The following is a 144,179-nucleotide window of genomic DNA, read 5'->3' as shown; positions in this document are numbered from 1 at the left end:
CAAGTAGTTGGAAGCGAGATATACATTTTTCTTTCTGATTATAAGAAAAAATAGAAAACCGTTAGGCGGAGGACCTTCCCGTTACAATTAAAAACTCATATTTTGAGAGGCTTTCTTAGAGGTGTCTAGGAACCTATTTTTGCGAGTACCAATTGAAAAAAAAAAAAAAAATTTGAAACACCCTAATGTATATATTTATTATATCTCTAATGGGTTGGCGGGTACCGACAAAACTTTCGGTAGACATCGTATAACTTACAAATTTTGCTCCTGAATGTATTTCCCTGGCTTTGATCCTGGTAAATTGCAAGAGTATGAAATGTTCCCAAATTTAGCCTTTCCTTACTAGTTTTGTGTGAATTAGTATTTCGTTAATGGATATGCGTCTTACATCTTGTGTCCGATTTTCAAATATCTGGTTGGCTTTATGCCGTATATCACGGTCTATATGTACATTGTCTTAGCAAAATGAACTGAACTTCTAATATTGGATACTAGTAATAACCCCCGATAATCGGGGGACTCCGTTATTTAAAATGAAAAAAACTCAATTTATTCAAGTACTTCATGGAAAACCACATTCGTAGTGGTTTTATTTTGGTCGTAAGTCTTAACTTTGATATCTTGAGAAGATCGTACTCGACTCAATGCGACATACAGCTGGCCATGCGTAAAACAATCCTCCTTGAGGAAAACACCAACTTTTGCTAGAGTCTGCCCTTGAGATTTGTTTACTGTTATTGCGAATGCTACAATTATTGGAAATTAGCGACGCTTTTAAAGGAAGTGTTGATTCGCTGGGCTGTAAATTTATACAGGGCAATAAAATTTGTTTCCCTTGTGATTCACCGGTTAAAATTTCGACCTCCAAACAATTACAATGTAGTGCTTTTACTATCAAGCGAGTCCCATTGACCAACCCTTCATATGTATTAAGATTGCGGATTAACATCACAACTGTTCCAACCTTAAGCTTTAACTCATAAGACGCTACTCCACTGAAATTAAGGGAGTTTAGAAATTCTGTAGGGAATCCGACATGCTCTTGAGGATCTTCAGAAACGACAGTATCCACGCTATAATATACCCTTTCTTCACCGGGCAACATATTTACTATTTCGCTATTTATTATCGTACAGTGATCATTTTTTGGACACAAAATTGCCCGATCCTTCAAATGGTTTTGACTAATAACACCAGACTAAGGCTGAAATACCTAATCTACTAAATTTTCATTTAGCAAAATTATCTCTTCTGGTATATTGATTTTCGACTCTGGAGAGAGCTCTTGACCTTCTCCAACACGCAAAAGAAAACTGTTGTATAAGGATTCTTTAGAACGCAAATTCGTTGAGAGTTTCAGACACCTAAAAAATTTCCAAAGTGAGCACCGTTTCAAACAATTACCAACTATAGCGGCGCGTGAGCTATTGGGCATCACAGGAAGAACTTGCCTGAAATCACCACCTAATAAAATAACCTTTCCACCAAAAGGTATTTCATTTTGGTGAATATCACGCAATAATCGATCTTAGCAAAAGTAGCATGCTAATTCGGCGAGCATTGCGATTTTCTTCTCTGGCCCTCTGTTCCTCTTCGCGTTCAACCTGCGCCATATGCTTATACTCATTTGCAGAGGGGTTAATATTTGAAAGCATTTCGTGGATTTCTCTCAGCAAATACCTATCGCAGTTTGAATTATGTTGTGCCCTTATATCAGTTGCTTGATCCTTGTCAAGAATAAACAGCTGGGCGTAGGAGGATTCTGTAGGATGATCTGCATGCAATGGACCTACCCTATGATATATTGATCCAAGTATTCGGAAGCAATATGGTCCGCGCCCTGTAGGCTCCGCAATTTTCGAATGCGATGATGCAAAAGCAAACGAACTATTTAGTTGCCGAATATTCTCCAAATAGTGTCCCCGCCAAGAGCTCAAATCATTTTCTAACACAGCTTTCAAAAACACGTAATTCTTGAAGTTTAACTTTTCCGCCATGACAACATGTCGTAAAGCCATTTCTTACCTAGTAACAATTTCAACCAACTATTAAGACAATAAGTATGTATATACATATATTACGAATATAAAACAATGAAAAGTACAGGTACCTTTTCACTTCCGAAATGTTTTGCTTTGCAGTGTAAACATATATTAGTCAAACCCCCAAGCGAACTATACTCCGGAAGAACTACGGAGTTTAGAGCAGCTTTGAAATAACTTGCCATAGATCCTGCATGACTACGGCTCTAATAAAACAGGTCAATTCAAATACATACATACATTAACAATTAAAAATTCTTTTTTATTTATAACATTCACTTCTTCTCTTCGACTTGTTAAACTCCTTTTTCGTCTAATTCGCCTTTGGTTTGGCATTTTATTTTTAATAATTAATCTGAATCTGAACTGAAATTCGATGTAGTATGTATGTATGTATTCGCTGGTAATAGCCGCCTTGACTTTTGGAAGAAAACTGAACTGACTCAAAGCTTACCTAACGCAATAACACTGCTAGATTTTGCACTTGCGTCTTCGCCCATACATATGTATATACATACATATGTTTGTAAGTATGTATGTGTGAATATAAAACAAAGTAGAGTGCGCATGTCAAAGCGCAGTGTTCCTTAGCTCGTACATATTCGTGCAACATAGAAGAGAGCGCATGTCAAATCGTAGATAGCGCCTTAGCGCATGCATATGTATGTATGTATGTACCAGTGCACATGCCAATGCAAACATTTGTAATTTGTAATATTCGTCATTCTCTTATTGTCATAGATAACTTGATTAGAATCTCTTTTCTTGCTCTCTCGCTTGCAGCTGATCTGTTTTCTGAGCTGGCAACAAAACACAATCAGCGTGCCGTCAACCAGCAGTTAGTGAAAAAGGCGGGATGCCAGAAAAGCAGCGCTATAATTACTTGACAAAATTAGTGTGAAATGAAACTGTGCGAACATATTTTGGCAAAATAAATGTTTATGTAAATTAATTAATGATTTTGCATTTTAGCATTTACATATACATATATGTATGTATGCATTTTCAAAGTGTTTAATTTAGTGTTTTGTATAATTTATTAAATACCCAAGTTAATATTTTTCAGCAGTGGCATCATTGGCAAATGTTAAAAAAATGCGAGTTTTGGCAGCTCTCTCTCGCACCAAAGAGTCTCGTATCAAGTTATCTATGCTTATTGCAGTGGTCGGCATGAGAGGATCTGTCACTGTGTTGGTGAGCACGAAAAAAAAGTAGCCCAGTGAGAAATTGGAATTAAATTTAAGCAAATTTTATAAATATTTATTAGTATAATGAAAATTATCACAATGTCTTTTAAGGATATTATTCCCTATTATCTTTAAAAGACTTGGAACATAAAAGGCATTGCATGGCACCAAAGCCATTTAGAGTCATAAAATTTTTCTCGCAGGGCAAATTTGCTTTGCCCTATAGTCTTGCGTGATGTTAATTCATTGCTGGCTCGACAACGACTGAACGACAGAGCGTAAGCGTACGTATGAAGTTAGTTTGCTCAATTGTGCTAAGAAATGCCGACCACTGGCTTATTGTCATTTTGCTACCGAGCAGATAACATTGTTGTTGTTAGATTTCGCACTTGCGCCTTTGCGTATGTGGGTATGTGTGTAACGAAAGCAAATGACAGAAACATTTTTAATTATTCATTCTCTTACATATATGCTCTTTTCTGTAGAAGCGCTGCTTAAATTAGCTTAATGTAAAAATTGAAGAACTTTAAACGCAAATATATCAAAAGCGGTTCAATGAATTTAAAATCTGTAAAATTTGTGCAAAGTTTCAGATCGCACACTTTAATTTGATGTATTATTTGTCTCAGTACGTTTTGCAGATCTCTGGAAATAAGCGCCTTGTCTTAGAATAATATATAGATATTATAGTTTAATGCCGAAATTGAAATTGTGTGAAATTATAATACTTTATCTACATAAAAAGTATTTTTTGTAGACATGTGGTTTTCAAATGAATGACTCTATAGCGTTCCAGCTTTATTTTCGAAGAAATAAGAAACAATGTTTTTCCTGGCCCTTGACCAACCAGTGATTTTTATTGAAGATAAGTGATCATCTCGTTTTGGTCCCATTCACCGAACGTGTGAGGTGTTTGATGGTCGCTTGGCTTCAGTCCTGGCAAGAGTTGAATGCCATCACCTTTAAATTTTTAACTTTTTATTAATAATCTATGGACTCTAAAAAATGTCCTCTGTTTTCTTGTATATCCCAGCGAAAAAAATACCCGGAAATGTAAATAAAACGAGAAATATTTAATAATTTATCAATTCTCATTTCCTCACCTTCAAATTAATCCCCACCAGATGTGATGCACTTATGCCAGCGATTCCTCCAGTCCTTGAAATACCCTTCATAAGCAATTTTTGGGATGTCAGTCAGCTCCTACAGCGAATTTTGTTTAATCTCTTTGATCGACTGAAAACGGGTTCCACGGAGCGGCAATTTCAGTTCGGGGAACAAGAAAAAGTCACACGAACCCAAATCGATGGTATTCATTGCGTCTATGGCTTTTAATTCGGTCACAATCATGGCTCGATGCGATGGTGCCTCAATACTTTTATATACCGTCTGTCCCTCCGGAACAAGTTTATGATGCAGCAAACCACGAATATGGAAAAAAACTTTGGCGTGTTGTTTTTTTTTTTTGTTTTCTGCTCGTTTTTTTTCTCCGCTCCAATGATTGTTGCTTTGTTTGCATGTCAAAATAATAAACATATGTCCTAACGACAGTTATGATGCTCTTCATGGATGTGTGAGCGCAATTAGCTCGAACACGCATGTCCAAAGAGACCTGTTTACGGTACTCTTTTTGAAAAAAATTCAGCTTTATTGGGACGAGTCGAGTAAACACACATGTCATACCCGAAATATCCACCAAAAGCAAGCTTGAGGGTGACGACTAATCAAAAATCATTAATTTTATAATTTTATTCCTTACATACCAAAAAAGTTATATGGAAGGATATAAATATATATTGGTACCTTACAAAGAGAGGCGCACATATTATTCCCATTTTAAACCAAAATCAAGCGAACGGTTAGCCAACGGGTTGGGTAACTGTAAACTCTCTAGTTAGCGGATTCTGCTGCTTCTAGTTTTCTTTACGCAACGATATAGAATACTTGTATGTAGTATAAGAAGCTTGAAGTTAGTCAAGAAAGTTTTCACCAACTTTTGTACCGTCCAGCTTAGTTTCGCTGTTTCGCGCTGACTTTCCGTAGTACTTTGTAAACAAATTTCCGAGTGCGTTTGCTAATTGCAACAAAACGTGGCAAAGAAACTTTTTAATGTTTACGAATTGTTGCCACTTCTTGTTTCGGTTCTATTCACTGATGGTTGCGAAAAATGTATGTACATCCAATGGTCGTAGAAAAGTTTAACGGAAGTATGCGTGTGTCATGCTGAGTTGGCGGTCTTCTACACGGAACAAATGTGCGCTAATTCAGACATTACTCGCTGTTATATTTCTGCTCAAAATAAATTGACATTGACAGTCCCTGAATTGTATTTAGATTGTAATTAATTTAATGAAAAGAGTTACGCGGAATAGTTTGTGGCTAAACTAATTTATTATCAATTAATTGTTGCGTTAGTAAATTAAGTCAATGGTCAAAATTGTAATGGATTTTTCAATAAGAGCGCTGCAAAATTCTTTATTCTTGCGAAAGTACATTCGAAGCCATTATGTATGGAACTCGATTTCTTTTGCGTGGTCACCATGAGCGCGCTTTCAGAAGTCCACACGCTGAACTCAATTTTCGACGGCTTTCAAGCATAAATCGGCCGATACTGCTCCAATTTTACGATCGATATTCGTACGAAGCTCGACTTGATGCAGCCCCACAAAAAATTGTCTAACGGCGTCAAATCGAACGACCGAGGCGGATCCTGTAAGGATGTAGGCCAAGATCTTTTCGCAAAATTCGCCCTAATGACGTCACAGAGATGGCCAACGCTTGAGAACGAGACTGATTTGTGTCTTCCTCAATTGATGCGCTAGAGGCAGCAATATTCTCGACACTACGGGCACGTCTTTGTCTCACTGGCACGGGAACATTTTGTACTGTGCCTGTGGATTTACACTAGACGCTCAATTGTTCATTTGACAGGACGATTAAGATGACCATAAATTGAACGTAGCGCTTTTATAGTTGAGACCACTGACTCCGAATTTCAATAGTAAAATTTAATAATTTCGACTCATTGTTGAATCGTATATCTTTCATTGCATTAACATTTTCTTTGTTATTCATATATATTATTTTCCTTATATTTTATAGTTCATTATCATAGTATAATAAATTCCATAGCATTCCTCCATCATCATCTCATACCTTAAACGTTATATTTTCTTTCTACCGCCTTTGGACCCAGCTGCATTCATTGACATACTATAAGTTAGCTAGCTTTCACAACTTCGTTTTTGCTCTTTATTACTTTTAAAAGCAAACCAAAAAAATTAAACAAAACTTTAGAATGTCGACCACAAGCTTTTGATGGGTTTTGTTCAAGTTTTTTCCGTACTCGCAACGAAGCCAGTACCCACCTTTGTTGAACTTTTATTTGTAGGCATGAATATCTTTAATGACTTTGATCGACTTTCCAAACACTTAAACATTTTGTGGTGTGTTTTCTGTTTTTCTTTGGGCCATTACTTCAATTAAATTACAAGTTCTATAGGTAAATAGGCAAATAATGCAAACAAGTGGATATACATATGTTTAGTTAAGTTTATTTATTTATTCTCAAATATACTAACATTGCCAACAATGTAAACCGTTACAAGTTCACCCGAATCTATTACAAAATACAGCAAAAGTTACAAATTAAACGAGTGTGTTCTACCATATTTACAATCAACATCATACATCTCAAGAATTGTGCTCAAGGTATCAGGCAAAAGTTATTTTTGAAAACAAAATGCGGAATATTAACTATTGAATTATATAACTACGTATTCATGGTAAAATGTTTACAAACATAAGCAAAATCATATTAGTTATTATTGTGGGCTGATTGCGCTATACCAAAGGGTGTGTTTAGTTCTGATAAAATATCTCGTAAAGGATAGGAAGAATATGTGGGCCGATTTCATTAATTTTTGCTCTCTATTATATGAGTATAGCATTCTCATTTGAATGATACACCGGCTTATTTGAAAAGTCCCCAATCTGACATATAGATGACACCACTTGAATTAAATCCATATGATTTTTAGTTAGCACTTCTGTCGGATCATTAGTTTGTGAATTACATAATTTTTATGAAGCAACTTTTGTTATTGTGAAAAATGGTAAAAAAGGTCCACAAAATAATTTTGGGTGACCATAAAGAGAAGTGGTTCGAGATAATCTAAAGAAAGCAAACCCGAGTTTTTGCGTTGTTATGTGATAATGGATAAAACATAGACTCATCATACCACTCTGAAGTTCAATCGACAGTTATCCGAGTGCACAGCACGCGATGAACTCGCTCTAAAGCGTGGAAAAAACGCAACATTTGGCTGCCGTCAGTCTATGACTACCGTGAAAAGGGAAGGACCATCAACAGCAACTATTACATAGCGTAATTGGAACCTTTGAGGCGAGATCGTGGAAAAATGGTTGCATTTGAAAAAAAAAAGAAAAATAATCGTGTCATAAGTCAGTGAAAAAAAACAAAAATCCATGAATTTGGCTTCGAATTGCTTACGCATCCACCGTATACTACATACGTGGCCTCCAGCAACATTTTCCTGTTCTCAGATCTCAAAAGAATGCACGCTGGAAACAATTTTTCGTAGATTGAAGAGGGGATCGCCGGCACTGAGGCCTATTTTGAAGCAAAGGAGAAATCGTACAACAAACTTGGTTTCGAAAAGACGTAGGGTCGCTATAATGAATGTATCACCCCTGTAAGCAACTATATTGAATAAAAAGTGATTTTTGCCCAAAAAATATGTTTTTCTTTCGTGGAAGCGGGACTTCTTAATTGACATTTTATTACATACATATATAGTATGATTGATTTCAAACCTTAAGCTCAACTTTTTCAAAAATACTCGACTCGAAAAACTAGGGCACCAAGTGGTGGTATGTTTTTAACTTCTGAAGTTTTCAATGAGACATTACTTCTTTGGAGTATGGAGTGTACTTTTGACAGCTGCTAATTGATTTATATTCAGTTTCATAATGTACAGACTTACTCGGGCAAATTTATTTATGGAAACATCTTGATTTGCATTGTAAAAAAAAAATTAATTAAAAAAAATTCATTACAAATTTAAAAATCTCATACCTCAAAGCGGATTATTCATAAAATTACTCTCTGTAATTATCTCGATTGTTATTATACAAAGTGTGAAAAGTAAAAAAAAACGATTTTAAATAATGACTTAATATGCTTGAAAGTAATTGGTTATTCAAACGTCGCTCATACTCGCTATAATCACAGTGCAAATGCGTTCTATAAGTGCGTCGGCTATTTGCAAGTAAAGGAAATCACTTAAACGTGCATATGAATTAGTTGCGATTAACCAATATGCAAGCGTGTGAAGTCGCACCAGCTATTCATATTCTAACTAGTTTAAGCACATGGAACGTGTGTACTTGAATCATGAATATTGCGTATACGCCCAGGATAGCCGCCGCTAATAACCTATAATTGGTGTAGAGGCTTTGCACTACCTTGCTGACTTATTCAATTTAATTATATCATCCGGCTGGCGTGTGCAAGGTGCTTCAATTAATATTTTCAAAGTTAATGGATTATGCCGAACACATTGGTCACTTAGCCTGGAATGAGATTATATTGAAACGAGCACAAATTTTAATACAAATGCTAGAATTATTCATTCAGCAACCCCATAATATATTTCAGATGATTTTTTTACATTTCGCTGAGTTGAAACAACGGACAGAAAAAGCTTTAATAATTAATAATATCAAGCCTTCGGGTATATTTCGTCATGATCTAGGAGAGATGTATATTGAATCGCAATACTCGTACGGGGCGCAGCTCGGCCAAATATAGTTGTTATATTATAATATTCTATGCGTACAATGTTTCTATCAATGTCGATTTCGCATTGAGCAGCTTGCCCCTGACCACATTAGCTCATGTATGACCGTCGTTGGATGGGTTTAAGCTTCACTCATACATGTTTGTGCTTTTAGCGTTACTAATGGACGTTCGCTGTTGGCCACCCACATTATTTGCTTCGGATTGCAATGTCAGTGATCATTTCGGCATGTTATTCTATATGTAAATTATACGGAATATGCTCTGATGAAATATATGTTCTATATTTATGTACATAATTAAATACTTTCCTCCTTAATTTATTTATTTAATTTTAAAGCAAAGCAGAGGTTAAAAATAGTTCAAAATAATACGAATATAAATATACAGAATTTGATATAGAGAGGAACAGTCTTGCCTGCAATAGAAGCATTTTGAGCTCATTTCCATTAATAACTATACCCCAGTATGCATGTCAAAACCAGTTTTTAATCGACGTTATCTATCGAATGGCCCATGAAACAAATCGCTTCGGCGAGGTGGGAAATGGTCATTAGTTTAAGTGAGCTTTCAAGAGAGTATTGCTATGAATAAGGCGTGGAAGACTGTTAGTCCTCTAGCAGGTAAAAAGGGAGGAGATTGGCGATCTGGTTTACATATGGTCGACTTGATGGAAATGGTGAACAATTGTGGTAAGAGTGGTTGTCTTTCTATAGCAAAGACAAAATTTGGGGCGTCAAATCTGATTACAAAAAATGTTTCAAAGCAACCTGCGATATTCAGTATAATTTTAAAAAACACAAGACATACAGATGGAGATAAAAAACTAACCAAATTCGGTATACATAGTTCGTGCTATATGTACTATATATAGGATATTAGTATTAGATACTGATCGAAATAAAGATTTAAAAAACCAATATCCGAGTTTTTTTTAATGAAGACAAATGATCTTACGTAGACCCACTACAACTATAACCATGCTAGTTTGTTTTTTTGAACGTTTTCGTTGAAGAAAAATATGTGGAATAGTGTTATTAAATATATTGCTTATCTGAAGCTTAAACATTAATCATCAAGTCATGCCTCTGGTTTCTCATCTTCGATTTTTTTTTATCACCCAACACGTTATTTACCTTCGTAGCTAAAATTACCATCGTGTAAACCATTTTTCGCATATTCGCTTAGCTAGAGCATATTCTCTTTAAAGTTTCACTAAAGTGAGCGGACGCTCGCTCAAGACTTTTTTCATATTAAAGTAATAAAGAAGAACTCTTTCCAAAACACTTTTTTGGGAAAAAGTTCGACATATTTGAGTAAACAGAAATGAATGATATATACTCACGCACTTTCAATGTAATAATACTTAATTTAATTATAATTCAATCAAATTTCTCCATCTCTTTCATAAACCGAACGAATACATAAGTAGTCATAGACCCAATATATGGTATGTACAATATCGATTTAAAAATCGCCCATTGCTCTATGAAAATCATATTCTAGGGATCAAAATAAGAAACTTTGCCGAAGGAACCATACCTCTAAAACGAATTTTGTTGTCCCCCAATTTGGGTCGAACTTTTGGGTAGGGGCAAATTTTGAAAAATCCCACTTTGACCCATTTAGAGTGCTCCAATCGAGTCCAAATGTATGACCGACCCCTACTAACTTTGGACGGCCGATCCACCCATGCCAGTGGCACATCCCCTGGAACTCCCCTGGGGGTTCCCCATACAATCATTTAAAAAAATCACCATTTTTGCCCTTTACATGAAAAAATCAGCTAAATGGCTATGTTTTTTCTTTATTTTTATTTATTTATTTATAATAATATCTATTTGTTCTCTTAAGAAATTTATTTAGTCAGAACATATGTAAATGAAAAAATTAATTTAAGTGAGTAATAGAAAAGAAACTAAAAAAATTATTGTTTGAAGTCTTTTTTACTTTCAAGTCTGGGCAATTTCGCACGGCTCTCTAATGTCGTCGCCATAACAGCCTCTACATTTTCCGGTATAACCCGTTTGGAAACGCTAGCTAGCAATTGAACATGTCGTTCCGTTCCTTGTATGTGTGATGGAATTTTTGGATCATTAAACGGTGGATCATCTTGATTTAAATATTCTTTCAATGTATCGTACGGAATGCTTCTCGTGAATGGTGGTTCAAATGCGATATTTATATCATTCAAATTGATCATTTCCGTATAACTTGTGCAATTAAAGTTTACATCTGGTTTTTTATAAACTCTAAGTTCCATTTACTCGTCAACATCGGTTCGATAGCGTACAATTTTCTTGATGGCACAGTCGCGCTTTTCTTTCCTATCATCAAACAACATTGATAACAAGATATTTTCCAAATGCGCATAATATGAATTATCTTTAATTACTTAATTGACAATTTTGCGTAAACGAGGTTCTAGAAATCGTGACCAACCAATGAACTTGAAAAATAATGCACTGCCGTACACGACAGAGCTGTAATACTTGATATTGAAGTACATTGGCACATAACATTTAATTATAAATTCAACCAGAATTCTTAAATTTGCATCTGGATTTTCCGTTGTCACATATAATCGCAATAATCTAGCGGCCTTGGTGAGCCACCGAGAATGTACAATTTTCCCTGGTTTGATGTTAGCCAGATCCACCGGAACCACGCCGCTAGAAATTGCATGGGCCATGTCGTATAAGTACTTCGAATCGGTGGAAAATTCTTTTTTTTCTGGAGCAGGGGGCATATTTTGCAACTCAATTTTCTGGAAGCCGTCCACCACCTAAAAATATATAATAATAAAATAATTAAAAATGGTTGACAATTATAATAAATGAGTGATAGCAATAACTTACCGGAAGAGTTTTACAAGTTTCGATTTGACGGCTCAGTTTTTCGGTTGCCGATCTTGGGCCAGTGCTGGTTGATTTATCCAAAGCTTCAAACAAATGCCGAAACGGAAGTTCGTTGAAGTGTAGAAGGCAAACAAACCAATGCAATGGTCTTTTTAACAGCAATTCGAATTGTCGTATAATTCCACCGTGTGGACCAGTGTTTGTTGGCTCACCGTCAGTGCATATTCCAATTAATGTATCCAGTGATATATTTTTATCGTTGAAAAAACCATTTAATTTGGTTGTTTTGTATTCAGCGGTTTCATGTTCCAGTCTTACATAACCAATCAATTCAGAATTGGGTTCTCTCAAAATAACAAGATGAGGTTCTTTTACCATCCTAGTATGATACTTCTCATCAATTTTATCTATCGTTAAAGTATCATCTTTTCTGCCATCGAATGAAAACGCTAACAAATTGGTATCATCTAACCGTTTGCGAAGCACTTCTTGTCTGCATTTCTCTTTTTCTCTGCGAACTTTCGATTTATCCATGATGAGAGGTTTCCCATGCTTATCTTTAATTTTAAAATCTTGCAAAAGAGCGGTTCCCAATGCTGATGCTACTCTGTCAGGCACACCAAATCTGTCACATACCAAGGCAAAGTTAAAACAATCGTATCTCTCTGTGTATTGTGAACTTGTGCTTCTATCCATATCTTCTTGAACCGGTGGCGGTGCGTATGTTGAATCATCGGGATCTTGGTATGTTGGCATTGATGACATAGACGTTGCTCCTTGCTCTTCAGTTTCCATCATAAATGCATTCATTGTTAGTCTTCTCTGATTATGTTGATCGTGCATGAACTCTTTGAGGCGTTCGGGAACCCAGCCGCATGCACATGGAGCTGCCTTCAAATCGCATTTACATGTTCCAATGTAAAAAATTGTTTCCAGAGATTTTACATACTCTGTAAATTGTTGGGTGTTGTTTCTTCTCTTGATTTGCTCTTGATACTTGTCAAGCAATTTATTCAATTTATTACATACACTTTTTTCAGCATTATTTCCATACCAAGTTTTTCCCAAATTCCAATCAACTTATCTTGTACTTGAATAGTGAATGATTTATGGGAAAACTTTTTTTGTTCTGTTTTAGCACGTTCGCTTAAGTAAAAATAATATCTCAAGATATCCAGATGGGTTGGTAAATTAAGATCAGTCAAATCAGTAGACACACCAAAAACAGTAACATCATGCTTGGGTATATGACTCATTGGGTTTTCGATAGTTGTTGATGTAGTTGCTTCATCTTGCGGTGTAGAGGATGGTGGATTCATTGTAAACTTTTTGATTTGGAATGGTCACTTCACTTATTATTTTTTTGAAATACCATAGTGGTTATTGCTTTAGTTCTCCTCACTTTCAGAGGTAATAAGAATGAAATGGTAATTTCAATTCTATTTCAAAATTTGCCCCTACCCAAAAGTTCGACCCAAATTGGGGGACATCAGAATTCGTTTCAGAGGTATGGTTCCTTCGGCAAAGTTTCTTATTTTGATCCCTAGAATATGATTTTCATAGAGCAATGGGCGATTTTTTTGCCTCCCCACAAATCGACCCGGCCTAATATACATATATATGTAAAAGAATAAAGGTGGCTGAAAACAGCCTTTCCTGTTCTCCATGCAATAGGGTCATATTCATAAAACTTCGTAAATCGTACTAACTTTCATGGAAACAAGAAAAAAAAAACATTATCTTCGGTGCAACCGAATAACATTCACAAATACAAAAGATTTCTTACAAGAACTTAATTTTTATCGTTCGGTTTATTTGGCAGCTTTCTTCGGAGATTGCACTGCTGTCACAATATCAATACAATAATTCATTCAAAATTTCGTCAAGATATCTCGTCAAATGAAAAGGTTATCCATACCAGTATTTGATGATCGTTGCTTCTTCAGGAGAAAAGGACGTGAAACAATTTTAGATAATTCTTAAGAAATGTGAGACTTGTTTGCATACATATATACGGACTTGCGAACATGGCTAAATCGTTTCAACTCGTCGCGCTGCTCAATTATTGGTATATGTATCTTATAGGCTCCGATGAGACTTTTTTGGCAACTTACCCTGTTCAGGGTAAAAAAGTCCACTAGTATAGCGATGAACTTATTTGATTTTTGACGATAAAGATTTATCAAGGGACAGTGTTTATCGTTGGTTTGGTAAATGTAATTAAGGTCAAAGGTCACACCAAGACGAATTTCGTGCAGGTCGTCCAAAATTCATTGTTGTTTCGGTAACAATCGATGCTGTGTGCAAACTGATATCGCAAGATCGTCATAGACCAGTTGTGAGATTAAGCCAGTTATAGGCATTAGTGGGGCCAACACACATTCAATATATTATAGCATGAACATTTGATTGTAGGAAAATCTTTTCACATTGGATCCCGTTTATCGTTCATAAAATGACGCATGTCGATTGGTTGAGACAAATGTTAGAGAATACGATAGCTATGTTTCAAAACACGTCTATGACAGTGTAACAGGTGATTAATGGGTGTTTCAAAATTAGTCGAAAAGCTGAAAATTAGAAAAAAAGCTGTTTGCGTACGTAGTATTCTTAAGCAAATTGTTGCCTGTTTTGGTAAAGCTGGACTTGTCGCAACTATTCTACCAGCGAAGACGGATCACTCTTCTCCACGAAAATGTGAGTTCTCACTCATCGACTGAAACAACTGCATATTTGAGCACTTAAAACATCGATTTAGGGTTAGGTTAGGTTAGGTCAATCTAGTAGGCCATCGAGCAACGCATGGACCGGTTTTGGTCCTTTGCGAAACCAGATGCAGTTGTGTTACTAGGAACGAATCTTAACAGACTCTCTGACCCCACTCTCGATAACTCTTCCAGTGTATCATACCGTTCGGACTCCAGATGCTTAGAACTTAGTATTGCAAATGCGGGACAAGTGCACAAGAGATGATACATTGTTGCCCAGGTGACTTGCTATAGACATTTCCTGTCGCCTTCTCGATCTGTCAGCTCCATTCTGCGCGCGTGTGTCACCACCAGACAGTGACATGATCCTACAGTCTGTTCTATCGAGCACCAATAGCAATTTTATGTACTTCCGATCTACCGTTTTGCACATGACTTTAGCAAGTTTACATCCAGGCATTTGTCGTATAGACAATGCATGGGTTTCCCAATGTTAATCACGTTTTACCATTCTTTGCCATCTCGTCCACTATTTCATTGTGCCTGGAACCCAGTAGAAGTGAAGTTGCTTTCTTTTTCTATGTTTGCTTTGAATCTTTTTCCCAATTGAAAAGTGGGATCAGTCTGTGTTTGCCAAACAGCCATTACCCACCGAGCTATGCCCGAAGATTCTATATGTAGTAGTCATCCCGGCGACTTTTCTGTGCAAAAGAAGTGAAAGAGAAGCGAAGAATTGTATAGGTAGTAGATTTAGTACTATCTTGAAGCTCCCGTTATGCACAGCCCAGCGAGTCTCTGAAACCTTACCATTGGTTTCCGGTAGGTAGATTCCCGTACGCCTGTTTACTATACGACTGTACCGTGGAGCAGAAATGGTCTTACAAGGGCTGTGCAGCATCAGTGCATGAGAGAGAAAGTAAGCCCCCAGGTTGTTCCGAGCATCTGCCTACACGCATATAAAGCATTGATAGCCTTCTTCATTCTTTCTTTCACATTGTACTTCCACAGCAGTTTGATTTCAAAGACTACACCAAGGTACTTGGTATGGTCCTTGAGAGAGAGTTGTGCCCCATTTATCGAAGGGACCCCTTCAAAGTTCTAATTTGTGACCGAATGACTTCTTAAGTACATAGGTACTAGGTGATAACGTCTCAGGCTTCAAACTGAAAGTTTAAAGATCTGCAATTGATTTTGACATTTGCTTCCGTAACTTATCCATCTGTTACATCTCTCTGCCGTTACTTCCATACGGTCTACTTTGTCAAAATAGAGCTCCAATAATTATATAATATACCCTAAATTTTTTTTATAATGAGATAATTTGAAGCACTTGCGAGAATGCTATTCAACTCTAGCCTATTCGAAGTTATCCATTCCTTCCTCATTTAATTTTTTTCAGATATCTCATTAGAAATGTATTTAGTTAGCCAGAATTGGTATTCCACAAATTGCGCTATCATGAGCATACAACAGGTCCTTTCCATATACATATGTATACATGTTTGTCTGCATGCCCCGAACTTCGCCACAAACTATTCCTGGGTGCAAGGGCAACTGCTATCGTTAGTGTGCGTTCGTCCTCTCAGGTATGTTTGTCTGTTTGCTTGATTGCTGTTTGTTTTGTCGGTATGCAAATGGCGTAGGTGTGTTAGTGTGTGTGTGAGTGCCGGTGTTTGCCATTGCAAGTTTTGGTCTCGCTTGACATTTTCGCAACACCGCTGGGCATTTCGGTTGATTTTCATTTCATTGTAGCCTTGTACCAGCCAAATGGCGACGGGTGCAATCTTTGTTTCACCTCTGGCTATGGTGGCAATTACTGTTGTTATTGATGTTGTTGGTAAGGTTGTACTTGTTGTGTATGCAATGGCAGTTCTTTAGATACATAGAATATGCAATTCAGCGGTGTTGTTGCGGCATGCTGCTGTTTGCCTGCTGCTCAAGTGTCACCAATAATAATGGCTCTAAGCAAATACGCCTAAAACGCTGCAGCAATTTGTAAACATAATTTAAATTGCTTTGCATGTCGCCAACACTGCGAACGCCGTGGTTTATTAGTTGTGGTTTCAGGGTCAAACAACACACATATACGCACACAGGCGCATACTTTTGTGTGCATATATTTGGAAATGCCCAAACAGATCAGCACTCACCCACTCATTTGTAAATACATTTGCGCCCACTGTGTGTGTGTGTAAACTAATTAGTTTTGAATACATTGGCATGTTCGGAATGTTTGGATGTGACATGCTATTAGTTGTGGGCGTAATTACGAAACCGCAGTCATTAAATTATACCAACACTAAGTAGGACTGTCAAGGTAAATAGTTGGGTATGCTGCTAATAATAGTAAAAAACACAACAGTGATGCAATGCGCTCCGCCGTAGCTTTCGCCACATCGCAGTAATTATTTACGAATTTCACGCATAGGAAATGCAGAAAAAAATATTTTGTCAATAAAGGATGTTTACTTTATTTGGAATAATCGAAGTTCCAATACGTGGCTGCAGTTATTGAATGGCTCATTCGACATCCATATTGCATTTTATTCGCATCCTTTTAGGTATAAAAAGTGTTCTTTTAGACACGAAGAAACAAATCGCAATACAATTTAATATAATGGCCAATAATTTGGATTTATTATCAAGATAGATTAGACAATTCACTTCACATAACCCCACAAATAGTCCAGCGATGTTGAATCACACCACAGAGCAGCAGCTGTACTATTGCTGCCTTATATAATTAGGTAGTTAATATTAGATAATGGATAATGTCGCATTCTACACTAGCCACTGTCAGCACAAGAAGCACTTATATAACATAGGCCTAGCTTCTTGTGCAAATTGTCGGTTCTGTGGCATGGAGCCTAAAACTCCAGAAGACCTGTTGATTGACTGTATAGCAGTCGGTAGACGCAGTATAAAAACCTTTGATCCATATTTCAATATTTCCATATAGGGATTACATCGCCTCAATAGAACCTAGCAGTATATTGGAATTTATCAATTTGCTGGGGTGAGGTGAGTTGTTGTGACTTGGGAGAGGGTACAATAGAACTTAGGTCACAGTGCAATCTTCATATCATATCTTATCTTTTCTTACCTTATCAATAAGGCAAAATTAGAAATTTATTCGAACCAACCGCGGCGGTCACTTGCTCGAAATCATATTTAACACTTCAACTCCTTTTTTGCTGGCGTAGCAACCTCTTACGCGGTTATAGCCGAGTGAACAACAGCGCGCCAGTTGTTTCTTCTTTTCTCAATGTGGCGCCAATTGGAGATTCCAAGCGAAGCCGGGTCCTTCTCCACCTGGTCTTTCCAACGGAGTGGAGGTCTTCCCCTTCCTATTCTTCCCCCGGCGGGTACTGCGTCGAATACTTTCAGTGCTGGAGTGTTTTCGTTCATTCGGACGACATGACCTAGCCAGCGTAGCCGCTGTCTTTTAATTCGCTGAACTATGTCAATGTCATCGTATATCTCATACGGTTCATCGTTCCATCGAATGCGGTATTCGCCGTGACCAATGCGTAAAGGACCATCAATTTTTCGCAGAACTTTTCTTTCGACAACTCTTAACGTCTGCTCATCAGATGTTGCCATCGCCCATGCCTCTGCACCATAGGCAGGACGGTAATAATGAGTGGCTTGTAGGAATTGGTTTTTGTTCTTCGAGAGAGGACTTTACCTTTCAAATGGCTACTTAGTCCGTTGCTGGTGCTAACCTGTTGGCAAGAGTTATTCTGCGAACCTGACGTTGTTGTTGGTGTTGATGCTGGTTCCCAGATAGACGGAATTATCTACGACTTCGAACTTATGACTGTCAACAGAGACGTGGGTGCCTAGTCGCGAGTGCGACGACTGTTTGTTTGATGACAGGAGATATTTCGTCTTGCCCTCTTTCACCACCAAACTCATTTGCTTCGCTGCCGTATCCATTTTGGAGAAAGCAAAACTAACGGCGCGATTGTTAAGGCCAATGGTATCAATATAATCAGCATAAGCCAGCAACTGTACACTCTTTTAGAAGATGGTAACTTCTTTGTTAAGTTCTGCAGCTCGAATTATTTTCTATAAATTAGCTATGCGTTGTCAGTGAAGGGTTGACTGGATACAAGCTGAGGAGTTCATATCTACGAGAGGGACATGCTTAATTTACAAATCATCGAATGGTTACTGTGTCTGGTCCAGAGTGCCAGTAATCTTACCTTCCAAAAAATAACATTTTCTTAAGTCAGGAAAGTATTTTATATTATTTTTTCTTGAAAAACCAAAATATCTGTCTATAACTATGTATGTATATTCGTGCGTTTCTTCCAAAACTTGTACCTTTATTAAAAAAAATGCAAAGTATTGCTCAAACTATTGCACATCTGAAGCTAATTTATGGGTTCCATCCCATAAGAATTTCGTAATTGTGCGGCGAAGAATGAATCAAGTACTTTCTTGATACCCTGTACTGATGTGAACCGTATTCCATTGAGGATGTTCCACATCGACCGGAATTAGGGTAAGATCTGGACTATAAGGCGATGATGATAAAGCTTATATGTTTTCTTAACGGATCCATATTTTATCACTAGTCACAATCCGATGCATAATTGAGTTATTATACTCTCGCAACAAAGTTGCTGTCTGAATTTTGAACAAGCAACACCTTACTCTTTCGCTAAAGAAAATCAGACACTCGCTACAGCAAAATTTGTTCTTGCACTGAGCAAAAAAATTGATCAATTTTTTATGTTTGAAAATGAAAATAATCTTGCGCAATGTATGTTGTGCAAGAGTACTTTTAAGAGTAAGCGTCTTTTCAATTTAGAAAAGCAGTTTTTAAATTCTCACAAAGATATTTCTAATCTTGAAATTTCCGAAAGAGAAAACAAATTAGCGAATTTAAAAAAATGAACATTTGCAAAGCAGTTGATACTGAAGAAAAGGGTAAGCAAATGAAAAAGGCGTCGTTTATACTTGCTCTTTATTTAGCGAAAAAGGACGCCCATTTGATGATGGTTTTTTTTTTTAAATATGGGCTCTGAATTTTTTAGTTGTTTTGGAAACCAAGGTTATGATGCCTGTCGGATATTAGAATCTGTCCCTTTGTCCCGCCCCACTCTAGTCCGTCGAACAGAACAAATAAGTTGATATATTTAATTATGAACAAGTAAGGAAGGGCTAAGTTCGGGTGTCACCGAACATTTTATACTCTCGCATGATAAAGTGATAATCGAGATTTCATTATCAGTCATTTACATATTTTTCAAATACCGTATTTGTGTAAAGTTTTATTCCGCTATCATCATTGGTTCCTAATGTGTATATTATACAGAGAAGGCATCAGTTGGAACGGACGGACGGACAGACAGACATCCGGATTTCAATTCTACTCGTCACCCTGATCACTTTGGTATATATAACCCTATATCTGACTCTTTTAGTTTTAGGACTTACAAACAACCGTTATGTGAACAAAACTATAATACTCTCCTTAGCAACTTTGTTGCGAGAGTATAAAAACTTTTTTCGGTGTAGCTGCTTTGTTTACTTTTTGTTTCGCTACTAGCTTCGCTTCTTGTTCTTCTTAACTAACATTTGTATAATTTTGTGCGTCTGGTAGTTTGGTCGAGACTGCTCTATGGTCTATGTGTTCACTCTCAGCTACGGCCGCTACATTTTCTTCTTTGCGTGCTGGACCTATTCGGTCGAACATTCTCCAATAATGGGTAATGGTTTTGTGAGTAGTATGCCGATTATGCTGACCATAATTTGAACGAGGCGTGAGAAACATACTCTTTACCGAACGTAAATTTTCGTAATATGTAAATCTGAACGAGTTGTAAATGTTGTTCAGGCTTGAGTCTTTCCATGATGGAATGCTAAACAATATTGAAAAAAATAACATGACAGCTTGACACGACTCACACGTGATCTGTCAAAATAAAGCTATTGAAAAAAGTACCTCTACTTGGATCACTTGTTAGCAAAGAATTTGGTGATGCTGGCATTTACTTTGAAGAAAGTCTAATCATCCTCCTTGAGCATTTAAGGGCCCCGCCCGAGATCTGCAAGCATTGATTAACAACCAGCACTTGCAGAGTGGCGTATCTCCAGACAGGCGGTACTTGTTGCCCAAGTCGCTAATAATCCCATCGCACGAACAATCAACATATTTAACCTTACCTAATCAAAGTCAAATCGTAGTGCAAAAATGGTATCGAAAAACTGGAAAGTTCTTATATTGCGGTATCGCCCTCGATCATATAGATTATATGTATAACTACATGCCTTCAGAGTTCTCTCTTTTTCTAAATTTTATACAACACTGCTTTTTGTTTAAATATATTTTGTTTTATTTGAATGATTTATTGGTCATTTCTTCGCATTCAATATTTTTTGTTGTTAATTTTCTTTTTATTGTTTACATTTTGAAATTTCTCGAAAAAGTATTCGTTTAGTCATACAATTGAAGTTCCATAATTTACATACACAAAAATTTTTACACTATAAATAAATTAGTTTAATCTCTATACATACTAAATATCAATTATGTAATTTTTTGCTAGTTTTTAAACAAGTTTATACTTCATTTGTTGTTGTACTAAAATTAATTAGTTCGTTTTGTCCTCTTCTATATATGTATGTATGTGGAATATATAGTATTTTGGATACATACAAACATATTTGCCTATTTAAACATAAAAGTATTTATACAGTTGTTGTTTGTCTGTGACTACCGTTTATTTGGTATAACGGTTTTTAAAGTATTTTGCCATTTCTTTAGTTATGTAATGCTTTTACAAACTGCTAACATGTATTGTTTTCACTTCTGAAGGGAAAATATTATCGACGCTACATAGAATATTAGTTAGATTTTCAATACAATTTCGTATTTTCAATATTTCGTTTATATTCCGCTTGACAATAGCTTGGAGTTGCATTTTAAGCGCTTAGTTTGTTTCGTTTTTATCTTTTTCATTATTATTTGTTTACATTTAATCGTTTTTTGCTTGTTTTTACACGAATTTAATAACAGTAAAATTGTCCATTTGCCACTGATATTTATTAGTTTGGAATTTATCTAGTTTACACTCATACACAAACATATACATAGTGGGTTGTGAAACCCTGATAAAATAATTTACTGCTGAAACATTTCTATTTCTATTTTAAATCACCTCGACATTTTTTGTATTTTTTTTCATTTTTTCTATGCGTTGATTACAGTTACAAACTGACGAAAACTAATCAATTAATAAATAAATAAATGTTAACCCGCACATAATCCTTGAGTTGTACTCCAAGAGTTCTCAGTGCATATTGATTTTCATGCGAATTTTCTTCTTAAATATATATACATATATATACGCTGCTATACAATTTTACACACACAAATTTCACTGTAGTGCTTGAGTTCAATCTTTGCAGTTTTTGTTTTTGCTTTTGGTTTTGCAATCTTCAATTAGTTTGCATTATTTAGGGGAATTTTAAATTTTTGTGTTTCTTCTTATTATTCTTATAGTATTTTGTGTTGCTAAGGTACTACAATTATTTGTATTTATTTATTTATGTTAAATTTCTCACATTGTTTTTGTATTTGTTTGTCGCGTAAAATATTTAAATACATAAAGTTGTTGCTACTTATCCGCTGCTTCGGTTTATTTATAGTTTTTTTTTATTTCTGTAGTTTTACGCAGCGCTAAAATCCTCTAAAACGAGATTTTCCAACAGACCTACCCATCTACTTGCACATAAATACGTAACTTTCAGAGTTTGTTAATGTACTTTGCTCTCTCTATACAAGGTATATATATATTTTGTCCTTAACAGTATTTAATTTTTAATTTACTGAGTAACGTTTTCATTGTTCTTCGTGATCGTCATCCGTTTGTGTAACAGTTCTTAGTCCTAATCCTTACCAATACTCATAACACATACTGCATATCAGTGCCTTACTGCACGCCTCCATATAATATAAAACACACCTTGCTTACTTGTTAGTTACTTGTTAGTTACTTGGTACATACTTGATAATTACTTGGTTGTTACGTGGTAGTTACTTTTGTATACTTTTCGTTTTCTCTTCAATACTTCCTCTTCTGTGTATTTGCTTTGCAAATCATCCAGACCTTTGAAAACTAAACAATCACGTTTTCATTTATTTTGTTTAATTTTTATAATAAATATTTATTATCAGTTTAGTTCATATATTCGAAAAATTTGCAAAATATTATTGAGAACACTTTCAATATTTAAAACGTTGCTTGGATTTTGACACATTTTTTAATTCGTATTCGTATTTTCGTACTTATATTACACCAAATAAATATTACATTAGAGAAAAAACTTTAATTTTCTATTCTTTTTAAAACTCTAGTCGTCTTTGTCCTACCTTCAAGCAACCAACATAGAGTCTATATTCGAGAAAGTTGCTATAAATACAAAATGCTGCAGTTTATGTTTGGATGGACAGATGTTGCTGAGATAAACAACTGCCTAAATTTTCCTGAAAAGCTTAAACATAAACTCTAATTTCTTATCAACAAATTGGATTTATTTCTGATCATATGACCCGTCAAACTGAATAAATGATAACTTATTTCAATAAGTGTTTTGCTAATCTATAAGTCTAGGAGTTCATCTTTGATCAGCGATCTAGCCTAATTTAATAGGTAGTCAAAATGGTTGTAACGAATGGGTGTGGAAGAAAATATATAAAATATTCGCCACAAAGTTTACATAAACCTCTGAAAACTGGCACCAATCTTACGTAAATTTTATTAATGAATAAGTAACAATCGAGATAATGTGTTATACGAAAAAACAGAAATCACAATGAATGTTACTTGCAGATTCCTTGTTCATATGTTCATGCATTCCTCTGAAAGTTTCAGCACCCAGGTCTCTGAGGGCTGGAGTTAACTCAACTTAAATAAGCTTACTGAAATCGATTAAAGATCACTTCAAGTCTTATGTGCAGTTATGTGGTGCCAGCCTGTTTTAACTGATGTTTATTTTCTACTTTGGACGAGTAATAAACAGCTATTAGCTTGTCCATTCTCTTATTTCTAACAATTTAGAACTTGTTATCGCGGATCCTTCTCTTAACTGTTCCTTTTTGATCACAAGGATGAATCGAAGTTAAGTGTGAGGGTAGGAGGTGAAGTCTTGAAACGAAGTTTAGTGGGCACTGTAGTGCCTTTCAAGCGGAGGTGGTTGCAATCAGGGTAGTGGTAGATGTATTGCTCTTAAGTGTAGTCTCCTTCGAGGAAGTGTATAGTCACTCTGATAGCTGATCAGCTATACTGGCTTTAAGTTCTCTGGCTGTGCGCTGAATAATAGGCAAGAAATGCATGACGTCATTACCATTAGTTTCAAACACTTTCCGTATAAGATTACAGCATTCTCGCCGGAAATTGTAAAGCCAATGAACTTGCATGGAAGGGCACGATTATTACAATTTCATCCGATTGGAAACGGGTCAGTTCTCTGATTTTCTCTTGCGTTTTAGCACTGAACTTATAAAACGCCTGTGTGCTTGTCATTTTCTTTTCCACATGCCTGGCTTTTGTCAGGCTGAGTTTGAAATATCTGTGTCAACCTTTGGAAAATCTAGCGAAACGACTGGGATTGAACTTGATAAATTTAATAAATTCGCCAATCTATGAGGGAATGCACTTTAGGCATTATTTGGTTCACACAAAGAACAAAGTGAGATCCATCGATTTTTGGAACAACCCTATGACCTACCCTAGCCTGTCTACTTTTTTTTGAAAAAATTGGAACAGTATACACGGGTATTTGGTCACTCTTAACTATTAGCTATTTTGAGAGATTTCTTGTTTCCGAAAGTCTACCTTATCATGAACACAAATATTACGGGTGTACATGGCGTTAAGTGAAGGTTGTGAAAACTGGCCTCATGTGCATCCATCCACAGCTGTTAATGACGATAACACCGAAAAAGTTAAAGAAAAAGTGTTTGTAAGCCGTCGTATTGCTATAAGTCTGTAAGCAAACGATCTCAACGTCTTTAATGTATCGACTCATACATTTCAGTTAATGTCTTGGGTATAAATGCTAGACTCGTAACAAATAATCAGTATCTTTTGTACAAAGGACATCAACTAGAGATTAGAGACGGGTATCCAACAATCTAGTGAATGGCTCTCCCAAATTGAGTCGAAATGGACAAAAACACGTCAAATTCGGTCAGTAATATTTATGGTTTTCTTTTATAACAGTGTTGTGATTCACCACAAATTCATTCCACAGGGTTAAACGATCATTACGAGTCATACTTAACCGTTTTGAGGTTTCTACATGTGTTTTTATGTTTTGCAAAATTACTCAGAACCATGAAGTATGGCAAAAATTAGACACCAAAATTGGACCGACACTGATTCATGAAAGCATAAGAAAAGTCAAGTCTATTGAAGAGTTTTTTCTTTATACAAGGTCTGTCCCAAAAGAAATAGAACTGTTAAAAAAAACAACAAAAAATTAACATTTTTCAAAAGTTATATTTTTTTATTCAAAGTAGTTTCCTTGTGCTTCGATACAGCGTTTAGCCTGGAATTAGCATTTCAAATGAGTGTTTAAGGTCATTTTTCGGAATGCTCTTGAGAATATCGGTCGTCGCCTTTTGGATAGCTGAAATGTCCTGAAACCAGTCTCTTTTCATGGGCAAATGAAGTTTTCCAAATAGGTAACACAGGGTGCCAGATCAGGTGAGTAGGGTGAGTGATTAATGGTTAATATAGAGTTTTTTGTCAAAAAATCAGTGACAAGCGTCGACCGATGACACGGCGCATTATCGTGCAACAGGCGCCAGGACCTGCCTCACGGTATTGTGGTCGAGCACGACAAATGCGTGACAAAAGACGCTTCATAACACCAAGGTAAAACACAGCATTAATCGTTTGGCCAGGTGGGACGAACTCTCGGTGTACAATACCCTCGGAATCGTAAAAACAAATCAGCATTGTCTTTATTTTTGACTTCTGAAAACGACCGACTTCTGATCGTCACAGAGGTCCTCACGACCTTCTTGGAATCGCTTAAACCACTCATGCACATTACTACGAGATAGGCACTGATAACCATAAACTTTTTTCATCATTTGAAATGTTTCAGTAAACGTTTTCCCAAGTTTAAAACAAAATTTAATATTTTCTCTTTGCATTTTACGACCGATGACCAAAAGCTGCTGTCACTTTTTGATCGATAACATCGATTGTAGTTTTCCAATTGTCTTAAAATTTTTACGAATTGTCAACAAGAGATCAAACTTTTTATTTCATATACCCACCAATAGGTGGCGCCACCAGGAACAGTTATATTTAAAAAGTTCTTTTTCTTTTGCGACAGACCTTGTATCAATAATTTTCCCTACCTTAGGCATTGTTAATATATTGTTGAAAAAAATTAATACGCTCATTCTATTTCCAATCCAATTTTAATTTTTTTCTAATCCACCATTTATGTATTTATTTTTGTATGATTCTTAACTTTGTCAGTGATTTAGTTTGTAGATTTGTTATGGTGGGTGTTTTTAGAAGTGTTTTGAGTATACCAACTTCAATATATAGTATATAGTATTTTATATAGTGGCATTTTTGAGTATTATATGGTATAGTATTAAGTTTTTGAAGAAACGCGGTAAACGTTAACTTAAATAAGAAGCTCTACAGGAAAATGGAAACCTATTTTTATTGCACGTTACTTTAGTATTGTTGTTTTAGAAAGCTATTGTTAGCCGTCACTTTATAAACTTTAACTGTCGCCCACTTCAGTTTTGAATTTATCGTCAAACACGTATCGAAAAATAGTTCGCGCTTGTTATTTACCGTTAAAAATATTAACGTTTGTTCAAAAACATTGCGCTTCTCCTTCACTTCTTCATTTCCAAACGCTGTTCGTGGCTGTAATTATGAGTTTAGTTTAATTGTAATCTGCTACATAGTTAGAGTATATACAAGTTACTAATTTAAAGTGCCATTTTAGCGTTTAACTGTACTCTAATATACACACACCAATTTGAAATATATACTCACTACTTTAAAAAGCTTTGGGATTTGTTTCATTCTAAGGTACAAGAGTTTTGCGAAATTTTTTGTGTTTTAAACTTTTTTACGTCAGTTTTCATATTGTTGATTGTTTTTGTTTTTTTGTTATTGTTGGTTCTGTTTATGCAAATAATTTTTCGTAAATTTATGATTTCTTTTCTTACACTTTTGGATTGTTTAGTTTTCGTTTGCTTGAAGAACGTTGTTCTATTTGAAATTTTATTTTCTTGTTTCGGAAGACTACAATGTACACACATACAAACATATACATACGTATTTATATTACATTCTTATTATTCTTTACATAAAAACTTACATTTATTTATGGTATTTATTTATGTTTATTTTTTTTTGCAATATGCAAATCTTTTGGAAGTCTCTTATGTAGATAAAAGACATTGAAATTATTTAAGTTCCTACTTACATACACACATTTTTAAGTTTCTGCTAATGTTTAAATTCAAAAACAAAAACATCACTAAAGAGGAAATGAATACACAGCAATTTGTTGTTATTAAAATTGTTTAGGCAAATTGTTTGATGAACCGAAGAGTACAATAAAGAAGGGGTAGTATTTTAACAAAAAGTTGCAAACGATCAGGAAAATTAAATATAAATACATATTTGTAATTTGTAAAGCCATTCAAGCATTCATTTAAACAGATTTATCTTTACATAAGTTATGGCAGGACTGGTTAGGCTTACAACTGATTGGACCATGTCAAATTCACTTAGTTCACCAAAACAAAAAATTTTACTGAAATAATGGTGTTGATATGTACATAGTTTGGGTGAATGTGTATTAGTTTTCTATACAGAGGCAAACAAAATACTTAAAAGTTAGTATAAAATCTGAGAAACAAAGTGGTCCGCAGTTGTTATCATACAATGCATTAAGTAAGTTAAAGTATATCAACTGACCAAATTTATCTCGGATGCTGCAAACCGAATCAATTAAAAAGTTTTTTTTCTTTTTATATACATATCTACCATCTGATCAAATTTGATTCGGACTGCTGCAAACTGACCTGATAAATAAGTTTTTTGCTCTTTTTTACACATCTACCATCTGATCAAATTCGACTCGAACTGAGAAATACCCTATCAATAAATAAGTTTTTTGGTTTTTCTGCATACATCTATCATCTGATCAAATTTGACTCGGACTGATGCAAACCAATAACATTTGTTTTTTTTACGTCTACCATCTGATCAAATTTCAATCGGACTGATCGAAACGATAAGCAATTCCTTTGATTTTTTAGTACAATAAGTTTTAAGTTAGTTTGAAATTTGAGATCCTTAATGTCAATTAGTGTACCAGGTGTGCTCAGAAAATAACGGACATTTTCGTTATATGTATTCATTTGGCTATATTAATGCCTTTGCCTTCAAAATAGTCCCCAATCGATATTATGTACTTATGTCAGGGCTTCTTCCAATTGTCGGCACACTTCTTAAACTCGATTTTGGGGATAGCCTGTTAGCCTGTTAGCCTTTAACTCTAACTCTTTCAGCAATGCGCTTTTAATGCCATCTATGCTTGTGAACAATCGGTCTTTCAAGGTTCCTTTCCATTGTAGTGAAGCCATCGAAAACTGGCCTCATGCACATCCTTTCACACCTATTAATGACGATACATCGAAAAAGTTAAAGAAAAAGTGGTTGAAAATCATCGCATTGCCATCAGAGTGTAAGTAAAGGGTATCAATATCTTTAATGGATCGACATTTCGGTTAATGCTAAAAGACCAGAATCTGTGGTATAAACGAGTGGTGTGGTTCACCAAGAACTCTTTCCACAGGGTCAAACGATCATTACGAATATTACTTAAACGTTTTGAGGTTTTCACGTGGAGAAAATTCATGAATTTATCAACATTATTTAGTGTTGAGCTGTTTAGTCGAAGAGACCGAAACCCATATCGTCGTCTTCCTCGGACTTCCGACTCCTCCTCAAATTTTAGCATAATTGTCATTGAATTTTTGCCCAAACACAATTGGAGACAGTGTTTCTTGAGTACATTGAAGTCGTTAATAGTTATACGCTGAAGGTACTTAAGGCACTAAATACAACCCCAGTCGAGTCTTACAATAAGTTGGAAAATTAAGTTAAGCACTGGCTTGCATGTATTGGCTCAAAAGCAGAAATTTTGGAGGCGATGATAAAGATTTGCGTTAAAATATTTAGATTAGTATTTTTGTCGTTTCGGTTAAAATTTCGTTAGATGGTACTTTATTTCGGCTTTCAGTAAGTTCAGGTAGACTTGTCATTTTATTTTAAGTGCCTTTATTGAAGATGTAGTCAAGTTTAAGTCTAATTTTTCACTTAACGTCAGTTTAAAGGTTAAAAAGTAAGACTTTCATTGTTATTTAAAAATTAAATTATTTTTTCACAGTAAAGCTTGGGGCGATATTTGGATTTAAAAAACGTATAAAACTCAAAGATTGCTTAGATATTTCAAGTTATAACATTCATCACGTTAAATCTTGAGTTGCATACTTTGTAACTGAAAAGGAGACTTTGGTTATAGTTTCTGTGTTTTTTCATATAAAAAGTAGAGAACCTCGAAAAGGATCGCCCCTTAGTTTTATATTAAGGAAGTATAGTTTTGCTTTGGACTCAAGCTGCGGATCACATTACTTCAGGCAAATTTATTAAGAAAGATTAGCAACATAGTATTAGGAAAGCAGTTAATAGAGAAGCATGAAATAAAATCAACTTTTTACCAACATAATGTGAATAATATTAAAAAAAAATATGTTTTTGCATACATTTACACACACATATATAACGAGAGGCCTATATTTGTAATTATGGTATTTGATTTTTGATTTATTTACATAACAAATTCAATTTCACATATTTTCTGCTTGATAATTTCTGTTTCTGTTTCTGTTTTGTTCTGATAAATATAAACGGAGTTGTTTTGATATAATATCTAATATTAGTTTGATTTCCATTAATACGCTATTTTCAATACAAATTTAACTAAGTTGTTTAGTATTATTTAGGTAAATTTGATTTGTTTTACTAATTAAAAGACACATACATCAATTCACTGTTTGCTAATTTCCTTTTTTTTGTAATTTTATAACAAGTGGTATTTGTCGCTTAGTTTAGATATCGGGAAAATATAGAGAGTTTAGTATTGATTGAAGTTAAAAAGTTTTTTTTTGATTTCCTGCTTTCATATTACGCAACGCATACTTGAGCAAGAGACTGTTTGCTGATTTTTAAGAGTTTACTTCAAAATTTTCACGCTTAAGAAATAAGAAAAATAAAAAACGAAAAGAATCAGCATGAAGATAATCAATAATAATGGAGAGGGCGTGCAATTTTCGGTTATTCTTCCAAGCGGATCAACTCCTTTATAGTGTGGGACCCCATCGCAGTGCATGGTTGTGGCCCCATCATCCTGGACGCTGCCGCAGAGCGGGCTAGTTCGTCGGCCAGCCGGCTATCTCTTTATGTCCGGACACCCATATTATGTGTACATGGTTATAAACTGATGGTGATTCAGCCTTCCTATACACTCCTCCACTTAAAGCGATTCGACTTCATAAGCTGAGATCGCCTTTAGTGCCGTTTCACTATCGCTAAGTATAGCGATAAGCTGGTTGCGATAGTTGCGGTGGTGGTTGATTTTTTCACACTGACTTTTAGCAAATACTTCTGCTTGAAAGATGCTCGGAAAACGTCTCATTAGTATGAATAGTTTGGTATGCGGTTCCATAATGCCTTCTCCAATGCCTTCCGGTATTTTCGAACCGTCAGTGTGCCACTGGATTGTGCTGCCCCTCAGTGGTAGGTCGAGCGTGGAATCACTCCACTCAGCGTTACTGCTGAGAGTAACTCAAAGCTTCTTTGTTAAATTTACCCTCTTCGTAACACCGCACATAGGTTTCTGCTAGTCCATACTGCGGCTAAAAATATAAGGAGTTGTCGCAGGACAATGACATTTGGTACATCATTGTTTTGGATTCCAATCAAGGAAAAAATTAAAAAATCAAAATCACGCCCCCCTTTTTACGCCCACCTCCCATATAAGGTGAAACTTAATTTTTGACCTACAGCACTGATTTTTGGTACATAGCATTTTTATGACATTATATATGTTGGTGTTAAATTTCAATAATATCCGCCCACTTTTACGCCCACCTCCCATACAAACTAAATTCTCTTTTATCAAGTCTCTTTTAGCAACTTTTTTACATCTTCGTGACATTCTAATTTTTTTAATATTATTTTAGTAGTAGAAAAATGTTTATGTACGGACCCGAAGATATTAATAAGTGATGCATCACATCTTCGTTAGTGGATATGCGTCCAATTCTTCTGGAATGATACATTATATAGTTCCTGTAATCCTTGTTATATATGTATATTGCATACTTTTGGGCGGTAACTTGCCATTTTAGAGTATCTCATTGTTTTTTTCAAGGGGGGCAATTTGGGGCAGCTGAATTTTGTTTTATCATTTAGCTGAGACTTCAGGCTTTAATTCGGTGTATGTATGTCGACAGCGGTAGACAGCGCTAAAAAGATACACCACTTTGAATTTGAAGAACATTGAAATTTTGACGTCCAAATTATGTTGTTCCACAATATTTTTTATGCATTATTTTTTTTTAATGGATTTTGATGCAAATTTTTTCTTTGATACATATTATAAATGAAAAATAATAATAAAGTTGAATTTCAATAGTTGTTTTATTGTATCAATGATTTGACTTTTGAGTAAATTTGTTGCTAATTTTGATGTTTTCCACATTCACCAACTTTGGGCAGTTCTGGACAAAAAACTAATGCAGATAGAATCCTAATACTTTGGGAAAATAGTGTATAGATAGTTGGTAACAAACTGTGAAATTTTCATTCAAATCAGACAACACGCCATTTTTGAATTTCAGCCACGGAAATACCAATGTGCACCGTTCCTTGGAAGAAGGGTCAGTTGTGCGTCGCCCCCAGGGCCTTCATTTGTTGAGATCACATTATCTCCCCTTTCAACTATTTTGAACACCTGAGAGTAACGCAAAATAGCCCTTGGAGAAACAAAATGGTCTGGGGCACAGTAAGGGAACGGTGTATTGCCCCTGAGCGAGCCAACTCGTTAGTCTTTTTATATCCTTCTTTTCCTATATGACTGAGTACACAGATGATATTAACCGAAATACCTACTGAGAGTCCAGTTATTGCGTTCTTGCATACCTTAATGCAGTGAGACTTAGTATTGGTCTCACGGATACGGCATGGAAACCCAATGGACTTGCTGGCTACAGCAGAAGCTCACTTGCCACCTTCTATTATACCCATAATTCCGGCCTGAAAGACTAAATTCTATTCATTTAGTTTGAATGTACCTTCTGTGTATGGATTACTAAAGAAGAAACGTGTTCATCTTTCAATTTCACACTGTGATCCGTTGGCAAATATATTGATTCCATCGTTGAAAATGTCGATTACAGAACCATTGGTCCATTTTTCTCTACCGGAGAATGAAAATTTTGTCTTAATTGCTAATGGAAGGTGATCGTCAATCACATAGTCAGTTTAACCGAGTTTACTAACAAGATGGAATATGATACCATGGCCGTAGCTGAGTATGGCTCAAAGTGAACATGTGCCGGCTGACCGTAAGCCTTATACTTGACTTTAACATGTATTGGCCGGATATTGAGAGCCTTTGATGTAGTTTTTATTGTCCCCAGCAAGCAGGCCTGTTGCACCTCTTTTAGGGGTTTAAGGAGGTACTTTTTCGATAATCCACCACACATAATATTAATTTTTATTTTATATTGTGGCAAAAAAGCACCCGAAAATTGTGATTAGATTCGTTCGAATAATTTTGATGAATATTTAGGGTATGAAAAGAGTACGGTAAACAGATCTCGATCGTGTGACTTCCGATCCCACATTCATAGACAGCATTATAATCGCCTATGAGTCATGTGTTTAGTTTATAAGTTCGGCATGCAAACAATTTAACAATTATCGAAATGGAAGGAGAAAAACAAACCGAAACCGAAAAAATACACGACAAAGCCGCTCAAAAATCAAAGTGATGCTTTTTGTTCTTTTTTTCGATACTCGTGGGTTGGTATATCATGAACTTGTTCCGGAAGGACAGACTGTCAATAAAGAGTTCTAATTGACCGTATGAGAGGTTTGCGTGAGAACATTCGTCGACAACGTCCGAAATTGTGGAAGAACAATTCATGGCTGTTACATGATTATGACCGAATTTAAAGCTAAAAACTCAATGAATACAATCGATCATCCACCGTAGTCAACAGATTTGGCTCCGTGTGATTTTTTCTTGTTGCTCAAACTGAAATTGTCGCTCCGTGGAACCCGTTTTCTGACGATCGAAGGGATAAAACAAAATTCACTGAAGGAGCTGAAGGTCATCCCAAAAAGAGCTAATTGAAGTACTTCGAAGACTGAAAAAGTCATTGGCATAATCGTATAACATCAAGTGTGGATTACATTGAAGGCTACAAAATAAATATGGATGAATAATTAAATATTTTGCATTTTATTTACAACTTCCGTGTACTTTTTCGTCACCATGTATATAAGCAATTAACAAACTTTTCTAAACAACAATAAGTTACGAGGGCATCACAATCCAATTTTTTTTCCAAGGCATAGGAGTGGCTTTAATTATCTCTTCAAGAAAATTTTACAAAACCTCCACCGAAAGCACTATTGGCTTCAATGAAGTAATTTTAATTGTGGCGTCAAAATGGTTTTACAAAAACCTCATAGTTTTTGCATAAGTTAAATGAAAGTTTAGTATAAATTTATTTCACAAGTCTTCACCGATTTCGTAGAGAGCAACTGATATTACAATGAAAATAATATATCGTCACCTAAAATGTAAAATAACGTATAATCCAAAAAATTGAAATTGAGTTTTTTATTGCTTATGATTCACTATGTACATCATATTACATATAGGTAGCATACAATTTTCAGCTTCCACTGTCATATATAATCAATATATAACCAATATGTAACCATTTTATAACCAAAACTTAAATTTTGTTTCTATGCGTGGTTTCTATTAATCGCTTTTTCTTCACCTGCAAAATTATCAAAAGTGATGTTAAGTTATTTGAATATTTGGTGACGATATACATATGTATGTAAGCAGAAAAAAATTGTAGTTATGGTTGTAGATAAAATTTTGGTTAAAATTTTTGTTAAAATTGCAGTTAAAGTTGTAGTTAAGTTTTTTTATAATGGATTGTAATAGTTAAGGAATTTTGTAGTACACAGTCTCTTGCTCACTACCAACACAAATTTACGCACATACAAATTTAAGTAACAACAACAATTTTTTCTACAATTAGTTAAGAAGGTAAACAATTTTATTCCCTTTCATAAAGAGACCATTCAGTGCCAACATTGTAAATACAAACTCATTCAACACCTCCGCAAGTATAAATACTTAACACTAGTCAACACGACCATTAGCTATTTGCACTAGTTCGCATAAGTGTTTGCGGAACCCCAAATTTGACACACGCACAATTAACAGTACAAGGTCGTTACTATAAATTAGCTCTCATTGGTTTCGAGTAGACAATTAAATGCGCTCACATTGCATTTGTTTTATTAAAGAGTTTTGAAAATCTTCATTTTTAACACCGAATTATTACTTTTTGTTTTCAACTTTTTTAATTTTGTTGTTTTTTTAATTTGAGTTATGTTATTTGTAATCTTAATTTTTTTAGTTGCTTAGTTTAGTTTTCACATATTTTAGAACTTAGTTTGGTTGCTATATATTTTATTGTAAAGCTTTCGTTTCATCAGCGCATTCATTTCTCTAAAGTAAAGCATTTTCAACGCACTTCCTTCATATATAATCCATTTTCAACATTCTTCTATCGTTTAACATTAAGTATTGTTCATATTTAGCGGTTTTTGCTTTGAGTTTTTCTTGTTGTTGCTGTAGCTGGCGCACGTCACAAAGGAAATGCTTGAAAATGTGAAAAGTTCAGCTACGTGTTTGGCAATATATATGTGTGCTAAGACACACATACAGACTTGTGTATTTTCGCTGGTGGCCATTTTTAGAAGCCATTGTGTGCGCCTAAAAATATTCCAGCTTCGCTGCTTTATGTCAACAAAGGTGCTGTGTGCACGCAGCTAGCCTCGGGTGGAGCCTTGCTAAGTGTTTGTGTGTGTGCGTGTGTATTCGTGTAGGTGACTGTGTGTGTATTGAGGTGTCCTTGTGTGCGTAGCGCTGTCCTTGTTTGTATTCTTTCCACTAGAGTTACTATCGCATATGGCTCTACTTAAAATAATTCACCATAAATATATACAGCGAAACTTAAAAAGAAGCATTTCGTTCGCTATTGCAACTTTCCCGACTCCTTCACTGCGTTGCTTTAAGCACTTACAACTGTGCAATAATTCACGCGTATTGATAAAGTACAGTTTTTGTTATCAATTGGTTAGCTGTGCGGCTGTGTAGGCATGTGTATGTACATATGTATATGGTGATGGCGCAGCATGGTGTAAAGCAAAGATGTATAGTTTTTGTTGTTGTATTCGTTGAGATTTTTGTGGTTGAACAGCAATATGAGCGTTAAAGCCAGCCAAGTTCACAAGCAGCAAATAGAAAATATAAATAATGAAATAAACGAAACAAAAGCGCAGAAACATAACGGTGAAAGAGAAAGAGAGAGAAAGACGGAAATATAATTATTAACTTTTTACAATACTTAAATAGTTAAATATATTGGTGCCAGTAATTTAGGTAGACAATTTTTTTACAGTTTATGCATAATACCAAATTCACCTGCCTGCAGTGTAATGAAAGTGAAAGTAATGAAAACATAAGCAAATAAATTAATGGTAATAGAAATGAGCGAAACGGTCACGGTTTTCAAGCACAAGGTTTTCGTGATCCATTAATGATAAATATTTTTGAAGGAGTCTTTAAGGGGTTACATGGGTTTACGGGTTTAAAAAAATCGCTTTTTTATTATCTTATTAAGTTCTAAAACATCTCTAAAGTATTGTCCTGAATTTTCAAGTTTATCCGAGTAATAGTTTCGGAGATACAGCCCTGAGGACTTGTGCGTTCGAGGCTAGCTAGGCTAAGTGCGCCGTCTTTAAACGATTTTTTCTCGAACTGCTCAACCGCTCTTCATGAAATTGTACACTGGTCTTTGAGATACAATTCTTAAATATCTGGACTAATGATTTTTTTCTAATACAACAATAAAAAAAATGTAGCGAAATTTAAATTTTTTTGTAAAACTGTCCGCCAAAAATCCAATTTTCTTTTTTTTTCCTTCGTCCAAGTTCTAAGTAAAGGTTTTCACTAAAACACGTATTTTTTCACTTTAGATGATTCTGCAAGGAGTTATCCTGACAACTCGGGCACATCTTTTTTCCGAGAGGTCGCCGAGTTTAAAATATTTTTTTCCAAAAATTTCAGGATTTCTCTGCTAATAGTGTATGTTTGTAACAATAAAAACTTCTAATAAAATATTTTATTTTTTATATGAGAAAAAAGTCGCTGAAAAAAGTCTGTTTTTTACCCAAGGAAGCCCATGTAACCCATTAAATAAATAATAGATTTTATTTGCAACTGTTTGTGTCCACTAAATTGTTGTTCGCTTTCCGTCTGATAACGTTTTGCTGGGTTAGAGAAAATTACCACTTTTACGAGCTCACACACTGAAACATGTGCTCGAGAGAATATATCATCTCACTCACACTCATTTAGGATTTTTAATATAAAAATAACTTTTAAGATTAAGGGCCTACAGCTTATGTTTCACGCAGTGATAAGCAGCAGGGTGAGGAGTCAATTATGCTTCAAAATCAAAATAAAATATTTATTCACCCGTTCGCCTTGAACAAGAAAACTTTGAAGCCGACTGTGGCAAGAGTTCATGTGTCCTCGAATTAATTTTTCTGCGGAAAAGTATTAAAGGAAAATGGATGCATAAAGAAGTACGATAGTTATTCAAAGAAAATAAAATCAAAAAAAGATCACTAGATAAATTTTACGTGACGGGAACTTCTTCTTCTTTGACGAAAACTGTGACCCCGAAAAACAATTGTCAACAAATTTTAGTATAGAAAAATATTCCGTACGGTCATCAGAAGACGCTTCAGTAAAACAAAATTAGTTAGGAAATTATTTTTTGAAACTCGCTGCTTTAATTTAGTTGAGCAGGGTCGCCGAAAATCCTCTTAGCTGTATAACCACCCAGAGCTTGGAAACTGGGCGAGTTCTTAAAGCAGGTCTGAGCGATGCGGTCAGGCGGCGTCTAGTCATAAACGACAAAGTCGCAAGACCAATAGGACGAAAGAAGAAGATAGAATATATATAAAAAGAGTATGTAAATACTCGCAATATTGCGATATATTCTTTATATTCTATCTCTTATAAGTATGCCCGTTCATTTGTTAGTTAGTTGTTTGTTCGATTCACCACTCTCAAGGCATCAGCGAATCACAGATATTTAATGTAATAAAATTTGAGTTACTAATAAAGTAGTGCTAGTAGTTGGTAATAAATAATATTGTTGTTGTAACGGGTACCTAATCCATGTTTGGATAATAAAGGTTAGATAAGTTGTCGTCGACGTCATCTAACAATAGGCCCAGGAAACGCGCTGTTTCGCCGGCGTAGGACCATAGGGAGAGGGGTGTCAGATGAGTAGGGTTACGCGGAGACTCATTGCACGCTGGACATATATTAGATATGGCAGGGTCTATTCTGGATAAGTAGGAGCATCAAGAACGAAGCTGAGCAAGGGTCATTATCATTATAAAGAATCAAATATTTTGGTTGCTTTTTGTAATAAATAAAAATTAAAATACTTAAAAGAAAAATGCGAGAATTAAAAGGAGAGTATGAAATGTTTTATTTTTTTTTTATTTTATAAAAAATAGTTTATTTTTATTTAGAGCTTATATAGGTGCCAATCAAACATAGATATTACAAAAAACTTCTTCAACTATAATATTTTCAACTTTTTAATATTTATTTTATTAAACATTAAAAATTAAAAAATATATCTAATTATATTTTTGTTTGATTTAAGCACAAAAATATGTTTATTAATCTAATTACATCAACGTAAGAAATTATTATTACTTTGCCCTTAACCGCTGACATACACACATAATTCTTGCTTTGAAAATAGTAAAAAATGAAAGAAATAAGTTTGATTTTAATATATAAATACACTCAATTACACACATATATATACACAAATACTTAAACACTTTATTATTTAGTGCACAAATGTGTCATAAATCATACTTTTCAAAATCTATTTTTGCAGCTAAAACCAAATTTTATACACACACATACACCATTGAGTGCTTCTTAGCATTTTAAAAGTGGAGGTAAAGCAAATATAATGACGTGGGGTGGGTGAGGGTTTGATGATGAATATTTATTTCATGTGACTTTGACGTACATTGGTAATCCTCACTGAGGCCTTATGTTCAATTTTCATTGTATATCTACCATATACACACAATTTACAAATTTATTTTTCCAAAAATTAGATACAATTAATTTATCATTTAAATGTGATAAAAAGGCGTCTTAGCGTTTTTTCTGCTGTGAGCTAAGCAAATTTATAAAATTCTATAAACAGGGAGTCCTTGAAGAATGTTTGAAAATATGAATATGTTTTATTTCTTTCCAAGGAAAATCAAGCTGTGCACGATTGCCCAGAACTTTCAAAAATATCGTCCCATTTCTGCTTCACCTAAAATTATTATATCCTCACTTGAAATGCAAAACGCCGCATCACCGAAGAAATCGAAATTGAGTTTTTTATTGCTTGCGACACACTAACCAAACTTTCTAACCATTTTAAAACCAAAACCCAATTTTTATTTTCAATGTGAGTGGTTTCTATTATATTGGTTTTCGTTCGCCTGTCAACTTATGAAAAATGATGTTACGTTATTTTGCATTTTAAGTGACCATATGCTTATTCTAAGAACAAACTATGATTTCTTGACAAACCTTGTTTCATTCTCACTTTATAAGTATATACCATTATCACTCTTACACACCAATCAAGAACTAAATCGAAATGAACTATTTCAAATACTCTATTTATTTATCATAAGGAATTTATTGACGAGTTATTATGGTAGGGTAGGTTAAGTTAGATCAAATAGTATGTAGAATCCAAAGCGATTTTACTAGGGCTACTCGAAACAACGAACCATTGTGGCACCTAGAACTCTTATAAAATTGATCATAAGAACCCTCATGTGTTGACGAGGCGCTTTGAGCCAACCACAAATTTGTTGAGATGGCTAATCTCAGTTTAGGCTATATATCCTGCTTCGTCGAAGGTATAACTGCTGAGATGTTTCAAGCTCACTCTTGAAAAAAGGATGTACCAAGATTTTTCTGCCTCCCCTTTTGTGAGAAAAAAAGATATCACAGTCGCGCAGAGACATGTCGTCGACCAACGTACCTAAGCACACACGTGGTCCATAGGCTGAGTCTAGATCACCAGATGACAACGGAGATCCAACTCGTTCTCATGCCGATATAAGCATGACAAGAGTGCTCCTTAAGACAAGGAACCCTTATGATCAGACACTCAAATGAGTTTGACGATAAGGAACACTTCTTGACTAACATTGAGCGCACAGTTTGTGGGCCCTGCGCTAGTACTACCGCACTGATGTCAGAGTGAAAGTTCAACAGCTGTAAACGAACGCTATAACTATTTTTTTTTTTTTTTTTGCTTAAGTTTTATTACTTTATAAGCTTGAATTGTCGAGTCAAACAATAATAGAATTCTCAGCACAAAAAACCAATTGAATTTTCAAGTAAAATATATTCTCTTTTGGCAATTGGTACAATATTAGTATAATACAGTCTTCACACACTTTCATGTTCATTAATGACCACATCTCTTTTGGTGTTGTCCGTTTCATTGCCTCGGGTCAACTTTTGATTTCCGTGCCGAAAGGTAAGGAAAACCTTTTCATTTTTAATCGAAAGTACAGTTGCTATGGAAGATACATCTCCACTGACTGCCGGTTTTGCGCCATGGAACAGGAAACTTCAGAACACCTGATTTTGGATTGCCCAGCGATTGGCAGAAGCAAGCTCAAGGCCTACTTGGACAGGGATCACATCACCTCAGTCGCTCCCAGCAGGCTCCTGGAATTGTACAGGATGCTGGACTTTTGTGACCATATGTGATATAGGGGAGGGCACAATAGACCATAGGTCGAGGTTCAAAACCTCAATTTTACTATCTATCTATCTATCTTCACTGACTTTCTTTATAAAGATAGCGATATCGAATTTGGGGGTGGAAATACACAATATATATATGATGGTGTATGTAATAAAAAGTACTAAATAGTTTTTCAAATAGTGTTCTAACAGTCTTTCTTGATTCGTCAATGTTTTGAGAGTGGTGAATCGAACAATAAAGTTGCATAAATAAAAGAAAATGGCATAATAAAAGAAGACACATAAAAAAGACAGAAACAATGAATGGCGGAACATCTGAATAATTTTGGAAAAACATCAGGCTCGACGTAACCGTGCTAAGGAACGTCACAAAGCTGTAATTGTTATGTATATGTATATATGTACAGAATCAAATCGTGCGCTTATAGTAACTTGCTAATTTGGAACGGCCTCCTACTTAAATTACAACGATTTTCTTTTCATAAAACTCAAAACAATAACCACATTCGAACTACAATTAGTTATGTGGTAAGTGGTAATAGCATAAATACTGAGCTGTTCCATAGGCGAGAGATGTAGGAATGAAACTACTATTAGCAAGAAACACCCTGTTTAGCCACTGTGTACCAGGCGCGGACCTTCACCAAAGACGGCGACTCGGACGTGGGCAGGTGCTGTTGCAACTGTAGTTCACTGTCGCTGACTGTGCCCCTTGTTGCGCGATCTAGAGCATGAGTTGTGGACTGTGGTTGCAAAGCTACTGTGGTTCCCGCTGGTGCAGTTAGTGCCGACGCCGCCGCTACTGAGCTGGCGTTGCTGGTGCAGCAGGCGTCGCTGCAACCGCTCGATGTGGCAGTTTGAATGTTTGTTGTTGCGTATAAATTTTGATTTTGCTGCAATCTTATATTTCTATCGTGTTGTTTTTGTAATTGCATGTGAGACTCACATTCAATGTTTATAGTGGTTGCCACTGTGGCCGTAGCAGTAGTAGAAGCAGCTGGGGTGCTGGTGTTGTTGCAGTCCATTTTACTATTATGCAGTGCCGCGTGCCGCTCATAATATGGTTGTTGTTGTTGTTGCTGCTGCTGTTGTTGCTGGTAGTACGCGGGCGGCACATAATCGCATTGTTGCAGCAATAATTGCAACTGATATGCATTGTGTAGTTGTTGTGGATGGTGGAAGTGGTAGGGTGCGGACTTGGGTCCCACCTGGGGACAGCGATACCGTACCGCGGCGCTGACGTCGCGTCGCGACCAATGCACACCGCTCGTATAGGTGTTCGTAGGCAGCATGTAGTCGTTGCTGCCATAACGTTGCCACCCCGCCGTAACTGCACCCTCATTATCATCATCTCCACCGCCGCCGTGACCATTGCGTCGCCCGCTGCCATTTTCACCGTGCGCACCACTCCAGCTAACCTCCTTGCGGGTTTTACTCGAACGACGCTTGCTGCGCTGCTGCTGCAGCAAACGACTCCATTGGCGGCGTTGATGAGGACGCAAATGGCGTAACTGTAGTTCGATTTGTGGCCGCAGGCAGTGATGGCACATGGAGGCCAACTTGTCGCTGACCGCTTCTTCGCTATCGCTGTCGCATGAGGCAGTGGAGGCATCGCTGCTGGAAGTAGGCGCGCTGGCTGCGGCGGTACTGTGTGTAACGGCACGCTTGACAGTGCTTTCACGCAGTTGAGGTTTCTCGCAATTTGTGGTTGAAGTTTGGCTGATTAGTGCATCGACTTGGCTCTGCTGGTTTGGCTGTAATTCTGGCTGTGATGACTGTGGCTGTGCTTTATCTGGTAGTTGTATTTGTAGGACTTTCTTGTTTGACTTACGTTTATTTGGCTTTTTACATTTGTCGCGCTGTGTCTGCTCGTCCAGTGTCGTTTGCTGTTGCGACATTTGTTGCTCTGTTTGCTGTTGACGTTGTTGTGATGATGATTGTTTGCGCCTATTGCGACTACTACGTGTACGACTATGACTAGTACCCCCGGCAGTAACCCCCTTGCCCCTTCCCGACGATTGTGCTTTGTGTTGCCGGTAATTATCGGCACTCTCGTCTCGTTTCTCCAGTGGATATGGTCAGAACGCTGAGTCGAAGACGGACATTGACCGTGATATGGCTTCGTCATTTCGACATGTCTCCAGAAACTCATCCAACGTCACCACACCATCACGATTTTTGTCCATTTTCTGAAAAAATATATATAAATGAGGAACTATAAGTAAATCTGTCAAACTTTTGTATATCACAGAAATTGTTAGTCGTGTGCTATGGATTTCCCTTTTCTGGTTAAATTTTTATTTTTAAGTGTAATATTTTAAAACTTTTTATGATATTCGGGCGGAAACGCAATGAACAAGGAATCGGTCAAGTCATTATTGCGTTTGATTGGACGTTTAATTTACCAACTTTTTTTTCTTGATATTGATGGGTCAGTTTGAATGGCAGCTGTATGCTATAGTGATTCGATTCAAACAACATATTCGAAGATAGCAGCGATGCCTTGAAATATGATCTATTCCAAATTTTGTGAAGATACCTTTTCAACTAAAAAGTTGTTCATAAAAAAATGTTAATAATAGTTCATTTGTATAGCAGCTATATGCCATAGTGATCCGATCTGAAAAATTTGTTTGGTGATTGCATAGAAAAGAATTCATCCCGAATTGGTCGTACAAGCAAAAATATTTCCACACATATCTACATATCGTCACCTGAAATGCAAAATACGTAACAACATTTTCGGAAATTTACAGAGGAAGGAATAAAACACGTGAAACAAAATTTAAATATTGGTGAAAACTGGGTTATATCTGATAGCAGAACCTTAAAATGTTGGACATATGTGTACTTATACTAATGTATGTAATTTGAAGTAGTGGATCGTAATCAATGAAGCACTCAATTTCGAATTTTTTGCTGATACGTTATTTTGCATTTTAGGTGACGATATACGAGTACATTGTATGTACAAACTACTGTGGGCAAAAAATAGTAAGACTTTTTTATTTAAATTTCGTGCGAAAACTCATTTGTCGAAATATTTTTTCTCTAATTTTGATGAGATTAACAGAGACATCTGTGCCAAATGGCACATCAAAAAAATCATTAATGTTTAGGGAATACTATTTGTTATGCGTCGTTTGGGCGAAGCTATTCAAAGCAAATAAGAAAGGGCTAAGTTCAGGTGCAAACGAACACTTATACACTGACCTAAATATGCGGCATACGATTTGCTAGATAAACCAAAATCATTATACATAGTATATGGGTCTTGGGGTAGTATCAACCTAATTTTATCTATTAACTATTATCATGAGACGCACTAAATAATGTTCCTTAGATTTCATTGAGGTACCTGTCATACAATCACCAATCATACGGAGCAAAATCAGCCGGATGTTCGAAAATCCTCGAAATGGTTATATGGGGGCTGGGTCAAGTTTTCACGCAAATATACCCAATTTAGGCACAAAGACATACTGTTATGAGAAAAACGCGCTCTATCATTTTCATTGAGATAACTTGCATTTTGGCCAATATATGCGGTACAAAGTCAGCTAGAAGTTCGAAAATCTTTATATGAGGTATATAGGGGCTCAGGAAAGTATTGACCCGATTCAACCCAATTGATGCATGCATGATACACATAGTTACTATTGTTTGAAAAGGATTCTCGCTGAATTTCAATTGTATATACCATACATTGACCGATATTTTCGGTCAAAAGTCAACTGTAGATACTGGGATCCACATATTCGGTATCTAGGGTCTTGAACAATTTTGGTTGGATTTGGACAATTTTTGGTATAAACGTGCATATTTTAAGGAAATAATTACTGCAAAATTTTATTAATTTGTCTACTGGAAAGTCAAAGAATCAAATGAAATTTTAAATTATGTTATATGGGAAGTAGTCGTGGTTGTAGTCCAATTTCGCCCATTTTCACACTGTGATATAGGAATGGGCTAAGAATGTTGCGGACTAAATTTAGTCGAAATCGGTTGGTCGGGTCCATAGGTATGGGATTTCACCAAAAAGTGAGCGGTGCCACGCCCATTGTGCAAGTTTCATACCGGCTCATATAAAGCCCTCTCATCCCATCTTTGAGATAAAATTTAATTTCTCTGGCGTAATTAGTATTTGAATGTGCTTTTAGTAGTTTTAACTAGTACCGTTATATTGGGAGTGAGCGGGGTTAGCTTCCGATTTTATAAATTTTCACACTGTTCGTAGGAGTTGTTATAATATTCAAGCTTAGCAAAATTGGTTGTTGCTTTAGTAGTTTAGGAGATATGCACATTAAACAAATTAGAGGGTGGGGCCACGCCTACTATTTAATATTTTTATCCACAGGTGTGGCCTCAACTTTAAGAGCGCTACGTCCAATTTATGGTCGTCATAATCGTCCTCTCAGATCAACAATTGAGCGTCGAGTGGAAAAATTTGAATCCACAGACACAGAGCAATATCTTCCCATGCCAGTGAGACAAAGAAGTACCCATATCAGTCTTTCACTCGTCTTTCTCAAGCGTTGGGCATCTTTGTGACACCGTTGTGACGAATTTTGCGAAAAGATCTTGGCTTAATTCCTTACATGAACGAATTGACCAAGAACTGGAGTCGCTTGACCACCAGAATCGTAGTATGTTCGTGAATTGGTCTGAGCACCAACTCGAAAATAATCCGAATTTTCAATCCAAAATCATCTTCAATAATGAGGCTCATTTCTGGCTGAATGGCTTCGTGAATAAGCAAATTATGCGATATTGGTCAGGCAGCAATCCACACATACTCCATACCAAAAACAATAACCGACCATATTATTTCGAAATAATTACGGTTTGGAGCGGTTTATGGGCCGGTGGCTTCATTGGGTCGTACTTCTTCCATGATGATCAAAATCGGCACGTCACTGTGAATGGGAATTGCTACCGCTCAATGATAACCGAATATTTTTGGCCCGAATTGGATGATATGGACTTGGACAATATGTGATTCCAACAGGACGGGGCCATAAGCCACACAGCGAATGTCAAAATCGATTTATTGAAAACCTGGTTTGGTGAACATATTATCCCACGAAATGACCAATCAATTGGTCGCCTCGGTCGGACGATTTTATCAAATCAAAATTCTTAATTTGATACTTTTTACAAAAATCTTTCAAGAACGCAAAGAAATATATCAAAATTTCTCTACCACCATCTTTTAATATATTTGTTGCCGTAATTTTCCATATTTTATTAACATCTTTGTTAAGTCTTAATCTTAATTTTTTTTCGTTCAAAAAATTTGCAAACATTTATACTTGTGCTTTCATGGCATCAATATAATACTTGTATTTAAAAGCAATTTGCTTAACTTTGCGCTGAGATTAGCTTTTATAATTCACTAAGCCCACAGGTCATTAATTCAGAACAGCGCGATGAACCAAAAGGAAATATTTGTGAGGCAATTTAATACCGTAACCAATATAGTACATACAAACCAACAAGCCGAATAATTGCAAACCGAAGCTTTACGGGAATAATTTCTCATTTCTGCTTAGGTACGTGCCCACTAGGGACGTGCGCTACAATTGGAATTTCTACCCTTCTACTCGTACTCCGCCGAGCTCTTTATAGTGCTTATAAGCTTGCTGCATAAGCTTAATGCAAAAACTTATGTTCGTTTATTTGAATTTAAACTTTACGATTGCTAAGAAAAACAACTCAATTCCATCGACATTTGTTTTACGGCTTGTGAAAAGTTAGCAAATGAACAGCTAGCAGCACACTTACTTACCTGGAATATGTGTTCGACTTTGTGTTTGATTTTCTCCTCCTCGGGACACTCGTCCGGTAGGCGTCCCATCAGTTCGTAAATGGCAGTCACAATATCAGTCATTTCTTCCCTCGTTATGAAGCCGTCGCCGTTGATGTCGTACAACGAGAATGTCCAACGTAGTTTCTCCTCCACAGAGCCGCGCGACAATATCGATAGTCCTTGAACAAAGTCCTGCAAGCATAGGAAAAACAAATGCTCGTAGATAATTTGCAAAACACCACTGTAAAATCAGTAGAGAAACAAGAAGAAAAATCTAATGACAAACAATTTTCTTGCCATGAAAGTTGAATATTTTTCAACTCCCACCAAATGTAAATCTTCTGGTAGATATTTCTACACCAGCTGTTGTGTGGTGACCACAAATGTCTCGTCATTCGTTATCGGCGGCTGTTTTTCTCATTACAAGCCCAATTGACAACTGTTGTTCACGACAGTTTGAAGTGCGTCATTTATTTTTATCACTCAGAAAATGGCGAATGAAATTACCGTAAACAGACAAATTGAATTGGAATGGGCTTTAACGTATTTAGGCACAAATATGTATGTCGCGAAGTGCTGCTAGCATTTGAGAATTATTGTAATTGAAAATAATGTAAGCCGCTGTATGTAGGCAGTAATCTTCATGTAAATCTATAAGCCAAAGCATATTTGGTATACAATTTTAAGGTTCAATTGACTTTAAGGTATTTAATTTGTGATGAGTAGGAAAATCTGTCAGGAATAGCTGCAGATCATATAGTACATCTTTAAAATATTTAAGATTTTTAAACCATATTAAACATTTTGAAGCCCTTTTCTACTCACCGGTGCTTGTTTTCAAAAGTTCTTTTAATATTTTGTTAAAAGCGATGGCATTAAGAAAATATTTACTGAACTTCAATTTTCGTCTGAGATATTCTATTGATTCGAATTATTAAATAGCTTTACTTTGAAGTGTGAAATTCTCAATTACTCGGCGCCTTTGTAAATTATCTGTAACTTTGCAATGAAATTGACCATAGAGTTACATATTTTGACATCCTTATTATTCGTTTGAGAAAATTGGAGATTAGTACTACTAATACACATCTACAATTCATCAAATTTAATTTAAAATTTCATGAATTCAATTGTCTTCCATTCCTTTAGGTTTCATTTTACAATTTCTTCCAAAGATTTAAGTTTGCTGCCAAATACTTCACAAATGCTTCCGAAAAATTTAAAAAAGATTGTTATATGCTTCTGTAGACTTAAGCAAATTCTACTTCAGTATACAACGCAAGCATATCGGCAATTATAAACCACTTGCCTTCCTCAATAGATAGAACGATCAATATATCGTACCATTCCTCGTTCAAGAACCAGCTATTTCTGGAAACTTGACGTTTTGAGCTTCAATATTTAACGGTGTGCGCCACTTACAGTTGATCCCCAATATTTTTGGTGAGGTTTAAAAGTCCTTATCATAAGATCCTTATTTTTATTCAAGCTAATTTAGTGGTTAGTTTTTGATGTATTTGTTTAATTTTCCAGTCCGTATATTCATCGTCATTTTTTCATTACACCTAACAATACCTTAGAGAGTTTGTATTCCCTCACATAAAACAATATGGACAATTAATTTTCAAAATCAATACGTCAAGATTTTGAAAATTGATGACCATTTAAATCATTGCGGTTGTGGTTTTTAAAAGTTAAAGCAGATTTAATCTTATTGACTTACATCGTTTAGAAATACGACAAGTTTGCTGAAGAGAAATGAAGACGGATGGCTTACACAAAGTTTAAACACTAAACCAGAAACGAATAGGATTTTCAATTTTAATGTAATTGTTTGTTATAAAGTGTTTTCTCTTTCGAGGTTCCCTACATTTTTAAAGAAAAAATACAGAAACTTCAAATTGAATGAGGAATGTCTATTATCATTCAAAAGAGCATTCTTTGGTATTTCTTTTTTGAAGATTATCTCTTTTAAATGTGGGCCGTGGCTACGTCTCAGATCGTCCATCCGTTGAGTTCAATTTTCGATTACTCGTTCGAGTATTTTGACTGCTAACTGGCAAATGACATGCGTGATGTTTTGCTCCAAGGGCTGAGTCGAAGCGAGGTTCTCCACATAGACTTCAGACTTTACATAACCCCACAGATAAGAGTCTAACGGTGTGATATCACATGATTTCGGTGGCCAATCGACCGGCCCAAAACGTAAAATTGTGTGCTCACCGAACTGTTCTCTTAATAAATCCATTGATTGATGCGATGTATGGGAAGTGGCACCGTTTTGTTGAAACCAAATATCTCCGAGATCACAAGCTTCAATTTAAGTTATTAAATTGTAGGTTATCATGGCGCGGTAATAGTCGCAATTGACGATTGCACTCTCACTGATATCGTTTTTGAAAATATATGGACCGATGGTTCCACCGGCCTGCAAACCACACCAAACCGTTGTTTTTTCTGGATAAAATGGCAGCTCTTGAAATGGACTTCATCGATGAATTAAATTTGGTTCGAAAACGTCGGATCTTCTTGGAACTCTTCATAAGCCCATAGAGCGAAGCGATGTCGCTTGGGATGGTTGAGCGGCTTCCGTTCTTGAACAAAGCTTGTATGCTTTAAATTTCAGATCTCGACGTAAAATGCGCCAAGTCGTTCCATACGTCAGTCCAAGTTGCGAACGTTGCCGAAACGAGTCTCCATGATCTTCGTGTACACTCTCAACTACGGTAGCTATATTTTCTTCACAGCGTGCTGAATGTGGTCTATTCAGTCGAATATTATACAATAATGAATTCTTGGTCCCAGGATGGGTGATGGTGTTGCGAATAGTAGGTTGCTTACGTCAATTGTGTTTCTTGTTCTTTAGAGCACGTGAATTTTTGTAATAAAGTTGAACGATTAGTAAACATTGTTCAGGTGCAAGTCTTTCCATAATGAAATGCCAAACAATGCTGAACTAAAATAACATAACAGCTTGGCACCCCTCATGCGTAATCTGCCAAGAAAAGGCTATTGAAAAAAGCACTTCTACTTAGATCACCCGTTATATCCCCGTTTATATATAATATATAAAATTGTATGGTTAAATGTGTCGAACTTAATTTTAGCTCAATAATAAATTTGATAGTTAAGAGTGATTACTGTTATTGCTCTTTTCACTGTTTTTACATTTAATAAATATTTCTCTTCTTATTTTGCTTTGTTACCAAGTTTGAATTTTCATTACTTACGTCATGACACTGCAGTAATAATGGTAATAATGGTAAAACGCAAATACCTTTGTCAGTCCTTCAGCTGAGCTTTCCTCCTCCGCGCAACATTTGACTTTCTTTGACCAAAGGCGGCATTTGTTCGAATTCTTCTTATTTATAATTTGAGAGTTTTGGTGTTAGCGTGATATAAATCCATGACACGCCGAATGAAAGTCACGTGTTCGGCAATGCTTGTTGTATTTTTTGTAGCACTTAAATCTCCTTCAAAGTGTACCAAATTGAATTATTTATAAAGTGCTTGAGCATTACGAAAAAGCAAGGAATGATGTCTCTTCTCTGTGCTCGTTTAGTGAGGCAAAGTAAATATAAATATATCCCATTTACTAATTCTATTTCCACGGAAGTGCGCTGGGTGCTGTGTTGCGCATTTTTTCATATTTTGTACATTTTATCTATTTTAGGTACACACTTATAAATATACAATCATATCCAACCCACTTGTTTATTTGTTTATAATAATAGTAGTATTGACTCGAAGGCAGGCAAATTTTGGAATTGAGATCACGTCTTCGAGAAATTTTGTTAACTCATATTTCGAGTACTATTTTTATTAAGTATTGTGTCAAAACATTTTTATTGCTTGTTAAGCGAGAAGTAAGCGCGGCCTTGGTTATATATTTTAAGGAGAAATGACTTTTTCGGGATAGAAACATATTCGCTAATGTCTTTCTGTGATGACCCCTATATGACAGGTAATTTTAATCTTCTAGTCACTCTGCCCTTAAAGCCAAAAATCAGAAGTCGCTAAGTGGAACTCCTTTTTAACCGGCAAGCTCATTATTTTTCCAGTAGATAGGTATGTGGCAAATCGTTGCGTCAACAGTACCTCATTCAGTAACAGTCTTCCTATTTTCCTCTATTATTAGGTGTGGCTTGTGAATGCTTGAATTTGGTGACATTTCCGTTTTAAATATTTATTGCTGAATTACTCTCGGAGTTCCTTTGATTTCTGCTTTTCCTCCTTCAATCTTAACTTTAATGTCACGCAAAATTTGTTTTGAATAATGCCTCAACATAATGAAAACGAAACACGAACACGTCGATGACTGCACAGCACCAAATATTTAAATATTTATTATATAACACATGCATAGCTTAAACCACCACAAGGAACTTCCAGCAGCGCGCTCACACTTGACTTAGGTTGACTTGACACGAGTTGAGTTGAGTTGAAATTTATGGAGGATTTGCATGACTGTAAATTTCCGCGTTCAAGTGGTGGAACACTGTGGAGCCAAAATTGCTTTGACTCAACAATCACGAAGCCACACAAATACATACGATTAATATTTATTCACAAACATGCGGAGATAAATTGCCCACAAGTATATAATAAGTTTTAAGGATTGCGGTGAATATGCGTGCGTATGAATGGAGAAAGTTGGTGATGGCGATTAATGTTATAAATAAACTGCTTTGCAAATTTGCTACCGAGAAATAGAAATGAAAGTTTGAAGATCTAAAATAACTTTTGGCAATATCAGAAAGCCGCGAAACAACTGCTAAGCAATTCAAAAGGAAGGCGTTTCCTCATAACCGCACCCAAAACATCCTCGAATGTTTAAAGAATAATTTGAGAAAATATTGACAAACAACCTCAGATGATTTAAGAATAATTGCGTGTATAATAGTTATATATTTAGCAATAACAAAGAAGAACCTTTCGTTATATACCCATAGTACTATATCATCAGTAAGGACGAATGAAACTACAGCTGAAGGAAAGGCTACGTATCCAGTGAAAAAGTTTGTTTGACAATTGTCATAATTTGACTAAAAAAGGAAGTACAAAACTCCATATGTTATATTGATAATAACAATATAAATATCAAATTATATGACAGGAAAGGTTTTAACTTAAAATCCGCTTTAAATATGCAAAATGCGTTGCGGTCTTTAGTCCCATAAAGCGCTGCGAATATTTTATAACTTTAAGGGTAATAGAAGCCACATAACGCCTGCGGTCATTCAGCACTCATTTCCAAATCTATTACAGAATATACTTTAATAGCGACTTCAAAACTTATAAAAAACATATAACAGCGTTTATGTACAATTCAGAAGACTTTTGCTGGCCATTAAAAGTGTTCTCTCTAGCTATCTTCATTTAATGTTTATGGTTTAACATTTTCATTTACTTTTTAATTATCCCTAATTACAGACATCATTTGCAGCCAAAGTTTTACGATTATGGCAATTTACTTTCTAAAAATCACTAGCATATATCTAAAGTGGTATTAGGGTTACATTTGCGGTAAATGCGGGTAGTAAGGTGGATAAAATAAAATAAAATTAAGTTATATTCAAAAAAAAAATTATAAAATAAAATAAATGAAATAAAACTAAAGTGAATCTAAAAATATATATATGTTAAAAAAATAAAATAAAATTAAATTAAATAAAATAGATTAAAATAAATAAGATTAAATAGTTTTTAAAACCCGTACAATTTATCTAAGGTTGTATGTTCTTTGCTTTCAATGACTAGGTACTATACATATCGCGTAAGAAACAATTCCAACTCGTTTGGGACTATATATAACTACACAAAGAGTGATCCATTTCGAGGTTCCCTACTATAAAAAACACAGAAACTTCAAATTTAATGGAAAGTGTTTATTATCATTCGAAAGAATATTTTTTGAAGATTATCTTTTTCAAATGTTGGTCGCGACTACGTCACTGATGGTCCATTCGTTGAGTCCAATTTTCGATGACTCGTTCGAACATTTCGACTGATAACTGGGAAATGGCATGTCCGAAATTTTGCTCCAAGTCCTAAATCGAAGTGGGATTGTCCGCATAGGCTTTAGACTTTACATATCTCGAACACATGATCTTGGTAGCCAATCGGCCAGCCGAAACTGTGAATGTGTTCTCTCAATAAACTCATTGAAGATATATGAACCAATGATTTCACCGGCCTACAAACTACATCAAACCGTTGCTCTTCTCTCGCACCTATTCACTGAGCCATAAATGGATCGCTGAACAAAATCAGGGTCGAAAATTTCGGATTGTCTTAGAAATCTTCAAGAGCCCATAGAGCGAAGCCATGTCGCTTGGGAAGGTCGAGCGGCTTCAGTTCTTGCACAAGTTGCATTTTGTACGCTTTCAATTTAAGATCTCGACGTAAAATGCTTAAGTCGTTCAATCCGTTTGTCCGTCCGTTCCGTGCTTTGGTGTGGTGCGATTGTGACGATGGACCTTGGAATGTTGACATGGTATGCAGTGTCTGGACCAGAGGAGTGCGTATTTTCTAATACCTGGCCAGACGAATCTTCCGGTGAGATCCTTGACTGTGGCCCTGCCACTAGGATGAGAAAGACCATGGATGATGTCAAAGGCCTGGCGTCTGAGTGGCTGTGGAAGATAAGGTCGCACAATATTATTTGTCACATCATAAAGTATATCATGACCTTCAATGTTCAGCAGGTGCAGCTTGAGAGATGTGCTGGATTGGAGATCATTAAGCTGGTCATCTTGGAGTTGTGCCAGTGCAATGGTCTCAGCATCAAGCTTGGTTGGCATGGTTATGGCATTAATTCTCGAAAGCGCATCAGCTACGACGTTTTCTGTGCCCTTGGTATGGAAAATCTGAGTTGAGAACTGTGAGATGTAGTCCAATTGACGTAGTTGGCGAGGTGATGCCTTGTCAGCACTTTGAGAAAATGCGAAGATGATTGCCTTGTGGTCGGTAAGATGCTGAAGTTTCTTCCCTCGAGAATGAGCTTGATGATGGCGGCAAAGATGGCTAGAAGTTCACGAGCGTACGTGGAGTATCTGGTCTCTGCTGGACTGAGCTTTCGGGAGAAAAAGGCCAGTGGTTGCCATGAGTCCTTGTGTCGCTGTTCAAGAACGCACCCAATGGCTGTATCCAAAGCGTCGGATCTCAATGAGAGGATGGCGTTTGGTGCGAGGAAAGCCAGGCGCGTGGCTTGGATGACACTTTTCTTGCAGTCTTGCCAGGCTTGATCTGCAGAAGGTGTCCACTGGATTTTAGTGTTGTCCTTCTTTTTGGCATGTTTGAGAAAGAATGTCAGTGGTGATTGTATCTGGGTCGCTTGAGGGATCGCTCGCCGGTAGTAGTTGACGATTCCCAGGAAACGACGTAGATCGCTGACGGTTTCTGACTTTGTGTAATCGGCGATTGCTTTCGTGCCTTCGAAGGGTGGAGTGTAGCCGTCTTTGTTGATAGTGTACCCCAGGTAGATGACTTCAGACTTGCCAAACTCTCACTTCATTGGATTGATGGTGAGATGATGTGCACGCAGGACTTCAAAGATGGTGGTGAGATGTCGTAGGTGCTATTCGTGGGACTGAGAGTAGGCATTCAGATCGTCTATGAAGCAGCCCACGAAGTTTAAATCTCTGAGGATGTTGTCCATATGTCTTTGAAAAGTCTGTGTGGCATTGCGTAGTCCGGGTGGCATACCCAGAAATTCGAAAAGTCCAAAAGGGGTGGTTACAGCTATTTTGGCAATGTCTGACTTGGCCATGCCTATCTGGTGGTAAGCCCTGACTAAGTCGATGGTGGAGAAAACGGTGGATCCGTGGAGACGCTGGAGAATGTCGTCCCCATGAGGGACTGGATATCGATCTGGAACTGTATTTGCGTTTAGCTTTCGATAGTCACCTGTGGTGCGCCATCCACCTGTTTTCTTTGGCACCATATGGATAGGGCTGCTCGATGGATGGACCACGCCATGATGTAGCAGGAGGTCAAAGTCATCTTTAGCTATTTGTAGTTTCTCGCCGGTGAGACGTCGTGGGCGCTCAAATACTGGTGTCCCAGTTGTCTCAATGTGATGAGCGACTTGACTGTCAGTAACTGTGACAGGATTGGTGCTGGGATGAGTTATGTTGATGAATTGGTTGAATAATTGCAAGTATTTGGCGTCATGTGCACCAGGACAGATTGAGCGATCGATTGTTGAAATGCTGTGTACCGTGGCCTCAGATAGTGTGTCCTGAGTTGTGCATGACGAGGTTGTATCGATGAAAGATCGTCCTTTGAGATCTAGAAGCAATGCAAAGTGGACCAGGAAGTCTGCACCGAGAATGGCTGACTTAACATTTTTCGACCGTAGGTTCGGATAACGGTCCCGGTGGCTGCGAAGAGAGTCAGATCACCTTCTGAGAGCGTGTGAGTGATGGCGGACTTGGGCATGAGAGAAATCACTGATCCAGAATCGACAAGAAAGCTCATGTTTGTTGTGCGATCATGAATGTGAAGGCGATGCTCTCTGGTTGGTGGTGTGTAAGCCTCTATGCTGTCGCCGACCGCCTGAATGGTCGACAGCGAAGTTAGTTTTCCGCCGATGAGTCGAAGGTGCAAGGACGCACTTTTTGGCTCTGGACCCATAGAGACGGTGATAGTAGCAGAACTTCTTCTTGTCTGAGGCTGGCTCTTCCTTCGATGATGACTGCTGGAAACGGCCAGATGCAGGTTGGGGTCGGTCTCGAGTAATTCCCTGGTCCTTGGTACAGGTCACCAGGTCGGCTGTGGCAAGTTTAAGGCCTGACAAGTCCTTTGCCATGCTGGTGAGCAGAGTATTTTCGAATTTGTCGCCCCTGTGTGCTGCCTGGGCAGGCTGGTGATGTGTAGCCATAACGGAATGGCCAGCCTGGTTTTCCATTAGCTCGTCTGCAACTTCAGCAAGCTCATCTGGAGGGGCATCTCTGAGTAGTTTGAGACACCGGCTGGTTGATGGTGGTAACAATGCCAACCATTTTATACGCAGTAAGTCCTCTGAGGCCCTGTCGCCCATGAGAATTCTGAGCTGGCGCAGGAGCTGGCTAGGTTTTTTATCATCGAGTTGAACCTCCGTAAGCGCTCGGTGAAGCTGGCGGTCGCTGGATTCGGAAGTCCGCTAGCTGTAACATTGAATCAGTGTCCAAAGCACTAACGATCTGATTGTAACGTGATGCGTCATTTGTGATACGGGCCACCTGTAACACTGCTTCAACCTTAACAAACCACAAACGAAGCTCTAAGGACCAGAACTGCAGGAGTTTGCAACTGGACACAGCCACAATTGATGCAGTGTTCTGGGCTTCATCATCGGCGTCACCGATGGTCAGAGTTGGGTCGTTTGTGGTCATGTTCGAGGAGATTGGTGTCAAGACGTTTGAATTACTAGTGGACGTGTTTGGCGAGTTAAAATTAACTGACTTGTTTGGCGTATGCTCTAATGGCATGTCAATGAATCGATTGAGAGCAAGTGGTCACTGGTTTGCACAAATATTTAGACACTGATGAGTGAGAAATTACAACGAGCGTGAATTTGCAATTAATATTAACGTTTGCACTCATTTGTACTTTAACGCGTGGAGAGACAAAGTTTGATCCAATTTAATCACGTCGGGGTCACCAATTATGTGGAGATATTAAGACACCGCATTTAATATTAAACGATTATTTATTGAAGAGATCTTAAAACATATGTATTCTTGATGGCGTCTGTACAAGAGGTAACGCTTCTTAAAACTGTAAACTAAGAATAAGGAATTCAGTTGGAACTGTAAATTTCCAAGAATGAATGAAATAATAGAGAAATAATAGAATAACTGACAAACAGTGATGCCAGATGTGATGCATCTTGTTAGTGTGCCCACAGATATAACTATCTCCTTCCATTGTTATTTTTGGTACCTTTCAATGAAACTACTCATCTCCGTTGTGCTTTTGTAAATAGACAATCATGGTTTGGCAACTGATGGATTTGAAAGGTTCTAAATCGAGGTTTTTATAGAATTGGGCACTCGCATAGTAGTTTTTCTTACTGCTGTCGAGTTTGTAGCTTACTACAATATTGTTATAAGACAACGTGTTAACGTGTGTTTTAAAAACGTGTATTACCCAAATGGCAAATGCCCTTTTATGGTGGTTGTAAGTCTATATGTACTTTTGCTGTAGCCATTTAATAAGTCCTTAGTTCATGTCTTGTCATATTTTTCGTTATCTAGCATTTGGTTTATATTTCCATCTGTTCTTAGCTATTTGTTAAAATGACGTGTTCGGCTCCCTATAGATCGTTCCTAGCGGCCACGGGTTTTTCTCTGATTCAGACTGACTTGACCACCTCGTCTGATTTTTCGTTATCGAAAATGGTTCTTTAGACTTACAAGTAGAGTTCACGTACCAGTAAGCACAAAACCTCCTTACATTTTTTGACCTCAAGGCTTTAAATATTGCCTGATCAGTTCTCTATATCCTCCCGATTTATTCAGAGGAGCTCTAGATACTTCTCTATGCATTGTACTTCTGATTTAAATATGCTAGCTGAGTTTGGTAGATGAATGGATAGATATATTAAGATCATCGGAACAAACTATCTCCAGCTCTAGTTTGTTCTTCCGTGACAAAACCTCTTCTCCATTCGGGTCGAGAGGGTATCTCAGCTGGAAAACTACTGAAATCCCACCCAGGGAGAATGTTGTCCGATCTATGTATTTAAATATATATTTGAGCTAGTTCAGGATATCGCTGTGTCTATAACTTTCGTGTTCCCATTTTCCTATCTCCTTAATTTTTAAAACAGAACTGCTACTTTTCGTAGACGATTTAAAAAAGTAAGCGCAATTACACCCATTTTCGCAAAAACATCATAGTCTTACTAGTTTAGGATTCTTTGTGAGGCCTTAGAAAAGAAGAACTCTTGTGTTCGAACATATAAATTTAGCAAAACGCTTAGTAGCCAGTACAAATTTGCAGTTTAATTTCCATTCCCGACAGCTCGGTGGGATAGCTGAAGCTATGCGCTTCCTAGTGTTTATATCTTGACCTCCCAAATGCGGGACATTGTTGTGTTGCTTCCACCTCATCTTCTTAGATACAGCTTCTGCAGATGTCGTCTGCTAAGATTCCCAACCTTACAGCGTGAACGCCAATAGGCCTATTAGATGCCCCATAACTAGGGAAAGGCTAGCCTTACTGAGGGAAAAGAGATCTCTAGATCTCCTGCGTTCGTTCTTGGGCTAAAAGGATTTTGCGATAGCGAGGACACGGGAGCACCGACCCGCCTTGATCGCACTGTCCACACTGAGTTGAAGGATGAGTGGATGTTTACTTCTATGAAGGAGGCTGCAGTATTACTAGACTTATTTCAAGAATTAATCTTCGAAAAAGTATACTCAGTTAAGTAGATTTATGTTATTGAGGAAATATGTTACTTTTTAGTTTATTTAGCTATAGCTTCGCAGACTCCTTGCTTTTAGCTCACGACCCATCTAGGTAGGTACTCAGTACCCTTGTCTACTGTACGTTTCTCGACCGCAAAATGTTTTGTCTCAAACTCGAAATTAATTTGTAGGATGAAACCATGAAAAATAAGTGATTGAATAATTAGGGCAGGCAGGCACTAAAACGATGCCATAAACACAATGTTGAACGAGGATTTGCAGAGCGATAAGAGACGGACAAACACCACAGCATGATATTAAGCTGACCAACACAGCGCGCCGAAGCAATAAAGAAATTAACTGAATTTTTGGAAGTTACTGGAAGGTCGACATTTGTATTGGACGCTGCGACAGGCACAAAAGCCAAACCAAAGGAGGCGAAGTAAAAGCTAAATGAAAACAAAAAGCACATTTGTGAACCCCTAATGCTATAAAAGAGCATAAACGGCAGCTTGCACCACATAAGGGGAGGGCACTCAAAAATGTTATAACTCTAAGCAACAACAACGACCAAATTAAAAACAAACGCGCTGCGTGCGTACATTCCGGTGGTCGTCGTCACAGACAATTTGTGTTGAGGCACACTTTTTATATGGTCATGCCATTAAGTGAGCTTTACAAAGGCAAAGTACAAATAAATAAGAAACGGAAAAATGTACGCAAGAGTGGCTGCTAAGCGATAAAAAATGTTAGCAAAAAACAAGAAGACCAGCACTAAAAGCCAGACCGAGTAGTAAAGAACAGAAGCGGCGGCGCAAAAAGTAAACAAATAATGCTTATCAACATAAAGTATATTATAAAGCTCATTAAGCTGTGAGCGGCGACGCAGTCATACGCCGAACTCGGAGATGGCGTGGCTTTTTGTTGAAAGGGAGCGCTAATGTTTACTTGCATACAATTCACATACATTTACACTTATGTATGTACGTATACATGTATAGTAGTGTATCTGCACAGCATCGGCAATAGTGAAATTCTCACAGCAGGGATGTGTGGCGCATTAGCATTGATGGCCCCAGACACAAGGGTCCTCTTAGTGAGCGCTACATAATAATATGCGGCTGAAGTCAATGCTGATGTGTTTGTTTGTGTCATGACAGTTGACCTTTAATACAGCGCGTTGTTAACCAACACATAACAACACTAAACACCTAATCAAGTGACACAAAATGACAAGAAGCGAGCTTAAAATGTTAATGCCACATTATGTTTCTGTGATATTAGTGGCGCGCATTGCAAGCGAATTGGGTGGAATGCGCGGCGGAAGGGTCGGTACATAAATGAATGTGTGTCGGTAAAATTTATACTTATGTATGTAGAAATGTACTGAATCTTACATCTGTATTATTTATTATGGCAAGAGACCTTAAATGCCAATAACAAGGAATTAAGGGATTAAACAGTTAAATGAATATTACGACATTTTTATTTTATTTTTTGTGATAAAAAAACAGCTACTCCACATCAGGTTAGGAAACCGAAAATTCTGTAAATCGCACGAGCTTATAACGGGGTTTTCAATAAGGACGCTACAAAGTAGACCGGCAGGGACTGCAAACGACGCCATTTTTTCTCCGCTCTTTTGACATTTCTCTTCAGTAAGGTTTGCCATTTCATCATGGAAAGATATACGATCGAACAACGAGTCGAAATTATTAAAATTTACTAACAAAATTCGGAGTCACTGGCGTCAACTTTAAGAGCGCTACGTCCAATTTGTGGTCATCATAATCGTCCTGTCAGATCAACAATTGAGCGTCTAGTGAAAAAATTTTAATTCATAGATACATTACAAAATGCTCCCGTACTAGTGTGATAACGAAGTACCTGTAGTGTCCAGGATATTGCTACAGCTAGCGCATGAATTGAGGAAGACCAGAATCAGTTTCTCGCACGTTTCGTCTAAAGCGTTGGGTATTTTTGTGACGTCGTTATGGCGAAGTTTACATCCTTACAAGATCAAATTGACGTAAGAACTGAAGCCGTTCTTCCACCAGAATCGTCGTATATTCATGAATTGGGCTGAGCAACAACTTGAAAATGATCCGGATTTGCATCAAAAAATCATCTTCAATGATGAGGCTCATTTCTGGCTGAATCGCTTCATCAATAAGCAAAATGTGAGTTATTGGTCAGGCAGCAATCCACACATACTCCATGAGTCACCATATAATTCCGAAATAATTACGGTTTGGTGCGGTTTATGGGCCGGTGGCGTCATTGGGCCGTACTTCTTCCGTAATGATCAAACTCGGCAGGTAACTGTGAATGGGAATCGCTACCGCTCAATGAACCGAATATTTTTGGTTCGAATTGGATGATGTCGACTTGGACAATATGTGGTTCCAACAGGACGGCTCCATGAGCCACACAGCGAGAAAATTTGTCTCGTTCCAAGAAACTTTCACAATTGCCATCCGGTGAAATTTTTAACTTTACCCTTTGGACACTGATTAGAAAAAGCTATGCTATTGTTGTTGCAGCGGTTATCTAGTTTTCGATTGGGTGGTAAGACTTCGATTGGTTGTCATTAAAGTTTTTTTTGACAGTAGACCTAATAAACGTGCTATTTCAACGGTGTTGAACCCGAGAGAGAGGGAAGTTATGTGTGTGCGGTTCGCTGGGCATGCAAAGAAATCGAGCTTGATTCCGGAAAAGTAGGAATTTTAAATGCTATAGTATCCGGAACGATTTGATTTCAAGTACGTCAGTCAGGCCAGGTTAGATGGCTGATCGAAGATCGCACGTGGACTGCTATATGTAGTTCTTTAAGAAGCCATAAAAAAGAGCTCAGACTCCTGTTTTCGAAATTATAAATTAGCTAAACGCTTAGTAGCTAATACCAATTTTCACAGGCGTTTAATTTCCATTCCCAGTAGGTGGAATGTCTCAAAGTATGCGTTGATAATCGTAGTTTTCGGCCGATTAATAAGGGTGAATTGATCACCAAAGTTTTTTTAATATTAGGTGCTGTTGGCTTCGATTTTTCGAAATGCTAGTTATATACAGGTCTCCATCGATTAAGGTAAATAGAAGAAAAGACTGATAGACTGATTATCGACCCCTACATCCGAACACTTAACGGACTTCGATATGAATGCTACTTTAGCCTGCCTTAAACCACGAAATTTGTCCCAATCTTATATTTGGATAATACCTGCATGTAGATAGTACATAACGTATATTTTATCATTGACTTAGTTGCGAATGAATTTTATTTATTGTAACACAATTGAGTGGTTATTTATACGGAATTTTTTCGTTTTTACTAAGATTTTCAATACCTTTGTCTTATTTATTACATTTCCGCATTTTATTGTTTGCAACAGTGCGCCATAAATTTCGCTGCTTTACGAGTTTGCGAGCCACATTCTTAGTGACTTGCTTGTCGGTCAGTTTAAACCAATATTCATTAATTCATACGAGGCAAAAAGGCACGAAAAGAGAAAGAGAATTTGGTAATTGTCAAATAAGAACAAAAACGAGAAAGAATTGCGCAAACCGTTGCCATTAAAATGCATGGTTTCATTAGCATCTGCTATTGCTATATCTTCCACAAAGGGTTCCTTCCACATTTAATTAAAATAAATTGTTTTGGGTTCAGAAAATACTTTATTCTTTTTTCACTTGAGGCGCGTGAACTTAATTAACTTTGAAATGAATATTGATCATTTAACTGAGGTTGCAGAGTGCCTTGATGTGAGAGGATAAAAATATGCAAATATTTTTTTTTATTAAGCAATCGAATGTAAATATAAATATTCTTCCAAGTAGTTACTACAACATCTTACCTTAAATATATAGCCATATTTTATATATGTATGTATATATGTATGTTTTGTAATTGTAGAACAATTTGTTAATTTTTTCTTTCATTACTTACCTCAAAGCTAACGATGCCACTGTGGTCCTGATCGAGTGTGTTGAAAACGTAGTGTGCATACAGGGTGGGGTTGGCTGTCTTGCACAATTTTGAAGCATAATTGAAGGCGCATAATCCATTTAGTAATTTATTTGAACAGCATAGTTGGGTTGTAAATGATTGTTTGTATATTTTCGGAGTTTTATGAAATAAATAGAAATTGGTTAAACTTTTTTTCGTAGGCAAGTGATAATGTTATTTTATTTAATTGTTAGTTATTAGTATTAAACAAGTAAGCATTTGAAATGTATACATATATAAATAGGAGAATGTTGAGCGGGAGCAGAATTAAATACTTGATATACTCATAACAGATAAAGAGAAGGATTTCAGATCTGGGAAATCCAACTGTCGCCAAATAAAAAATTATCAACACTATGTACTTATTACGTTCATGCTTATTTACAGGTGTAATAAACAGCTGCTGTGACAGCCACCCAAAAATTATCTCATCACATAGCCAGTTTAAAGGAGCTGTTGGAAAGTAAGTACAGATTTCCCCATTTTTACACTAAAGGCATAAAAAATTAGTGTTTTAGTAATTTCGCACAGCCAAATTGATTTACTGCATTAAGGTTATAACCGAGAAACCAGTTTTTGCCTTACACAAAGCCGACTAAACGATTAAAAATAAATAACATTATACCTCCTTGTCTTTTTCACTTCCTTGTCTTTTTCATTTTTATACCCTGAACAGAGTATATTAAGTTTGTCACGAAGTTTGTAACACCCAGAAGGAATCGTCGGAGACCCTATCCTATATAAATGATCAGTATGTCGAGCTGAGTCGATTTAGCCATGCCTGTCTGTGCGTCCGTCTGTCTGTATATATATGAACTAGTCCCTCAGTTTTTAAGATTTCGTTTTGAAAATTTGCAAACGTCATTTTCTTTTCAAGAAGCTGCCCATTTGTCGGAACGGCCGATATCGGACCACTATAACATATAGCTGCCATACAAACTGAAGGATCGGAATCAAATGCTTGTATGGACAACTTTTACATTTGACAAGATATATTCACGAAATTCGGTATATATTATTTTCTAAAGCAACAATGTAATATCCGAAGAAAATGTTCAGATCGGTTGACTATAGCATATAGCTGTCATACAAACTGAACGATCGGAATCAAGTTCTTGTATGGACAACTTTCACATTTGACAAGATATATTCACGAAATTTGGTATATTTCATTTCCTAAAGAAACAATGTAATCTCCGAAGAAATTGATGAGATCGGTTTACTATAGCATATAGCTGCCATACAAATTGAACGATCGGTATCGGTATAAATGTATATAGTGTTCTAAAAAAACTCATAGAGCATCTTTATTTGATAATAATGTGCTGTAATGTCAAAAACAATTTAAACGGGTTCCTACCCTTTCCAAAATCTTATTACCTTATTGTTGCAAACTTCACTATTGAACAATATTACAAAAATAATGACAGCTTGGCACTCGTAGTTCGAAAATTTCATATAAAATGTGGTCGGAGTAGTGGTTATGATTATATTGAATAGTCTAAAAAGTCTTTTCGTATTTCTAATCAAATTTCAACTTATTATTTTTATATTTATAATAATAAATAAATAAATAAATATGTAGTATAATACCATTTTGGTCGACTACTTTTTGGCATTTTTCTGCTAGAGATATTATTCCATCAGTGTAAAACTTTCATCAGTGTAAATCGAAATTTCGAAATTTGCAGAACGGAAGCGAGCGAACCATTGTTGGGCTACACGAACTGATACAGCTCGTCTCCGTAAACTTCACAAATTGCATTGGTGCTTTGCGTGGCATTCTTCCCTTTCTTATACAAAAATTTCAAATTATTGCGAATTTCTTCATTACTTTCACTCATTTTTGAACAGCTGTAATTATTTTTCAACTTCCCCGAACTAAGTTTTTTTGGTTAAATGATGCTTAAAATCTCACCTTTCTAACACTATATGGTATGACACAATGTGATTGGTAGCACTGGAGATATACGACTGCAGCTACATCTATTGACCAAATACGAACAGACTTTTTCGACTAGGCTACATGTTTTTTAAAAACCAACACACTTTGTGTAATTATATTGCTTTCTATGGCTGACATGTAACCATTTGTTTATAGTTTTCCCCATTGCCAACAGTCAGCGCTAAATTGCTTTGCTTAGAGCAGAAACTATCCACAACTGTCACTTTCACTGTCACTGTCACTGCTCGGAAAAGTTCGCTTTCTAATGCGCTACCATTTATATAAGAAAACCCATGCAAATTACAAAATAAACTAAAGCCATTTAAAAGCAAAAACTTGCAGCATTTGAAAGCGAACAAAAAATTTCAGTTGTCAGTTATTTCCTTTTTTCAACTTTTCTCGTTGCTATTTCTGCATTTCGCCTTTGGAAGACGTAATAAAAGTGTAACATCATGGCGTTTTTGCTTTCACTTTTTCTCTATGCTTCTATATCTTACACTGCCATTACAGATTTATTGAGTTTGCTTGCCGAGTTTTTATTTTTTGCACTCAAATGTAGTTACTTTTGAAATTATGCCGTCGATAGCTGGCTGCCTTCAGCCTGCAATTCCCTCACATTTCAATTTAAAACACAAACACACGCATGTTACCAGCGCCCACTGCCATATTCACATGTATACACATACATTTAGCGAGTGATGCCTCTATCTCGTTGCTTAACTTTATTATGCAGAACCACCTACAGCTGCACCTACACATCATTCACAGCGCGGTTAGAAAAAAGAAGGTCAATTAAGGTTGTACGCACAATCGTTTTTACTTGCATTTTGTTTTTATACTCTCGCAACAATGTTGCTAAGGAGAGTATTATAGTTTTGTTCACATAACGGTTGTTTGTAAGTCCTAAAACTAAAAGAGTCAGATATAGGGTTATATGTATATACCAAAGTGATCAGAGTGACGAGTAGAGTTGAAATCCGGATGTCTGTCCGTCCGTCCGTCTGTCCGTCCGTGCAAGCTGTAACTTGAGTAAAAATTGAGATATCATAATGCAAGTTGGTACACGTATTCCTTGGCTCCATAAGAAGGTTAACTTCGAAGATGGGCAAAATCGGCCCACTGCCACGCCCACAAAATGGCGGAAACCGAAAACCTATAAAGTGTCATAACTAAGCCATAAATAAAGATATTAAAGTGAAATTTGGCACAAAGGATCGCATTAAGGAGGGGCATATTTGGCCGCAAATTTTTTGGAAAAGTGGGCGTGGCCCCGCCCCCTACTAAGTTTTTTGTACATATCTCGGAAACTACTATAGCTATGTCAACCAAACTCTACAGAATCGTTTTTTTCAGGCATTTCCATATACAGTTCAAAAATGGAAGAAATCGGATAATAACCACGCCCACCTCCCATACAAAGGTTATATTTGAAAATCACTAAAAGTGCGTTAATTCTTGGACTAACAAAAAACGTCAGAAACACTAAATTTTACGGAAGAAATTGCAGAAAGAAGCTGCACCCAGGCTTTTGAAAAAAATTGAAAGTGGGCGTGGCCTCGCCCACTTATGGAACCAAAAACCATATCTCAGGAACTACTCAACCGATTTCAATGAAATTCGGTATATAATATTTTCTTGACACCCTGATGACATGTACGAAATAGAGGTGAAATCGGTTCACAACCACGCCTTCTTCCAATATAACGCTATTTTGAATTCCATCTGATGCCTTCTCTGTATAATATATATGTTATGAGGAACCAATGATGATAGCGGAATAAAACTTTACAAAAATACGGTATTTGAAAAATATGTAAATGACGTATAATGAAATCTCGATTATCACTTTACCATGCGAGAGTATAAAATGTTCGGTGACACCCGAACTTAGCCCTTCCTTACTTGTTTTTTTTTGGTTACATAACAGCGTTGATGGACGTTGAGCCAGGACTGCCTATGTCCCTGCCTCCGCGCTCTGCAGTTTACTTTTCTTTCTGTCATCTATGTGTTTCTGTGTGCGCGTGTGTGATGTTAAGTGTTTTATCTGAATATGTTTTTATGCATTTATTTCTCTTTTAATTTTCCACTGTTTCCCAAATTGCATCAATGTGATTTATGGCTGCTTTTTAGCGTATGTGCTTACATACATATGTAAATACTTATTTAAGCAAGAGAGTTCATACAAAGCGACAATCTCAGTACAAAAACGTCATTTTATATGAAAGCATTAAATATTTTCATGAATATGTTGATAACAATTGTGCTTAGGTGTTACTAAAATAAATTATATTAAATTATAATAATCTGTTTCTTTTTAAGACTCTTTGGCACACTTTCTTCATTTTTAAAACAATTAATGGTAAATGGAATGATAAAATTTTCCACTAAAAGCTTTAGTGACAAAATGTAGAAGAAAAGGAATAGAAAACAATTTGTTCTCAACATAACGGGTTTTTCAAAAGGAGCGCTACAAAATGAAATAAAAACGGGAACGTTTGGGACAACAACGACATTCTGTGAAAATACATTCCATTATATATGGATTTCGATTTCTTTTGCATGGCCACCACGAGCATGCTTGCAGATGTCCAGACCCTGTAAGCAATTTTCAATGGCTTTCAAGCAAAGCTGTTAAGTAATGATTACTAATCATAATAATTAGTAATTCGAATTTGTTACACTTTACATACTTGTTATCAGGGTACAATAAGGTTTCTATTTCTTCAGTGGTAGTTAAACAGCAAAATCCATTATCACTGAAAATTTAGTGATAGTGGAAAAAATGTCACTATCACAAAACCTTTATTCATATTGAAAAACAAATTGCACTACCATTAAAGGTTTAGTAATAGTGAACACCTTTAGTCATAATGAACATTTTTCAGTAACATAACACTGTTTCTTAAAGAATAAAAATAATACTACGTATGTATATGTATGTATAAGCTGAAGCAGTATGAGGAAATGTAATCAAAATAAACCATATATTTGAGTAGGGACTTCTAATTATGCCGCCCTAAAATTAGGCAAACATAATTTATTTTTTATTTGCTTTCTTTAATACCAACATTTCAGAAGTACGGTCAGTGAGATTTTGTTTGCCATCGATTGACAATTCCAAAAATAGTAACATTAGTTCAATTTTACAAACAAACTTACAAACTAACACTTAACTTATGCATGCTTACGTATCGTCGGCTTAGCGTTTCCTTATAAGCTAGAGATATTGCACATATGTATGTAACATATGTACTTTTGCTAGCATAAGTGCTCATTAGAATTTTGCCACTTTGTTTTGCAACTCTTTTGCTTGAATGTACTTACAGTGGGGAGCAAAACCGAGAACATATTTGCTTTCTTGAGGTATTAACATTGATTTTCATGATACATTCTTTTCGATAGGTTTTTTGAAAATTTGATGTTGATTCTTTATTATACTAGCATTGAATGGACTATAAAACTGCAAACCCAAAAATATTATAAACGCTCTTATTAAAGTCTTTGAAATTTGTACGAAATTTTGTAAGATGTCATAAATTTTGTATACAGTTTTAAACTTTAATTCATATGACATTTTTTAGAGGATGAACTACATTTGTATAAAAATCTATCCAGAAAATTGTATCGTGAAAAAAAATTGCTAATGTCTCAAAAAGGCAAACATGCGTTCCTTTCTGCTCCCCAGTGTGCATTTGAAGATTCATACAAACATATGTACTACATAATAACTAACTCGCTTTACTACTGAGCTGCGTTTTAATTTTAAGAGTGCCAAATCAAGTAGCAAGACACCAAGAAATCACGTTTTAATTCATAAAGAAGGGTGTGAGTTTAACTAGCAAAAGGAAAACATTAATTGCGAACTATTGTAATTGGGAGTATTAAACATAATTGTTGTTAACTTTTAATAATAAAATTTATTTTTAGGTCTAAATGTCTGTTCATGTTTCCGAAATCGATTTTTCTGCAGACGACAGTATTGAAGATCTGGACTTTAATACTACTGGAAGTAAACGAAAGAGCTCATTAAGTGCAGAATCAGGACCGGCCCTAATAAAAGTCTGTGTGAATTCACAAAAAATTATTTTCAAAGAAGAATTTTACACAGAAGTGGAAAAAGTTAGTTTTAAAGTTTTTAAATTAAAGCACACTATGAATTTATAATTTTTATACTCTCGCAACAATGTTGCTAAGGAGAGTATTATAGTTTTGTTCACATAACGGTTGTTTGTAAGTCCTAAAACTAAAAGAGTCAGATATAGGGTTATATATACCAAAGTGATCAGAGTGACGAGTAGAGTCGAAATCCGGATGTCTGTCAGTCCGTCCGTCTGTCTGTCCGTCTGTCCGTCCGTCCGTCCGTCCGTGCAAGCTGTAACTTGAGTAAAAATTGAGGTATCATAATGAAACTTGGTACACGTATTCCTTGGCTCCATAAGAAGGTTAAGTTCGAAGATGGGCAAAATCGGCCCACTGCCACGCCCACAAAATGGCGGAAACCGAAAACCTATAAAGTGTCATAACTAAGCCATAAATAAAGATATTAAAGTGAAATTTGGCACAAAGGATCGCATTAGGGAGGAGCATATTTGGACGTAATTTTTTTGGAAAAGTGGGCGTGGCCCCTCCCCTACTAAGTTTTTTGTATATATCTCGGAATTTACTATAGCTATGTCAACCAAACTCTACAGAATCGTTTTTTTCAGGCATTTCCATATACAGTTCAAAAATGGAAGAAATCGGATAATAACCACGCCCACCTCCCATACAAAGGTTATGTTGAAAATCACTAAAAGTGCGTTAATCGACTAACAAAAAACGTCAGAAACACTAAATATTACGGAAGAAATGGCAGAAAGAAGTTGCACTCAGGATTTTTTTCAAAATTGAAAATGGGCGTGGTCTCGCCCACTTATGGACCAAAAACCATATCTCAGGAACTACTCTACCGATTTCAATGAAATTCGGTACATAATATTTTCTTGACACCCTGATGACATGTACGAAATATAGGTGAAATCGGTTCACAACCACGCCTTCTTCCAATATAACGCTATTTTGAATTCCATCTGATGCCTTTTCTGTATAATACGAGTATATACATTAGGAACCAATGATGATAGCGGAATAAAACTTTACAAAAATACGGTATTTGAAAAATATGTAAATGACGTATAATGAAATCTCGATTATCACTTTATCATGCGAGAGTATAAAATGTTCGGTGACACCCGAACTTAGCCCTTCCTTACTTGTTATTGTTAGATTTCCGATAAGAAAACTTGTGCTAAGTGCGTTGCATGGCGTCGAGTGATTAGAGGAAGCGGTGAAGTGACTTCAAATTTCATCAAACATTTGCAAGTCAAGCATAGTGAATGTTTTAAAACATACAAAAGTTATAAAATATGTAGCCCTTTTGGCGGTAACATGCAATCTGAGTTCGATAGTAAACTGTTACATGCAATGATTGATTGTTCATTGTCCCTTTCCATTCTGGAAAAGTAAGCCTTTATAGATCTTTTTCAAAGTACAGGTATGAAGGTGATGTGTAGCAAACAGCGGCTAAGAAATTGGAAATAAAATATACCATCATGATGGAAAATGTAAAAGAAAACATGGTTTGCTCTAAATATTTTTGTACTACAGCAGATGTTTGTTCTGGAAATCATAGAAGCTTCCTTGGATATACGTGTCATTGGCTTACAGACAATTTCGAACGCAAATCGGCAGCTTTGGCATGTAGAAGGATTTGTGGAGCCATTACGGACTACGGTTCAAACTTTGTAAAAGCGTTCAGAGATTATGGTGTGGGAAATGACTTTTTCGAAGATGAAATTAATGACGAAATGCCAGTCTTTGATAATGAAAGTTTGTTGCCCACACATCAGAGATGTTGCAGCCATACTCTGAATTTGCTTGCTTCAACCGACTTCGATAAAATTTCAGCCACTGTATATCCAGCATAAGATAGTAAGTCGCAGAACAAATGGTATTATTTTGCATTAAAAAAATAATCGTTGAAATTGAAAAAATGTAACGAAACATTTTTTTTAATGCAATAGAAAACGTTTTGTAATTGTGAAAATGTGTTTAATGTTAATTTTTTTAGACATTCGATAAATGCTACAACTTGTGGAAGAAGTGCAAGTGGCCAAAGTCGTCGGAAATAATTGAAGGGCACCTGTGATCATCGTTGGTTTTGCCCGATGTTACTCGTTGGAACTCATTGCATGACGCAGTTAAAAACTACTTTGCTACAAAGAAAAATTAAATAATCTGTGTGATAAGTTGACTTTTCCACAGTTTTCTGCAAGAGACATACAGTACCTGGAAATGTACAATTTTGTAATGGAACCAATTGCAAAGGCCCTGGACTTTCTTCAAGGAGAAAACAACAGTAACTATGGTATTTTCATATTTTGGTTCTTTAAAATATAAATTTATATTAACATTATTACAGGATTTTTAATACCAACTCTTGTGACACTGAGCAATAGGCTGCATAAGCTATGCAGATCCCAGGAATCGCAACAGTTATCATCTCTTATTTTAAAAATGGAACAGGGTTAAGAGAAAGGTTCCAACCATATTTCATTTTGAAGCCTGAGGCAAATATTGCAATTGCAGCAACAGTGCTAACTCAAAGCATCAAAATAAAATGGGTCAAGGTGTTGCTAAGATTTGCCAGAATTAACTGTCGAAAATATAACCAGAAGAGTTTTAGAAACACTTTACAGGTTTTACGCCAAAATTTGTAAAACATTTAATTTTGAAAGGAAAATTAATAATGTGTCGACTATGCCCGACAGGCATAATTTCAATAAATCTATTGTGACATTCGCTGTGTGGCTTGTTGCGCCGTCCTGTTGGAGCCCCATATTGTCCTAGTCCATGTCATCCCATTCGGACTAAAAATATTGGTTATCAGTGAACGGTAGCGATTCGCATTCACAGTAACGTGCCGGTCCTGATCATAACGGAAGAAGTATGGACCAATGACGTCGACGTTCTATAAACCGCACCAAACCGTATTTTTATCGGGATGTAATGGTGACTCATGAGGTATGTGTGGATTGCTGTCTGACCAAAAATGCATATTTTGCTTATTGACGAAGCCATTCAGCCACAAATGAGCCTCATCGCTGAAGATGATTTTCCATGAAAATCCAGATCATTTTCAAGTTGTTGCTGAGTACACTTCATGAACATGCGACTATTATGGTGGTCAAATGGCTTCTGTTCTTGCGTCAATTTGATCTTGCAAGGATATAGGATAGATAGATAGATAGATATTTTCATAAACAACGACGTCACAAAAATGTTCAACAATTGAAACTGTGGAAGAACCACATAAAAGAAACGGCCCGGTACAATGTACTAACTGCCAAGAATATGGGCATACTAAATCATACTGCACTCTACGCAGTGTTTGTGTGGTATGTGGTGATTTACATCCCACTTCAAAATGCACCCTTAAGAAAGAAGAATTAAATAAAAAATGCAGCAATTGCGGAGGAAATCACACTGCTAACTACAGAGGTTGCCCTGTATATAAAGATTTGAAATCAAAGTTGTCACAGGGCATTCAAGCACGTCGTAACCAAATGTTACAAACACCCCGTAATGAAATTATAGCAACCTCAGAAAAAAGATCAAATCCCATTACTTCTAACAATAATAATATGCAAGGAAGCTATGCAAATGTGGTGAAAGGCAACACTGTGCAAATGCAACAGCCGCAAAATCCTCCAAATGGAGGTATTGAAACTATGATTATAAATCTTACACAGTGCATGACACAGTTTATGTCCACCATGCAAAACATGATCCAGGATTTAATAAAATCTCAAAATCAAATGCTGCAAAATTTATTAAGTAAAAAATGAGCTAACTAAATATCTGTATATAGAATGTTAACGGTGTTAATCAGCATAAATTAGAGATTTCTGTCTGAAAGGAATATAGATGTAATGGTTATTTCAGAAACTCATCTAACAAATAAAATAATTTCATATACCGGGATTTAGACTATATGTTACAAATCATTCAGATTGAAAAGCGCATGGTGGCACGGCAGTGTTGATTAGAAATCGTTAAACCACTACGCTCTAGAATCTCATGCTACTCCACAGTTACAAGCTACAACAATATCACTCAAAAATCGGGGTTGTGACTTAAACGACAGTTGTACTACACTATTATGAATAAGCATAATAAGCTGGATATAATATCTACTGGTAAGCCGACATACTGGCCCGGTGATAGAAGAAAAATACCAGACTTAATAGATTTTGCTGTAGTCAAAAATATAGATAGATCACTTATGACAGCTAACACATGTACAGACTTATCATCTGATCATTCTCCTGTACTAATAAAGTTATACGAACAGCCCATGATAATTGAGCCAAAAGTTTCTCTAACATCATATAAAACTAACTGGTTGAAGTATAGAAAGTATATCAGCAGCCATATCAATATTGATTGCAAAATAAATACAGAAAGAGACATTGATGAAAATATAAGAGAAATTAATGACCTAATAACTAATGCAGCTGTACTGGCAACACCAGAAAGAAACAATAAACCAGTTGGTTTTAGAAAGATCACAAATAATGAAATAGAGAAACTTGTAAATGAGAAAAGGCGAGCTAGGCGGGAATGGCAGTTAAATCGCTCCCCTTCAACTCTGCTTCAACTGAAATCTGCTGTACGAAAGTTAAAAAAAGCGCTTAAACATGAAGAAGAACACAACACTGAAAATTATATAAAAAAATTGTGTCCAAATTCTAGCAAGCAAAACTCCCTTTGGAAAGCCCAAAAATCTTTCAAGCCACCAGTAGTTTCCAACATGCCTCTAAGACAGTTGAATGGTAATTGGGCACGTAGTGATGAGGATAAAGCAAATTGCTTTGCAAGTCACCTAGAAAAGGTATTTCAACCCAATTCCCCAAAGAACAACTTTGAGTTGCCAACCTTGCCTAATACCGCAAACGAGTCGCATGTGTCTATTAGGACTTCTACTTCTGAAGTTACTAGAATAATAAAAGAACTTAACCCAAAAAAGTCACCAGGATATGACAATATTACACCAAAAATGCTAATTGAGTTACCAAATATTGCCGTAGAAGTGCTCTCTTTGCTCTTCAATGCAATTCTTAATCTCGGACACTATCCTAATTCATGGAAAAAGTCGCAGATTATCTTGATAGACAAACCTGGGAAAGACTTAACACAGCCGTCTTCATACAGACCAATCAGTCTTCTATCCTGTCTTTCTAAAATATTTGAAAAAGTGTTGCTATCAAAGATGTCTCCTTTCCTCCACGAAAATAATATAATACCAACGCACCAATTCGGGTTTCGTGAAAAACATAGCACGATAGAGCAAGTAAATAGAATTACTAACGAAATAAGAAAAGCATTTGAGCACAGAGAGTACTGTTCAGCTATATTCCTAGACGTGGCTCAGGCGTTTGATAATGTATGGCATGAGGGCCTTTTATATAAGATTAAAAATATCCTACCTTCAGAATTGTATAAAATATTGGAGTCTTATTTAAAAAATAGAAAATTTATGGTAAAAGTGGGAGATTTCATATCTGATGAAAGACAGATAAGGGCTGGCGTACCCCAGGGCAGTGTTTTAGGACCAACACTATACATCATATATACAGCAGATCTTCCAACAGCTAATAATATATTGACTTCAACTTTTGCGGATGACACAGCTTTAGTGAGCCGTAACAAATGCCACATAATAGCATCAAGAATACTAGCCGAGCACCTAAGGTTTGTCGAAGAATGGCTAGCCAACTGGCGTATAAATGTTAATGAACAAAAGTGTAAGCATGTTACATTTTCGCTTAGACCAAAAATGTGTCCGGAAGTAAAAATAAACAATATATTAGTACCCCAAGCGAACGAAGTAACATATCTTGGTATTCACCTAGATAGAAGGCTCACGTGGAGAAAACACATCTCTAGTAAAATAACATGTATGAAGATTAGAGCTGCAAATTTAAATTGGCTTTTAAATAAAAACTCAAAACTTAGCCTAGACAACAAAGTGCTTTTGTATAAAGCGGTCATAAAGCCGATTTGGATGTATGGAATTCAACTGTGGGGTACGACCTGTGCAACTAATATAGACATAATACAAAGGTTCCAATCAAAAATGCTTAGATCAATCACGTGTTCGCCATGGTACATGCGTAATGAAAATATCCATAAAGACCTTGGTATTTCTATGGTAAAGAAAGAAGTAGAAGACAGCAAATTGAAATATATATCTAAACTCCGTGATCACCCAAACCCTTTGGCTAATGCTTTGGTACATTACTGCAATCAAACACGCCTTAAAAGAAGAGATATGCCCGCGTACTAAGGAGCAATGTATCACCAAAACAGCTCAATCATTTGCTTGAACGTGTCTAGTTTTTAATTAGATTTCAGATTTTATAACTTATTGTCATGCTTTTAAAACAAAAAGCAGATTCAATAAATGAAAAGATATTGAAACAAAAAAAAAAAAACAATTGAGAAAGAAGTGTGAGAGACTGATTTGGGTCTTCCTCACTTGATGCGCTAGCGGTAGCAATATTCTCGACACTATGGAAATTCTTTGTCTCACTAGCACATTTTGTACCGTGCTTGTAGATTCAAATTTTTTCACAAGACGCTTAATTGTTGATCTGGCAGGACGATTATGAGGACCATAAGTTGGACATAGCGCTCTTAAAGTTGACGCCTCTGACTCCGAATTTCGTTAGTAAATTTTAATTATTTCGACTCGTTGTGTGGATGATTCCTTTTCAGTCCCACCAAACACTCAATATTACCTTTCGAGACATCTGTCCTAGCTTTGCGACCATTTGTTGAATTTCACCACGCTTGGACCATGTTATTTTTCGCACATCATTGTCGTATTTGATTTACGTTTCGTCTCCTGTTACCATTCGCTTCAGAAATGGTTCGGTTTCATTTCGTTTCAGCAAAGGATCGCAGATGTTAATCCGATCCATTAAATTTTTCAAAAACAATTTAGGTGGTACCCATCGAGCTTCTTTTTGTAGCCCGCCTTTTTTAAATGGTTCACAACCGTTTGATGATGAATGCAAAGTTCCTTAGCGATGTCATTGCTGCTTATGTGATGGTTCTGGTTAATTTTTTTCATAATTTCATCGACTTTTTCAGCGATAGGTCGACCAGAGCGAACATTTCATATTCTTTCAACATGCAAAGCTTAAAGCCAGGAAACAACCATCAGGTACATAAGGTCTTTTAGTTATATGGGGTCTGGGCCGAGTTTTCACCCGATTTTATTCATTTTAAGCCCAATTATGCAACTCACATATGTATTGTGCAACATATGCGATATAAATTCCCTCGGAAGTTCGAAAATTTTTATACTAGGTATATAGGGGCTTAGAGAATTATAAACCCGATTTAACCTATTTACATATAACACGCAGACATACCACTATGAGGAAATAATTTTCCCTGCATTTCACTTATATGTCCCACACATTGACCAATATTTTCGGTAAAAAGTAAATCATAGGTTCCAAGGTCCAAATAGTCGGTACATAGGGGCGTGAACAGTTTTTTGTTGGATTTGGATAATATTTGGTAGAAAGCTCTAAAGGCATTATTCGTGCAAAGTTTTATCCCGTTAATTTTTGATTATTGTTGAAATTTTAGAAAAATAAAATGTTTTTAACCACCATAAAAGAAAGCAATCTAGTAAACATTTTCGTATATTGAACAAATGTGGTGGTAGGTGTACTTTTGAAGCTTTCATTTTATAATAGCGCGTGCGTGTTTATAAAATATATAATATAAATACACTTCTCTTAAAAACCGTTTTTTTAATAAAAGCACCAGATTTCTCTTGTTGACGCGTGAGACGACCTTTTTTCGGCACCCACTACACACGCTGTCATACATTCGCGCGCAAATATTTGTATGTACATGCTTTAAGCTTCCTAAGTAGGCAACATATTTCGCTAGCTGCCAACTTATTGAATACGTGCTCATACATCCATTTACACTTACTCACCCACACACTCAGAAATGCTCGTTGGCCCGCTGGCCGCATTGCGCGTGTTGTTTGCTTGTTTGATAACATTATTTTCTTGTTCAGCATGTTCGAGGTATTTTTACCTAAACCAACAAACAAATACAAACGAGAGTGCACACATAGATATATGCGTACGCTTGGACGATGTGCATGTGTTTGTGTCGGTCTACAAATAAGCTTTGACCTCAACATGCTTATTTACTTGCACTTGGCAATGGTTCTCATCAACGCACAGCATTTCGGACGCCTGTTGCCAGCCGAAGGCAATGAAATGAAAATGAAATTCTGTATAAAAGTGCCCATTAAAGCAAAGCCAGGCATCTGTATGGCAAATGCTAACGGTCTGGTAAAAATTCAAACGTCATGCACATCATCACTTATTTTAAGTAGGATTTATTGCGTAGCCTACATTTGGGCGTAGAGGCTTGTAATTGTCTGAACATACCATTGAGAGAAAAAGTGCTTTGGTACACATATACATATGTATTTTACTGTAATACAAACACTTAGGCATTTCTAAAGTACTTAGTACTCAGGTATGAATATGCTTTGATATCCTATTGTATTACATGCAATCCATGTGTGTTTGCAGGCGAAAAGTGCTACAGGTTCATAATTTATTTTTGGATTAATATTGCTGTAATCGAAAGCCAGCAAGGCAAGACATTAGCCAATTTGCCTCCAACGCTGTTTAAGGTAGATAGTAAGTATGTTTTGCAATTTCTATTTTTTGTTTTTGATATGGACTTATTGTATACATATACAGGGTGTCCACTTTTTCTTTGTAGCATGGTCTTGCTGTACACATATACAGGGTGTCCTAAAATATCGCAATATTTAAATTTGCCAGTATTTCAATTAATCCTCACAGTTGATGAAGTTTAAACACTATTCAGATCATATTATGTAAGAGACTTTTAGACTTTCAATATTTTTGAAATACTGTTCAATAATGAGGACTTGTTGTTCTACCGTGTAACGCTCCATTTTAACTAAACCTAAACTGTCAGCTGTCGATTTGTTTTGTTTTTAGAGTTGTCAACAAAAGCCACCGACGTTCAAAAGCTCTTTATTTTAAATTTAAATCCTGCCTAAACCATTTTACCTCTCCTATATATTTTTTATGGGATTTTTTAATATTTCGCAATTTATTTTTTATCTCAAAAACAAACACACATCTTCGAAAACGTAATATTTGAAAACAAAATTTTCCGCTCTACAAAAAATATCCCATCCTACACCAGTGTAACGCATGAAAAATTTGGCTATTTTCGTGAATTTTTTTAAAAGAAAGCACTTGATTGAATGTTTCGTACTTCTTTGAACGTAATAAGGTATATTTTCAACTATATTTAAAATTTTTTTACAAAAGTGTTGAAAAATAATGGAGTTATGGGCTGTCTTCGGAGGTGCCAAAAAACAAAGTGCCCAAACTGCTGGCATGAATCCGGCCGAACGAGTAGCTGAAACAAAAAAATCAAAAAGTTTATTAAACTTAAAGATATTTCCTATAGAATGACTTACGATCTTTGAAAAATATCAAAAATTAACAAAATGGCGTAATTTTGAAAAAAAATTGTCGCTTTTTTAATGCCAAATCGACAATTTTAAATTCATTGTATAGTAAATGTATTAAACAATACTCAGTTTTAATTTCATAAGTCGATCGGTTAATTTCTCGATGAGTTATGATGTCAACAATTTTGAAATATGTCGTTTCGAGAAAAACGCATTTAAAGTTTCACTCATATATGATTATACTGCGAGCGGTCGCTCTTTAGAACGCTGCCATCCAAAAACTATTCAAGATACGACCTTCCCGATATCACGGGATATTTATGAAAATATAGGCTATCGAAAAAGCAAATAAAAAATGTTTTCTTTAAAAGTGTCACACTGGTTTAGCCCCTTAAAGTTGCGCATCAAATGTACATACTGATTCCCAATAGTACACCATGTCGTCTGAGTAATATGAATGCTATTCGTACAAGTGATGTTAACATTCATACTATGAACACATACGACATGGTGTGCTCAGTACATTTGGTGTGCAACTTTACCTGCGGGTATTTTCTAAAAAACAAATACTTTTATGAAAAAAATCATGAAGATTTTTTTAGAACAAACAAGTTTTTAAGTTGTAGATTTACTCTCGGTAACTTTTTCAATTTTTCCACACATTTACGAAATCAGTAAATAGTCTAAACATAGTATTTTCTGTTCTGAGAAAATTTCACCGCATAAGCAAAGCAACCGTTCTTCGTTACAACCGCTATCACCCCTTAATCTCGTAGCAATTTTTATTTGTTCAGTTGGAGTCTTCTTAGGAATTAAAAAAAAATATTATTGAAGCATCTAACACACTGTCAAGGCTTTTTAGACTGTCAATAAAATAACTATTTGTTAGAGGTACATGGTGACACTATACATCCCATTTTTGAGGTATACTTGTGGTATAAATCTATACCGAGGGCTGTAGATATATACATATATTCTAAAAAGTAGGGCAATATCTGAATAAATTTTTGTTACGAATTTGATATTTAAAGCCCATTATGGTTTGGAAAATCGGTCTAGTTGCCTTTACGTAGACACCTCAGATATGGATCTACATATATAAACGATCAAATTCGAGCCGAGTTTTAAAATTTATTATACCGCGTAGATTAGAGTTAGAGCAAAGTATGAATAAATCTTCTATTGGGACTTACTCTTCTTAGTCACGATATAACATAGAGCAATGTAGATCTTAATATTGTAAACATTAATATGCGAAGAAAAATATGAATAATGGGGTATAGGTCTATATCGCGGTTCTTCAACGTTTCCAATGCAGTATTCGTTAACTTGTTATCTTTGACTTATGCTTCTGCCCCCAATGTGACTGCCAGTGATCAAGTTCACCTTCGAACTTCAAACGTCGCATGACGTTGTCGTTATCCAAAAGTCCTTTGGGTTTAACTCTCAAGCAGTCAAAAAGATTTTCCATTTCTTTCATCGATCGATTTCTGAAGAATTTCGCTAAGTAAATGAGTTAGAGATAGAATATCACATAGGCAAAAAATCTCAATTATAAATTAAAATTTGCACATTTTCAATTATTTCAAAATCGAAGTTGAAGTGGTTATAATTTTTAGCCCTATGTGACCTTTCCGTAACTTTTTAAGGTTAGGCCATAGAATACGTAAATCATCTTAATAAAACTCTATAAAACTTCAATTTTTGAAGTGAACAAGATAAATACAGACATTCAAGTCCACACTTTATTTTGCAAGATTTACTTCAATCTTTTCCAGTGTATCTCCTTTTGAGGTTTTGCATTTCAAAATTGCATTATATATAAGTAAGTTAACCCAAACCCAAATCTGCTAGTTGCCTCATGCTAATAATTTAACTAAATATATGCATACATACATATGCATTAGTTAGGTGTTCTGCTATGACTGCACAATTTTGGCTTTGACTTCTTCTAAGCTCTGGCCTTGCTCTTAACTTTCTTAATTTTATTCGGTTTCTTAGTTGCCAAAGCTGCTATAACTAAGACACTACTGTTGACTTTGCTTCTACTGTCTTGCTGCAGACATGAAATTATTTGATTCGACCAGTTGGCGATTTAATTTGTGGTATTCCGCAACATTTCTTAGTCGGATAAATGGAAATTTCATTGACTTTAGTTTTATGCGATAATTTTAAGTAGCTTACAGCTTGCAACTGGGTTATGAAACAAGTAAGAAAAGGTAAGGTACGACAAGCAAACTATTTTAAGCAGTTGGAGAAACTAAGATTAACAAATGTTGAAATTGAATTGCAAACTCGTTATTATCTTACCTTTTTTAGTAACTTATTTTAACTAACTCAAATGTCAAAATTTATCAAAATAATGATGAGAAAATTACCTATTAATATCTTTGATTTCAACGCCTAATTTTACTTAGACGTATTCTATCTAAATATACTAGTATGTTATGAATTTATAGAAAAGTGTCTACCAAAGAAGTGAAATAAAGCAGCAGCATAGCATTCTTGTAGGTCATCGAGTTGGCATCAAAAGATCGCCGAAAGATCTCAATATCTGTTGTAGATGAAGTGAACACATTTTCGTTAATGTTTTTTTTTTGTATATAACGTGTAAATGTTAGACTCGTAAACGAGTCGTTGTGTTTTACATGAGTACCTGCAGTTGACGGCCACCCTCACGGTGCTTAAAAGCACTTAGCGCCCCAAACACTACATGCTTTTTGAAAGCATTATTTGGTTCCAATTGGGCACCTTTTCCACCTTGGTCGGATTCGAGACCGACCTTAAACCTCTGCCGTGCTGTGTATCCGGCACCCGACCACAGTGCGACTCCATACTGAACTGAATTTTCAATTCTAACTGCCTTTAGGCTTAAATTACAGGCAGCACGATCTCCTGGGGCTAACTGCTCTTCGTGGTACCAGATTTGAGGCTCCAGTCAGACTTTGTGGCTTTTGTTATTACCAATTGAGCATCCATCAAACTTAATGAATGAGAACATTTGTCGATTGAACTTCAAATGTCTTTTCAATAGAGGGAATCTAATTCAAAGTCGGTAATATCAGGCCAAGCTGAGTATTATAGTACTTTTTCGGACAAGACTATGCAGAAATTTCGAGGAAAGCCAAAAAACAGACTTAGTGCATATTGAATTTTAGTTGCCTCTTACCACAGGCATTCCTTACCGCGAGCAAATTCTAATTAGAGTCGTACGAAAAGAAACTGTCCAACAATCTAGCCAATGGAATTCCAAAAATGAACCGTAATTGAAAATTTAGAGACCTTGAAGACATTGAAGGCCATCCCATTCGAGGATTAAAATATTTGTATGGAAAATTGAATCACATATGTGTTTTGCTTCGAGTGCCTAGTTTGAAAGCAATAGTTATGATTTGTATTCTAATACGTGAAAAAATATTTATTTTTGTAAGTATTCATTTTGAAGTCAAATAGGATATTTGAAAATCATTACAGTTTGTATTATAATTTATTTAAACGAACTAAGAGGAGCACGAAGAGTTTCGTAACGATATCACACAGATTGAGCTATATTTTCAGTTAAAAGTTGATCATATGCACGGAGCTTTTCAAATTTGATTTCTGAGATTTTAAAATTGTGGCCTATATTAGCATAGGTAGCTCAGTATCAAAAATATTTACTCTGCATTAAGTGTAAAGTTAATTAGATGAGTGGAAGTTGTTTAGCAGAGGTTATACCAGAATATAAACCAATTGTATCAACTGGTCGCGATATACACTGGAAATATTCATAGAATCAGTTTATGGGGTCTACACAAAGAATGTACATTCAAGCTTCCCAAAGTGAATTCGCTTGGGATCTGAAAATCCATTCAGTATATAGTAACTTCATTTTATAAGGTGCGTTCCAAAGTAAACAGGACTTTAAAACAGAAAACAGAACAAAATGGTTTTTTCGGCAAAATCAACTGTTTTTATTCAAAATAGTCCTCTTTTGCTTCAATGCAGCTTTTTGCACGGTCTAAAAGCATGACGAACGAGTGTTGGCCCTTATAGCCGCCAGTATGCCGGTGCAAGCCTTTTGAATGGCCTCTACGTCTGCATAACGCTTTCCTTTCATGGACAAATGCATTTTTCCGAAAAGGAAGAAGTCATACGCTGTCATATCAGGTGAATACGGGGATCAGTTAATGGTTAAAATTTGATTTGGCAAATAATCGGTCACAAGCGTCCTTCGAATGTTGGATTCTGAGCAATTTTGGTCGTCAGTCAATTTGTGCGGAACAAACCGTGCACACACCTTTCGTAAGCCCAAATGTTCCCTCAAAATGCAATAAATTGATGTTTTGGAGATGTTCAATTTCATTTCCATGATTTCAAAGATGATTTCGGCTGATTTTTAATGAATTCACGCACAGTTTCGATGGAATTTCCGGTGATCACGGATTTTGATTGGCCCACATGTTGATCGTCATTTATGTCCTCACGACCACTTTGAAAACGTTGAAACCACTGGTGCACTCTGCTACGGGATAGGCAATCATTGCCATAAAACTGTTTCATCAAATGAAACGCTTCGGCAAAAGTTTTACCAATTTTAAAACAAAATTAAATGTTGGCTCTTTGTTCGAAGCTCATTTTCGCACCGATAACACAAACAAACTGAGACTTGAAACGGAATAACTTTACTTCCAATCACTGAAAGGTCATGAAATTATCACTGGACAATCGATAAAGATAGCAGATTCTAACGCACCAGTCGAGATATAGATGGCGCCACCAGGGGGTGCTAGATAGGAAAAGCCCTGTTTACTTTAGAAAGCACTTTGTATAGAAACTATGACTCTAAAGCTTTCAGTATTCAACATTACTTTTTAACCTGAGTTAGAAAATGTATAAACGGTCGGTCGGACAGACAGAACACGCAAAATTAATTAATTTTACCATTCTAAGATATCATACCACTGATAGCTCTGAGAATACTAGCCAATAACTGTCTACTTTAATCATATCCAACAAATTGACATATTATAAAAAAAATATATATATACATTTTCTCCAATTGTTAGTATATCCACTGATAATACGAAGCAGGTTGTATTTACAAATTAACTGGTGAAAAGGGTAATCACACAAAGAGACATGTACAAATGAATAGAGCAAGCAAAAGCTATCTTCTAGTTAATAGCAATGTGTTAGCGAACAAAGTATACTGTACCGCACGAACCTCCCTGCGGGAAAAACTGCGAGTAGATAAGTTTGAATGTGTCCTCTTTGACGACACCCGTCGGACACTCAGCCTTAAAACCGCGATAAATTCGTTTGATTTCATCCTCCGTGAAGCGCGTAGTACGACTGAGGGCACTTAAGGAATCGGGACGATAGCGTGCGGGCGTCTCAAATTCCTCCAATTCCGAATCTGCAAAAAAAAGAGAAAGAAAGACAAATATGTAATAAAGAATTAAACTGCATTCAAAGATAAAGTTAAATTAAAAACTTTGGTTTTTTCAGGCATGCGCGGCAGCAGTCTGAGAGTGTGTGCCTTTCGGTGGTTTAAGGGATACACCTAAAAGCGCACACGCGTTTAATTTTTAACTTGTTCAACTTGAGTCTCTTTTTCTTTTTATTCTCACAAGTTTTTTCTGAATGTGTATGTGCGGTATATTGGCCGAGTGTTTGTCGCGTCAGTGCGTCTCAAAGGCTTACAATGTCAATAGTCTTTGCGTGACTTTGTGTGTGTAAGTGCAGTACTTTGTGTGACGGTGTGTTGGCAAGTCTTAAAGTGGAATGCCAACTTGCTGTCAAATGCTGGCGCTTGCGTAAATGAGTATATACACATGTATGTATGTATAGCAATAAATGCAGACACATAAAAAGTGTGTTCTTTCAGTTGTCATTTGTGTTGTACGCTTTATTTGCTTCTTTGCTTAGATGTATACTCTGTTTTTTACTATTTTCTCCTGTTTTCTAACTTTTACACATTTTATCTTCATTTCGATTTCTTTGTCGCCAAGGGTGTAAGAAAGAAAATCAACAATTGCCATGTGTGTTCTTCAGACTTCATCCCACAATATTTACGCTTCACTGATTCTATTGTATTAGACTTTTACCGTTTTTAGGTTTCGTACTTTATGTTTCATGTACATGGTATATGTATGTATGTCTGTATATATGTGCGTATGTATGAAGAGCGCTAAAGACGCCTAACGGCAAATGTGAAGTATCCTTGAGATCTTAAGTCCTAGCCTTTGGGTGCTATGTCTTGCGGAAAGTGAGTAAATAGTAGCAGGTTAAATCTGGGTATTTGCTTTTGGCTTTGATTGCGCATTTTTTGCGATATTCTTTGAAAATACTTTAACGTGAACTTTAAGGAAACTGAAATTTCATACAAAAAGTCACTGTTCCTAACTCAAAAGTTGCATAAAAAATGTTAATATACTTAACATAAACAAGAAGGAATGTCAACGCAGGCTATTACTTATACCCTTCACAGATTCACTTGACTTTGAATGCTCAGTTTGTATAATTGCTTTAGGTCAAAATTTGGACAATTTTCTCGAATTATGTATGTAGCAATAACTATGATAATAATCTGTTTTGTGAGAAAAATACTTGTAAAATATTTTAGATCGAAATCAGAGAAAACTGAGGGACTAGTTTGCGTGTATATAGACAGATGGATGTGTGAACACACGGGCAGCAAAATAGACATGGCTTAATCGACTCAGCTCGTCACGTTGATCATTTAAATACATACTTTATACGGTCTCCGACTTTTCCTTTTGGATTTTACAAACAAACCTTGTTCAGGATATAAAAAGTGCTCACAATAAATACTATTTAGGAATTTCGAAAGATCGAGTTTTTTGCATATTTATCGAATATACAAAAATTTTATTGGAAAATTTTATCTGTGGTGATTCTGCAATCAGTGTGTTGTAAGTCTTTTTTAAGTAACTGTTATCGGCTTCCAAAGCAAAAATTCTGCAGTACAACTGGACCGATTTACACGATTTTCTTTTTGTTTTTGTTACAAGCCAGCATTTTTCAAAAAAAAAAATTTAATCATTATATTAGAATACTAATATAGCACTTTTTTCTAATAGAGTTCACCCTTGCATCCAATCTTGTTAATCAAGAGACTTCCAGTGGATTGAAAAAGTGTACATGAGGTATCCATTGTTTGCTATTAATATCATGATTTTGAGACACTGTGATGCTTAGAGAGGCTGCTTCATTCATTTTATTTTAAATTTTGTTTCCATTAAATTAAAAATAACTAGAAATTTGGATCGAAATATTGCTTTGAAAATGCTAAAAGAACTATGGCACTGCTATTAGGCTAATTGTCGTGAAATTTATCTAACAGTAGGTCTAAATAATATCGGTTTCAGTGAGTTCGAACTAAAGAGACAGGGGTATTATCTACTGACTATTAATTTCTATAGTAGTTTGTTCTTTTTCCCGGAATTGATCCAAAATGTTTATGCCCAAGTGCTGCTATTACGATAATTTCATTTTATTTGGATTGGTAAGTTGTTGTAACCGCGTAAGCGGTGTCTACGCCAATAAAGAAAGAAGTAGTTGTTGTAAATACCTTGTTATAAGTTGTTGCGGATTAGGATGTGTGATGTTCTACTGTGGGGTTTTCATAAAAAAGAGATATCTAACAACCTTCTCAATGCACCTAACTACAGTAGAAGTCATCTTCGATTCTTCATTCCTCTAATAGCCATCTTAGCCATTACGAGTATACTTCCATTTAGTGGCTCAACCATTTTTTCAGTACTGCAAAGTATTATTTTATTGATTTCAACCTAAATTTCCTAGTTTTGATGGCTTTTATGTAAATTACCAAAATAAACTAAATTAAAATAGTTCAGCTGTTCATCCAATTTCACATCTTCTTCTTTATTGTCGTAAACGCCGCTTATGCGGTTATAGGCGAGTTTACAACAGCGCATCATCGTTCTCCTTTTCGCAGTTTCGCACCAATTAGAGATTAGATTAGTCTTTCCCACGTAGTGGAGGTCTTTTTCTTCGTTTGCTTCCACAACGGGTCATTCGGAAAACATTACCTAAACAGCGTAGTTGCTATCTCTTAATTCACTGAACTATGTCCATGTCGTCGTCTAACTCGTACAGCTCCTCGCTCCATCGACAGCGGTATTCGGTGTTGCCAATATGCAAAGGACCATAACTCTTTCGCAGAACCTTTCTTTCGAAAACTTGTAACGTCGACTCATCAGATATTATTATTGTCCATGACTCGGCATGAGTGCACTCAGAAGCAAGAGCGCAAGTCGGGTGGAAAATCGTTCGGTTGTCTGTTGTGATTGTAGCTTCTTGACGTCGAACCTTCCTTATATTTGTTGACGAGCGTTTTTTGCTCCACAGAAGCGGGTACGTATTTTAGCTGCAACAAGATAGTGATCCGAGTCGATGTTGGAACCTCGGAGTGTAGGCACGGTTAAAGTACTTGAGACGTGTTTTCCGTTTATCACTTCATGATCTGGGTGGTGGCTTTTCCGATCTACCTGCGTGTTTGATGAATTTTCCTAAGCTGGCGTCTATTACTACTTTCGAGCCCCGCCAAAGTCGATTAGCCTCAACCCATTTGGGGATGTTGAATCAGGGATGCTAAATTTACAATGGTCGGTATGCATGCCTTATTTGACTACCTTGGGGTGGCCTGTTTTACATAGTGTATGCCAGAGCTCCTTTTCATTGCTGGCCGTATATTTAAATAGTTGGTATAATGTGTTCAGTTCGTATCTCTCCAGCGTTTGGCGACTCATGACAGCAAAATGAAACGCCCTCACATATTGGAGCTGAACGACTAAAGGTCAGATACATAATCACCCAACGGAATTATTAACTTTGAAGCATTAAAAAGATATATTTATTGTCTTTCAAACTCACGTAACCTCAAGTAAATTATATGACAGATTGACAAGTTGCAATCAGTTTAATAAAAGAAAAAAATGGAACTGTTCCCTGTTTGCTAAGAGAAAATATAAAATTTTGTGTTAAGTTGGATGAAAAATGTTTACGATGAAGATGATAAGAGTCAACTTCAAGTTTACGGGGTTTCCTCGATTTAAAATGACCAAAGGCCATGTCGTTCAAGTGCTACTAATCGAAGAATTGCTGGAGAAGTATATGAAATTATTGACAGCGATGCAGATTTTACTATGAGAATGTTGGAAAATTTTAATTAGAATTTAAGATAAAAAGAGTTCTGTCCGCGTTTTGTCGTACATTACAAAAATAAAAACTTAAAAATGAAGAAGTTTGTGTTAAAAACAGGTTTACCTCATAAACCATTCTCCATATTCACTTGATTTATCACGATGTGACTATTTTCTATATCCAGAACTAAAAGCTAACATGAAAGGGACATTTTATGATTATATTGCAGACGTTCAAGCGTCTATGACCGAAGTGCGGTAGAACATTTCTATAAATGTTGGAATAGAGATCTATGCCCCCTGTTTTTGAATGAATAATAAATTTAAAATATAACATAATGTATATATTTGCATATTATTCAATATTATATAAGTTCGTATCTTTTCAGGACACACTCTACATTAAAAACGCATTAAAAAGAATATTATTCTACTTTCAAATTTTTAATAATAAACTGTCTTGTTAAATTTGGCGCTCATACTTGTTTCAATTTAAGTTCAGAAGCACACTTAAGTGGCCTGCATAACTAATACTTGTATATTATCCACCAACAAATATTTTTTCAAACTTACACTTGCTCTACACAATTTTAACACACATACATTCGTACTTATTATTTGCTTTCTACACTCGGCTTTCTTATCTATTTCAGCCAGTGCAGTTAATTACAAGTTTTTCCCCTTGTAATATTTTTCCTTTGAAGGTTTCTTTCATCATTTTTATTTAGTACAAAGAAGTTAGTTTTGTGTTGTAAAACTATTACATGGAGGGAAGCACTTCAATGTGGAAAATATGCGCTTTTTAGGTCAAGCAATAGCGCCTTCATTTGGATGAAAGAAAGTAAAATCAGAAGAGAAGCAAAAAGTTGTTCTGAAGGAAAAAAATTTGTTTCAAGCATATGATTAATTTAAAGAGTAAAAAAAATAAAACAAAATATTTGCTTATTGAACTTTTTATAAAAAATAAATAGATCCTTAGCACCTTGTTGTCAATTCAAACAAGTTTCACCAATTAATTGCAGCCACTTTTTAGTAGTATTTATGGTCTTCTTAGAAAATGTGCAGCACAGGCTTATAAAATTAATCCTTATAAAAAGACACTTCTGCGCAAGCGATGCATGCCACACACACACTTTAAGTTGCAATAAAATTTATAAGCAACCAAAGTATAAAAAACATATTCGCAACTAATGAAAACAAGTTGAATGCCAGGCAATGAGGATAATAAGCGCGCAATAAAGTATAACGGGCAAACAACGGTCCAAAAGGAAAAATTCGCAAAAAAGTGCAACGGAAAAAACTTTTAAAAATAGTGAGTGTTTTTGTACGCTCTAAAGTTCAAAGTGATTGCGGAAAGTGTGTAGTGAATAGCTGAAGCGCAAAGTGATAAAAATGCAAGCGTGGAGCGTAATATCGGCTGATATGCGCTTTTTATTCACTTTCTAAGTAAATATTTTATGCATGACTCTCCCTGCCCTATCAACTTAGTGAACTGTGCATATGAAGGGCAACTAACTATATACAAACATGCATATTTATAACTACTGACTGGAAATTATTTTATGGATTTTCGCGTTGAAAGTTTTTTAAAGAAGAATTTATTTGATTGACAGTGAAAAATTAACTGGAAGCATAAAAGTATGCCAAAGTAATATAAAAGTGCATGTTTATATATCTACTTAAATCACATTGTATATATTTTATAGTATGTATATTGTGAAAAAATTCCATTCTATTTTTTATAACACTTCCAAATAATATATTTAGATTTTGAGTTGCATAGCCTTAAAAACGAATTAGTCTACAACCAAACTTGTTTATTGATATTGAAAACACATATCTCAAACACTTGAACCAATAGGTCGGCACCGCTCATATACTGCTTTACCCGCTCGACCAATTTGAACCAAACTAAGTATACGGATATACATAACACTCCTTTAACATTCCTATATCAAATGGGAGAAATCCCATATATCACAATTTTAAATTCCATTAGATTCTTTCTCTTTCCAATACACATATCAAGGAGCAAATACTATAACGTGATTAAATTTTGAACGAATAGTGCCTTTGAAGTATGTTATCTTATGACCAGAAATTATTCGAATCGGTCAAAAACTTTTCAAGCTAGGTATGTAATCCCAGGGCCTATAGATTACTTTTTAACCAAAATATCGGCCAATATGTGAGATAATAATATGATTGTGTAACGATAATGGACCGAAACTGGTCAATACCTTCCTTAGAGCTCATATACCTAATATCAAGCCAAGTAGAGGTAAACCTCAGTAGGAGTATGTATTCGATTTTTTTTATAATAGGAAATCTTATGGCCGGACGGACAGAGATAGTGAAATAAATTACAATTTCATTCTGATTATTTTTCTGAAATAAACAATATCAATTACTTTTTCTTTTTTACTGACGTTGACACTGCTTACGTGGTTATAGCTGAGTAAACTGCAGGGAGCCATTCGTTTCATCTTTTCGCTATTTGGTGAAGAAACCAGAACTAACGGCGTTAGAGTTGAGGTCAATGATATCGATATCATCGATATACGCCAGCAACTGTACACTCTTATTGATTGTACCTTCTCTACTTAACTCTAGAGGAAGTACTCTAGGAGAAGTCCTTCCCGATCCTGACGGAGCGTTTTGTGCTGCTCAACTTCAGCTTACAAAGCCGTAATAGTCTTGCGGGGATACCAAATTCAGACATCACGGCATAAAGGCAGCTCCTTCTTGTGCTGTCAAAAACAGCTTTGAAATCGACGAAGAGGTGGTGATTCTCGATTCTCCTTTAACGGGTCTTTTCCAAGATGTGGCGCATGGTGAAAATTCAGTCGTTCGTATATTTTCGTGACCTAAAGCCACACTGCCAAGGTTCAATAATTTTTTTGACTGACTTCCAGACACTAAGCTTGATAGAACCTATATGCTATGTTGAGGAGGTTTATCACACGGCATTTAACGCAGATTATAGAGATCCCCTTTTTGTGAATTGGGCAGAGCACACTTAGGTTCCACTCAAAGGGCATGTTTTCATCCGCCCATATTTTGCAAAGTAGCCGATGCATGCTCCTTATCAGTTCTTCCCCGCCGTGTTTGAATAGCTCAGCCGGAAATCCATCGGCTTCCGCCACTTTGTTGTTCTTCAGGCGGGTAATTGCTATTCGAACTTCTTCATGGTCGGGCAATGGAACGTCGGCTCCATCGTCAACGATTGGTTAGTCGGGTTCGCCATTTTCAGATGTTAAACATTCACTGCCATTCAGTAGACTGGGAAAGTTTTCTTGTCTTACAAAAAATGTGTCCTTTAAAAATAATTTTGAAGAACCGTAACATAAGAGGAAAGGTTGCAGGACAGCCGAAAATAAATTTTCAGGTATTGTCCCCATCTTATCCAGCGTCCTGAAAGCCTAGTGCCAAATTGAGCCAAAAAAGTCTTTAGTTTTAAAAGACGTACATTTAAGAACTGGGGCACTCGCACAGAGTAAATTATACGAAACTGATTTCCATATATTCGGGTTTTCCCTGTTATGTATATGATTTTGCTGTGAGGCATTGCAGATATGCGCTACCTTATAGTATATCTTCGTTTATCGTAATCAGTGTTTTCGAGAAAACAATTAAAAATTATTATTTGTAAGGATTTATAGATGGGAAGGAAAAAAAGGTTAGTTAAATTGCCTTCCTGTGCGCATTTGCCAACCCAGCATTGTGTATTGGCGCGATGAATAATTTAAATAGCTGAATAGCAATTACAATTAAATAACCCGTGCTCTAGTTTTTGCGCGTTTGATTGTAGTATTTTCCGCTTTCATACTACTGCTGCCAGTCTTTCAGAGCGCGAAGTTCCCGCAAGACTGTCACTGCCACAATGGCTGCCGCTGCTAATTAACCCTGAAAGGGTGCAGTCAAGGAGACAAGTTGAGTGGCAGACACAAGTGTTTCACGTTTCGCAAACAGAGCTTATATACGAACACATACACATTCATATATACAGTTTTATGGAAATTAATGGAATGGAGGAAGGCACTCATCGTAAGCTATATAATTTCCACTAAAAATAATTAGAGCGTTACATACATTGTGCCACTCATTTAAAACTATTTGCCCTGTTTTTCTCAAAGCTACAACTTGTTTGTTGTATTTTATTGCTATTATCTTTTCACTGTTTCTCACTGCCATTTGAAAGCATTTATTTTTAATTACAACGCGTTACTTTGTTGTTTTACATTTCGCACATCAAATTCAAGTTAACGGCCTGTACTAAGAGGTAGAGACATTTTCTGATTAAATTCTCAGAACGGTTTGAAATTTGCGATTGTGGTGATAGTAAAAAGATGTCAACTATATCTGAACAGTGATGATTTATTAGGTTAAAGTTCAAGTTAACTAAATCAATTTCGAAAATGGACTAAGCTCTCACATACGGACTAACTGCTTTGGTGATCTGGATTAGTTCATTGAAACTATGTTGGTGAATGAAATTAGTAACATTTTTTTCTACTTCGGCACCACATTGTTGATCATCGATTGAAAAGGTGGTTAGGGAGGGCTAAAGCTCTCCACATTCTTATACCCCAAATAGGGTACAGGAAGTTTGCAACGTACTTTGTAACAACCAGAATCAGATCCAACCAGAATTTTAGGTCCTATAAAATCGATTTAGCCATGTCCGTCAGTTTGTTTATGTGCGAACTAGTCCCACAATTTTTGAGGTATCGATATGATAATTTGCACATGTCCTTTTTTCCTCAAGAAGCTAATAATTTATCGGAACTGTCGATACCGGATCTCTATAGCATATAGCCATACAAACTTAACGATCCGAATCAAGTGCTTTTATGGAAAACTTTTTCATTTTACTATATATTTTCATCAATTTGCCATACTTTATTGTCTAAGACAATTTTGCAATCTCCGAAGAAACTGTTGAGATCGGATAACTGAAACTTGATGTATTAAGACCGGTGATCATAGCCGTCAGATTCCACGTGGATTATATTCTCGTAAGCATAACGAAGAATAGACGTCATAGTGTAGATTATATTATTTCACAGAAAGCAAAGACAAGTAATGGTTCGGTTTGATTGGGCGCCCTGTGATTTCAAATTAGTTTCAGTAATGTGTAAGAATCTACTAAGGAAGCATCCCAAGAATCTTATTCTAAGTTTTATATATTATATATTTTTATATATCTTCTTATGGACGAAATTATGTAAATTATTACATTATTTTGTAAATTAATAATATATAGAGTACATGTATGTATATACCTTAAGGGGTTACATGGGTTTGCGAGTACGGTTATTAAATTCTGCAATACCTCTAGAATATTCTCCTAAATTTGCAAGTTGACCCGAATAACAGTTTCGGAGATACACCCTTGAAAGCTTGTGGGCTCGAGGATACCTAAACTAAGTGCGCCATATTTATATCTGCTTTTTCGAGACTGTGTTTTTGGAGTCGGTTGGCAGAATTTTTCGAGAACTACTCAACCGATCTTCATAAAATTTATACAGGTCTTTGATATAAAATTCTTAAGGACTTGGACGAAGGATTTTTTTCGATTACAAATATTTGAAAAAAAAATGAGAAATTTTCATTGAAATTTTAATTTTTTTGTAAAAATGGCTGGCAAAAATCCAATTTTCAGTTCGAAGTGAAAACACTTCGTCCAAGTTCTAAGTTAAGGTTTTAAATAAAACAGTTATTTCTTCACTTTTGATGATCCTGTAAGAAGTTATTTTGCCAACGCGGGATCACTATTTCCGACGGGTGAGAATTTCTTTATTAATAGCGTATATTTGTAACAATAAAAAATTCTAATAAAATATTTAATTTTTATATAAGAGAAAAGTGTTTGAAAAAATGCTGCTTTTTACCAGAAATTAATCCAAAGCTCTTGTTCTAAGTTGGCCCGGCAAAGAGTTTTGAACATTTTGACAACCGTGTATAATATGTTAATGGACGGCGGTAATAAATAATAATTAATAATAACGGACGTCTACTCAATTCCTTGTGATTGTTTGGATGTATTACATAAATTTTGGTACGCGGTGGTCCCGCGACTACTATACTCGCTCCAGTAAGTTCACAAATGGAATGTTAGTTGAAGTTCTAGTACAGGGTCTAGGAAACACCATAGAAATTTTTTTGATAATAGTATTTTTATACTCTCAAATGCTCTTAAAAAGCCATAAAAAATTAAATTCTGCTGGACAATAGAAATTCAGGCACTCTCTATGGATATCAGAGAACTAGAAGTTCCAAAAAGACAGCTTGAGAATCTTTTTAAAACTCAGCTCTATTTCATAGACTCTACATCACTCAGAGTGTGTTCTAATTTAAAACGTAAAGATGAAAACAAAGCGATTATGCGAAAGACTGTCAAGATAACTAGTAACAAATTTTGCAATAAAGATCAAATAGTAAAACTAAAACGGTAAAAACGAAAAAAAGGAAGCGCAATGAAATCCCGACAAACGCTGACAGCCGGCTTCATCTGCGACTGTCTACAGAACATGAAGACAATAGAAATAAAGTGATATATCAAGTAACTTGGTCAAGTCTGCTACAACGAATGCGAGATCTTACTTGTACACATAGTGATATTATATGTATGTGTTCGGTATACGCTGTATGCCGTGCTTTCACAATGTGCAAAGCTCAGTGTTTTTGCCAGTTTTTTTAGCTTTTTGCGAATTTTGTTTTTGTTTCGTACCTTTTGTTTATACATTTCTATTATCTCCCCTCTTTTCGTGCAATGTTGCTTGCCCAGCTAGTTTCATTCTTACTGAAAACAACCTTCGTTGCTTTGGCCGGCTTGTTAGAGAAGAGGGGGAGGTGGCGATGGCAATTTTTGTGTGCGTCAAAAAACAAAGGACGATAAGTGATGAAATGTTGACGTTGCTTCCGCGCGACAAAAAGGACAACAGGAAACGCTTGTAAGTCATGAATCAAAAGCGCGGCGCGAATTGAAATTCAGGAAACTGCGCGACACTTCATGGTTTCAAAATCTAAAGTGGCATCACACTAAATGTGTCAAGGCTAGATATGCATTGTTAGCCAGCAGAATAGATCAAATTGGCGACCAAATATTTACGTAGGTTATTGAAGTGTGTAAAATATATAAGATGTGTTTAAGATGAGTGTTATTGTTTATGTTAAACTTTTTAGTTTTTGAGGGTTCTACAAGAGTATGTTCCAATCTTAGAATCTTCTGTTGCCGCATCTTTTCGCTTTCATAGCCGATCTAACATATCTATTAGGTATGTATGATGGAGAATCACTTATACTGACAGCAAATAAATTGCTTTACATACCTACTAATAAAGTACATATTTAGCAATTCCTTCAAAAAAGAACCTGTCGTTCTGAGTACACTTCGTGAATAAATAAAACTTTTACGGAAATCTGAGCAATTTAAACTTTCAAGAATTTTTGGCAGCAACTTTGTTGCTATACACATGTATGTATGCGTACGTACTGTAAGTAGGGCTAATTTTATATGTTTACACAATAACCAAGCGTACAGTTGATAGTTCAATTAAAATGGCAATGCATTAAATTGCAATAAAGTGTGGCAATTTTCAACTCGATATCAACAATAAAAGCGAAGGAAAATTACTAAAGTGAGAGTTTTCTGCAACAGTATGCCTATCTACATATACGTATGTATGTACATATGTATGTATATGTGCAAATGCATGTTTACTTAATGTGAATGCGTGTGTACTAATTTCTCGTTTAAGGGGGTATTCTCATGTAATCACTTCGAAAAATCATTTTTTTTTTATATTTTGACAGTAAAACCTATTGAAACATGCTGTGAAAAATTCAGAAGGAAATTCATAGTATTTGATAAGTTACAGCTCATAGTCGCCGACGTGTCGTAAGCGACTGTCCATCAGGCGCCATGACAAGTCTGCAGCTGTTACGTTTCTAAACGCATTTTTCTCGAATCATCATTTTCTGAAACTGTCATGGTCCTAAAAAAAAGTATTCCACCGATTGCTTTAAAATTTACATATGTTCTTCTACTCATTTATAGTTATTGCCCCTACCAGAATATTTCATTTTCGAAAATATTTTCATATTTTTTTAAACGATTTTTAACTAAAAAAACAAGATTTTCGTGACTTTTTTTTGAATTTCGACATTTTTTTTAATGAAATTGATTATATTTGGTAGGGACGATAGCCGCAGAACTACTGAATAATAATCCATTCCATTTTTTTATTTCAGACAACATGAACAACGGCTATCACCATGACCAGTGAACTACTTTTTTTTTTGTTGGGGACTACTTTCATTATAAAAAAAATGTATATTAAAAATGTAAAAAACAAAAAAAATGTCTACATTTTAAAATACAAATAAAAATATATTAAAAAATTAAAATGATTGAATTTTGTTGTCGCATAAAAAATATTTTCCTAACAAGTGTTAAAATGTATGCGTTCACATGAGAGTACCCCCTTAATGAAATTACGACTGTACTACTTAAGGAAGCAATCGAAAAGATACGAACAATGTATAAATTTATATGGAGATACTGGCTAGGGTTTTAGAATTATTTTAAATGTAATGGGTGTGTTTTACCTGTTTTGGCAACCTACAAACTTTTGTGCTTTCTTTAAATATTCAAAAATCTTACTCAGACGTACTAAATTGAAAAATACTGCAAGAGCTAGAATTAAGTTGCCATATATAAAGGTAAGACATCTGAAAATTTGAACTTAGTCGTTTAAATATTGTCTTTATGTTTGTGGTCAGAACCGTATAATTAGATTCTGGCAATATAAACGGTTAATATAAAACTACTTTAAGTTTAGTCTTCATTGCAAATCGGTGTCCTGTTTACACTATGTATACGAGTGTTAAAGAAAACAAACCAAAGCGCTTCTAACGAAAAACTGTTCAGCGAGTTTAATAAAATTATTCTCCGTCTTTATTGGTGACAACGCTTACTCGGTGATAGCCGAGTTAATAAAGTTATTGCAGGTAAATATTTCACGGAATCATTAGTGAGAGTTAAGGTATCATAATGGACCCCAGTTGACTTTAGCCCGAATAAGTTCAAGTCATTTTGTGATCCTTAATACCTTATTCCTTATCCTTATTACTCCTAAATTGCTCAATCAAATATTAGATGGAGAGATTTTTAAATATAATTTTGAATCGAGGTTATAAAATTGTATGTGCCAGATCAGAAAATGTTTATTTATTTGATAATTTACGTCCTCACTTCGTTTTTCTAGATCTGTCGTAGCAACGAATATGTTATGTATACGCTATGGGTACCGCTGAAAAAATTTTTACTCCATTGCAAAAAGTTGCGTATACGCAGTGGAATTAAAGACTATTTCACATGACACATATTCAAAGAGAACATCTATGTTTGTGTTCAGTTACAATAAATATACAATATTGCTTTTTAAACCTTACACAGGGTTTATTAAGTTTGTCACCATGTTTGTAATACACAGAAGTAAAGGTAGGATATCCTATAAAGTATACATATAAATGATCAGTATGACGGGCGGAGTCGATTTAGTCAGCTTCATCTGTCTGTTCACCTATACGAATGCCTGTCCGTATATCCGCCTCTCTGGCTGTATATACGAGAACTAGTGCTCCAGTTTTTAAGATATCGATCAGAAATTTGACAAAAGTTCTTTTCTCCTCAAGAAGCTGCTCATTTGTCGGAACCACCAATATCGGACCGCTATGATGCCATTCATACTGAACGATGGGAATTATTTGACGAGTTATCTTCTAGAAATTGGATAAGAGTAGCCTATGACAAAGTACTACTGTGATCAAATTGAAAGTTGAATTTTTAATTTATACTTCACGTGTTTTTCGAATCAGTATTTTTTTTCTGTAAGTTGGTAGTACTGTTAGTGACATCTTTGCTAATTTTCACGCCAAAATTTTCATTACTGAGCGATCGGAATCAAGTTCTTGTAAGAAATTATTTCTAACTGTGAAGTATATGAGAGCTTCGGTGCGACCGCAGTTTGCGTTTTTTCTTATTTAAGATAAATATAACCTTAAATTTAAAAGTACAATTTTTCTATTCATAACACAGAATATCCATTTTCTGTCAGATAAGTTTATTTTTAAGAAATTTTTTCTAAGTTTATTTGAATAAAACAATCGATTTCAAGACTCTTGTGAGGAAAAAGTAACAGTCTTCAAAATTGGTGGGAAAAACCGCACTACGTAATGCCTGAATGAAAATAAAAAATTCTGTTAACTTCTGTTGTTTATTTTTTAATTAAAAAAATATCAAAAATAATTATAAATAATACTTTTGTGAAATTATCAGAAATTTCTCAAAAGCTTATAATAATGAGATAATCGGTTATAAAAAAATGGAAGTAAGTTTAACTACCTACAAATTAATATTAATATATATTGGGGTGGGTCAAAAAAACATTTAACTTCATCCATCAATTTTTTTAAATAATAATTTCCTTCAGACTTACGAAAAAATCGACTTAGACCTTTTATTGCAGAGCATTCAATTTCCTACAAAACCATCGAAACGAAGTAATTTTTCACGTAATAAGACGAATAAGGGGGATGGAGTCATGTGTAGAAGTTCACGCAAGTGAGGAAAGTTCTCTGATCGCCATTCACTTGGGAGTGGCCAGAAACGATTCTTTTACACATGGCTCAAGCAGCTCACTACTTCCGGTCTTTGACCAAGTATCCTCTGGGTAGCCTAAGAACATCCGTTCGAAGGCGAGCTAAAGTGAGAAGGCGAAACATTCCCTACAAGGGTTGTGCGCTGGGCTTGGGACCCGCCACGTAAAAAAACAATACTAATGAAAACGTTAAAACAGATTCGGATGAGAGACCCCCTTTTGATGACGACCATGGCAAACGGAATAAGGACTACGATTTGAGGGCATGCACCTGGAATGTCCGGACCCTTAATTGGGAAGGTGCCGCTGCCCAGCTGGTTGATCACCTCGCAAAAATAAACGCTGACATCATCGCCGTCCAAGAAATGCGATGGACGGGACAAGGACAGAGACGAGTAGGTCCTTGTGACATTTACTACAGTGGCCATATAAAAGAGCGCAAGTTTGGTGTTGGATTCGTGGTGGGAGAGAGACTCCGTCGCCGAGTACTATCATTCACTCCGGTGAATGAACGTCTAGCCACAATCCGCATCAAAGCGAGGTTCTTCAACATATCGCTGATTTGCGCCCACGCCCCGACGGAAGAGAAGGACGATGTGACCAAAGATGCCTCCTATGAGCGCTTGGAGCGCGCTTATGAGAGCTGCCCCCGCCACGATGTCAAAATCGTGCTTGGCGACTTTAACGCCAGGGTGAGCAAAGAAGGTATATTTGGCACTACGGTCGGTAAATTCAGCCTCCACGACGAAACATCTCCTAATGGGTTGAGGCTGATTGACTTCGCCGGGGCCCGAAATATGGTTATCTGTAGTACTAGATTCCAGCATAAGAAGATTCATCAAGCTACCTGGCTGTCTCCGGATCGAAAAACTACCAACCAGATCGATCATGTTGTGATAGATGGAAGACACGTCTCCAGTGTTTTAGATGTGCGTGCGCTCCGAGGTCCTAACATCGACTCGGACCACTATCTTGTTGCAGCTTAAGATTCGCACTCGCCTCTGTGCAGCAAAAACGCACGCCAACAAACACAAGGAAGGTTCGACGTCGAAAAGCTGCAATCACAACAGACTGCCGAACGATTTTCTACTCGGCTTGCACTCCTGCTATCTGAGAGCACTAATCAACAACTCGGTATAGGGGAACTACGGGACGGCATTTCAAATTCCATACGTACAGCTGCAACCGAAACAATTGGTTTTCGGAAAAAGCAAAAGCACAGCTGGTACGAAGGAGAGTGCCGTGTCGCAGCGGAGAGAAAACAGGCTGCCTACCTCGCAACGTTACGATCGACCACTACACGTGCGGGATGGGATAGATACCGAGAGTTGAAGAGAGAAGCGAGACGCATTTGCAGACAGAAAAAGAAAGAGGCCGAAATGCGTGAGTATGAAGAGCTTGATAAGCTGGCCGACAGGGGTAATGCTCGGAAATTCTACGAAAAAATGCGGCGGCTTACAGAAGGTTTCAAGACCGGAGCATACTCTTGTAGAACCCCCAAAGGTGATCTAGTCACCGATGCCCAGAGCATACTTAAATTATGGAGGGAACACTTCTCCAGCCTGCTAAATGGCAGTGAATGCACAACGCCAGGAGAAGGCGAACCCGATTGCCCAATCGATGACGATGGAGCCGACGTTCCATTGCCCGATCATGAAGAAGTTCGAATAGCAATTACCCGCCTGAAGAACAACAAAGCGGCGGGGGCCGATAGATTGCCGGCCGAGCTATTCAAACACGGCGGCGAAGAACTGATAAGGAGCATGCATCAGCTTCTTTGTAAAATATGGTCGGACGAAAGCATGCCCAACGATTGGAATTTAAGTGTGCTATGCCCAATCGACAAAAAAGGAGACCCCACAATCTGCCCCAACTACCGTGGGATTAGCCTTCTCAACATCGCATATAACGTTCTATCGAGCGTATTGTGTGAAAGATTAAAGCCCACCGTCAACAAACTGATTGGACCTTATCAGTGTGGCTTCAGACCTGGAAAATCAACAACCGACCAGATATTCACCATGCGCCAAATCTTGGAAAAGACCCGTGAAAGGAGAATCGACACACACCACCTCTTCGTCGATTTCAAAGGTACTTTCGACAGCACGAAAAGGAACTGCCTCTATGCCGCGATGTCTGAATTTGGTATCCCCGCAAAACTAATACGGCTGTGTTAGCTGACGTTGAGCAACACCAAAAGCTCCGTCAGAATCGGAAAGGACCTCTCCGACCCGTTCGACACCAAACGAGGTTTTAGACAAGGCGATTCCCTATCGTGTGACTTTTCAACATGCTACTGGAGAATATAGTTCGAGCTGCAGAACTTAATAGAGAAGGTACCATCTTCTATAAGAGTGTACAGCTGCTGGCGTATGCCGATGATATTGATACCATCAGACTCAACACCCGCGCCGTTAGGTCTGCTTTCTCCAGACTGGACAAGGAAGCAAAACAAATGGGTCTGGCAGTGAACGAGGGCAAGACGAAATATCTCCTGTCATCAAACAAACAGTCGTCGCACTCGCGACTTGGCACTCACGTCACTGTCGGCAGTCATAACTTTGAAGACGTAGATAATTTCGTCTATCTTGGAACCAGCGTAAACACCACCAACAATGTCAGATTAGAAATCCAACGCAGGATAACTCTTGCCAACAGGTGCTACTTCGGACTGAGTAGGCAATTAAGAAGCAAAGTCCTCTCTAGACAAACAAAAACCAAACTCCATAAGTCACTCATAATTCCCGTCCTGCTATATGGTGCAGAGGCTTGTACGATGTCAACAACTGATAAGTCGACGTTGCGAGTTTTCGAGAGAAAAGTTCTGCGAAAGATTTATGGTCCTTTGCGCGTTGGCCGCGGCAAATATCGCATTCGGAAAAGGACCTGGCTACGCTTGTAATATCAAATTGGCGCCACGTAGCGAAAAGAAGAAACGACTGGCGCGCTGTTGTTAACTCGGCTAAGCTGTGTCTACGCCAATTAAGAAGAAGAAGAAACTATGAGGCTGACCTTCTTTTTATAATTCAGAGTTTATATATGGAAATGTTATAGTGGAGTTGTCTACTACCTATGTATATCTATGAGTTTACTACCTTACACTTTCCTATTATTTTATTGTCAGATAGCAAACCTATTTTTCTTTTTTCAACCACCCTAAAATAAATAAATGTTTTGGACAGACTGAAAATATTCCTGGTATTACAACGCTTTCATCATCACCTTAAAACAATATCAGATTTTCGACCATATATTTTTTCTGAAAGGATAGATAAGGATATTTGTATATCAAAGACAGCTAACGAAATAGAAAATCAAAGTTACTGATCACAAGAATTTTGCACTGCCTTTTTGTAACGATATTATAAGACGGCAAAATGCTGAAAATTTACAAAACATAACCGTCGTACTAAAATAATTTTAAGTGAAAGAAGTAAGGAAGAGCTACATGTGGCTATAACCGAACACTTCATACTCTTGCAACTTGCAAGATTCAAAGCCAGTTAAGTATCTTCAGGTACATAAGACCTGTTAGTAATATGGGGTCTAGTGTATGTTTTCACCCGGTTTTTTTCATTTTAAGCACAATGATGGACCGTTATAAGAAAAACACCCTCTATCAATTTCATTAAAGTAGCTCACATATTGGCCGATATATATCAGGTATAAAGTCACCCGGTAATTCTAAAATCTTTATATTAGGTATATGGGAGCTCAGGGAAGTATTGATCCGATACAACACAGACATACCACTACCAGGAAAGGACTAACCCTGAATTTCTATTATAAATCTGACACATTGACCAATATTTTCGGTGAAAAGAAAACTATAGGTACCGGGGTCCAAATATGCGGTGGCTGGGGTCTTGAACAGTTTTGATTGAATGTGGATAGTTTTTGGTTATAAGGTGCCATACCTTAAAAACATTATTCATACAAAAGTTTATTCCGCTATACTAATTGCTTCTTGATTTGTACCCACGAAAGTGAAAGAATGAAAAGGAAATTAAAATTGTGTTGTATGAGAAATAGGCAGTCCGATTTCGCCCATTGTGACACTGTAACTAAAGACGTCAGTGGATTGTTAAACACCAAAGTTGGATGAAATCGGTTGAGCAGGTCGTAAGGTGCCACGCCCATCATCCGCTTTTGACACCGGCTCGTATTAAATCCTCTCAAATCACCGCCTGGTAAAACTTAATGTCTCTGGTGTACTTAGTTTTCGATAACGCGTTTTTAGTAGTTTTTATGTAGCAACATCTTGCAATATTAATATAAAAATAAGAATTTCAAAGCAAATTTATATTATTTATAAATACTCTTCCAAGGCATGTTTTTTATGCATTTTGTGCTTAGTAAAAACTTACTAACGACTGGGAAATAGAAAGCATGAAAATGTCAGATAATAAATTTTTAAAAATTCACATTGCACACTTCACATTACCAAATAATAAAAAAATACTAAAAAATTTTCACACACCGAACTTTTGGCACGCGCTGCTCATCAGCAGCTGACAGGTGCAAATTGAATATTCTTTCACTAGGCGAGAAAAATAAGCACAAAGGCCCACTAGAAATTAAATTATATACACACACATGTGCCACAAATGTTGTGAAAAGTGAATAGCGAAAGAAATGAGTAAACTGCAGTGCTGACTTTGTCATTTTTATTAAATTTTAACTTTTATAAATGCAACAATGTTGCATACAAATGAGTTTAATTGAATTTCATGTGAAAGCGCGGCTTAAAAAATACGAACTTAATGAACAAATTTATGGGTGAAAAAGTGCGGGCACTGCAACAGTAGCAACCGAAAACAGTAAATGTGGCAACATAAAAACACAAAATTGTGAGACCATAAATGCAAGTGAACGCCAGCATGTGCAACAAATAGGCGACACATAAGTAAAACAATGAACCAAAAACAACGACAGAATAAACATTTTTGTACTGCAATTTGTTGGGTACTTAGTTGCCACGCACACCGTCAGCATCAGTTCCGGTGCTAACAACACTTGCAACTCGGTGGTAAAACAGTTTGGTAAAAGTTTGGAGCACTGATTAACAATTATCATATTTGCACACGAAGGGAAACCAAAATAGTTCAAGATGGAGTTCAGTTACTAGGGCCACGAGGAGTAGTCGTCCTTTAGGATGTATGAGCTTGACGCGAATTTTAACAGAACCTGCGACCTCACTATCGATACATCCCCCGGTGTGTCATACTGTGGAGACCCAAGATGCTTACAGCGTAGTCTTGCCAATGCGGTACAAGTGCATAAGAAATGCACCAATGTTTCCTTGGGGCCCTGATCTAGACATTTCCTCCAGTTTTCTCGATCTGTCAGCTCCTTCCTGCGCGCTTGTGTCGCCACCAGACACTAACCAGTTAGTATTTCGATTATGTTTCTACAGTATCTTCTTTCGAGTGCCAGTATGAATTTTGTGTACTTTCGATCTACCATTTTCCACATGACTTTTGCAGTTTTGCACCCAGGTTTCGGCTTTTGATTTTCTGTACCATGCTTCTGTAGAGATCGTCGCATAGGCAATGCATGTGTTTCCCAATATTGATCACGTTTTCCAGTGCAAGCCATACACCATTCTTGGCAATCTCGTCCACTATTTCTCTGCCCTCGATGTCTTTGTGGCCTGGCACGCAATAGAAGTGAAACTGCTTGTTTCTGGCAACACATTCCACTGCTGCTCTGCTCCACAAAGACACTTCTGACCGATATGCGATAAAACTCTATTGCTGCTTGGCTGTCTTCATAGATGTTGACTCTGGAATTGCCTGCAGGTGCTTTATAGGCCAGCTCCGCCGTTTCCACAATAGCAAAGACCTCAGCTTGAAATATACTGCAGTGGTCCGGCAACTTAAAAGGCTGCCTTATTACCCACCGAGCTATGCCCGAAGGTTCTATATGTAAAGTGTCCTGCAGCCAGTAGTTGTTCCGCCGATTTTGCTGCACTTTCAACGAAGAGGTCTATAGGTGGCGGCCTTAGTACCAGACCATTTTGTGTTTTCTTGTGAACTCAAGCAGATCTGTTTTCTCCGGGTTCAACCCCAGGCCTTCATGCATCCCCTAAAATCGCCTTTAGCCATGGCATGAATAGACAGATCGCATTCTGTAGCATTGCTGGAATGATTTCGTCCAAACCGGGAAATTCTCATGGGTCGAATGAGCGGATTGTTCATTCTATTTTATTCTCCCTACAGATGTGTTCACGAACGTTTATCGCACTACTTCCTTCGTAGCTAGGATTTACCGGTTCCTTACAGCCTGGAAAGTGCACACTGACGAGGTCTTTCAATGTGTCTTGTAAGTTGTCCGCTCTCACTCTCCGCTCCTTTTGCGAATTTGGCCGGACAAGGAGTGGCTTTTGGATAATAATTTCTTAAGTCTTCCCACCGCGTAGGTCTTCTCAAATCCACTAAAAATTTTTTTCCAAAATTCTCGCTTTATATTCGTTCCAACAGTGCTCTCTTTCTGCTATCTTGGCCCAGTTGAAGCATTTCCGTACTTTGCGTTCGCAAGACCCAAGCTCTTTGTACCACCAAGGCGGCTTTGTTTTGTTCTTGAGTTGCAGAATAGCGGACAGCTGAAGAGCTGTCTTTAGGGCATTGAATTCGTAAATACAGCAACACAATTTTTCAAGGTCTTCATGCGGGTTATGTACAAAGGTCTAAGTCTCTTAAATAATAGAAACTGTCTGTAGAGATCCCAGTTTGTATTGCTGGGATTTCTCCTAACCTCGTTTCTGAGCTTTGCTTCCGATTTAATGGAAAAGTAGATGTACCTATGATCAGAGAACAGCGATGTTCTTAGCACCTTCCAAGTTTCTACCAATGCATCGCTACTTGTCTGAAGTGTTATGTCTAGAATGAAGTGGATCCTATGTAGGTAGGTTCCTTACCTTGAATAGCTACCAGTACACTTTGTAAAATATAATTGATAATATCTATGGGCAAAGCAACAATAAGAAATCGCCTATCTTTTCAGAATTCGGTAAGATCATTTTAAAAGAAGCTGACATCAAATGTAGTGCAGGGTTTGTCCAGAAAGTGGTCAATTCTCTCCAAGCACCTGGGGAGTCAGAACAAACATTTTCGCGCGACGTGTTTCTGTGAGTGGTGCCAGCCGAAAATGCAGCGCTCGTTAGAGCAGAGGTACGCGATTATATTCTGTGTGAAACTCGGTAAATCTGCGACCGAGACGTTTAATATGATAAAGCAGGCTTATCCAGATGTTGCTTTAGCAAGAAGTGGTGTGTTTCGGTGGCACAAGGCCTTTTGGAGGCCCAGAAAAAGATCGCTGATGAAGACCGGAAGAATGTGAAATTCCAAAGTGAAAACGATGCTTATTGTCTTTTTTGATATGAAAGGCATCATCCATGATGAATTTGTTCCTCCTGGACAAAGCGTCGACGCCAAGTTTTACGTGGAAGTCCTCAAAAGGCTCAAACGAAGGGTCAATCGGGTCCGACAAGATATCGCAGCCGATTGGAAGTTGCACCACGACAACGCCCCAGCTCACATCGGCTTTCTTGTGAACATATACCTATTCAAGGCCTACATCCCAACGTTTCCCCAGCCGCCCTTCAGACCAGAAGTGGACCCCACCGGTCTTTTTTTTTTGTAGCTTGACTGAAAAGGCCAATTAAAGGCAAGAGTTTGGGACGACAGAGGGGATTCAAGGAGCCTGCACCCCGTCTCTCAAAGCTATTCCAGGGAATGCCTTCCGTAACGATTTCAATGCTTGGAAATCGAGTCTATTTTGAAAGTTTTTAGGGAATTGATTGGTTCAATACATTTTTTTAAATAGACTCAGTCTTATTACTTTCCGGACAAACCCTGTATTATCTTTTAAAAACCAAAAATTTGAAGATTTTCGAATATACGAAGTTAAAAGCGCTCAAAATAAATCCGTTGTTAACTAGCTTCATCGAAATTTTAATTACGTTGTGTCTTCATTTCGTATCTATCTTAAAAAAACTTGTGAATAAAGAGCTCATTACCAAAACTTATTTTCATTTAACAATTAAAGCCGAAAACATTCTACTCACTTGCAAACTGTGCAATTAAAGCGGCCATTTTACTGTATTCAGTAACTACCGATTTGTAACTAGATGCTCAACTAGCTGGGCTCCCAAGCGAATTGGGATTTAACTGTGGGTGTGATACACACACACCCAAACGCGCGACAAATATAGCTTTCGACAGTTTCGTAAATTTTTTTTATCGCGTTGCCGATAATGAAGTCACATTAAATGCAGCTGTGCGAAATGGTGTGTAGAGGAAGCGAAATAAATGTGCAATGAAAGGAAAAAGCAATATTTTTTATCTGGCTCACTTTGTTCGTTTTGGTTGCTTTTTGTGCAATTGCCGACAATGTTGCAAAGTGGCACAGGCGCCAGCCAAGCAGCGTCGTCGCAACTGTGCGACATTATCGAAGTTAAGGACAAATTGTTTGTTTTTCATTTGTTGCTACAATTTCCTTCAATTTATTTCTTTATTTTATCGCTTGGCATTGCTGCCGATAATCGAAGGAAATTGCCCGTAGTGGTTGTTAATTGCAACAGTATTTTATTTAATGCTGTTAATTGAATGATCGAATGTAATTTAAAGGTAATTTCAAGTAATGGATTAGTGGATTATTTACAAGACAAGCGATTGCTTTGAATTTGTGAAACTGATAAGCGGTGAAATAAGCTGCTCAAATAAAAAGTTCTCTAATACATTTCAAAGGGTTCAAATATTCTCAAAAGCGTTTACTGTCTCGCGACTTTTTATAACTGGCACTGTCGTAAAACGAAGAACGAAGCAAATATTTCACATTTAATACCAAACAACTACATAAGAGCTAAATTCGGTTAATATAGTGAAATATACAATAGTCAGAAAGAGTTTGTGTCACATAATGGTTATTTATTAAAAAAGCTCTAGAAATAAAAAACAATTTGAACATGAAATTTTGGGGTACAGGGTTTGTCTGGAAAGTAATAGGACTGAGTTGATTAAAAAAGGTTAATTGAACCAATTAATTCTCTAAAAACTTTCAAAATGCTCCTTCTGCGCGGATTCGATTTCCATTGAAGGGGTCACAAAAGGTCCGGAATAGCCTTGAGAGCCGAGATGCATGCTGCTTTGATCCCCTCTGTCGTCTCAAAAGAAAGGGAAGATTGCCGCTTTGTCTCGGATTCATACCCAAAGGTCTATGACCCGTCACCTGTGATTACGTTATTCAAAAATTGGGGGCTGGCCTCTACCGAATTCAGTCCGAAAATCAGTTCTATTACTTTCCGGACAAAACCTGTAGTAAAAATGAAATTTTGAAATCTAGAAATTTCGGAATATAGATGGAAAGTCTATAAAACAGTCTCTAAAATTTGCAGATAAATCGGTTCAGTAAGACCGAAGAATTAGTGAGAATAGTTTTGAAAAAGGCAAAATTTTCTAGAAAAGCCTAACTATTTTGGATCTCGGTTCAGCAAAAATTCTGAACATAATTTGAGTATTGAAAAATCTATATGTCTACAAGAATATTTTGAAATATTTTGTTTTATTCTTAGACCAGAATACGTCTTAAAATTCTAAGATTTCAGTGGTGATGGGCTGGCAGTCACTAGAAGCCGATATTTCATACTTTATGAGTTTATGAATTGCTATGAATTTCGTAAGAAACAGGTACAAATTACACAAGTTACACATTACAGGTTTCTTGCACTAAACGTTCTCCTTTTGATAGAACCCCCCAATTATCGATAATATCCCTTCAAATCATTTAAGATTTTCTAATTCATAAACAGTAGTTATTATAGGTATATTTCATATATAATTTATTTATGTACATATGCACATACACTGCCGATCAACTGAATAGGTTCACATAAATTCGCTTGCATTTTCATGGATTTTTCATCACATATTGATCGTACGCATGTTTTTCTAAAAACGTTTTAGCTTTATATTTGTGTCAATCAGTGTGCGCTAGGAAAGAACCGCTTGCTAGGTACCGTTACTTTGCATATTCTGTTTTGATATTTATTTCGCTAATTTCTGTGCAATCTTTTGGTTCAACTGAATAGGTTCATCTGAAAGATTTTTAGTTTGCGATTAAACTTGGCGGTGTGGCGACACATTTTTGATACAAATTTTTTATTTCATATATTTTCTTCAAATTAAATGAAAAATGCGACGCGGAGAACAATTATCCGAGTATGAAAGAGGCCAAATCGAAGCCTATCATGAAAGTGGTCTTAGCCATCGCAAAATCGCTCAAAAAATTGAACAAAGCCAAAATGTTGTGAGTAACTTTTTGAGAAACAAGGCAGAATATGGCAAAAACATGAAAGGCGGAGTCAAACGCGCCACCTCTGCGGCAGTCAGGTGGCATATTGGGCGAGCTGCGTCCAATTCACATCCCTCAGCACCCAAAATTAAAGAAATTTGCGGTGCTATAGCCAGTGTGTCTACAGTTAAACGTGTGATTTGTCGTCTGTTCATCTAAAACGAATGAAACTTAAAAAAAAAACCACCGTTATATAATGCACGTATAGCTTTACGACTGCTCTTTGCGTGCAAGCACATGAGCTGGACGAGCGAATACAACGATACAACTATTATTATCACGATCTTCGAAAGGAAGAGCATTTCGTGAGCCGTCGCCATAGCTGTGAGGGAGGCATAATGGTGTGGGGGTCGGTATCAGTCTTTGGCACTTGCGACCTTCAATTTGTTATTTCCAAAATGTACGCGGAAACTTACAAATCCATCATACAGACTGCGTTTCATCATTATTCCAATATTTTTCACATTATCAAATGAACTTACCAGCACGATAACGCTCCTATTCATACAGCTAGGGAGGTAAAAAAGTGGATTAAGGCTCAAAATGTGGACTTGCTAGAATGGCCCCCATATTCACCTGACCTTAATATAATGGGAAACGTATGGGGGTTGCTATCGCGCAAGGTATATGAAGGAGGCAGGCAGTTTGATTGCAAAATAACTTTAGTTGCGGCAATTAAAACGGCCTGGACAACAATTTCGCTACAAATACTGCAAAATTTGTATAACTCTCTTCCCGATCGTTTATATGAAGTTATATCGAAAAACGACGGATTCACTCATTATTAAACTTATTAAAAATTACTTTAGAAATGTACTTAAGTATAAGCTAAGTGCGAAAAATATGAAAATTATCTTAAGTTACTTACATAATTTTAATTTTTTTATATTGAACTTATTCAGATGAACGAAAAAAAAAAAATCATTGATTTTGTTAACCTTTCAGAAGAAAAAATAAATAAAATGTTTATGAAAAACCTTCTTCACCATTTTATTTCAATATGATTTAAGAATTTAAGAAGAAAAAAAAATTTTGTAAATCGGAAAACTGGTTTAGGAGTTATAGATAAATTCCTACCTCTGAGATCATGAACCTATTCAGTTGAGCGGCAGTGTACATATATACATGTATAATATGTTTTTTATAACTGATAACTTTCTTTCACATATTCCAGGTTACTTCGCAGGCCTTGCCGCTGACAGTTTGAAAGTTCTGAACGACTCCATCTACACATTTATGGAACAGTATAAAGTCGAGAATATCTGCATTGACAAACGAGAGCCTCCCAGCACAATTAATTGTACCAAAATTGGATGTCAAATGTATGTATATCAGACGGGCCGACGGAAGACTACCATGAAGTAATTTGTCACAAGGCTTCATTGTCCGTTGAGTTGACGCACGCGTAAACCATTTTCCAGCATTGAAATATAAGAATTTCCGCTTAACGTGTCGTCATCCCATGTCGGAGGCCACTGAGTCTTCACGCTTGCTTATAAGCAGAAGTAATGCAGTACGATGAATGCCGAATCAAGGAGCATTTGGAGAAGCTGACCTTCATTTTTTATTGCTTGTGTACATATCTATATTTAGTAACAATTAATAATTGTATTTTGTTCATATCTTTCAATTTTCTAAAACTCCTCTCAAAACCCTTCAATTCGACACCAAACTCGGCTAAGATTTGCCGAAATTACAAAAAAACCACTTCTGGTCCATTTTGGGCACGTTTCTCCATTTTTCGTCAAATTCACAAACATCAAATTCTACCAGGCGACCATAGCCAGCCAGTAGGCAGCTGCGGGAATTTTTTTTACTTTCTTGTAGCATACCTCAAGGCGCGCACGCAACTACAGAAAATGGTGGATAATGCAGCACTAATGCAATGCCGTCGGCATATTCGCCATAACTTCGTTAAAACGCAACCGATTGCAAATATTTTTGTAAAATGTCTTCCTATTGTGATTTGTTAGTATTTATTTTTACACGATTGTGTTGCTGCACACTTGCCCTTTAATTTGGTGCCTGAATGCACAAAATCGGCAGCGAATTATAGAAGTTATTCCTGTTAACGTGGCAGCAGCCTCTATTTCCGGCTGTCCTGTGTATGCCGGTAACACAGCTCATACTGTGCCTTAGAGGTAATCTACAGGAATCAATAATTTTTCACGGCAGCTACTTACTGGGCGATTCTGCGCGCCTGGTGCAAATGGGCGATTTGGTCAAATGAAAAATTTTGTTTGCGCCGCGCCGTGTGACTGGGGTGACCAGATTGGAATTTTTCCGTAATTTCGGCAAATCTTAAACGATGTTAATGATTTTGGTGTCAAAATAAAGGAATTTTAAAATAGTTTTGGAAAATTGGAAAAAATGAAGAAAATAGCGATTTTTCGTAATTTCGGCAAATCTTGGTGTCAAATTAAAGGGATTTGAGAAGAGTTTCGGAAAATTGGAGGAAATTAAGAAAATAGCGGTTTTTCGTAATTTCAGCAAATCTTTGCCAGTTTTGATAAATTCTTCGTAATTTTGGCAATTCTTATCGATGTTGATGATTTTGGTGTCAAATTAAAGCAATTTGAGAGGAGTTTTGGAAGATTTGAATAAATAAAAATAATAGTGATTATTCGTAAATTCTGCAAGTCTTAACTGATTGATCTTAACTTATTGAGTTTTTGGTATGATCAGATTTAAAATTTTGCCTTAATTTAGGAAAAAATGGTTGATTTTTTGCTTTCATGCTAGCGAATTTAGTTTATGAATAAAATTAGATTATTAGATATTTGGGATTTATTTTGCTGAAATGCAATAGTTTCTTTTTTTTGTTTTTCATGTCCTTTTTATTGAATTATATTTTATTTATTTATTATGAGATGATTTTTTGTTAAGTTAGTTTTTTCTTACTGATTTATGAAATATGTTCCTCTTATATTTTATATTTATTTATTGATACAACATATATTTTTTAACATTCGTTGCTTATTGTCCACACTAAAGCTAGTTTAAATTTTAAGGTAAACGAAAAAGTAGTTCCCATTCAAGACTAAATCGGATGTATAGAATTCCAAAGCAGCAAATAATCTGATCGAATCACACATTATAGGGTAACTTGCACGAATTGTCACTTTTTCAGAATTTCCACATACAAGTGTGCTTAAGTAAAACCAAACTTTTAAAGTTTTTGGGTATGGAATAAAATCCATACACATTATACCAACATTGAGGTTATTATTTATTACTAGATCCAATACAATGTTTCGAGTGATCAACTAGTGTAGCATAAATATTTTATGTAATTTTTTGTAATGCACTTCAGCATTTCGGTTATGGCTACTTGAGTCACTCCTTTTATGTTGGTTTTCAGTTCTGAAAGTAGAAAATACTCACATGGTGATATATCAGCCTAATACGAAGGGTTACACACGCACACATATCTCACTTTAACCCAAATATTCTGTTAAGATTTTCCGTTTTTATATTCAAAGCCAAACATTTTCGTAGCTAAATTTAATAAAATGGACTTTTTTCGACAATTCAGCACGATTACTAGCTTATGAACCCTAGTCTTTTTAGTCCATATTTACTCCCTTCTCCCTTAATTACGACTCATACAATCATAAATATATACTTTTTTCATAAATTCGTAGGTCTCAGCGACGGTTTTGTTTTATGTCCTGAATAGGGTATATTAAGTCTGTCAAGAAGTTTGTAACAGCCTCTAGCATAAATCAGATACCTCATAAATTATCTGTAAAATAAAAACATGATCAGTATGATGAGCAGAGGCGATTTATTCATGTCCGTCGCATATCGGATCGCTATAGCATGTACTATACATGGCTGCAAAAGCAAAACTATTTCATTTGTGGAGATATTTCGACGAAATTTGGCACATATTATTATTATAAAATGCAATTTCATTCACTTTAAATAAAACATAACTTTCTTAATTAAAAAAAAGCTGTATATCTTTCATTTCTAACATATATTATTATAACAAACAATGGAATTACTTATATATTTATTATAAATATATCCATTAATTATTATCATTAAGGTACCTCACATACAATCACCAATCCTATGCAGCAAAGTCAGCCGGATGTTCGAAAATCCTGGTAATAGTTATATGGGGGCTAGGTCAAGTTTTTGCTCAAATTTATATGTTTTTGGCACAAAGATACTCTGTCATGATTAAAACACGCTCTTCTTATTACATTGAGATAACTCCAGCACCTGGAAGTTCGAAAACCTTTATATTAGATATGTGGGGGCTCAGAGAAATAATGGCCCAATTCGATAAATTGTCATTTGTGGAATCGGGTTTCTAATATTCTTAAAAACTCCTTTGAATACTTACTTCGGAGATTAATTTCAGTTCCCGTTAATTTATCATTCAACTTTACTCTCACAAAAGCTGGACAGTCAATAAGGAAGTAGATATTATAGATGATTCTATTCTTCGAGAATTGGCTTTCAGCGAGACTTTTAGGCAGTATACCTGGATACCCTATATACTTTCTGTCATTTACCTCAAGCCAGCAGATCAGTGCAAGTACTGACTATTCACCAACGCCAGCGAACTTCAATGAAGATTTGGTAGTCAAGGGCACGAGACGCTAGAACACCGATTTTTTCTTTAAAGTTAATCACCTATTCTAACCTTATCACAAAAGAGATCGATGCAATTGATAACGAAGCTAGTAAATCTCAAGCGTTCTGCCGAAAGAGTGAACAAAAACCTTCTTTGAAGGTGTTCCCACGCTGCTGGAATAGACCTACTGCTATCTTAATGACAGCTGGCTATAATTGACCAACGCTGTAGTGGACTGAAAGCTTAAATTAAAAATCAAATACAGAGATATGTGCCCCGATTTCAACTACTGCATTATATCTCGTAAATATATATATACGTACTTATATCTATTAGCAAAGCACAATAAACCACTAAAATCAGTTTATTAGAGCCCATAATTTTTTCCACGGTACGGCAACTCATTCATTGCATTTTAAATGCCATATTTTAGCTAACTGTGTGCGACACTCACTTGTTACATGCAACATTAACTCAAAGTGGAGGTAAGAGTCCGCAACAGTTTTGTGCTAACGTCATCATCAACAGTGGAGTAGCAACAAAAAAAGTTTGTGCAGAAACATATTGCAGCAGTGACTCATGCGGAGCGTGCTGCTCATTTAAACCTGTCTAACACACACCCTGCAGGAAAAAAACGCATATGGTCAAGGATCATTTACATTTCTGGTGCTTAGCGATAACAGATGGAGTGCCATTACGTAGTTCATGGGGAGTAGCCATCATTTGGCCTACGCTTGATGCGAATTTCAATTGGTTCTATGGCCTTAGTAATGATATATCTGCCAGTGTCCACCAAATGCTGGAAGTGTTGCCTTGTAATGCGAAACAAGTGCACAAGAGATGTTCCATTATTTCCCCGCTGTTTTGACCTTGATATTTAATGCAGTTTTCTCGATCTGTCAGTCCACTATTGTAGGGGTGTACCGCCACCAAAGTGTGGACAGTGTTTAATCCAATCATGTTCCTACAGTCCGTTCTATCAAGTGCCTGTAGGAATCTATAGAGATATAAAAAAATCCCTTTTTATATAGGGATTGCGTTTTATCCAATATCTTAATTTATCTCAAACATTGGGCGATATTTTTGGTATTAAATCAGACGTAGGCACTAAGATCCCTTTATTCGGTATCTGTGGACTTAAGAGTTTATGAATTCATTTCTACCATTTTTACGCAAGAGTTGAAGGTACTAGGTTCGGTTTAGTTATGTAAATAGGTTGATTTTCGCGAGGCCAAGAATAATGCCACATGAACTACATACTAGAGACTTCTGTCCTTTGTGATGACCAGAACTCCCAAGCATGGATCAAAACACAGACAAAGATATTATTTGGTACTGTTTGGACAAATTTTGGTTCCCATGTCTGGATTTAAATACCGTAAAGTGAAAGAATCGGATGATTCACAATTGTGTTACATTTAAAGTAGGCGTGGTTGTTCTTTGATACAACGAAGGATGTCAAGTTAGTTCTATGTACCGAATTTGCTCTTGGGTTAGTTGATAAAAAATTTCCACCAAATATAAGCTGAGCCACGTCCATTGTTTAACATTTACCCTGAGCCTCCTCTGCCATACCATGTGTGAAATTTAATGCTTCCAGCATTTTTATTTGGACAGTTATCGCGCTTTTGAAGTTTCTAAGATAACCATTATATTTGAAGTGGGCGTGGTTACCATCCCATTTCATCCATCTTTATACAGAACAAGAAGAAGCTACAAAAAGTTCAAAAATATATCAATTTCTACTTAAATTATAGCTTCCATGAACAGACGGTTGGATGGGCAGACAGTAAGCAGGAATTTAACTCGTGACATTATCCTAATCATATATGATATACTATAAATGTATATTGAAGTTTATATATATTTCGATCAGTTCAAGAGATTAGAAACAACTGTTAGGAGAATCAGACTATTATATTACATGGTGCGATGCTACAAAAATAATATAATCTTTCCGATCCGTTTATGTTATATGGAAAATTGTATCACTTACTAAATCTGCCAAAGCAATGGAGCTTTACAAAATACAGAAACATTAACAAATCGATTTCACTCGTGTAATGCGCTTTCATTGTAATATGCAGTAAATGTCACAAAAATATCTGTTGGTAGCTGTAATTTCATCTAAATTCCAAAAATTTAATGCTCTTACGCTATCTAGCACACTGCAAAGCTCGTCCTTGCGCCGTCCCCACATTTACTGCCGACTTTTAACTGATTTTCCCGCTCATGCAACGTGATGGTATTTGGAATACAAGCTTACAAATTACTCTGTTGCATATGACTAAGTTGAGCACGACAAAAGCCAAATGGCAGCAACGCATTTTCATTTTCAAAAATGCCTTACAGTTAAACCACGAACCGGCAACGAGAATGTTGAATGGCTTTTCTCAGTTATTTCGCCTGCACCATTGTTCATATTGCAACGTATGTCGGCAACAGCATATATATTCAACACATTAGCCTGTGACGAAATGCTTTGAGGAAATTATGAAGTTTTTACTGCTATTTTGACGCACAGAAAGCGAGTTTTGGAAATCAAGTTTTACGAGTTCCAACTCTGTGCCATAATCCATAAGCCACAATGTGGTAATTTACCAAAATGTACTGGATATAAATATCAAAAGCCTAAATTTACTTTTACAGCCCTTTTGACAGCTATCACTCTAAGTCCTATAAGTCCAAAAATTTAAATATTCATTCAAATAAGGACAAACCTAATGCCACAAGTGCTCTTATGCTGGGTACCGCTGGTCACGTACCAACAAACATACACATATGAAGCTTATATATGTATATGTACATATGTAGTATATGAACAACGCAAGCATTTATCCCGCCAGCATTTTCACTGTCACCGTTTCAAAAAGCTTTAGTTGCTAGGCTCGCGGCTAAATCTGGTAAGTGCCAGTGCAGACGTTGACTGCCTCGAATATATTTAAGCAAGTGTTAAGTGTTGTTGTGTAACATGAGGCAACCTGTAGTATTGCACGTAAGCCTCGAGCTGAACTCGACTCGGCTTAAGTTAGCTTGATGGTTTTCAAAAGGGTTGAATGCAGTAAATTCAACATATCGGATCTAGTTAAGCGATAGTTGGCATAGTCAAACATGTATATATCTGTAAGGATTTGTGTTGGTAGTATAATATAAATCATATTGCATACTAGTTTGGACATCTACTTTCTGTTTCTGTCTCAAATTTTTTATTTGCAACTAAATTTCGTTTGCGGAATCGTTGCGAAAGTTGGAGAAGGCTAACGGTGATTCAGTTTTATCGAAAACACAAGCCTACGAGTGGTACAAAGCCTTCAAAGATGAGAAACTTTTCAAGACATGCCTCGTTCTGGATGGCCTTCGACCACTTCAACTCATGAATATATTAAAAAAGTGAAAGATATGGTACTTGAAAATTGTCAGGGAAGGGTTAAAAAGATCGCAAGAGGGTTTGAAATCTCTCAGGAGTCCGTTCAAATGATTTTGGTGAATATTTATGGTATGAAACGCGTTCATTCCACATTCATGGAAAGCATTATTACTACCCATGAGGAATGGCGTTATGAGTTTGACATGCAAACAAGTCAACAATCAACGGAATGGAGGGAAAAGAAACGAGCCGAAACCAAAAACAAACGCAAAGGCGGGTCAAAAATTAAAGTGATTTTTCAATATTCGTGGTTTTGTACATCATGCATTTGTTCCGGAGGGAATAAGGAATTCTAATTGGAGTTCCATTCTATTTATTGAGGCTTTTGGGTGAGAAACGGCAGAAATTCTGGAAAAACACTTCTTGCAATTTACACGATTTTAACGTAACATCGCATCAAGCCACTATTGTCACCGAATTCAAAGCCAAAAACGCAATGAATACCAGCGATCAACCACCGTGTTCACCAGATTTGGCTCCGTTTGACTTTTCCTTGTTCTTCAAACTGAAACTGCTGATTTAAATTTAATATATGGGGTTCATTCTGAACTTCAAGAATATGTAGTATAGGGTAGCTGCGGTAATTCGTGGCTTGATTTCGCACATTTTTGGCATTAAACTATAGTCTGGATCCAATAATATTCTTTCACCTAACTAAGCTCAGATATTAGGGTGAAAACTAAGCCAGCCGCCGGAAGACCTGTGACTACGAATAGCGATCAAATCAAGGAAAACATTGAGTTAGACCGGCTTGTGGCATTTCGTGACATCGCCCAGAAGATGGGAGTTAGTCACCAATCTATTTTAAACCATCTGCAGAAGGCTGGATACACAAAAAAGCTTGATTTTTGGTTGCCGCATGATTTGACGCAAAAAAACCTTCTGGACCGAATCAACGCCTACGATATCAGGCGAAAACGGTTGTGGTGGAAGGCCGGTGAATCGTCCCAAACAGTAGCCAAGCCATGATTGACGGCCAGGAAGGTTTTGCTGTGTGTTTGGTGGGATTGGAAGGGAATCATCCACTATGAGCTGCTCCCATATGGCCAGATGCTTAATTCTACCATCTACCGAACAACTGAACCGCTTGAAGCAGGCGATCGACCAAAATTGTCCATAATTAGCCAACAGAAGGGTGTAGAGTTCGACCAGGACAACATCAGACCACATACTTTGCTGATGACTCGTCAGAAGCTATGGGAGCTCGGATGGGAGGTTTTATCGCATCCACCATATAGCCCGGACATAGCGCCAACTGATTACCACCTGCTCCTGTCCATGGCGAACGCCCTTGTTGGTGTAAAGTTGAACTCAAAAGAGGCTTGTGAAAAGTGGCTGTCCGAGTTCTACGCAAATAAGGAGGGGCTACTACGAGGGGGGTATAATGGAGTTGCCGTCTAAATGGAAACAGATTATCGAACGAAACGGCCCATATTGAACTAAATCCGATCACTGTGACACTTTTTATAAAGCATTGAATAAAGAGTAAAAAAGCATAAAGGAGATATTTGACAACCTATAACCCCTTAAGATTTTGTGTATTGACAAAGAAGTGTCACTTTTAATGATTGTTGTAAGTTTAGACTATTAAAAGGTTTACTAAGCATTCACGAGTTATAGCGAATTTCCACTTTAAAAACAAAACCAAATTTATATACATATGTTTTCGTAAATTATTATTATTTATAACAACTGAAAAAGTCCTCTCTCGACGAACAAAAGCTAAACTCTATAAGGCGCTTATAATTCCCGTCCTGCTATATGGTGCAAAAGCTTGGGCGATGACGGCAACCGATGAGTCGACGTTACGAGTTTTCGAGAGAAAAATTCTGCGAAAGATTTATGGTCCTTTGCGCATTGGCCACCGCGAATATCGCATTCGATGGAACGATGAGCTGTTCGAGATATACGACGACATTGACATAGTTCAGCGAATTAAAAGACAGCGGCTACGCTGGCTAGGTCATGTTGTCCGGATGGACGAAAACACTCCAGCTCTGAAAGTATTCGACGCAGTACCCGCGGGGGGAAGCAGAGGAAGAGGAAGACCTCCACTCCGTTGGAAGGACCAAGTGGAGAAGGACCTGGTTTCGCTTGGAGTATCCAATTGGCGCCACGTAGCGAAAAGAAGAAACGACTGGCGCGCTGTTGTTAACTCGGCTATAATCGCGTAAGCGGTGTCTACGCCAATTAAGAAGAAGAAGAAGAAGAATAAGAACATAACTCACATGTAAGTACATTTATTTGTGGTTTATTTATGTCTAAAATTTAATTTTAAACGCCTTATAAAATTTAACACCTTACATAAACTGAACTTAATGCATTCAAATATCTGAGCCAGCGTATGTACGTACATACATATGTATATTGTGTTGTATATAAAAATAGGCAAACAGTTGAGCGCTCGTGCTGCGGCAGTTAAGTAAACATGCGTAAACAGGTGCTTATTTGCATACAAAAGCAAACATGTGGCAACGTGCAACCGCATGCTGGATCACCTTTTATCACACACATACACACACGTACACGCATAAGCGTGGAGCAGACCTTTAGTAAAAGGTCAAACAGGAAATCGTCGCTCATAAAAATGTTTATGACTAGTTCTGAAGTGGTACCGAACAGAAAGACTTTGGAAGTATTAGAAGAAGAGCTTTTTCATACCAGAAAATATTTTTATATATGCCAGAAGGAAATATCGGAGGCACTACAAAGCATTTATGTATTCATCTATATTGCCGTTGACACCGCTTACGTGGTTATAGCCGAGTTTACGACAGTGCGCTAGTCATTCTTCCCTTTTTGGTGTTTGACGCCAATTGGAGATTCCAAGTGTAGTCAGGTCCTTAGATATTCCGCAGAACCTTTCTCTCGAAAACTCGTTGTGCTAACTCATCGTTGTTGTTGTTGTTCTTCCATAATGCTGGCTCCGAGATGGACGAAATTATCTTTGACTTCGAAAGTGGCGTGGGAGCCAATCGCAAGTGCGACGACTGCTTGTTTGATGACAGAAGATATTTTTACATTATAGATCGATATTATAGACATACGGACATATATATATAAATGGATAAACCCTGTCAAGCTGAGTCGATTTTGCCATATTACACTGACTTCAATAGAAATTAGCAAAATTTAAACTTTTTTGTAGTGGATTCGGTCCAAAAAGTTTAGTTAGTCACGTCATGGACCAATTGCCTTGACGGTTTTACGGGTTTTACCATTCCCATGACAGTCGGGTCTTCGTAACTCGAACCAAACCGGAATTTTTCTCCGGTCAAGGACTGTCAACTGAGCATAATTCTGCCGCTAGAACAAAAACAACAATAAGATTTTACAGTTCGTGTCTTTTATGACCTGATGCTCATTCCCCAGCTCTAATTCCTGGAATAAATTTACTTCATTTCATTATACTCATAGAAGAGTAACTAGTGCCATCCGAATATTCACAATTTCTAGACTAGTGCTGAATCAGTTAATTTTACTGCAGTAAAGCAATTGTTCTGGCTTAAAAGTGAAAACATTTTTCATGAATTTCAAGTCTGGCGACCGCATGCAGTTGAACAGCTGCTGACAGTTCTCATGACAGCGGTTAGTGGGTTGGTTGTTGGCCTAGCTTTTATTACTTTAGGTAAATACGACTAACATACGAATGTGCACGATGTGTAGGATATGTGTATGTGCATGTGAAAGTGTTGCTGGCTGGGTGAGAGGCAAATGAAATGTAGAGTGGCTATCGTGTGCCTGTGGCTGTTGCAATAGTTGAGGTCAAGGTGTGTTTATGCAGTTGGTTGCTCTTTCAATGCATTTACTACAATATGCATATGTCCAGTTATGCAACAACACTCAAACACATGTTTTTAAATTTACATCTACAACGGCGCTGCTCATGTCCGAGCAGAGATAAAACACGAACATTTTGCGGCATTATGAAAATGAATGTACAAAGATAATAAATATGCTGTTTGCTTCAACTATATGCTTACATATGTATGTACATTTATCTCTATATGTATATAAGAATAAAAGTATGTGAATATAAAGTGATTATGGAAGCAAATGTGAGGAGCACAAATTACTCCGGTAAAATATATATACTCAAAGATAAATATATATCTTGTTGTAAATTTTGCTAAAAGATCTGATTCTAACAAAAAATAAGTAGAGATGTGGTAAGACCAAGTAACATGAACGAATATTCGGCTGATTCGGCGGTCCAATATTATTTAAGAAATATTTTTTGCAATTTTCAGCAGACAGAGAAGATTCATTTGCTATGAGGAGGGTAGAGTCGCAGTGGAGAGAAAATACACTGCCTACCACGTAACATTACAATCGACCACCCAGGGCTGAAGAGAGAAGCGAGACGCGTTTGCAGTCAAATAAGAGAGAGGCCGAAATGCGTGAGCACAAAGAGCTCGATAAGCTGCCTGAGAGGGTTAATGTTCGAAAAAATTCTACGAAAAGATGCGGCGACTAACAGAAGGTTTCCAGACCGGTATACTCGTGTAGTAACATCAAAGGGGACCTAATGACTGCTGCCCAGAGCATATTGAAATTATAGAGGGAACACTTCTCAAGCCTGCTGATTGACAGTGAAAGCATAACGCCAGGATAAGGCGAACCCGATTCCCCAATCGATGACAAAGGAGCAGATGTTCGGTTGTCCGACCATGAAGAAGTTCGAATAGCGTTTATCCGTCTGAAGAACAACAAAGCGGCGGGTGCCGATGGATTGCCGGCCGAGCTGTTCAAATACGTCGGCCTGGAATTCTACAATTGACCAGATATTCACCATGCGCCAAATCTTTGAAAAGAACCGTAAAATGAGGATTGACACACCTCACCTCTTCGTAGTGTTTAAAGCTTCTTTTGACAGCACGAGTTTGATATTCCCACAAATCTAATACGGCTGTGCAAACTGACAATGAGAAGCTCCGTCAGAACTGGAGGGACCTTTCCGAACCATTTGATACCAAACGAGGCTTCAGACAAGGCGACTTCCTATACCGACTTCGCCAATATACTGAAAAAGAGGAAGACCTCCACTCCGTTGAAAAGACCAGGTAGAGAAGGACCTGGCTACACTTGCAAACTTCACTCGCTATGGAATCCGAAAAAAATCAAATTCTGAATGGCCTTTACTGCTGATTGAAAGTGAGTCACTCAAGCGCAAACGGACGTGGTTGAACTGCATTGATCATGCGCAAACTAAGGCCGAGCAATGTTTGATGGAAGATACGATATGAGTTTGAGCTGCTCCTTTACTCTCCTACTCTTCATTCATACCAGTAATTTCAATTGAGTCAAAACGGTGTCCTTGGAGTGCTCATTTGAATTTGCTTAATAGCCAGAAGTTAGACGAAGGTAAATCAGACGAATGCGGTGGTTGCGGCACGATATTAGTTGAAAATGATCACGAATAACCAATGCAGTATGAGATGTTGCATTATTGCAGTTCTTTCTTAATAAAAATTAAAGCATAGTAAAAATCACTCGGGGATTTGCTATCTTGGCGTGATGAGGGGGCTCAGTAGATATAATGATCCAAAGAGCGATGCTGGCGGTAGCGTAGCTACCAGTAGGGCCACCCATGCCGGTAAGGTCGATGGTGAATATCGAAGCTAAAAGCAATCCACAACATATCAGCGTCTGTTACTATAAGCACGGCTGAAAGCGGATGTCTGTACTTGTATCAAGCGGTTCGCTATATAAATGTGTAAGGACGGAAAACAGTAAACCCTTCAGAAGGCAAGAGGAAACCACTGAAGTATACTTCCTTATATCATATGACAATGATAGTACAACCAAAACAATGGCCCTCAGTCTCCGGCAAATCGAGGATGCTAAGAATCCCCGGAGGTAAAACAAAACAAACTTTAAACATCGGAACATGGAACACAAGAAGTTTATACGAGCCTGGAAAACTAGTTAATGCGATTTTAGAAATGGAAAAATTAGACATCGATTTACTTGGTATAAGTGAAACATGGTGGCCAGATTGTGGAGAATTTATTTCCCAAAATATAAAGTTGTTTTTCTCTGGCAATCAAACTAAAAATCACCGCAATGGTGTAGGCATTATAGTTAAGGAAAACATTGCAAAATCTATCATCGGATTCGTGCCGAAATAGAAGCTTTCTATGATTAACTAGACGAACTTATGCGATTAACAAAGCCATATACGAAATAAATATAATTCAAGGCGTATTTAATGCAAAAGTTGGAAGAGAAAAAGTCGAAGGAGTTGCAGGCCAATACGGCTTAGGTGAAAGAAATGAAAGAGGAGATCGACTAATTCAATTTTGTCAAGAACACAAATTAATAATTTCGAACACATTATTTAGCCTGCCTCCCAAAAGACTTTATACATGGAAATCTCCATCGGACGCCTCTGATCAATCAAATAGATTACATTCTGATAAATAATCGCTTCTGTTCTTCAATAAAAAAAAATCAATACATATCCAGGAGCGGATGTACCTTCGGATCACAACTTGCTACTGGCAAAATTGCGTATTAGGCTAGCCGTAATTAAAAAAAGTAAGCCTCAATTTAAGCTAAATGTTGATAAGTTACGAGACGAAAGTGTGAAACGCCTATTTGAAAGTGAAATCAATGAAAAAATAAATGATATCCCATCAGGAAGTGCGGAAAGTATATGGAGCGACTTAAAAGAGATAATTTGTACTACAGCAAAAAACTCTCTTGGAATAAAAAAGAAAGAAAATAATTAAAATAAAAATAATTGGATGACAGATGACATATTAAAACTAATAAGTAAACGCCGGGAATATAAAAATAAAAACACTGACATGTATAGACAACTGAATAGGAAAATAAGGAAGATGATCCGTAATGCAAAAACAAACTGGATAACCAATGAATGCCAAGAAATTGAAAGACTACAATTTTTACATGATACATTCCATTTACACAAAAAATTGAAAGAAGCTGCAGGTATTCATAGTAAAAATCCGCCCTCAATCGTCGTAAATGAAAACAATGAGGTGGTATTTGATATAAATGAAAAGAAAAGTATGTATATGGAAAAAATATATTGAAAGCGTTTTTTCGGATGACAGTAGATTGAACCAGAATCTTTATCTTCATCACAGACCAACTGGCAATTATATTACGAAAGGCGAAATAGAGAGAGCTATACAATCCATGAAAAATTACAAAGCAACAGGTCCGGATGAGGTTCCAGCTGAAATTTTAAAGTTAATAAATGACAAAAATATGACTCTCTTAGTAAAGCTTTTTAACCAAGTTTATGACAATGGCCAATACCCAAAAGACTGGTTAAAATCAACATTCATACCACTACCCAAGAAAAATAATGCGAAACATTGTAGTGAGTACAGACTAATTAGTCTAATGTCACATGCTCTTAAGATATTTCTAAAAGTCATTCACGCCAAAATATATAAGAAATGTGAAGAGTCAATGGGTAAGACGCAATTTGGATTCAGAGAAGGTCTTGGAACACGCGAGGCATTGTTCTGTATACAAGTCTTGGTTCAAAACTGTAAAGATGTCCAAAAAGATGTATTTTTATGCTTTATTGATTATGAGAAAGCTTTCGATACCATTAAACACGATAAACGTATGGAAATTCTTCATTCTATGGGAATAGATGACAAAGAGATTCGTTGCATAAGAAATCTGTATTGGCAACACCCATGTAAGCATCAATGGTGATATAACCGAAGAAGTATCTATTTCACGAGGTGTAAGACAATGTTGCATTCTGTCACCCTTGTTTTTTAACATATATTCGGAAGTAATATTTCAAGAATCAGTAACCAGTATTGATCAAGGTGTGAAAGTTAATGGTATTTTCATAAATAATATACGCTATGCAGATGACACTACACTTATAGCCGATAGCTTGATGGGATGACAAAAACTTGTAAGCCGAGTTAACTTACGTAGTGACGAATATGACGAATATGGTTTATATGGAACATAAACAAGACGAAGTACATGATAATTAGTAGGAAAAACATATGCAATGACACACACCTCATGATTAATAACAGTCCATTCGAAAGAGCTAAAAATTTCAAGTACCTTGGTTGTCATATCAACGAAAGTTGGGATTGTTCAAAAGAAATAAAATGTCGAATCGGATTTGCGCGAACAACTTTTCTCAAATACAAAAACATATTATGTAGCCATGACCTCAACATCACAAGCAAAATACGTTTTTTAAAATGTTATGTTTGGTCAGTGCTTCTCTCTGCGATGGAAACATGGACTCTAAAATCAATACAAACAGTGAAGTTTTGAGAAGATTGAACCGCAATAGAGAGTTTTTAAGGACTATAAAACAAAGAAAAGCAGCCTACCTAGGACATATTATGAGGCACTCTAAGTATGAGCTCCTACAAGTAATTATCCAAGGAAAAATTGAAGGAAAACGGGGTATTGGCCGTAAACAACTTTCGTGGCTTCAAAACATTCGACAATGGAGAGGAATCCAGAACATTGGCAACCTTATAGATGTGGCGAGAGATAGAGAGAAATATGCTGCGATAATTAAAAATCTGTGATATTTTTTATTTTTTTTCTTTCAATATACAATATATGTATAGTATATATTTGACATGTAAACAATACATTATTATATTAATATTATGCTTATTAATATTGTACATATTATTAAATGTTATATGATCACCAATATTCGAATACGAATTGGCAAATAAAGAAGAACAAGAAAACTCACTTTTAGAGTCTCACATAACGATACGTATCTCAAATACTAATGAATATTTTGACGTGAAATTTAGCATAGATGTTACTAATGGTACTACCTACTTACAGAAAAAAAATTTATCGTTTCGAAAACATGCAAAGTATAAATTTAAAATTCACTTTTCAATTTCATTACAGTAGTAGTATGCCTTCGTATTCGCTACCGCATACTGAGAAAGAGTCTCCCCTGTACTTTTAATAGTTTTGCAACTGACCACAGTTTACACATTTTTCTTTGGTATACATCTTACAAGTTAAACATAATTGAATCATTGTCGGTAAAGACGTAAATAACATCAAAAACTAATAGTTATAAAGTCAACTAATATTGTGATTTCGCATTAAAGATAATATCTACTTCCAATTTCTTATGCAAGCGACAAAATGAAATAATGCAAGATATAAAAAAAGTTTCATTTGATTAAAAGACTTTGTGACAAAAAAAATTTATTTATTTTTAAAAGACTACCTCCAAATTTTAAAGCTTTTTTACCACAACCCTGCTCATGAGTCAACAGCCTTCATATATAAAGAAGTACAGAAGTTAAGAGAAATTAGTAACGATCTAAACGTTTGCACAATCTCAGCTCATTTGCTGCTACACGAAGAAATAACAGAAAATTTACTCATTCAGAAATAAAGTTATTAGCAGTGATCTTGCTATTAGCTGTAATCGCTGCCACCCTTGCTAGGGGCCCATTTATTATACAAGCTATTACGCCACGCGTTGCTTACAAAACTTATCGAGGTGATATAATAGATGTAAAACACTTCCCTAAATTATTAAAAAATTTATAATAATCAATCCATTATAAAAAGTATTTGTTTTTTTATTTTTAGTTTAAAAACTATGAACGTTATTTATTGTTACTTCAGTTACAATAAAAATTAAGTGAGTAAAAAAAATAAAAAAAAAATATTATTAAAATTTTGATTTAAAAACTGTTGACGTTAGAAGAAAATATAAACATAAAGTAAATAGATCACTTTCGACAAAAGAAAGACGCGGTAATTCTCTGTTAAGTGGATACAAATTGATTGAAGAGGCGTCGTGCATCCTGAGTACTTCCCATATGGTCTTATGGTCAATAGAGGACCAAGCGCAACTTACCTCAAGCATTACGGCGGAAAGGCTCGCATTTCTGGAAAAATTAAATTTGTCTTTTGCCTTACCGTAACACCGCTGCTCACGCAACGTAGCTTGTGCGCGAATATTTGGTTATAAAGAATATATTAGGTTGTCAAATATCTTCCTTCCGCCTTTTCGTCTTTTGAATTTCGCGGCTATGTATAAAGCGCTACAGAGCTCGTATCTGGAAATACTATACACCTTTGAAAAGTCTTGACATAATCTAAAAAACTACGCTATGCATAATTAGTTTGGACATTGCGTTCAACAGTTATAGACGTGTAAACATGGAATTCACTAATGCCGAAATTCGCGCTATTTTAAAGTTTTCCTTCGTTAAAGGCAAATCCGCTAGAGAAACTTTCCGTGAGATTAATGGTATTTTGGGAGATGGTACTCTATCACTTCAAACTGCGGAGGAGTGGTTTCGACGATTCAGAGCGGGTGAAGACCTGTGACGACGAATACCGATCAAATCATGGAAAACGTCGGGTTAGACCGCCTATAAGATGGGAGTTAGTCACCAAATCATTTTAAACCATCTGCAGAAGGCTGGATACACAAAAAAGCTTGATTTTTGGTTGCCGCATGATTTGACGCAAAAAAACCATCTGGACCGAATCAACGCGCAAGCAGCGCTTGAAGCAGGCGATTGACCAAAAGTGTCCATAATTAGCCAACAGGAAGGGTGTAGAGTTCTACCAGCTTGATGTTTGGGTGCCTCATGATTTGATGCAAAAAAAACCTTCTTGCCCGAATCAACGCCTACGATATGCTGCTGAAACGGAACGAAGTGGACCCATTTTTGAAGCGGATGGTGACTGGCGACGAAAAATGGATCGCATGCGAAAATATTAGGCGAAAACGGTTGTGGTCGAAGGCCGGTGAATCGTTCCAAACAGTAGCCAAGCCGGGATTGACGGCCAGGAAAGTTTTGCTATGTGTTTGGTGGAATTGGAAGGGAATCATCCACTATGGGCTGCTCCCATATGGCCAGACGCTTAATTCTACCATCTATTGCGAACAACTGGACCGCTTGAAGCAAGCGATTGACCAGAAGCGTCCAGAATTAGCCAACAGGAAGGGTATAGTGTTCCACCAGGACAACGCCAGACTACACACTTCATGATGACTCGTCAGAAGCTACGAGACCTCGGATGGGAGGTTTTATCGCATCCACCATATAGCACGGACATAGCGCCAACTGATTACCACCTGTTCTTGTCTATGGCGAACGCCGTTGTTGGTGTAAAGTTGAATCCAAAATAGGCTTGTGAAAAGTGGCTGTCTGAGTTCTTCGCAAATAAGGAGGGGGGCTTCCACGAAATGGGAACAGATTATCGAACGAAACGGCGCATATTTGAACTAAATCCAATTACTGTAACACTTTTTATAAAGCATTGAATAAAAAGCAAAAAAACGGAAGAGAGATATTTGACCTAATATCATTCAATGTGTGAGATATACAATTGAAATTCATACAGAATCCTTTCCTGACAATAGTAATTCTGCGTATTGAAAATCGTTTGAATCGACTTAATACTTTCCTGAGCCCCCATATACCTAGTATAAAGATTTCCAACTTCCAGTAGACTTTATGCTGGATATATCTGCAAATATTTCAGTTATCTCAATGAAAATTACCGAACATGTTGTTACTCATAACAATATACCATTGTGCCTAAAATAGATACAATTGGGCGAAAACTGACCTAGACCCCACATAACTAATATCAGGATTTTGGAGAAAACAAGAATGCAAGTTACTCTATTTATAACTCAAGAGCGGCTGAATCGATTTGGCTGAAAATTGGTGCGGAGGTAGAACGAAGAGCCGGACATAGGATACCTTATATCTCTTCTTGTTAAAAGTCAATACAATTCATAAATTTCAAATTATAAGCAGCTGTTCATGTAAGAATCGTTTGAAAATTTTATTACTAAAAAAAAAAGAATTAAGTAAAAGAATAATAACACAGAGCTAGTGTGGGAGAAGACTAATTTTCGTATGCACGCATACGAAGTATATGGGTTATAATGATTGTTGCTTCTGAACAAGATAGTTTTTTTAAGACAAACCTACAGTGTTGATAAAAACTATTATAATTTGAGATGCACAGAAATATTTTCAAAGCATTGAACAGAGCAGTGCAATATTTCAACGGAATCGATGAAGCATATGCGTACAATTTCAAACTAATCCTTCCTCAAAGATAATAGAATTGCCAAATATTAGGAATGGTAGAAAAAAACTGCAACGAAATAAGTAGAGCAATGGATTAATACTGGCACAGAGCTTTGGCTTCTTTAAGGTGTTCATTGCCTTCATTGTCCTCGATTTCGCCTCTTTCCAACTTAGAAAATATTTTTTCAACGGCTGATTTTCCTGGTGCTGAACTCAAATTCAACCTTATTTTTTCCCCAACAAGCAATGTTTTATTAACCAACGAAATGCGTTTTGATCCAGATTTTGTAAACTAAACAATTTGCTTCACCCAAAATGGTACATCTCATCAACTAATAGTTCCTCAGTTGCCAAATTTGTACCCCTTTCTTTTAAAGGTAGGTGCTGAGTAGAAATCATAAAGATGGTATTAGTAGTATCATCTATGTATCAGCCACAGTAAAGCATAGAAGAGTCCTCTAGTGTATGAACATCAACTAATATGAGTTAAAAGATTGCTCAAACTCTGTTATATATTTCTCTCCGCGTAGTTCATATATCTGTCCTATTGTATTGAATATAGTAAAAATGAAAATCATATCAATCGGTCACTCCGTTTCATAACGGGGCATCTCGACAGGATAGAATTTATAGAATACTAACTGTGAAACGTATTGCTATTGCCATTGCCAAATCTGTATGTGGGCATTTGATATCATAATATAATCATTTACGCAAAGGTGTAGGGTAGGTAGGTTCGAGCTGATGTAGCGCATGCTTTGAGCTTTTGAATAATTTATTTTATCACTTGCGAAATGACGTCGGGTAAGGCACGTTTTGAGCTTTTGAACTCCTTAAATCTTTTATGTGGAAATTAAAAAAAGGATCTTTATCCTTTTTTACAAATGTATTTCTGGGGAAAATAAGATAATAAGAAAAGGAGAAAGATCCTTTTTTACAAATGTATTTCTGGAAAAAATAAGAATTCATATTTTTGGACTACTATATAATAATTGTGCTTAAGCATTCCTATATAAACAATGTAATATTTATTTTATATTCATTTGTGGTTTTGCGCGCAATAGATGAGCATTTCTTACGCCTCCTTTACACTACTCGCGAAGTTAAACATATTTCTCAAATCAAAACAATGTCGGAAGTAAAAAAGGAGAGACGGCAATACTGTGCGGAGTACATTAAATTCGGATTCATTGAAAATCCCACAAACCCATCCTCGCCATTGTGTCTTCTATGTCTAAAAGCATTTTCGAATGAAGCAATGAAGCCTTCAATACTGCAAGATCATTTGAATGAAATGCATCCAGATAAGATAGACAAGAATGTAGCATATTTTCAAGACCTAGAGAAGAAGCATAATACTCAGCCAAGTGTAGCAAAACTCTGTTTGGCGGCTGCTAAGCAAGATGACGACGGACTTCGAGCTTCGTACAATATCTCTTTGTTAATTGCTCAAAAAGGCAAACCACATAACATCGCAGAAGAGTTAATATTGTTCTTCTTAATATTGCCAGCAATAAATGAAGTAATAACTACCGTGCTTCATAAACCGGCCGCAGATATTATCCGAAAAATTTCTTTGCGTAATAATTCTGTGCAAAGACGAATTCATGAGGACAAGCCAGCTTGATGAGTCCACTTTACCAACTAATGAAGCATTGTTGTTGTCTTACGTGAGGTTTATTAAAGATGAGAAAATATGTGAAGAACTATTATTTGCTAGAAATTTAGAGACCGATGCAAAAGGCGTAACCATATTCAATATATTGGAAAAGTTTTGCGATGAGAAAGAGATTCCTTTGAAAAATATTATTTCATTTGCTGCGGATAGCGCTGCGGCTATGATAGGGTGCCATAAAGGCTTAATAGCGCACTTAAAAAATAAAATTCCAGATGTCCTTGGTGTACATTGCGTTATTCATAGACAACATTTAGTTGCTAGACACTTAATTGAAAAACTATTTCAATCACTGCAATACTCGTATGTCATCAAAGCGGTCAATAAAATCCGCAACAGAGAGTTCTTGGAAACTAAAGATACAGTATTTCAAGACAAGCTCATAACATCAAAGAATGATATAGCTTACATGACAGACCTGTATAAATTGTTCATCGACATGAATCTCCAACAGCAAGGCGATAAACTAAATTTAATTAAAACAAAAAACGTCGTTGTTGCTTTCGCCAAAGAGAAGCCAAACTGCTTCAACACAAAAAGAATCTGGGCAGACGTGAGTTTCACAATTTTCCGAATTTATCATTATCATGCAGTAACGATGAAATGTTTGCCTACTGCCAACATTTGGAAAACCTCCACATTGACTTCACCGCACGATACCAGGACATTTTGAACTTGGAAATACCAGACTGGGTGTTGGATCCGCTTTCAAATGTCAACAGCAATGTCACCTCAGCTGAAAGAAGAACTTATAGAATTGACAACAAACGAGGAAATAAAAATCAAGTTCAAAAATAGTTACCAAGAATTTTGGCTACAAAAACCGATCTCGCATTTGTACCCTGGATTGTGGTCAATCGTTCAACGATTCTTGATAGCATTCCCATCGTCATATTTGTGTGAACGTGGATTTAGTGCTGTGACTTACTTACTAAAAATAGAAATCGTTTGCTTGTTACCGAACGTGGCGAGTTGCGACTGTTCTTGAGTAAATTGGAACCTGATATTAACAAACTTATTAAACAGCATCAAATTCATCCTTCATTACTTTAGTTTTATTTTTAATAAAAGATTCTCTGTTTTAACACTACAAAGGTGTGTTTCAATAATCATTCTTATTGACAGGTGGAGCCCGTAAGAGTTAACTTGAGACCTAAGCGTCGTTGTATGTTACCTATTGCGCTCAGGTTTTAGGTTGCTGGTTATAGTAAAAGTTTCGTTTAGAATTCTCCGTTAATACGTATACATATATATAGGTCACAATAATTAATTTGAAGTTATAGTGGTTTTTAAATAGGTGAAAAAATGGGGGCGATAAAGAAATATTTGTTTTCAAAGTGGGCGGTAGACAAAATAAGTTTGGAAACTACTGTTTTAGATCGTAAAGGGTTTAACTGGATTTGATTTCTGCAAGTTGCAAGTGTATAAACATTTATTATTTATTACTTTTTTATAACCTATATTTTTCAATAAAATTTTTCTGGTATTCCATTCTTTATGTTCCGGCCCAAAAAGCTTTTTATCTGTTTGTGATAAAAATGAATGCCACTTTTCAAACAAATAGTGTCAAGTTGTGATTTCGCTAATGTAATTTTGCTTTCATAAATTTTTTTTAATCGTTTTCATAGCAATCACCATTTTCTCACTTTCAAAGCTTTTAAATATATATTTTTAAGGGGGTATTCTGGTCTAGACATTAAAAAAAATCGTTTTTTTTATATTTTCAAAGTTTAACTATTCAAGAATATGTGTACAAGAGAAATTTCCAAAATTCAAATTATTTTCGGAGATATAGACATTTTTCTGACCCGGCATCCAAACTGGTTCGGCCGGAACTAATCGAATAAAAGACTTTAAGCGAAACTGACTTTTTCGGAACGATATCCACGATTTCTCAGGTTCTACTTAACCGATTCATTTGAAATTTTTATAGAGTCTTCTTTATAGGCTTGTCTATGGTTGGAACTAGTTCCATCCCCAAATTTTTATTTTTATTATTTTTAAAATATTCGAAATAGTCAGAAAAAGTGATCCAAAAAAACTTTTTTCAGGCAGTCGCCATTTTGTGTAAAAATTTTTTCCCACTTTTCCGTAGTTCCGGCCATTGCGACATTATTCTAGATTAATAATATTTTTTTTTTGGTTTCAGATAACTAGGAGGGTTGAAATCATGGGTATGGTCACGTTGAAATTTTTAGAGACTCCCCACTTCGTCAGCTCATAATTTTTGAAATTTTTCACTTTTTTTAGTTTTTAGTTTTTTTCTGTACTCTTCTAAAATTAACAAATAACTAATAAAAAAATGGATATTAAAAATATTAATTGCCTTTTTTCCGACACTATAAAGATTACCTGAAAATCATGCTTCTAGACCAGAATACCCCCTTAAACAAAAATTTTCCTGATTTAGATTTTTAGGCAATTTTGTGCGCTACAAAAATTCACAATGTAAAAATGGTACTAAACGGTTCAAAAATTATGGTATTTTCAGTGCAAACGGTTCAAAAATTATAGCATTGTACTGCAACCAGGTTTTTACGTGTTATTCATACAGAAAACTTTGTGTGCTCACTTGATGCAGGAAAACATATCATAACCTAAAATGCAAAACGACGTATCATCAAAAAAATCGAAATAGAGTTTTTTGTTGCTTACGATTCACCACATCATATTACATATACAGGGCCCGGCACTCGAAGGGTAACCAACTTCAGACCTTTCGCGCAGCTGTCGCACTGGAATCAGCTACTCATAAATTTGCTGAATGACAGTTCGGAGTATTGTTCACAAGTGTACAAAAGCGTTTTGCCAAAAGTAAACGCAAAAAAAATTGATCAGCGATGGAATTCAAACGTAATAGTGTGATTGCTTTATATTATAGCAACTGTTCGTGAGCTCAAACACCTTAATGTGATAAAGTTTTTGTTAATCGCATTACTCGTTACAATGATACTGGTAGCATCGCAAAACACTATGGAGGTGGTCATCGAAAGTCTGCAACGTCACGTGAGATGGTGAAGTGAAGAAGCGACTTGAGCGAAATCCACGACGAAGTGCCAATCAAATGGCTAAAGAACTGAAAATATCCGACCGCAGCATTCGACGCATATTGAAAAATGAGCTCAAGGTCAAGCCTTAGAAATTCTAAAAGGCCCATGATCTCACACCGAAGCAGCAACAAGTAAGACTTGAGAGAGCGAAGCAGTTGCTGACTTGGCCGAAAGCGGTCAAATTCCGAACATTGTTTTTTCTGACGAAAAAATTTTTCCAATTGAGCAATTCGTAAACTCTCAAAACGATAGGGTTTACTTGACCGACCGTTCATACAAGAATCTAAGTCATCGGTTGGCCACCAGGAGGCAGCACCCGCCACAAATAATGATTTGGGCCGCTGTCACCGCAGATGGACGCTCTCCAATTGTTTTCATCGAGCCTGGCGTCAAAGTAAATGCGACATATTATCGGGAAAGTGTTCTGGAAGCTGCTTTGAAGCCGTGGGCAAACAAACATTTCGGTCGCAAACCATGGACGTTTCAACAAGACTCAACACCGTCTCACAAAGCGCGAGTGAACCAAGAATGGCTGAAAAACAACGTTCCGTACCTCATTACGACCACACAATGGCTCTCGAATTCACCAGATGTGAGTTCAATGGATTATTCTCTCTGGGCCATTTTGGAGAGCAAGGTCCTGAAGTAAAAAATACACCAGTCTCGAGATACTGAAAAAAGCCATTGTTCGGGCAGCTTGCGATTCGTTTTTTGACCGTCTCAAGGCCATAGTTAAGGCAAAAGGTGGTCATATCGAGCAAAAGTGAATTTTTCCTGAATTTATGATTATTTTCACACATTTTGTACTTTAAAATAAATAAAAATAATTTTCCAAACCGAATTTATGGCTTTTTTATATATGTAGCATAAAATTTTCAGCTTTCGCTGTCAGGTATAACCAATATATAATCAATGTATAACCGTTTTATAAACAATACTCAAATTTTGTTTCAAACTGAGAGGTTTCATTATATAATTTTTTCTTCGACTATTTTAGAATATGTCTACAAGAGAATTTTTCAAAATTCTAATTATCTTCAAGGATATAGGTATTTTGCTGCCCGGCATCTAAACTGGTTAGGTCGGAACTGAAACTTTAAGCGAGTTTTTCTCGAAACTGTCTCTTTCAAAACGATATCTCCTCACGCTTACGAGACCGAAATTTTGGAGGAGTCTTCTTCGTAGACTTGTCTAGACAGCTACTGGGACTTTCTATGTCCCCAAATTTAAATTTTTACTATTTTTAAAAAATACGAAAATGTAAAATGTAAAAAAAAGATCAACAAACATTATTTTTCAGGTAGTTGCCATATCGCGATTTTTTTTCTATCCTTACGGTAGAATCAGTCATTGATAATGTAAGCTAATATTTTTTTGTTATTTATATCCATATTTTTTATATTGCCAGAGGGTTTAAATCGTGGATATGAAATGCATGCTTCTAGACTAGCGGGGGTCTATGTCTATCTTATAAGTATAGAGATGAATTATTCCAAATTTTTCTCTTGCCGCTAGATAATGTAATGTTACTCTAGTTTAATAGTTAATAATAAGAAGCAAGGGAATTTGTTTATTTCCAGTTTTAGGCAACATAGGTAGGCAAAGGGCCCTTTGATCCATGTTTCCAAATAGGGATCATATCGCCTCAATATCACCTAGCAGTATTTTAGAATTTATCTTATCTCGCCGACTTATGTTCACAGAAAAAAAAATAACAAAGCATAAAGTCTATTAAAACTTTGTCATTTTTTTTGCTTTTTCGTTATTAGAGAGTACTGCTCCCAGCACCACGCCATACCCACACAAATATCGATTATGCACACAATTCCACTTACCATTCTGTGCGGCACTGCCTTGAAACAAATTGCGCAGGTAATTGAAAAAGCGACGATGTAATGGCCGACGCCGATGCCGTGACATGCGACGTCCCTGTTCGACGTCATCGCCAGACTTGGCGTCCGTGCCGTCGCCGTCACCGTCAGCGGCGACACCACATTGCGACGCGTCGACGACAATTTCCACGCTACGCCGCTGTGTCTTTTTCGACGACGCCAAATTGCTGCGTTTCAACGCCGCATTTGAAGGAACAATTAAAGCATCACTAGCGCTCGGCCCGGGACCAGCTATGCTGACTATTTGACCACCACCACCGACACCACCATCGCCGGCAATCTCTGCTAGACTGCCACTGTTGTTGGCTGCCGCTGTTGTCCCCACCGCAGCAGCGGCAGCTGACGGCTGTTGTTGGATGACGTGCGTTGACAGTGTCGACTGCGCTTGATGATGGCTGGAATTGGCGCTATTGCCGCGATATATTAGCTCCATGTCGTTGGACATTTGACGCAGCGCATGCAAGCCTGTATTCACGCTACTGCTAGTGCTTAGGCTCGTTGCTGTGGTGGTGTGGGTGTGCGCCGCGCCGCCGCCGATGTGGTGGCCATTGCTAGCACCGTTTAGGCCCATGTAGTAGGCGCTGTTGGGGCGCTGCGTGTGTGAATGTTGCACTTGTGGACCGGCCATAGTGATGGTGGGGTGTTGTTATTGTTGCTGAGAATTGTGTTTGCCTTGCGCCTACTTATAATTAATTGGAACACATGTTTTTGGCTTTAACAAAGTGGAAATGACTTTTTGCTAACGTATTTGCTATTTTCATTAATTTAATTGAAATTATTATTATTATTTTTTTCTTAATTTATTCTGTGAAATTAGCTACTTTTAACAGTTACTTAGTTAAAATTATTACACATTTATTTTAATATTTTTGCTTTTAATTCAATAATATTATTTAAAATAATTACTTTTTTTGTCCATTACAACATTTTGGGTTATTGGTGAACTTCGTTGGAATTCTATTTATGATTTCTGTTTGTTTCTGAGCGAACTCGTGCAGCAATTTGCCGCAATTCGCGCTTTCACTTTTATGCGAACAAACACATTATTGCAATTTGTGCAAAATAATTTTTTTTTTACATTTTTTTTAATAATTTCTTTTTTGATTTTTGGTTCGCAAAGTTTTTGGCACTTATTCAACACTTTTTGCTTTGCTGTTCTCGCCTACTTGCCACATTACGTGGCACAAATTTTAATTAGTAACGATAAAATGTGAACATTTGCAGACGCACGACGCAAAATGACCGACCACGCCGCCTAAAACCGCCCACCAAGCAACTCAGTATATGTGAGCGTTGTCGTCACTGCTTGATTAGTTTTTGTTGTATACAATTTTTAATTAATTTATTCGCAATTATTGCTCATTACTCATTACTCATTACTTGAATTCATATTAAATACAATTACAAATACATAATTTTATCCCAGACATTTGTGTGCGGCTCGCATGTCGATGACGTCTGACACGCGGTCAAACGCCTCACAAGTGTTGTTGCTGACATAAGCGGTGACATGTGCATTTGTAAGCGTAGCGCGCGGTTGGCAAACAATCGTGAACGGCGGTGGAAATCGCAGCATTTTTTAGTATTTTGCTTTTGTTTTTTTCTTTTTTGGCTAAAAAGATATTAATGAATTATTATTTGTAGAATATTTTGACTTTTGTGCTTCAATTAATTGTTATTAATTTAGCTTTGTGGGTTGCTGCATATCATACGCAAATTTCATTTTGATTTTTCTATACGTTGCATGTGTTAATTTATTTATTCTAATTGTTAGCACATCTGCAAGTAGAAAGAAGAGAGAAATGCAAATAAAGTAAGTAAAGAGCGCATATTTGTTAGTTTGCAGTGCTAAAATACGCACATGAGTGTAAATGTTAAGTTTCATGCAAGTAAAGTTCAACTCTAAGCATTTATTCATACGTAAGTGTTAGTATTTTGCAAATTCATTAAGCAGAAAGTTTATGCATGCAAAATTATTAGTAAACAATTTTTTTTAATTAAGGGTAGTTGCTATATTTAGTTTTGATTTCTTTATTATTCATGTTAGTATGTAGAAATATGTTTTAGCAATATAAAATTATATGAATCAAGCCACAAAGTGCACAAATTTTTATTATTAAACATTTTCGCACTCGCGGTTTTGCATTTCGGCATGTTTCAGAAATCTTTCTGACAACTACAGGGTGACTAATATTCCGATGCGGGTTTGTTCATAACAAGTAAGGAAGATAGGTTTATACACTTGTAACTTGCAAGAATCAATGCCGTCTTGTTAAGTTAACGAAAATCATTACCTGCAGCATAACATAATTTCGGATATTTTCGGCATTCTACTACACTTGTGGCCACGCAAACCTTACCACTATACTTTCTTAAATTTTTTTTCGGACTTTTTCGTTCGTTCGGGATTTTCTTCAATTTTGCTTTTTTTATGTTTTAAGTAAGCACAAGTAAACTAAATTATATTATCTAATTATAATTATAGTATTTAATTTAATACGTTTAATGAGTAAAACAGAAACTAGCTTGTCTGGTAATACACCTGCTAAATTTCATGTTTCATTAAAAAATAAAATAAAGTAAAACTCTAATTTCAATTATAGTGGAAATGAAATTAAATTAAAAGAATAAAAAGTATAATTTTTTCATCGCATGTTAGTCTCTTACATTTCGAGTTCATTTTGTAAAGCTCACTATTTTTCAAATGATTTATCTATAGTTGAATATTTTTGTTTTTCATTTTTAATACTATTGATTAATAACATGTCATTAACCTATTTCTAAATAAAGAATATCCATACCGCATAAAGTACCGCTATAAAGTATAGTCAAATATGCACAATACTTGAAAATTTTAAGTGGAAAGGTTTGCGTGGCCACGAGTGTAGAAACTAATATGCTCAGTATTATACGTTCAGTTAATTTTATTAAGGGTTGTATATAACCCCTTCTATATTCTGAAAAAAATTAGGGTTTTCAAGATTTTTTTGTAAAGACGTGATTTTTTTTTTAATAATTGAACACTGTTGATACGTTTATACAAGTATATGCTTAAAGTTGTTAAATTTAATTTTTCAGTGAAAAATGCGCCCTTTTGTTGGCACTAGAGCTGTTGTGCCGATACCCTTTTTTTCTTAAACGCTTTGCGATGAGCATGATTAGTAGATGATGGTTCATTTCCAACCAAATAATAAAACAGTTTTCTTTAGTTTACGATATAGTATATCATAACGGCGTAATTGAACGAAGGATTTGACGAAATAAACATTTTTACGCAAGTGGTGATGATTTTACTGAAAAGATCGATTTTTGTGGGTTTTTCATTCCTAAAAAAAAAACTATTGTTTCAAATAGGTCACATGGCAATTATAACTTTGATTATAGTGCTCAGATCCCTATGAAATTTGAAAGAAATACTCTTAAAAAGATTAATTTTAATAAAATGCAATAAAAAATATAGATTTTTCCAACCCACATACATATATACACTTGTGATAGCTTATATATTGATCCAATTTGCAAGACTATGCTTTGAGCACACTGGAAGAGTTGGCAGGCATCCTAAGGAATGACTATTCCTCATGGATCTAGTAACGAAACTCCATCAGGTAACTTAAATGACCAAAACTGGTCTATACGTGACTCATAGGCCTGTCAGGCTATCTTAACATAAGCTAATCTACTTATTGCCCGATTTGGACGGTGTAAAACCAACTTGAAGTGTAATAGTTTTAAAGTGTATATCCGGTGTATAGGACTAAAGTTAACCGAATGTTAAAAATTGAGACATTAGTTATAAGGGGGCTAACGCAAGTTTTTACAAGATGTTGTTCATTTTATTGGTGCATAATTTGTATACTACAAAGTTAAAGAGCAGGTGGTATTTAAAATTGCGTTATTCGAGAATTAGGTGTGGTTATTTCTATTTTGTCCATGCATTATAGAAATGTCGAACTAATGATACCTACCAAATTTGGTTGAAATCGGTCGAACCAGGAGTTTCCCCTAAATGTGGGCGGTTTCCCGACCGTTAACTTATTTTGACCCCGGCTCCTATAAAGCCCTCTACCGTTACATGGGAAGGGTAGGATTATAATCCGATTCCATCTATTTTCACAATTCGGTAGGAATTTTTACAAAACTTTTTTTAAGCGAATTTGGTTATTTTATCTTAAGTGGTTTAGAAGATATGTACATTAAGGCTATTAAAATAACTTTTGCCCACAGGTGCCCCTTACTACTGCGATGTGCTAAATTACAGTTTTACCATATAACTTAGTTTAGTGCTTAGTATGCCATTTTCATGGTTATCGTTTAATGGTTTTTAGTGGGCGTGGCTGTATATTTCTGCGCAGAAGCACGTGTACCGAGTTTCTTTTTGATATCTTAATTGCTTAATAGTGCTTTAATTTCAATTAGACTAGAAGTAATTCTTTGAAAGTAATATATACTAAGGCGTAAGAACCACTAACACAAAAGAGCTAGCTCTTGAATATGAAAAATGTTTAAAACTCAATTGAAAGCAAACAAATAAATCAAAAATCGAGAAAAACTTTAGACACATGTGACCTACCAACAATTACCCACTTAAGGAGAATGTAACCAAAATATTTGATTTAGAATAGTCAACAATCATAATAATAAGGGTGCAGAGATAATCAGAAGACATTTGTAAGAAAACGTTTTAAAAACGCACACAAGGTCCGAATAATAGGTAAGATTAGTCAAGATTAATAAGGTAAGACAATAAGCCACACATTAGACCAGTTTTGGTTCTTTGCGATACTAGATGAAGTTCAGTTGCTAGGTCTAAGAGGAGTAGTCATCCTTCTGATCCAACGTTGTATAGTAGGATCAACACCTATTGACTGGATACTATTCAGAATAGCTCCGTAGAGAACGTTGCAAGAGCGTATTCCTTATTTTCAAGAGCCTTTTCAATATTGAATACCTGTGTATGGAGTGCAGTCTCTACTAATCTGCCCTTCGTGTATGGACAAGCTTTTCTCTAGATTTTTCAGCAAGAAGGAAGTTAAGCTTGAACTCTTTTAAGTAGGTCGGCTTATTTATACCTGCCTTTGATATGAAAACTACCCAAGTCCATCTTCATGAATGTGGTTCATAGCTGAACTTCATGCATCCCTTAAGAATCGCTTTTAGCCATGGAGAAACAGATTGATACTTGCGAAGAAAGCTCAATTATGATGAAGTGTTACATGCTTTGTAACGTAGCCAGAACCCCAGAAAATGCTCTAAGGTGTCTAGGATACACATTAAATTGAACTTTATTGTTTTTAACTTTGGAAGGCAGTTGAAAAATTAAAGTTTCGTTAAGGACATATTCAAGGTAAGGGTTCACTGAAATATAAAATATTCGTCTATCAAACATGTCGTAAGGTTTTGGCGTTCAACTATTATATAATAGTGTTTAACCAGTAACACAAGAAGGTAGCTCCAAGAACAAATCATTTTTGATGGCAGCAGTGATATTCAGTAATAAAGGTGTTAAGGTAAAATGCGACGTAATTTAGTAAATATATGTATTTCCTTGTATGACTGGTTAAAATCTCGTAATGATGAGTGCGTTTTATTACGATTTCGTTCTAGCAAATCAATATTGGGTTAATAATAGTTGTCTTTGATTCGCCAAGCTTTGGAGAGTAGCGAATCGAACAAGCTATATCAGCGCTAGCATTTCTTCTGATGCTTGCGTAATAGTGTTATGCTTCTTTCTTAGTGCAAGTGTTTTTGTTTGTGTTAAAAAAGTTGTTTAATTCGATATTTTGTTTTCTATAAATCATATATATTTTTGACGTCTTAAAAAGAATAAGAAGAAGCATAAATAATAAACAAAATAATCTTTCATTTGTCATTCGAACCGTTCACTATAGTAAAACTGATCTAAAATATGTAAAACGAAACTTGGCAGCATTAAACGAAATCTACTCGACACATTTTTGGTGGTGCTTCTTTGATACTCTAATAAATAAGATAACTAATTGCCAAAGATTATTATCGTTGAAAAATAGTTTAGCCTTATAAAATAGATAGAGAGCTAAAAAAATGTGCTAATAAAGAACGTCCGCCTAAAAGTAGCGAAACCTTATGATTTGCTAAGTGAAAGTAATTTCAACACCTGACATTATCTACATTCTTCAATACTGAATTCGTTAGCTTTAGAGCAGCATTACCTCAAAGAGTCCCTACACTATTCACTACTAGTCCATGTAAAATTTGACTTCAAATAAAAATCAGCCTTAACTAAAACCAGTTTAAAGCAACACATACCCTTGTTCTTAAATTAAATTCTCTGCAGGTCAAATCTTCAAACCATTACAACTACGCTTACAATAAGCATTCCGACCGTGCTTATTATCCTGCAATCCATTGGCAATTTCGCCACTACTTTGACTTCAGTAGATGGGCAGTAGAATATAAATTATTACCGGATATTTATACTACAGTAGCGACAAAAATCCAATTTCCCCTTACTTTCCGGCAGTGAAAAGCACGTTGCGCATTTGTGAGATAGCTCGGAAGTTGCTCCAGCCACACGCGGCAGAGCAGCATTGCTGTCATGTTCACCAAACCGGTTGCTACCGACAGCAGCGGCTGTCTTCCTGTTTACTTGTACTGGATTAAATATTTTTCTAGCTCGCCGTGCTAGACTTGACGGCAGGTAAGCGATAAGAAATAGGCAACAAAAGCGCTCATATTTATTTCATGACCATAAAGCTAACTACTAGTGGATAGTGGACTAAGGTAGTCACATTTTAAATTGAGCAACCTGAGGATGTGCGGCAGGAAATCACTGAAATGCGAGTGGATGCTGTAATACCAAAGAAATATATGTGAAATGGGAAACTTTATGTGGAATGTGGGTATAAATATATAATTTTATGTATAAAATATGAGCATATGAATTTAGACTATTGCAGAAGACTTTAAAAATGATTAAAATAAATAAATTCATAGTAGAATGAAAAGTTAAGGAAAAGAAAGATAAAATAACAAACATTATGGAAAAAATAATTCACTGGTGGTCTGGGGTCGGGGAAAATCAAGGGAGAGCGTGGCAGAATTTTTTTAATGAATGGATCTGTTTCGAATTTAAAATTTTCTCAAACTCTTTAACAGATAACCCATTGCTATCAAAACTGTTAATCATTGAGATTATGGAAGAATTATAACACTTGTCAATGTCAATGATTTACAGTTTTGCTTGCAATGGGTTGTCAGTTAAAAAGTTTGAGAATATTTTAAAAATATCAACACAAATGTAGAGTACTACAAATAAGCTTTGTCTGTCATGATATGCACATCTAAGTATTGCCCTGTATGTGTGAAGAAATATATCTCTCAATTGCACTTGTGACCGTTCAAGGTGCAATTGTAGCTGTCCGCACAATAGAGACGAGCCCATTTGCTATTTTTCAATGAGACAACTGCACTACAAAACGCTTTTGAATTTAGCAGCTGCATTTTTTGTTTTTGTTGTGCTTTTTTTAGTTTGCGTAAGTGATCATAATGTATGCATGGAAACATATCTGGAACTGCCATTGTATTGTTTGCAGCACGTGGCGTTTTTCACACCATATAAATTGTACTTGTAAAATAGACGTGCGCTATGAAAAGTGAACACCTGTGATACATATAGATTTTTATAATACACGTACACGTATATACATATGTTGGTATGTGTTTCAGTATTAGCAACACAGCTACTACCTTAATAACACTCCTACATGGCTGCGCTACTTGTAGTGCTCAGACAATAAAAAGAGCAGATATGAAGAAAAATTCTCTGTCATATAATATTGTATACTAGTAAGTACATATCGTCACCTAAAATGCAAAACAGCGTATCATCAAAAACAAATCGAAATTCGCTGTCAGATATAATAACCAATGTATAACCAATATAAAACATTTTAAAACCAATTTATAACTACAACTTGAGTGTATGATAACCGATATATAACCATTTTATAACCACAACTCAATTTTTATTTCAATATTCCTTCGCCAGTAAACTTATGAAAAGTTATGTTACGTTATTTTGCATTTTGGGTGACGATATGTACTATCAGCGCATTTTTTTCTTGAAATCATTTGGCCTTGCCTGTGACATTCACATCATTTGTGCCTTAGTCAGCATTTAAAGACAAAGTGAATGAGTTAAAATGGTTTTTAAGCCCAGTTTTCAGGTAGCTCGGTTACTCGAGTTACTAAGATACTAAGTTTTTTAGTGTTATGAAAAGGTACATAGCGATATCACCAATACTAGTGAATGATGTAACGCTAATCGAATATAGACTATAGATTTATATAGTATAGATATTTTTATAAAGATATCTGACGTACTTTCTTAATTCTTGGATTAAAGCCTTTTGAAGAAGCTATTATCAAGCAATTTTATTAAGATAATTCACACATATACATACGTTATGAATTCTAATATAATTGCTTAAATAACTATGTGCAATAGTCAATGTGCGACGCATGAACCAGTTTTGGCCTATTGCGATACCAGATGGAGCTCAGATACTAGGTCCATGCGGAGTATTCATCCTTTAGGATGCATGCGCTTGACGCTAATTTTAACAGAATCTGCAGCCTCACTATCGATACTTTCTCTAGTGTATTATACCGTGAGGACCGCAGATGCTTAGGGCGTAGTCTTGCCAATGCCGGAAAAGTGTACAAGAGATAGTCCATTGTTTTCCTGTTGGCTTGCTCTAGACATTTCCTGTAGTATTCTCGATCTTTCACCCCCATTCTCTGGGCGTGTGTCGCCACCAGACAGTGACCAGTTAGTATTCCGTTCATGTCCCAACTCAACAGAAGAGACTTCTGTCGAGTGTCAATAGGAATTTTGTGTTCTCCGATCAACAGTGTTGCACATGACTTTTGTAGTTTTGCACTCAAGTAGCTCGTTCTTTACCATGCTTCTGTCCAGATTGACGTAAGATGGGTTTCTCACATGATTCTTGGACATTTAGTCCACTCTTTTATTGTCGTTGTTGCCTTTGTGGTCTGGAACCCAATAGAAGTGAAGCTACTTGCTTCTGGCAACATTTTCTATTTCTATTCTGCTTCCTAAGACACTTCTGCCCGATAAGCGATTAGAGGTTAATGCCTTGATTCCTGATTGGTTGTCAAGGTAGATGCTAACTCTGAATTCGTCTGTTAATGTCTTAGAAGTTAGCTCTGCGGCTTTCTTCATAAGAAGGAACTTTGTTTGAAATAGATTGTAGTGGTTCTGGACAGTATATCCCCGCACCAACTCTATCTTCCATTTTCGAGCCATTCGTATAAATGTTTAGAGTGTTGCGAGCAGCTAATATACCTTTCGCTCACCATCTTTTTCTATGTTTATTTTGAACCTTCTCTCTCTAGGTGGCAGGTTTGGTACCAGTTCAAGAGCTGCCGTTGAAGTTGTTCTTGAAGCTCCCGTTATGCGCAGCGCAACGAGCCTCTGAAATCTTGACTTCTGGGAGGTGGATTTCCGTACGCCTATTTACTATACTACTGCAAAACCTCCATAGAGAAATTTTGTGCTTTCGTGTGAACAAAAGCAGATCCGATTACTTCGGGTTCAACCCCAGATCAGCTTCTGATGCCCAATTATGGATTGTATTGAGAGTGGTGGTCATAATACTGTTAATGGTCTGTAGACAACTACCCGTTATTAAGACAACAATGCCACTATCTTATACATACATATGCCATTATCTTAGGGGCTTTGCCTTCCAAGTTCTTTAGCAGTGTATTCACCACTAATGTTCATAGCAGCGGAGATAGCACTCCACTTTGCAGAGTACCTCCACAGACTCCCATTGTCATTGAAATTTGAACAAAACAAATGCGAAAACTATTTGTTACCTACACAAGGGCACATATTTTTTAAATAGAAAATATACAATATTTATTAACTTATAAATTAATTTTAATTGTATAATGTTCATTCCATAAATAACTCGACAATTTTTGATTAAGCTATCCTTATCCATACATACATACACATACATATATGGGCATTAACTATTTTGCCTAGAGTCCGACCCATGCTCGCTCACGTTTCCGCCAGTCATTCAAAATAAAAGCCCTTAAGCTCCTCTCCCACATTTCTGCCTACCACCTTCTTGCCCTGAATTTCGTGAATTTCGTAGTTTCCAAAACAAAACAACATATTTCAATCTAGCCATTAATAATTACATATACGCAACGTCATTTAACTCCAGTACGCGTTGCGCATAAACATTGCTCTCAATTTACGTTCGCATAAATCTCAATAGCAACTTCCTCTGCTTAATCGTTCAAGTAAGAAGGAAAAATAATGTGAAGTACTATTTCCCAAAGCCGTCTATAGAGCAGCATAAGATTTGCCATCGGATAAGGAGCAGCAAAGAATGATGTGGAAGGGAAGACCCTGTTTGGTAGGAGGAAGTATACAAGTGTGTTTGTGGCTATAAAAAGAGGAAAGTCAAATAATTCACATATTTTACTGCGTCATTGCTTAACCATTGTAGCACTAATCTGCCAAGGAGGAGTGGGAAGAAAACCCGCAGATGGTGTAAGGTGAGTGGTCAAAATACATTAGCGAATTCAAGTTGGTAGCACT

General features: G+C 36.4%; 1 protein-coding gene across 1 annotated transcript; it reads right to left on the bottom strand.

Moving 5' to 3' along the window:
• Positions 1-39,413: 39,413 nt before the first annotated feature.
• LOC120774263 lies at positions 39,414-134,377 on the bottom strand. The gene is given in 5 exon segments (XM_040103731.1): positions 39,414-42,092; positions 45,692-45,904; positions 61,052-61,125; positions 81,863-82,054; positions 133,499-134,377. Coding segments are annotated over 5 exon segments (2,760 nt in total). The 5' UTR covers positions 134,184-134,377; the 3' UTR covers positions 39,414-40,496.
• Between the last annotated feature and the right edge of the window lie 9,802 nt (positions 134,378-144,179).

This window comes from Bactrocera tryoni, chromosome 4, assembly GCF_016617805.1.
Source record: "Bactrocera tryoni isolate S06 chromosome 4, CSIRO_BtryS06_freeze2, whole genome shotgun sequence".
In the NCBI taxonomy this organism is placed as follows: Eukaryota; Metazoa; Arthropoda; class Insecta; order Diptera; family Tephritidae; genus Bactrocera; species Bactrocera tryoni.
The sequence above is the reverse complement of the archived record's forward strand: the minus strand, read 5'-3'. Positions and strand labels throughout refer to the sequence as shown.